We start from the raw sequence: 144,179 nt of genomic DNA on the forward strand, positions 1-144,179 counted from the left end.
CAGTCTTCACCCAAGTAGAAATAGACGCTATGAGCCAGCTGGGAGCCCGACAAACATCAGAAGGCGAGTGGAAGACCCCCGACGGACGGCAAGTACTGAATAAGGAAGTAACTCGTCATATACTGCAACAACTACACCAACAAAGCCATTGGGGAATGCAAGCTATGTGCGACACTATCCTAAGGGACTATGTTTGTAAAGGGATATTCACACTAGCTCAACAGGAGGTGTGGGGCTGTTACACCTGCCAAAAGGTAAACAAGAAAATGATGCGTGCCACCCATAAGGGGGGACAAACACTAGCCGTCCGACCGTTCCATCGGATCCAAATAGACTTTACGGAACTACCACAAGTTCAGAGATGGAAGTACCTGTTAGTAATTGTGGATCACTTCACTCGGTGGGTGGAAGCATTCCCAACCACTAAAGCGGACGCCCCTACAGTGGCACGGATCCTATTAGAAAATATAGTCCCGAGATATGGAATAATGGGGTCTATTGATTCAGATAGGGGAACACACTTTGCCTCAAAAACACACCAGCTAATCTGTGACGCCTTAGGAATCCAGTGGAAGCTGCACACCCCCTGGCATCCTCAGAGCTCAGGAAGAGTTGAGAGGATGAACAGTACTTTGAAGACGCAATTGACAAAACCAATGATGGAAACCAAGCTACCCTGGACCAAGTGTCTACCCCTGGCCCTACTAAGAATCCGCACGGCTTCTCGAAAAGATATAGGAGTATCCCCTTATGAAATGTTGTTTGGCCTTCCATATTGGAATAAGGTGGAGGGCTATCCTTCCCTGCAAGGGGGAGATGTCTTTGTAAGGGACTATTTACAGGCACTGTCTCGTTCTTTTTGCAGAATTGCGCAGGAAGGGGTTACTCGCACAAACCCCACCTCTGGACTTCGCACTCCACCGAACTCAGCCCGGTGACTGGGTCCTGATTAAGACTTGGAAGCCAGAGAAGTTACAGCCGCAGTGGGAAGGCCCATTCCAGGTGCTACTGACCAGAGACATAAAACACTCCTCAAACTTTAACCCTTTCATTCCTGGAATCATTCTCGTGAACCTCCTCTGGACCCTCTCCAATGCCAGCACATCTTTTAGATAAGAGGCTTAAAACTGTTCACAATATGCCATGTGGTCTGACCAATACTTTATAAAGCCTCAGCATTACATCCTTGCTCATATATTCTGGTCATCTAGAAATGAATGCTAACATGGCATTTAACTTCCTTACCACTGACTCAACTGCAAGTTAACCTTTAGGAAATTCTGCATAAGGACTCCCAAGTCCCTTTGTACCTCTGACTTTTAAAATTTCCTCCCCGTTCAGAAAATAGTCTACACCTTTATTCCTTTTACCGAATGCATGTATTACACTGTATTCCGTCTGTCACTTCTTTGCCCATTCTGCCAATCAGTCCAAATTCTTCTGCAGCCTCCCTGCTTCCTCAACACTACCTGTCCCTTCACGTATCTTCATATCATTTGTAATTTTGGCCACACAGCCTTCAATTCCACCATCCGAATTGTTTACATATAACATGAAAAGAAGTGATCCCAACACCGACCCCTATGGAACACCACTAATCACAGGCAGGCAACCAGAATCGCCGCTTTATTCCCACTCTTTGCCTCCTGCCAGCCAGCCAATCTTCTATCCATGCTAGTATCTTTCCTGTAATACCATGGGCTCTTAGCTTGTTACAAAGCCTCAAGGGTGGCACCTTATTAAAGGCCTTCTGATATTCAAGTACACAACATCCACTGACACCATGCTGACCTTGGCCTGTTTGGGCCTCCAAGTAACCCGAAACCTCAAACTTAGTATTAGACTCCAACACCTTCCCAATCACTGAAGTCAGGCTAACTGGTAACATTTTCTTTCTTCTGCCTCCCTCCCTCCCTTCTTAAAGAGTGGAGTGACACTGGTAATTTTGCTGTCCTCCCAACTCATTCCAGAATCTAATGATTATTGAAAGGTCATTACTAATAATATCCCCACAATTTTTTTCAGCCACCTCTTTCAGAACTCTGGGGTGTAGGCCATCTGTCCAGATGACTTATCTAATTCAGACAATTCAGCCTCCCAAGCACCTTCTCCTTAGTAATAGCAACTACATTCTGCCCCGACACTCAGATTTCTGACATAATGCTACTGTCTTCCTCAGTGAAGACTGATGCAAAATACTGATTCAGTTCATCCACCATTTCTTTATCCCACATTATCCAATCTTGTCCCTCTTACTCTTTATATATCTGAAAAAGCTTTTGGTATCCTCTTTTATATTATTAGCTAGCTTATCTTCATATTTCACATTTTCTCTCCTAATAGTATTTTTAGTTGCCTTCTGCTGTTCCCAATCCTCTAACTTCACACTTTTTTTGCTGTATATCCACCCTCCCTTTAGCTTTTATGCTGTTTTTGACTTCCCTTGTCAGCCACAGTTCCCTCCTACTCCCTTTAGAATATGTCTTCATCTTTGGGATGTATCTATCTTATGCCTTCTGAACTGCCCCCAGAAGCACCAGCTTTTGCTGTTCTGCTGTCATCCCTGCTAGTGTCCCCTTCCAATCAATTTTGGCCAGCTCCTCTCTCATGTCCCTGTAATTCCCTTTACTCCGCTGTAATATGGATACAACTGACTTTATCTTCTCTCTCTCTCAAACTACAGGGTGAACTCTATCATATTATGATCACTGTCTCTGAAGGGTTTCTTTATCTGAAGCTCCCTTATCACAACACCTAATCCAGAATTAACTTCCCCTAGTGGTCTGAACTGCAAGCTCTCTAAAAAGTCACCTCGTGGGCATTCTACAATTCCCTCTCTTGGGATCCCGCACCAGCCTGATTTTCAATCTATCTGCATATTGAAATCCCCCATGACTATTGTAACATTGCCCTTGTTACGTGCCTTTTCTACTTCCCTTTGAAATTTATATCCCACATTCTGGGTACAGTTCGGGAGCCTGTATGTAACTCCTATCATCAATCAATGTCCTTTTACCCTTGCAGTTTTTAATTGTACTCTCGACTCAGAGATGACCACAACATCATACCTGCCAGTCTCTAACTATGCTGCAAGATCCTCTTCCTTATTCTGTAAGCTACATCCCCTGAACAATTGATATTCCTTTCCCTATCACTCTGCCTGACTCGACCCTTTCCTGCTGAAGTGGATGTGTTTAAATCCCCAGGGCCTGATGTGGCATTCCCCCGGACCCCGTGGGAGGCTACTGCAGAAAATGCAGGGCCCCTAACAGAGATATTTGCAGGTGCCAGAAGTTTGGAGGGTAGCTAACGTTGTTCTGTTGATTAAGAATAAGCTGGGTCATTATAGGCTGGTGAGCTGGACATCAGTAGTTATTGGAAGGTATTGAAAGGGACTGGATATGTAAATACAGGGAAAGGTTGAGTAGCTTAGGATTTTTCTGCTTAAAGTGCAGAAGAATGAGAGGAGATTTGAAGGAGGTATACGAAATAGCCAGGGGCACAGACGGGGTAAACCTCTTTTCCACTGAGGTTGTGAGAGACTGGTACAAGAGGTCATGGTGAAAGCTGAAATGTTTAAGGGGAACAAGAGGAGGATCTTCTTCACTCAAAGAATAGTGAGAGTGTGAATGAGCTGCCAGTGGAAGTGGTGGGTGCAGGATTGATTCGACATTTAAGAGAAATTTGAAAAGGTACATGAATGGGAGGGGTACAGGACCATGAGATTAGGCAGATTAATAGTTCACCACAGACTAGTGAGCTGCAGGAGGTGTAGTGGTTGAAAACTCCAAAGAGAAGACAATGTCTCTAATCCAGGCACCAATCTGGTATATCTCCTCTGTATCCTCTTAAAACTTTCACATTCTTCCTATGATGAGGCCAGCAGCACAGAACACAATACTCCACAGCTGCAGTATTACCTCACAACCCTTGAACTCAGACCCTGACTATGATGTCTCATTACTGCTTATGGGTTTTTCCCACGTCTGTTTCTCAGGAAGGGGTCTATATTTCATTCCTTTCTCACTGATTATTGAAGCAATTTAAAATTGTTGGCAGGTAACGTTACAGTTGTCAGGTCACACTTGGAGTAACCACACTATAGGAAGTACATGATACCATTAGAAAGAGTGCAGAAGAGATTCACCAGGATGTTGCCTAGTTATAGCTAGTCAGGCAGTTATAGCTAGTTATAGCTAGCAGGTCAGGCAGCATCTCTGGAAATGAATAAACAATTGACGTTTTAGGCCGAGACCCTTCATTGAGACTCGAAGGGAGAGGAAACCACAATAAGAAGGTTGGGGGAGGATAGGCGGGTGGGGGAGGGGTATGAAGTGAGAAGCAGGGAGGTGATAAGTGGACAAGGTGAAAGGCTAGAGAAGAAGGGATCTTATACAAGGTGGAGTGGATCAAGGGAGACAGTGAGGAGTTGGGGCACCTGGGGAGGTGATAGGCTGGTGAGGAGCAAAGGCAAGAGGGCAGAGTAGGGAAATGAAGAAGTGGGATGGGGGAAGGGAAAAATTACCAGAAGTTGGAGAAATCAATATTTATGTCATCAAGGTTGATGTTGCAAAGAGAGGTTATTCTTTCTGAGTTATTCTCAGGGCAGCGCAAGAGGTTCAGATGTGGTTAACAAAATTAAGGGCCCGAAATAAGAATAGATTTTCCCTGCCGGATAAAGAGGAATGAAACTAGAGAGCATCAGGTTTAAGGTGAGAATATACAGGTAGGAAATCAGAGCAGGAGTTGGCCCATCGAATCTGCTCCACCATTCAATAACGTGGCTGATCTCAAAGCTGAAGTAAACATTATCAAAGTGCACATAAATCACCATATGCAACCCTTTTCTTGTGGGCATTCACAGTAAGTACAAAGAAACAAAATAATAACAACAATAATAATAAATAAGCAATAAATATCAAGGTCATGAGATGAGACCCTAAGACACAGGAGCAGAATTAGTCCATTCAGCCCATCGAGTCTTCTCTGCCATTCCATCATGGCTGATCCCAGATCCCACTCAGTTCCATACACCTGCCTTCTCGCCATACCCTTTGATGCCCTGAACGATCACAAAATGATCAACTTCTGCTTTAAATATACCCACGGATTTGCCCTCCACTCCACAGACTCACTACTCTATGGCTAAAAAAATTCTTCCTTATCTCTGTTCTAAAGAGTTGCTCCTCAATTTTGAGGCTATACCCTCTAGTTCTAAATATCCCACCACAGGAAACATCCTCTCCACATCCAGCCTATCTAGTCCTTTTAATATTCAGTAGCTTTCAATGAAATCCCCACACATTCCTCTAAATTCCAGTGAGTGCAGGTCCAAAGCTGCCAAAAGCTCCTATATGTTAACCCCTTCATTCCCGGAATCATCCTTGTAAATCTCCTCTGGACTCTCTCCAATGACAACACATCCTTTCTGAGATATGAGGCCCAAAACCATTGACAATACTCCAAGTGCGCCTGACTGTTGTCTTATAAAGGCTCAGCATTATCTCCCTGCTTTTAAATTCAATTCCCTCTGAAATAATGCCAATATTACATTTACCTTCTTTACCACAGACACAACATGTAAATTAACCTCCTGGGAGTCCTGCACGAGGATTCCAAAGTCCCTTTGCACCTCTGATGTTTGAAGCCTCTCTCCATTTAGATAATAGTGGACTATTGTTCCTTTAATGCATTATCATCCATTTCCCAACACTGGATTCCATCTGCCACTTTCTTGCCCATTCTTCCAATTTGTCTAAGTCCTGCTGCAATCACGTTGCTTCCTCAGCACTACCTACCCTTCCACCTATCTTTGTATCATCCACAAACTTTGCCACAAAGCCATTAATTCCATTATCTAAATCATTGACAAACAATGTGAAAAGTAGTGGTCCCAATACTGATCCTTGAGGATCACCACTAGTCACCGGCAGCCAACCAGAAAAGGCCCTTTTTATTCCCACTCACTACCTCCTGCCTGTCAGCCATTCCTCTAACCATGCCAGTATCTTTTCTGTAATGCCATAGGATTTTATCTTGTTAAGCAGCCTCATGTGTGGCATCTTATCAAATGCCTTCTGGAAATCCAATAAATGACATCCACTGTCTCTCCTTTGTTCACCCTGCTTGTTACTTCCTCGAAGAACTCTAACAGATTCGTCAGGCAAGTTTTTCCTTTACAGAAACCATGCTGACTTTGACTTATTTTATCATCAGTCTCCAAGTACCCCGAAACCCTATCCTTAATAATAGACTCCAACACTTTCCCAACCACTGAGGCTCGGCTAACTGATCTATAATTTCCTTCTTTTGCCTTCCTCACTTCTTAAAGATTAGAGTGACATTTTCAATCTTCCAGTCCTCCAGGACCATGCCAGAATCAAGTGATTCTTCAAAGGTCATGACCAATGTATCCATTATCTCTTCAGCAACCTCTCTCAGGTTTCTGGGATGTAGTCCATCTGGTCCAGGTGACTTATCAACCTTAAGACCATTGAGTTTGCCCAGCACTTTTTCCTTTGTAATAGCAATGGCACTCACTCCTGCTCCCTGATATTCACGGACTTCTGGCACTCTGCTAGTGCAGACAGTTCATCTGCCAAAAAAGTTCATCTGCCTTTTCGTTGTCCACTATTACTACCTCACCAGCATCATTTTCCAGTGGTCCAATATCAACTTGCACCTCCCTTCTACTCTTTATATAACTGAAAACAAGTCTTTTGGTATTCTGCTTTATATTATTGGCTACTTTGCCCTTGTATTTCATCTTTTCCTTTCTTATAGGCTTTTTAGATGCCTTTTGTTGAATTTTAAAAGCTTCCCAGTCATCTAATTTCCCACTCACTTTTTCTACCTTATATGCTCTTTCCTTGGCTTTTATGCAGCCTTTGACTTCCTTTGTCAGCCGTGATTGCCTACCCCTGCTAACTGAGAACTTTTTCTTCTGTGGGATATATCTATCCTGCACCTTGTGAATCATTCCCAGAAACACCAGCCATTTCTGCTCTGCTGTTATCCCCACCAGTATCCTTCTCCAATCCACCCAGGCAAGCTCCTCTCTAATTCCTCTGGAATTCCCGTTATTCCATTGTGATACTGATACATGTGACTTAAGCTTCTCCCTCTCAAAATGAAGAGTTCTCGAAAGTGATTCCATAGTTTGTGGGGACAGTTCAGAATTGGGGAAGTGAAATTATCCTTTCTGGTTCAGGAGTCTGATGGTTGAGGGGTAATAACTGTTCCTGAACCTGGTGGTGTGAGTCCTGAGGCTCCTGTACCTCCTTCCTGAAGTGAACTGTGAGAAGAGAGCATGGCCTGGGTTGTGGGGGTCCTTGAAGATGGATGCTGCTTTCCTGCAACAGGTGCTCAGTGGTGGGGAGGGCTCTTCATTTTGTGGGCATTTTTGTTGAAGGCCATTAATGTTTCCATTCTGGGCTGTGTTGCAACCAATCAAAAAACTACCTCAGCATGTAATTCCCTCTTTTTTATTGCACTACTTATTTAATTTTTAAAAATATATACTTAATGTAATTTATAGCTTTTATTATTATGTATTGTAATGTAATGTACTGCTGCCACAAAACCACAAAATTCATAACATATGCCAGTTTTAAACCTGGTTCTGATATTCAACCTGATTCTGAATCTAATATTAAACCTGATTCTGATATCAAACCCAATTCTGATTCTGATATTAAACCTTATTCTGATTCTGATATTAAACCTGATTCCGATTCTGATATTAAACCTTATTCTGATTCTGATATTAAAACTGATTCTGATTCTGACACTCAACCTGATTCTGATTCTGATATTCAACCTGATTCTGATTCTGATGTTCAACCTGATTCTGATTAAACCTGATTCTGATATCAAACCTGATACAGATTTTTTTATTCATTTACCATATAACCATAACCATATAACAATCACAGCACGGAAACAGGCCGTCTCGGCCCTTCTAGTCCGTGCCAAACTCTTAATCTCACCTAGTCCCACCTACCCGCACTCAGCCCATAACCCTCCACTCCTTTCCTGTCCATATACCTATCCAATTTTACCTTAAATGACACAACTGAACTGGCCTCTGCTACTTCTACAGGAAGCTCATTCCACACAGTTATCACTTTCTGAGTAAAGAAATACCCCCTTGTTTTTCCCTTAAACTTTTGCCCCCTAACTCTCAAATCATGTCCTCTCGTTTGAATCTCTCCTACTCTCAATGGAAACAGCCTATTCACGTCAACTCTATCTATCCCTCTCAAAATTTTAAATACCTCGATCAAATCCCCCCTCAACCTTCTACACTCCAATGAATAGAGACCTAACTTGTTCAACCTTTCTCTGTAACTTAAGTGCTGAAACCCAGGTAACATCCTAGTAAATTGTCTCTGCACTCTCTCTAATTTATTGATATCTTTCCTATAATTCGGTGACCAGAACTGTACACAATATTCCAAATTTGGCCTTACCAATGCCTTGTACAATTTTAACATTACATCCCAACTTCTGTACTCAGTGCTCTGATTTATAAAGGCCAGCATTCCAAAAGCCATCATCACTACCCTATCCACATGAGACTCCACCTTCAGGGAACTATGCACTGTTATTCCTAGATCTCTCTGTTCCACTGTATTCCTCAATGCTCTACCATTTACCCTGTGTGTCCTATTTGGATTATTCCTGCCAAAATGTAGAACCTCACACTTCTCAGCATTAAACTCCATCTGCCAACGTTCAGCCCATTCTTCTAACCGGCATAAATCTCCCTGCAAGCTTTGAAAACCCACCTCATTATCCACAACACCTCCTACCTTAGTATCATCGGCATACTTACTAATCCAATTTACCACCCCATCATCCAGATCATTTATGTATATTACAAACAACATTGGGCCCAAAACAGATCCCTGAGGCATCCCGCTAGTCACCGGCCTCCATCCCGATAAACAATTATCCACCACTACTCTCTGGCATCTCCCATCTAACCACTGTTGAATCCATTTTATTACTCCAGCATTTACGGGATGTGGGTGTTGCCAACTTAGCCAGCGTTTATCATTGTCCTTGGGAAGTTGGTGGTGAGCTTCCTTCTTGAACAGCTGCAGTCCCTGAGGTAATGTTAGGGATTTTAGGGATGTTAGGGAGGGAAATTCATGATTTTGATCCAGCGACAATGAAGGAATAGGGAAATGTTTCCAAGTCAGGATGAGTGACTTGGAGGGGTCTTTCCAAGTGGTGGTGTTCTCGTCCTAGATGGTAGTGGTGGTGGGTCTGGAAGGTGCTACCTTAGGAACTTTGGTGTATTCTTGCAGTGCATTTTGTAGATAGTGCACACTGCTGCAACTGTTCGTCAATGGTGGAAGGATTGGATGCTTGTGGAAGGGGTACCAATCAAGTGGGCTGCCTTGTACTGGATGGTGTCAAGCTTCTTGAGTGATGGAGCTGCACTCATCCAGGCAAGTGGCAAGTATTCCATTACACTCCTGACCTGAGTCTTGTTGATGGTGGACAGGCTTTTGGACTCAGGAGGTGAGTTACACACCACAGGATTCCTAACCTTTGACCTGCTCTGTTAGCTATGGTGTCTGTATGGCTAGACCAGTTCAGTTTCCACTCAGTGGTAGCCCTCAGGATATTGATAGCAGGGGCTTCAGTGATGGTGATACCACTGAATGTCAAGGGATGATAGTTAGAGTTTCTCTTGTTGGAGATGGTCACTGCCTGGCACTTGCATGACTCGAATGTTACTTGCCACTTGTCAGCCCGAGTCTGGATATTGTCCAGGTCCTGCTGCATTTGGTTATGAACTGCTTCACCATCTGAGGAGTTACGAATGGTGCAGAACATCATGCAGTCACCTGCGGATATCCCCACTTCTGACCTTATGATGGAAGGAAGGTCATTGATGAAGCAGCTGGAGATGGTTAGTCCTAGGACACTTCCCTGAGGATCTCCTGTAGTGATGTCCTGAGGATGAGATGATTGACCTCCAGCCATCACAACCATCTTCCTTTGTGTCAGGTAAGATTCCAACCAACTGAGGGTTCCCCCTAAACCCCATTGATTCCATTTTAGCTAGGGCACCTTGATGACATACGTGGACAAATGCTGCCTTGACGTTGAGGGCTATTAGTCTCACCTGACCTTTGGTATTTAGTTCTTTGGTCCACGTTTGACTCTGCTATTAAACATGGTTCTCATTTTGATATTCAACTTGATTCTGATTCTGATGTTAAACCTGATTCAGATTCAGATATTCAACCTGATTCTGATTCTGGTGTTAAACCCGATTCTGATTCTGATATTCAACGTGATTCAGATTCTGATATTCAACCTGATTCAGATTCTGATGTTAAATCTGATTCTGATTCTGGTGTTAAACCTGATTCAGATTCAGATATTCAACCTGATTCTGATTCTGGTGTTAAACCCGATTCTGATTCTGATATTCAACGTGATTCAGATTCTGATATTCAACCTGATTCAGATTCTGATGTTAAATCTGATTCTGATTCTGGTGTTAAACTCAATTCTGATTCTGATATTAAATCTGATTCTGATATTAAACCCGATTCTAATTCTGATATTAAACTTGATTCTGATTCTGAGAAGGTCCAGAGAAGGTTCAAGTGAACAATCCCAGGAATGAGGAGCATTTGATGACTGTGCTTGTCCTTGTTGGAGTTTAGAATGATGAGGGTGGATCTTGTTCAAATCTATTGAATATTGAAAGGCCGAGATAGAGTGGATGTGGAAAGGATGTTGCCTGTAGTAGGTGAGTGTAGGACCAGAGGGCACAGCCTCAGAATAGAGTGATGTCCACTTAGAACAGGGATGAGGAAACTTTTCTCTCCCATAGGGAATTTATTGCCATAGACAGTTGCGCTGGCCAATTCACTGGCAGTTGATAGGTTCTTCATTAATAAGGGTATCATAGGTAATGGGAAGAGGCAGGAGAATGGAGTTGAGAGGGATAATAAATCAGCCATGATGAAATGGCAGAGCAGCATCGATGGGCTGAATAGGCTCCTATGCCTATGTCTCATGGACTCCCAAGTCCCTTTGTACCACTGATTTCTGAATTTTCTCCCCATTTAGAAAATAATCTATGCCTCTGTTCCTTCTACTGAAGTGCATGACCATACACTTCCTGTCTTCCCGACACTGTCTTGCATCTGCCGTTTCTTTGCCCATTCTCCCAATCTAAGTCCTTCTGCAGACTCCCTGCTTCCTCAACACTGCCTGCCCCTCCACCTTTCTTCATTTTGTCAACAAACTCGGCCACAAAGCCATCAATTTTTCATCTAAATCATCAACATACAATGTGACAAGAAGTGGCTCCAACACCGACCCCTGTGGCACACCACCAGTCACCGGCAGCCAACCTAAAAGCCATGCCAGTACCTTTCCTATAATACCATGAGCTCTTATCTTGTTAAGTAGCCTCGTGTGTGGCACTTGTCAGAGGCTTCCTGGAAATCCGAGTACACAACATCTACTGACTCTCCTTTATCTATCTTGCCTGCTATTTCCTCAAAGAATTCCAACAAATTTGTCAGGCAAGATTTCCCCTGATGGAAACCATGCTCACTTTGGCATGTGTATTCAAGTGCCCTGAAACCTTGTCTTTAATCATAGACCCCCACATGAAATCAGGCTAACTGGCCTAAAATTTCCTTTCTTCTGCCTCCCCCCTTCTTAAAGATTGGAGTGACATTTACAATTTTCCACTTATCCAGACCCATTCCAGAATCTCGTCATACTTGGAAAATCATTACTAATGCTTCCATCAATCAGCTCTTTTGGAACTCTGGGGTGTAGGCCATCTGTCCAGATGACTTATCTAATTCAGACAATCCAGACTCCCAAGCACTTTCTCCTTGGTAATAGCAACTACATTCACTTCTGCCCTATGACATACCCAGGTTTCTGACATACCACTAGTGTCTTCCACAATGAAGACTGATGCAAAATACTTATTCAGTTCATCCACCACTTCCTTGTCCGTCATTACAGCTTCTTCAGTGTCATTTTCCAGTGGTCTGATATCTACTCTCATCTCTTTTACTCATTATCTGAAAAAAATTCTCTTGTATATTATTCCTAGCTTACTTTCATATTTCATCTTTTCTCTCTTTATGGCTTTTTAGTTGCCCTCTGTAGGTTTTCAAAAGCTTCCCCATCCGGTACCCTCCTTTAGTACAGTCTTTGAGTTCCCTTGTGGGTCAAGGTTGTCCCATTTTCCTTTTAGAATACTTCTTCATCTTTGGGATGTATCGATCCTGTACCTTCCAAATTGCCCCCAGAAACTCCAATTATTGCTGTTCTGCTGTCATTCCTGATAGTGTCCCCTAGTGATCAACATTGGCCAGCTCCCCTCTCATGTCTCTGTATTTCCCATAACTCTGCAATACTGAGACATCCGATTTTATCTTCTCCCTCTCAAACTGCAAGGAGAATTACATCATATTGTGGCGAACCATTTCCTGGCACATCCGAACCGGCTCACAATTAGATAGCCTACGGGGGTTTGCGAGCACAGAGCTTTGGAGCCTCTGCGCCACGGGGGGCAGGTTGAGGGAGGCTTAAAAGTGAGGCTGAGGATTTCGAATAAAGTTTTTCCTTCGACTGCAGTTACCGACTCCGTGTCGTAATTTTAGCGCTGCGTGTAGCACACCGCTACAATTGGTGACCCCGACGGTCCAAACGATTTTTGGACCAGAAATGACCGACGCCGCCTCTGTTCATGCGGTTTCGTTGAAACTGCCGGGTTTCTGGACACAGCGACCGAACCTATGGTTCCAGCAAGCCGAAGCCCAATTCCACGTTCGCCGGATCACCTCAGAAGACACCCGCTACTACTACGTGGTGAGCTCCCTCGACCAGGACACAGCGGCCCAGGTCGCGGAGTCCGTACAGTCGCCCCCGGCAGACGGCAAGTACATGGAATTCAAAGCCCTGCTCCTCAGGACTTTCGGACTCTCACGGCGCGAGCGGGCTGCCCGTTTACTGCACCTGGATGGCTTGGGAGACAGACCACCATCGGCTTTAATGAATGAGATGTTGTCTCTGGCCGACGGACACACACCCTGCCTCATGTTTGAGCAGGCATTCCTGGAGCAGCTGCCTGAGGACATACGCCTGCTGCTGTCCGACGCGGATTTCAGTGACCCCCGGAAGGTGGCAGCCCGGGCGGACTTGCTGTGGAACGCCAAAAAGGTGAGCGGGGCGTCCATCGCACAGATCACCCGGCCAGGTTCCCGGCAGCAAACCAGTCCAGGCCCGGCCGCAGAGCCCGCCAACCCCCGGCCCAATGAACACTGGTGCTTCTACCACCAGCGGTGGGGCGCAGAAGCCCGCCGTTGTCGCCCGCCCTGCAAGTTCCCGGGAAACGCCAGGGCCAGCCGCTGCTGATGGCTACGGCGGCTGACCATCGGGATAGCCTCCTGTATGTGTGGGATAGAAGGTCGGGACGCCGCTTTTTGGACGGCACTGGGGCTGAGATCAGCGTTTTACCTCCGACGAATTACGACACCCGCAGCAGGGCACCGGGTCCCCCCCTGAGGGCCGTGAATGGCAGCACAGTAAGGACCTATGGCACCCGTCAGGTGCAGCTACAGTTCGGCTCTTGCCAGTTCACGTGGGACTTCACACTGGCCGCCGTAGCCCAACCGCTTCTGGGTGCGGATTTTTTGCGAGCTCACAGCCTACTGGTCGACCTGCCCAGGAAGAGACTGGTCCACGCCGAGACCTTTCAGACGTTCTCTCTGGGTGCAGCCCAGTTGCCAGTCCCTCACCTCGGCTCCATCACGCTGTCCGACAACGACTTCACCAGGGTCCTGGCGGATTTCCCTTCGGTTCTGGCACCGCAGTTCAAGGCAGACATGCCCAGGCACGGCGTACAGCACCACATCCCGACCCAGGGACCACCCGTCCACGCCCACGCTCGGCGGCTTCCCCCGGACAAGCTCCGACTGGCGAAGGATTAGTTCAACAGGATGGAGGAATTGGGGATCATACGGCGGTCCGACAGCCCATGGGCCTCCCCCTTGCACATGGTGCCCAAAGCAACAGGGGGCTGGAGACCATGCGGTGACTACCGCAGGCTGAACGAGGCTACCACACCGGACCGCTACCCTGTGCCGCACATTCAGGACTTTGCAGCAAACCTGCACGGCGCACGGATCTTCTCCAAGGTAGACCTCGTCCGAGGATACCATCAAATCCCGATGCATCCTGACGACGTCCCCAAAACGGCTCTCATCACCCCGTTTGGCCTTTTCGAGTTCCTCCGCATGCCGTTCGGCCTGAAGAACGCCGCACAGACGTTCCAGCGGTTAATGGACGCGGTGGGACGGGACCTGGACTTCGCGTTCATCTATTTGGATGACATCCTCATAGCCAGCAGCAGTCGTCAGGTGCATCTGTCCCACCTCCGTCAACTCTGCGCCTGACTGAGTGAGTACGGTCTTACAATCAACCCCGCCAAATGCCAGTTCGGACTCGATACCATTGATTTCCTGGGCCACAGGATTACTAAAGACGGGGCAACCCCTCTGCCCGCTAAGGTTAATGCGGTCCGCCACTTCCCCCGACCCACCACGATCAGAGGCCTTCAGGAATTCGTAGGTATGGTCAATTTCTACCGCCGCTTCCTCCCTTCAGCTGCCCGGATCATGCGCCCCCTGTTCGCCCTGATGTCGGGTAAGGGCAAGGACATTACCTGGGACGAGGAGTCCGCCGCCGCTTTCGTTCAAACGAAGGAAGCTTTGGCGAAAGCCGCAATGCTAGTACATCCCAGAATGGACGCCCCTACCGCCCTCACAGTGAACGCATCTAACACGGCAGTCGGTGGGGTGCTGGAGCAACTCATCGCAGGTCGCTGGCAATCCCTGGCGTTTTTCAGCAAACACCTGCGGCCACCCGAGCTCAAGTACAGTGCTTTCGACCGGGAACTGTTGGCGCTCTACCTGGCAATCCGGCATTTCAGGTACTTCCTAGAAGGTCGGCCCTTCACCGCGTTCTCGGACCACAAACCGCTTACCTTTACGTTTACGAAAGCGTCCGACCCCTGGTCGTCCCGCCAGCAACGCCACCTGTCCTACATCTCTGAATACACGACGTATGTCCGGCACGTCTCGGGTAAGGACAATGTCGTGGCGGATGCGCTCTCTCGCCCGACCGTTCATGCCCTTTCCCAAGGGGTAGACTTTGAGGCACTGGCAGAGGCGCAGCAGGCGGATGAGGAGATTCCGAGTTACAGAACCGCAGTCTCCGGTTTGCAGCTCCAGGACCTCCCCGTGGGCCCGGGTGAGAGGACCCTACTCTGTGACGTCGCCACCGGCCAGTCCCGTCCCGTCGTCCCGACAGCCTGGCGGCGCCGTGTTTTCGACTCCATTCATAACTTGGCGCATCCCTCCATCCGGACAACTGTCCGGATGGTTTCCAGCAGGTTCGTTTGGCACGGACTCCGCAAACAGGTCAGTGACTGGGCCAGAACGTGCACGCACTGCCAGACGGCCAAGGTGCAGCGGCACACCAAAGCCCCACCGCAGCAGTTCCATCCCGCCCACCGGCGTTTCGACCACACTCATGTGGATATCGTGGGCCCCCTGCCAGTGTCGCGCGGAGCGCGGCACCTCTTGACTATCGTGGACCGGTTCACAAGATGGCCAGAGGCGGTCCCGCTCACCGACATCACCTCCGAATCTTGCGCCCGAGCCCTGATCGCCACCTGGATATCTCGCTTTGGTGTACCAGCCCACATTACCTCCGACAGAGGCGCCCAGTTCACCTCCAGCCTGTGGTCAGCTATGGCCAGCCTTTTGGGGACTCAGCTGCACCACACAACTGCCTACCACCCACAGTCGAACGGGCTAGTGGAGCGTTTCCACCGTCACCTGAAGTCGGCCCTCATGGCCCGCCTGCGAGGAGCCAACTGGGCGGACGAGCTTCCCTGGGTCCTACTCGGCATCCGCACAGCGCCCAAGGACGACCTGCACGCCTCGTCGGCCGAGTTGGTATACGGCGTGCCCCTGGTCGTCCCCGGGGAGTCCCTACCAGCCCCACGGGGGCAAGAGGAAGATCCCGCAGCAGTCCTGGGCAGACTACGCGAGAAGCTCGGTAACCTGGCCCCCATACCCACTTCACAGCACGGGCGGCACCCGACCTGCGTACCCAAAGACCTGCAGAACTGTAAGTTTGTGTTTGTACGAAGGGGCGGGCATCAGCCACCGCTGCAGCGGCCATACGAGGGGCCGTTTATGGTGCTCCGGAACAACGGGTCCACGTTCGTGCTGGACGTTGGGGGGAAGGAGGAGGTTTTCACGGTGGACCGCCTCAAACCGGCCCATGTGGACCTGGCGCAACTGGCCAAGTTTCCAGCACCTCGGCACAGAGGCCGACCTCCCAAGCAGGTTCTGGCCCAGACTGTGGACATTGGGGGGTGTATCGCCGGTTCTGGGGGGGGGGGGTTATGTGGCGACCCATTTCCTGGCACATCCGAACCGGCGCCTCTGCGCCACGGGGGGCAGGTTGAGGGAGGCTTAAAAGTGAGGCTGAGGATTTCGAATAAAGTTTTTCCTTCGACTGCGGTTACCGACTCCGTGTCGTAATTTTAGCGCTGCGTGTAGCACACCGCTACAATATTATAATTACTTGCTCCTAAGGTTTCCTTTACCTAATGAAATCCAGGCCATTACACAACACCCAATCTGGAATTGCCTTTCCCCTGGTGGGCTCAACCATGAGCTGCTCTAAAAAATCATCTTGTAGGCAGTCTACAAATTCCCTCCCTTGGGATCCAGCATCAATGGGATTTTCCCAGTTTGCACGTATATTGAAATCCCACCAGTGTCCTGGATGACACAGCAAATCTCAAACCCCAGTGAAGTACAGCCACTGATTTTTCCCCAAACCGCATTAATGTATTTGGCCCAGGAAAGGTCCTCTGGGAGCAAGGTTGGATCACTCTGGGCGCTGAGCTGGTTTGAAGAGCTTGAGGACAGGTGAGAGAATCTGGGTTTGGAGTGAGTGACTGGTCAGTGTAGTCTAGGCCTGGTACCTGGGTACAATTTAAACACCGTCCCAGATCTGAAGCAAAAGCCACTTCCTATTTCTCTGCAATGTCCACTCCTCTCTCCAGGGCACAGAGCTTTTTGCTGTTCCATCATTGGGTCAGTTTAAACACCAGTCCAGACAGACTGAAAAGACAGAGTATCGCTCAGGACAAGAGTCGATTTCACCTGTTCTCCACGATGGTTATCTTCATGGCACCCAAGCTGTGAAGTCTGCCCCGGCTGCTGTGCTCTGGGCCCGCTAATACGACAAACTAACAAATGAGGCTTTGGGCCTACTCTGAGCCGTTCCAGCATTAAGATCTAAGAACTCAGTTTTCGTTCGAAATGGGCCAATTGCTTCAATTGTTAACATGATTTTTTTTTCCTTTCTGATCTTTTATTTTTATTTTTATTCTTATTTTTCTTTAATTAGGTTCTTTCAGGTTTTTTAATTTGCAGCTACCTGTGAGCGAATAAATCACAAGGTTGTATAATTTATACACTCTTTGATAATAAATGTATTTGAATCTTGAAATGTTTATCTTTGAATGGCACCTGAGGTGATAGTCAGCAAGGAGGAGAGGTCACCACTGATCTGCACTGACTGATCTCCGGATGAGTAAGTCCAGGACCCAGGGCAGAAGGACGAATCTGTTGAACAGCAAGCTGTAATTGGTTCATGTTCTATCCAACAGCCTCTTAAACACCTCTGCTATCAGCACAGGTATCCACCACTGTGTGTAAAAAAAAAAGACGCGTCCATCACATCCCCTTTCAACCTACACCCTCCTCTTAAACACTCCTTTGTTGTATTAGCTATTCCAACCCCGGGGAAAAGGTACCATCTGGCTACTCTAGGTGTTTGCTATAATCTTATAAACCTCAGTCAGATCTCCCGTCAGCCTCTGCTGAACCTTTTGTCCAGCCTCCTTGCAGCATGAATTCTGTAAGGCCTGAATATAATTCTGATCCGAGACTGTAAGGGGTCTACATTCTCTTTATCTCTGACTTGTAGACAATAGACAATAAGTGCAGAAGTAGACCATTCGGCCCTTCGAGCTTGCACCGCCATTTTGAGATCATGGCTGATCATTTACTATCAATACCCGGTTCCTGCCTTGTCCCCATATCACATGATTCCCCTATCCATAAGATACCTATCTAGCTCCTTCTTAAAAGCATCCAGAGAATTGGCCTCCACTGCCTTCTGAGGCAGTGCATTCCAGACCCCCACAACTCTCTGAGAGAAGAAGTTTTTCCTTAACTCTGTCCTAAATGACCTACCCCTTATTCTCAAACCATGCCCTCTGGTACTGGACTCTCCCAGCATCTGGAACATATTTCCTGCCTCTATCTTGTATAATAACCTTAATAATCTTATATGCTTTCAATCAGATCCTCTCTCAATCTCCTTAATTCCAGCGTGTACAAGCCCAGTCTCTCTAACCTCTCTGCGTAAGACAGTCCTGACATCCCAGGAATTAACCTTGTGAATCTACGCTGCACTTCCTCTACAGCCAGGATGTCCTTCCTTAACCCTGGAGACCAAAATTGTACACAATACTCCAGGTGTGGTCTCACCAGGACTCTGTAAAATTGCAGGAGTATTTCCTTGCTCTTGTACTCAATTCCCTTTGTAATAAAGGCCAATATTCCATTAGCTTTATTCACTTGTTCATTCACCTTCAGTGACTGATGAACAAGGACTCCGAGATCTCTTTGTATTTCTCCCTTACCTAACTCTGCACCGTTCAGATAATAATCTGCCTTCCTGTCCTTACTCCCAAAGTGGATAACCTCACACTTATTCACATTAAACGTCATCTGCCAAGTATCTGCCCACTCACCCAGCCTATCCAAGTCACCCTGAATTCTCCTAACATCCTCATCACATGTCACACTACCACCCAGCTTAGTATCATCAGCCAATTTGCTGATGTTATTCTCAATGCCTTCATCTAAATCGTAAACAGCTGTGGTCCCAATACTGAGCCCTGTAGCACCTCACTAGTCACCACCTGCTATTCCGAGAAACACCCATTCACTGCTACCCTTTGCTTTCTATCTGCCAACCAGTTTTCTATCCATGTCAATGTCTTCCCCCCAATGCCACGAGCTTTGATTATACCCACCAATCTCCTATCAAATGGGACCTTATCAAATGCCTTCTGAAAATTGAGGTACACTACATCCACTGGATCTCCCCCATCTAACTTCCTGGTTACATCCTCCAAAAACTCCAACAGATTAGTCAAGAATGATTTACCATTGGTAAATCCATGCTGGCTCGGCCCAATCCGATCACTGCTATCTAGATATGCCACTATTTCATCTTTAATAATGGACTCTAGCATCTTCCCCACCACCAATGTCAGGCTGACAGGTTGATATTTCTCTGTTTTCTCCCTCCCTCCTTTCTTAAAAAGTGGGATAACATTAGCCATTCTCCAATCCTTAGGAACTGATCCTGAATCTAAGGAATATTGGAAAATGATTACCAATGCATCTGCAATTTCCAGGGCCACCTCCTTTAGTACCCTAGGATGCAGACCATCTGGACCTGGGGATTTGTCAGCCTTCAGTCCCATCAGTCTAGTCATCACCGTTTCCCTCCTAATGTCAATCTGTTTCATTTCCTCTGTTACCCTATGTCCTTGGCCCATCCATACATCTGGGAGATTGCTTGTGTCTTCCTCAGTGAAGACAGGTCTAAAGTACTTATTAAATTCTTCTACCATTTCTCTGTTTCCCATAACAATTTCACCCAATTCATTCTTCAAGGGCCCAACATTGTTCCTAACTATCTTCTTTCTCTTCACATACCTAAAAAAGCTTTTGCTATCCTCCTTTATATTCCTGGCTAGCTTGCATTCGTACCTCATTTTCTCTCCCCATATTGCCTTTTTAGTTAAGTTCTGTTGTTCCTTAAAAACTTCCCAATCATCTGTCCTCCCACTTACCTTAGCTCTGTCATACTTCCTTTTTTTTAAATGATAACTGTGTGACTTACTGTGGAAACAATTTATATTTGCTGAGCAGTTGGAAATATTTACCTAGGGCACCTTGGCTAGCATGGCACTGTCAAAGCTCAGTGTTTCGGTCTTTTGTATATTATTGCTAGCTTACCCTCATATTTCATATTTTCTCTCTTTATGGCTTTTTAGTTGCCTTCTGTGGGTTTTCAAAAGCTTTCCCATCTGCTACCCTCCCAAAAATTTTTGCTCTATTGTATGCCTTACCTCTTTTGCTTTAGTACCGTCTTTGACTTCCCTTGTCAATCAAGGTTGTCCCATCTTCCTTTCAGAATACTTCTTCATCTTTGGGATGTATCTATCCTGTGCCTTCCAAATTGTTCAATTCTGGTGCCAAGGAGCTTGTACCGTGACCCCGCGATTCCTCCGGGTGCTCTGGTTTCCTCCCACAGTCCAAAGATGTGCCGGTTAGTAGGTTAATTGGTCATTGTAAATTGCCCTGTGATTAGATGTGGGCTGCTTTGTAAGTACGTAAAACCAAACTGAGTCGTGTTAAGTTGAAGAGTGCTGTTTAATCAAAGGCTGAATTACAAGCTATGCTTTCCGTGTGGATTCTATTCATTTGACGTATAGTGAGTATCCATTTATATTCCATATATTGAGCAAGTTGCTGTCACAATGATACTGAGATGCTGCTGGTTGAGAAGAGTCCAACATTCTTTAAATTATCCAATTCCATGCCTCATATTAGGCACTTGACAAAATACCCCATGCAAGACTTATTGAGAAAGTAAGGATGCATGGGATCCAAAGGGACATTGCTTTGTGGATCCATAGGACACTCAAGGCTGCTACGCAGGTTGACTCTGTGGTTAAGAAAGCATACGGTGCATTGGCCTTCATCAGTCATGGGATTGAGTTTAGGAGCTGAGAGGTAATGTTGCAACTATATAGGACCCTGGTCAGACCCTAATTGGAGTACTGTGCTCAGTTCTGGTTGCCTCACTACAGGAAGGATGTGGAAGCCATAGAAAGGGTGCAGAGAAGATTTACAAGGATGTTGCTTGGATTGGGGAGCATGACTTATAAGAATAGTTTAAGTGAACTCGGCCTTTTTCTCCTTGGAGTGATGGAGGATGAAAGGTGACCTGATAGGGGTGTACAAGATAATGAGAGGCATTGATCATATGGATAGTCAGAGGCTTTTTCCCAGGGCTGACACAGTTTTAAGGTGCTTGGAAGTAGGTACAGAGGTGATGTCAGGGGTAAGTTTTTTACTCAGAGAGTGGTGAATGTGTGGAATGGGTTGCTGGCGACAATGGGGGAGGTGGATACGATAGGGTCTTTTAAGAGACTCCTGTAAGAGGTTAGTACAGACATTACATGGTCCCTAGCAGAGAGCATAGCTCACCGGAGAGGGGTGGGCTGCATCCATTGGGTCTCTGAATCTGTGGCTCAGGAGGGAAGTGGGGAGAAGAGGACTGCAGTAGTGACAGGGCATTCCATAGTCAGTGGAGTAGGCAGGAGATTCTGTGGATGTGATACAGACACCCGAATGGTTTGTTGTCTCCCAGGTGCCAGGGTCAGAGACGTCTCAGATTGGGTCCACAGGAGAGCAGCCAGAAGTCTCTGTACATATTGGTACCAATGATGTAGGTAGGAAAAGGTTGAGGCTTGAAGAGAGAATTTAGGGATTTAGGCAGAAAGCTGAAAAGCAGGACCTCCAGGTTTCCCGTCCCATGTGCCAGGGAGAGTAAGAGTAGGATGATTTAGCAGCTGAATGTGTGGCTGAAGATTTGGTGGAGATGGGCAGGGGTTCAGATTTCTGTATCAATGGGATCTCTTCTGGGCAAGGGATGGGTTACACCTGGCAAGGGTGGTAGAGGCATATATATTTGTGACATTTAACAGACTCTCAGATAGGCACATAGATGAAAAGGAATGGAGAATACGTGAGAGGGAAGGAGGGGGGAATAGATGGATCCCTTTAAAAAGTTATAAAGTTGGCACAACTTTGTGGCTGAAGGCCCTGTTCTGTTCTGTGTTGTGTGAATATTGAACATCACAGCCCAGTGCAGACTCTTGCACCAATCTACTAACCTACTCCAAGATCCATTTTGCTATCACCCAAGTACTTATTGAAGAGTCTCTCAAATGTTTCTAATGTATACCCTTGCCCCCCCCCACCACCTTCAGCAGCACATTCCATACACCCACCATTCCTCTTCCTCTGGCTCTCCCCCTATACTGTCCTCCAATCACCTGCAAATTATGCCTCTTGTATGAGCCATTGCTGCCCTCACTCTGCACTCCATCAGGACACCTCTCATTCTCCTTCAGTGCTCAGTGTAAAGCTCTAGCCCACTCAGCCTTTCCTCGGAAGACATCCTTGTGAATCTCCTCTGCACCCTCTCTAAAGCCTCCACATGCTTCCTGTAATGAGGCAACCATCACTGAACACAATTCTCATGTAGTCTAACCAGAGTCTTAGAGAGCTACAACATTACCTTGTGGCTCTCAAACTCGATACCCCAACTAATGAAGGCCAACATATCATATATCCACCCTGTCAACTTGTACGGCAACTTTGAGGGGTGTATGGACATTGCTCCCAAGATCCCTCTGATCCTCCGCACTGCTACGAATCTTGCCATTAACCTGTACTCTGCCTTCAAGTACCACCTTCCAAAGTGAATCACTTCACACTTTTCCAATTGAAATCCATCTTCATTTCTCAGACCAGATCTGCATCCTGTCAATATCCGGTTGTAACCTTCACAACCATCCACAACTCCACCAGCCTTCCACACTGTCCACAACTCCACCAACCTTCGTGTCATCTGCAAACTTACTAACCCACCTTCCGCTTCCTCATCCAAGTCATTTATAAAATCACAAGAACAGGCCTCCGCACAACACCACTGGTCACCTACCTAACTCCAGGCAGAATAGGTTGCACCAACAGCCACCCTCAGCCTTCAAAGTGTACTGCTAACATTTTAACATGCACACCTGGGCCTGTCAGTAGTTGGGGAGACACTGGTTAATATCTCATATGTTTAGCTGATTTAAGCTGCTGAGCCACATTTAAAAGATTAAGACATTAAGGCCAAGGGCAAACAATGAACCAGTGGTCACTCACTACTCTGTGAGGCTTTACTCACTTCAGAGGCTCTGTGGCTCTGGCCTGCAGCTTTTGGGCTGCTGAACAGACCCTGAGTCTCTGGCCTGCAGCTTTTGGGCTCCTGAACAGGCCCCACGGCTCTGGCCTGCAGCTTTCGGGCTCCTGAACAAGCCCCGTGGCTCTGGCCTGCAGCTTTCGGGCTGCTGAACAGGCCCAGTGTCTCTGGCCTGCAGCTTTCGGGCTGCTGAACAGGCCCAGTGTCTCTGGCCTGCAGCTTTCGGGCTGCTGAACAGGCCCAGTGTCTCTGGCCTGCAGCTTTCGGGCTGCTGAACAGGCCCAGTGTCTCTGGCCTGCAGCTTTTGGGCTGCTGAACAAGCCCCGTGGCTCTGGCCTGCAGCTTTCGGGCTCCTGAACAGGCCCCGAGTCTCTGGCCTGCAGCTTTCGGGCTGCTGAACAGGCCCAGTGTCTCTGGCCTGCAGCTTTTGGGCTGCTGAACAAGCCCCGTGGCTCTGGCCTGCAGCTTTCGGGCTCCTGAACAGGCCCCGAGTCTCTGGCCTGCAGCTTTCGGGCTGCTGAACAGGCCCAGTGTCTCTGGCCTGCAGCTTGGGCTCCTGAATAGGTGCCTTGGCTCTAGCCTACAGGCATTGCGACTCTGCCATTCATGATCTGTATGCTATTTGTTTAATTTTGTGTGATTTGTACCTTTTCTCCTACATTGGATGTTTGTCTGTTTTGGTTTTGCAGTGTTTCGACCTGGATTTTATTATGTTTAGTTGTTTTGTGAGCATCTGGCTGAAGAGGAATCTGGAAGTTGCTAATGCTTTATATACTTTGATTATAAATGTACCTTGAAGTTTGAGATGTCAACTGGTATTGACCAGTCTGTGCTCTCCCCATGAACCAAAGCAGTGACTACTTCCCATGCTCCCCACCAAAGCTGACAGAGGGTGACAATGAAGCCTATCAATACCCGTCAGCCATTCAGCCCATTACTGCTACCACATGGGAACAGCAGGATGTGACAGCTCCCACCCAGAGGAGGCTGCCTGCCCAAACCGTGCATCTTCCATGGGAGACAGACAGACAGAGATCCAGCAGTCAACAAAAAGAGTTTATTTCCAAGGGTGGGGGGAGGCTGCAGAAAGGAGTTTGCTGTCACTGTGCAGAATTCTGGAGCTTGAGGAACCATCTGGGGGAGTAGATGGTCTACCTGAGAGGGTCAGGAAGGAGGGAGCTCAGGAGAAGGTTACAGAAACAGAGGGGTGATAGGGAAAGGGGAAAGGAGAGGCAGCAGGGGGAATGGATACCAAAACTTGCTTGCTGTTCTCTGAGGGCAGGGGAGGGGTGCCGTCAGTAGTATGTCTCACGTTCCACCCAGCCTGGAAGAGAGGTTTTGGGGCAGAGGGTGGAGAGAGAAAGAAAATCAGTTGAAAAAATTCACACCTCGGTGACAATACTGAATACGATGTGACAGAACCCTACACCTAATGTGACCTGGCACAGTGCGATCCCACCCTGCACCTAATGTGACCTGACACAGTGCGATCCCACCCTACACCTAATGTGACCTGGCACAGTGCGATCCCACCCTACACCTAATGTGACCTGACACAGTGCGATCCCACCCTACACCTAATCTAGATAGCAGTGATGGGATTGGGCCAAGTCAGCATGGATTTACCAAGGGCAAAACATGCTTGACTAATCTATTGGAGTTTTTCGAGGATGTAACCAGGAAGTTAGACAAGGGAGATCCAGTGGATGCAGTGTACCTTGATTTTCAGAAGGCAGTTGATAAGATCCCCCATAGGAGATTGGTGGGTAAAATCAGAGCTCATGGCATTGGGGGGAAGATATTGACATGGAAAGAAAACTGGTTGGCAGATAGAAAGCAAAGAGTAACGGTGAATGGTTGTTTCTCGGAATGGCAGGTGGTGACTAGTGGGGTGCCACAGGGCTCGGTATTGGGACCACAGCTGTTTACGATTTACATCAACGATTTAGATGAAGGCATTGAGAATAACATCAGCAAGTTTGCTGATGATACTAAACTGGGTGGCAGTGTGACATGTGATGAGGATGTTAAGAGAATTCAGGGTGACTTGGATAGGCTGGGTGAGTGGGCAGATACTTGGCAGATGACGTTTAATGTGAATAAGTGTGAGGTTATCCACTTTGGGAGAAAGAACAGGAAGGCAGATTATTATCTGAACGGTGTAGAGTTCGGTAATGGAGTAATACAAAGAGATCTAGAAGTCCTTGTTCATCAGCCACTGAAGGTGAATGAGCAAGTGCAGCAGGCAGTGAAGAAGGCTAATGGAATGTTGGCCTTTATTACAAAGGGAATTGAGTATAAGAGCAAGGAAATCCTTTTGCATTTGTACAGAGCCCTGGTGAGACCACACCTGGAGTATTGTGTACAGTTTTGGTCTCCAGGGTTAAGGAAGGACATCCTGGCTGTAGAGGAAGTGCAGCATAGATTCACAAGGTTAATTCCTGGGATCTCTGGATTGTCTTATGCAGAGAGGTTAGAGAGACTGGGCTTGTACATGCTGGAATTAAGGAGATTGAGAGGGGATCTGATTGAAAGCATATAAGATTATTAAGGGATTGGACAAGATAGAGGCAAAAAATATGTTCCAGATGCTGGGAGATTCCTGTACCAGAGCACATGGTTTGTGAATAAGGGGTAGGTCATTTAGGACAGAGTTAAGGAAAAACTTCTTCTCCCAGAGAGTTGTGGGGGTCTGGAATACACTGCCTCGGAAGGTAGTGGAGGCTAATTCTCTGGATGCTTTCAAGAAGGAGCTGGATAGGTATCTTATGGATAGGGGAATCAAGGGATATGGGGACAAGGCAGAAACCGGGTATTGATAGTAGATGATCAGCCATGATATCAGAATGGTGGTGCAGGCTCGAAGGGCCGAATGGTCTATTTCTGCACCTATTGTCTATTATCTAATGCGAAGCGACAGACACTGTGTCAGACACCCTCCACCAGGCCATGCTCTCAGCACAGACAGCCGCACCCCACACCCACCCCAACACCCATTCTCCCCCCATCACGGGAGCAGTTTTCCTGAGAAGACTGAGGTCTTTTAACATCTGCTGGATGATGCTGAGGATGTTCTACAAGTCTGTGGTGGCCAGAGCTATCATGTTTGCTGTTGTGTGCTGGGGCAGCAGGCTGAAGGTAGCAGACACCAACAGAATCAACAAACTCATTTGTAAGGACAGTGATGTTGTGGGGTGGAACTGGACTCTCTGATGGTGGTGTCTGAAAAGAAGATGCTGTCCAAGTTGCATGCCATCTTGGACAACAACTCCCATCCACTCCATAATGTACTGGTTAGGAACAGGAATACATTCAGCCAGAGACTCATTCCACCGAGATGTAACACTGAGTGTCATAGGAAGTCATTCCTGCCTGTGGCCATCAAACTTTACAACTCCTCCCTAGGAGTGTCAGACACCCTGAGCCAATAGGCTGGCCCTGGACTTATTTTTCCACTTGGCATGATTAACTTATTATTATTTAATTATTTATGGTTTTATATTGCTATATTTCTACACTATTCTTGGTTGGTGTGGCTGTAACGCAACCCAATTTCCCTCGGGATCAATAAAGTATGTCTGTCTGTCCGTCAGTCGCAAATCATTCTGGAAGGAGTGACTCACCGCCAGGGTGTCGGCGCAGAATAAACTTCCGCACTTCGTCGTAGATGAAGATGAGGAGGCTGTAGGGAAAGGCACAGAACCACCATGGCAGCCTATTGAGGGGGTGGGAGGGAGAGGGTGGACAGAGGGACAGGAAGGGGGAGGGAAGGGGAGAAAGAAGGAGGGGAAGAGAGAGAGAGAGAGAGATCGGAGAGGAGGCAGAGGGTGGAGAGAGGAGGGTGAGGGCGATGGTGAGGGTGAGGGCAGGGGTGGGGGAATCAGAAAAATAAATTTCAAGGTGACAATCTCAGAGGATTTATCTTGGCCCCAACACACGCTGGTGGCTCTACTTTACTGGAGGAGATTTGATATGTCACCAAGACTCCAGCAAACATCTCCAAACATTACTGGTGGCATCACCATGTGATTTGGACACAATAGGAAGAGGCTTCAGAGGGTTGTAGACTTAGCCAGCTCTATCACGAGACAAACCCCTCCACCATCAAGGACATAAGAGTAGAATTAGGCCATTCAGCCCATTGAGTCTGCTCAGCCTTTCCAACATGGCTGTTTTATTATCCCTCTCAACCCCATTCCCCTGCCTTCTCCCCATAATTTCAACACACTGACTAATCAAGAACCTATGAATCTCTGCTTTAAATATATCCAATGTCTTGGCCTTCACAATAATCTGTGACAATCAATTCCACAGATGCACCGCCCTCTGATGAACGAGCTTCCTCCTCATCTCTGTTCTAAATGGATGTTCCTTTATTCTGAGGCTGTGCTGTCCCACTATAGGAAACACCCTCTCCACATCTACTCTTTCTAAGGCTTTTAGTACCTGGTAGGTTTCAATGAGATCCCCCTCATTCTAAACTCCAGTAAGTACAGGCCCAGAGCCATCAAACACTCCTCATAAGTTAACCCTTTCATTTCCATTCCAATCATTCCCCATCTCTGTATAACAACCCCCACCCAGTCCCTGACACCCCTCCTGATGTTATCCTTCTGGTAATCTCTGTCCCAACAAAGCCAGTCACATTTGTCCTCTAAACCTTTCCTGTCCATGTTCCCATCCCAGTATCCTTTCAATGTTATCACTTCTATCTCTGTCATGTCTTGCAATGCCCTACGCTGTCCTGAATCTGTCACTCCACTCTCTAGCTTTGTAGAACACACAACACTCCAGGCCCCTCAACTAACCATTTAACCTATCTATCCTGTGCCTTGTGAACTATTCACAGAAACTTCAGCCATCCCTGCTCTGCCATCATCCCCACTGTATCCTCCTCCAATCCACCTGGGCAAGCTCCTCTCTCATGCCTCTGTGATCCCTGTAATTCCATTGCGATACTGATACATGTGACTTATGCTTCTTCTCAATTTGCAGTATGAATTCAGTCATATTATGATCACTGCCTCCTACATCCAGCTCCCTCATAAGATCTGGGTTATTACACAACACACATTCTAGGATAGGCTTTCCCCAAATAGGCTCAAGCACAAGCTGCTCTAAAAATCCATTTCATAAGAATTCAACAAACTCCCTCTCTTGCAATCCAATTTTCCTGATTTTCTCAATCCCTTTGCATATTGAAGTCCCCCATTACAATCGTGTTATTGCCCTTATTACATGTCTGTTCCAGCTCCCTTTGTATTCTCAACCCCACATCTTGGCTATTATTTGGAGGCCTATATCCGATTCCCATAATGTTTCTTTTTACCCTTGCAGTTTCTAACTCCACCCACAAAGCTTCATCATTCTCTGACCTTATGTCACCTCTTTCTAAAGATGTAATTCCATCTCTTACGAACAGAGCCACACCACCACCTATGGTTTCCTGCCTGTCCTTTCAATACAAAGTATATCCTTTGGCATTAAGCTCCCAAATATGGCCTTCTTTTAGCCATAATTCAGTAGCTCTTACATTCCCCCCCACGTTTCCGCTCTGGGAAAAAGTCTCTGGCTATCTAAACTCCTTTGTAGACCCTTCCAACATCCCTGAACCCCATCCAATTCTGATGGCCCCACCAGCTCCTGCACCCGTCTCTATCTCTGTAACCCATAAGGTACAGGAGCAGATTTAGGCCATTTGGCCCATCGAGTCTGCTTTGCCATTTAATAATGCCTGAAATGATCCTTTTGTCTATCTCCTCCTCAACCCCAGTTCCTGGTCTTCTCCCCGTAACCTTTGAAGACATGCCCCGTAACCGTTTACACCTATCAAACTCTGCCTTAAGTACACCTGACCTGGCCTCCACAGTTGCATGCAGCAACAAATTCCACAAATTCACCAAACTTCTGGCTAAAGACTCTCCCTCCATGGGAAACGTCCTTTCCACATCTACTCTGACTCGGCCTTTCAACATTCGAGAGGTTTCAATGAGATCTCTCCTCATCCTTCTGAACTCCAGCAAGTACAGACCCAGAGCCATCAAACATCCCTCATGTGATAACCTTTTCATTCCCGGAATCATTCTTGTGAACCTCCTCTGAACCCTCTCCAATCCCAGCACATCTTTTTTTCTAAGATGAGGTGGCCAAGACTGTTCACAATACTCAAGGTGAGGCCTCACCAGTGCCTTATAAAGCCTCAGCATCACATCCTTGCTGTTGTATTCTAGACCTCTTGAAATGAATGCTAACGTTGCATTTACCTCCCTCAGCACCGACTCAACCTGCAAGTTAACATTTACCGTGTTCTGCACAAGGACTCCCAAGTCCCTCTGCATCTCAGATTCCTGGATATTCCCCCCCATTTAGAAAACAGTCCACACATTTATTTCTGCTGACAAAGTGCATAACCGTGCATTTTCCAACTCCCCCCACCTCTTCTGACCCTGTGTCCTCTCGCCTCCCTGCACCACCCTCCCACGTGGAACTGGAAAGGTTGCTTACTTCAGAGGGTACATGCGGAGGGCGACATCCATTCCTGGGCAGTAGGAGAGGAAAGCAGCCAGCGCCGTCTCCTCGAAGAGGCCAAAGATCAGGATCTTGTTCCTGAACAGGAGTAGGGTAGGGTGACCGTGAGACATGGAGAAAATACAACCTGTCTTTTCCTTCTCCTAACCACTCCCTCGCCCTCATGCTCTCTCCATCCTCCTCAGCCTTGATCCCCTCCCCCTTCCTTCCCCTGACACTCTTCCTCCCTCCCCTGGCCCTCCTTCTCTCTGCTTCCCATTCATGCTCTGCCCCCAACACGGTAATGTAGGGATTAGCCTAACACTGGTACCCCGGTTCAGTTCCTGCTGCTGTCAGTAAGGAGTTTGTACATTCTCTCCATGACTGCGTGGGTTTCATCTGGGTGCTCCGGTTTCCCCTCACAGTCTGAGTAAATTGTGGGTGTGTTATGTTGGTGCTGGAAGCGTGGCGACAGTTCCAGGCTGCCGCCAACACATCCTTGGACTGTTGGTTATTGACGCAAAACGATGGATTTCACTGAATTTACTTATTTGTAGATATACACAAACAGGCCTTTCTGCCACCCTGAGCCACACCGCCCAGCAAAACAACTATTGAACCCAACCCTAATCACAGGACCATTTACAATTAAACTACCAAACAGGAGGGGACGGGGCCCCCAGAGAGGATGGTGCACCTGGAGGGGACAGTGGAGCCCGGAGAAAACCCACATGCATATGGGAAGGAGCATAAAAACTATGTTACAGAGAATACTGGAATTGAACTCTAAACTCCAACACTCCAAGCTGTAACAACATCACGCCAACCTCTACACTACCATCACGCTAACCCTTACACTATCATCACACCCACCCCTACACTACCATCACGCTAACCCTTACACTACCATCACGCCCATCCCTACACTACCATCATGCTAACCCTTACACTATCATCACACCCACCCCTACACTACCATCACGCTAACCCTTACACTACCATCACGCCCATCCCTACACTACCATCATGCTAACCCTTACACTATCATCACCCCAACCCCTACACTACCATCACGCTAACCCTTACACTACCATCACGCCCATCCCTACACTACCATCATGCTAACCCTTACACTATCATCACGCCAACCCCTACACTACCATCACGCTAACCCTTACACTACCATCACACCCTATGAACATTTCAATATACACAGGTAATCAAGGTAATCATCACCCTTAATGTTATCTCTGAGTCCATTCTGCTCCTGTCACCCGGAGTGTCACTCCCTCGTACCCACACCTACCCACACTGCTACTCAGAGGCTCCATCCCTCATACCCACACCTACCCACACAGCTACTCGGAGAGTCCATCCCTCGTACCCACACCTACCCACACTGCCACTCAGAGGGTCTCACCCTCAGACCCGCACCTGCCCAGCTGCCACTCACTTCATGCCCTGTTGGAAGATGGAGTTCCTTCGTGTTTTGCAAATGAGCAGATCAGCCCACTGCACCACCACGATGCTGGCAAAGAACGCTGTGTGGCAGGTGAACTCCACGATCTTACGCTGCTCATACGTCTGCGGAGGAAATGGGGATCAACGCTGAGATGCGTCTATGGTGCAATGGGTCCCATGGTCGTGGCCTCGCTCCCTCCTTCCCTCCCTCCCTCCTTCCCTTGCCCCTCCATGCCAAGGGAAGTCTCACCCACTCCTGCCCATAACTATCCTCCAGGTCATTGCGGGTCCGGTCGTCCCAGTCGAGTCGCAGATTGAGTAGGCGCGAAGGCAAGAAGCCGTTCTCAGCCAGGATCACAAAGTAGGTGAAGAAACCGCCTAGTGCCTGGATCATCCCTGTTGGGAAAGAGCGGGGAGAGAAGGAGAGCGAGAGAGAGGGAGAGAGAGAGAGAGATATGATTTCTAGTTGTAATTTATAGAAATTTTTTTCACATATTTCACTATGTTGCTGCTGATTTCACACTGGATGTCAGTGATAATAAACCCGACTCTGATTTGATTTAGAGATACAGCCAGGAGACCGAGGTGGAGTTAAGATGGCGCTAAATGGCAACTCCTTTGCTTGCATCTTTGGAAACAGTTCTATTTCCAAGTTTAATGTTTATTTTTCCCTCTCAGGGTTCTTTTGAAGACCCTGACCTGACGTTACACGCTGACTAGGATTCTTTGTGGAAATGGGACCCGTTCTCGGGGTTCCACGACTGACTGCTATTCGACATGCCAAGGGTTTGGCCTGAGAATCTCAATGGTGTTCAGAAGCCTAAGATCTCGGGACTCTGGAGACGGGTGCATTGAGGGTCAGTGTCATGGATGGAGACTCTGGAGACTCAGCGAGGCCAGAAAATCTTCTGCTGTGGGCCCGAAGACCCACAGCAGAAGGTCTTTGTGATCTTCAGACACAGAGCTCGGAAAAAGCGACGAAACAGACTTTTAAGATTTTAAACCAGTATGACGTTGTTGTGTCTCCCGTCACTGTGAAAATGGGGGACACCCCCCTCTCCGTTACCAGGGAGAGAGAATCTGTGGGTTGTCAAATTCCGATGAAATGCTAAGTTTATGGGGTAATTTTGGCCACTTAGCACAGGCTTGGGCTCGGTGATGGTACCGATGCGCGTTTATTTTTGCTCGTGGAGGAGGGGGGAGTTGTGGGGGGGGACTTTGGGGTTCTCATGTTTAACTGTCATTCATTCTTTGGGGCAGTTCTCTGTTTTCGTGGATGTTTTGTGAAGAAAAAGCATTTCAGGATGAATATTGTATACATTTCTCTGACATTTGGACCTTTGGAAAGGCTTTCCCGGCTCAGTGAGCTGCAGAGCCCCACAACCCACCGACCAATCACAGAACATCTTAAAATGAGCAATTAACCAAGGAACTGGTACATCTTTGAGTTGTGGGAGGAAAGCGGAACACCTGGAAGAAGTCTATCTGCACACTGGGAGAACGTACAAACTTAAAGGGGAAGCCGGAATTTAAGTCTGAACTCTGATGCCCCGAGCTGTAATGGAGTGGTGTTAATAATAATTGGCACGGTGGTGTCCCAACCTATATAAATTTTATGTAGTGCTGATGAGAAACAACAAAAAACACCGTATGTCAGTGATATTAACCCTGATTCTGATTCAGCATCTTCTAAATCAGCCTTTACACTGAGCACTTCTCCCTTGGCATCTCCAACACACTCACCGATCTGCCTGTACACCATCTATTTACACTGAACACCCCGCCCCTCGGCTCTCTCCAACACTCCGATCTGCCCGTACGCCATCTATTTACACTGAACACCCCGCCCCTCGGCTCTCTCCTACACTCACCGATCTGCCCGTACGCCATCTATTTACACTGAACACCCCGCCCCTCAGCTCTCTCCTACACTCACCAATCTGCCCGTACGCCATCTATTTACACTGAACACCCCGCCCCTCGGCTCTCTCCAACACACTCACCGATCTGCCCGTACGCCATCTATTTACACTGAACACCCCGCCCCTCAGCTCTCTCCTACACTCACCAATCTGCCCGTACGCCATCTATTTACACTGAACACCCCGCCCCTCGGCACTCTCCTACACTCACCGATCTGCCCGTACGCCATCTATTTACACTTAACACCCCGCCCCTCGGCTCTCTCCTACACTCACCGATCTGCCCGTACACCATCTATTTACACTTAACACCCCGCCCCTCGGCTCTCTCCTACACTCACCGATCTGCCCGTACACCATCTATTTACACTGAACACCCCGCCCCTCGGCTCTCTCCTACACTCACCGATCTGCCCGTACGCCATCTATTTACACTTAACACCCCGCCCCTCGGCTCTCTCCTACACTCACCGATCTGCCCGTACACCATCTATTTACACTGAACACCCCGCCCCTCGGCTCTCTCCTACACTCACCGATCTGCCCGTACACCATCTATTTACACTGAACACCCCGCCCCTCGGCTCTCTCCTACACTCACCGATCTGCCCATACGCCATCTATTTACACTGAACACCCCGCCCCTCGGCTCTCTCCTACACTCACCAATCTGCCCGTACGCCATCTATTTACACTGAACACCCCGCCCCTCGGCTCTCTCCTACACTCACCAATCTGCCCGTACGCCATCTATTTACACTGAACACCCCGCCCCTCGGCACTCTCCTACACTCACCGATCTGCCCGTACACCATCTATTTACACTGAACACCCCGCCCCTCGGCTCTCTCCTACACTCACCGATCTGCCCATACGCCATCTATTTACACTGAACACCCCGCCCCTCGGCTCTCTCCTACACTCACCGATCTGCCCGTACACCATCTATTTACACTGAACACCCCGCCCCTCGGCTCTCTCCTACACTCACCGATCTGCCCGTACGCCATCTATTTACACTGAACACCCCGCCCCTCGGCTCTCTCCTACACTCACCGATCTGCCCGTACGCCATCTATTTACACTTAACACCCCGCCCCTCGGCTCTCTCCTACACTCACCGATCTGCCCGTACGCCATCTATTTACACTGAACACCCCGCCCCTCGGCTCTCTCCTACACTCACCAATCTGCCCGTACGCCATCTATTTACACTGAACACCCCGCCCCTCGGCTCTCTCCTACACTCACCGATCTGCCCGTACGCCATGCTGATCAGTTTTTCGTTGACCAACTTGTCGGTTTTCGGGTTTCGGGGTTGCCTCTTCATGATATCGCTCTCTGCTGCCTCATAGGCCAGTGAGATTGCAGGGACCTGTGGAAAGGACAACGGCTTTCAGTAACGGTCCACCTCACAGTAAACGACTCCGTAATCCTGAAAACCAGCTCTCTAATCCCATTTTGTTCCTCTTGCCAGACCCATCTATGTCACCGTCCTCCTCCTCATCCTCCCCACCTCCTCTAGTCCTGTCACAGTTTCCCCATTCCCACCAACCACAAGACATACCATAGAAGGAAATTAGGCCAGTCGGTCCATCCAGTCTGCTCTGCCATTCCATCATGGCTGATTTTTTTTATCCCTCTCAACTCCATTCTCCTGCCTTCTCTCCATAAACTTTGGCGCAATGACCAATTAAGAAACTATCAATTTCCACTTCAAATAAACTCAATGTCTTTGTTCTGACAGCTGCCTGTGGCAATGAATTCCACAGATTCACCACCCTCTGGCTAAAAAATTCCTCCTCAGCTCCGTTCTAAATGAATGTCCATGTTTTCTGAGGCTGTGTTTTCTGATCCTAGACTCCCCCACTATAGGAATCATCCTCTCCACGTCCACTCTATCTGTGCCCTCTGGTCTAGACTCCCCCACTATAGGAATCATCCTCTCCACGTCCACTCTATCTGTGCCCTCTGATCCTAGACTCCCCCACTGTAGGAAACATCCTCTTCACATCCACTCTATCTGTGTCCTCTGATCCTAGACTCCCCCACTATAGGAAACATCCTCTCCACATCCACTCTATCTGTGCCCTCTGGTCCTAGACTCCCCCACTATAGGAAACATCCTCTCCACATCCACTCTATCCGTGCCCTCTGATCCTAGACTCCCCCACTATAAGAAACATCCTCTCCACATCCACTCTATCTGTGCCCTCTGATCCTAGACTCCCCCACTGTAGGAAACATCCTCTTCACATCCACTCTATCTGTGTCCTCTGATCCTAGACTCCCCCACTATAGGAATCATCCTCTCCACGTCCACTCTATCTGTGCCCTCTGATCCTAGACTCCCCCACTGTAGGAAACATCCTCTTCACATCCACTCTATCTGTGCCCTCTGGTCCTAGATTCCCCCACTATAGGAAACATCCTCTCCACATCCACTCTATCCGTGCCCTCTGATCCTAGACTCCCCCACTATAAGAAACATCCTCTCCACATCCACTCTATCTGTGCCCTCTGATCCTAGACTCCCCCACTATAGGAAACATCCTCACCACATCCACTCTATCTTGGAGCAGATCACACCTCCACCATCCCCTCCCTTCAGCCCCCATTTAGCAGTTCTCTTTTATCCCACTATCCCTTGCCATCTCTCTTTGTGCCCTGATTGCCCACACTCTCCAGGCTCAGCCCTCACCATGTCAGTCCCCAGGTCGATGCAGAGGATGGTTACGGTGCCAAGGGGTAGGGGAATGTTGGCCACGATGAACAGCAGGAAGGGGGTGATCTCAGGGATGTTGCTGGTCAGGGTGTATGCAATAGACTTCTTCAAGTTGTCGAAGATGAGCCGGCCTGTGGGGTGGGAATGAGAGGGTGAAGGGTCCTGTCTGCAAACTCTCTCACACACACACTACTCCAGTCCCTCCTCTACTCCCCCAGCCACTACCTTCCCCTTCCTCCCTGTTCCTTACCCACCTCCCACCCCCTTCCCTCTTCCTCCCACCCATGTTTCTCCACTCTCCCTCCCACCTTCCTCTCTCCATCCCCTCTCCCTCTCATTACTCTCAGACCCTCATTCATTCTTTCTACACTCCCCCCTCATTCCCTCCTCTCCACAACTTTCTCCCCATTCCCCTCTTCCCCTCCTACTCCTCCCTCAGCACCTGCTCCTCATCTCCTCCCCTACTCTCCCACACCTCACCTCCCCTTCCCCCTCTCCTCAGCCCAACTCACACAGCCCTCCCTCCTCACCCCTTACCTCTTCCTCATTTACCGCATCCCTTCACAACCCTTTTCCTCCCCTCCTCTTCCCCACAGAGCCCACCACCCACCTCTCACATGCCCCCCCACACCTCTGCTCCCTCCTCACCCTCTTCCACGCCTGTGACAATGGAGGCGAAGTTGTCGTCCAACAGGATCATGTCAGCCGCCTGCTTGGAGACATCTGAGCCCGAGATCCCCATAGCAACACCGATGTCAGCCTTCTTCAGGGCAGGTGAGTCATTGACACCGTCGCCGGTCACCGCCACAATGGCTCCCTGTGGTGGATGGGTGGCACGTAACTAGCATCAGCAGAGAAAGGACCCCTCCCATCACGGGGTCAGGGCAGGAGCTCAGGGATGCTGACTTAATTCTTAGATTAGACTGATTAATTGATATATTCTTCATAGTTTAACAATTTAATTATTAGCTTGTATTTTACATAATTACATAATTTTACATAAATACAGAATTTACATACTACCAAGTATGTTTTGTAGTGGTCACAGCGTTCAATGCAGCCCCATGTGGTTATATTGGTATAAATCAAAGTATTGAGTATAAGAGTTGGAATGTTATGGTGAGGTTGTATAAGGCATTGGTGAGGCTGAATTTGGAGTATTGTGTGCAGTTTTGGTCACCCAGTTACAGGAAGGATATTAATAAGGTTGAAAGAGTGCAGAGAAGGTTTACAAGGATGTTGCCGGGACTTGAGAAACTGAGTTATAGAGAAAGGTTGAATAGGTTAGGACTTTATTCCCTGGAGTGTAGAAGAGTGAGGGGAGACTTGATAGAGATATAAAAAATTATAATGGGTATAGATAGAGTGAATGCAAGCAGGCTTTTTCCACTGAGGTTAGGGGAGAAAAAAAACAGAGGACATGGGTTAAGGGTGAAGGGGGAAAAGTTTAAAGGGAACATTAGGGGGAACAGAGAGTGGTGGGAGTGTGGAATGAGCTGCCAGATGAAATGGTAAGAAAAACTTGGACAGGTATATGGATGAGAGGTGTATGGAGGGATATGGTCCAGGTGCAGGTTAGTGGGACTAGGCAGAAAACTGGTTCAGCACAGTCAAGAAGATTTCTGTGCTGTAATATTCTATGTTCTATGTTCTAACTCTGTAAAGTTCCAGAAGCTTCTCAGTACTGCATTAATTGAATCAGGGCTTTCTCATTGCTTAACTGTTTACTACAAATGTAAATTTAGTTTCCGGTGTCTTTTAAAAATAGGTGACAAGGCAGCACCATCTTAATCTTAGTCTTTTAGTAACTTAGTCTCTTTGTCTTTAAGCCTTCTGCTATGAGCTTCTGTTCCTGTTCAACACACACAGGAACTCAGCAGGCCAGGCAGCATCTATGGGAAAAAAGTGCAGTAACATTTCGGGCCAAAACCCTTCGGCAGGACTGAAGAAAAACAAAGTTGGGGAGTAGATTTAAAAGGTGAGGGATGGGAGAGAGAACCACCAGGTAATAGGTGAAACCTGGAGGGGAGGGATGAAATAAAGAGCTGGGAAGTTGATTGACGAAAGAGACAGAAGACCATGGAAGAAAGAAAAGGGGGGAGGAGCACCAGAGGGAGGTGATGAGGCAGGCAAGGAGATCAGTTCAGAGAGGGAAAAGGGAATGGGAAATGGTGAATGTGGGGGGAAGCGGCATTATTGGAAGTTTGAGGAATCATTGAGGAATTGAGAGAAGGGGATGGTGTTTTTACAAGTAACAGGGTGGGGCTCTTTTCCTAGGTGCTGCTTGATCTGCTGAGTTCCACCAGCATCGTGCTCATGATTTCCGGTGTCAGCAGAACCTTGTCTTGATCAGTTATAATAATTCTAATTTCTCCCCACACTTTCACCAGCTCACACTGCCTCTTCCATGCTGAGCCAGTAAACCAGGTTCGATCCCAACCTCTGCTCCTGCCTGTGTGGAAGATGTATGTTTGCCCTGTGATGGTGTGCGTCTTGACTCACAGACCACAGAATTGTAAGTTGTGGGTGTATTGCCTAGTGTATTTCACTAATGACTGTGCACGGTGTCCCTGGTGTGGTCTGACCCAGGGATATGAAGACAGAACTGTACACGGTGCTCCCAGTGTGGTCTGACCCAGGGGTACGGAGACTGGAACTGTGCACGATTCTGCCAGTGTGGGTCTGACCCAGGGATATGGAGACAGAACCGTGCACGGTGCCCCCGGTGTGGTCTGACCCAGGGACATGGAGACTGGAACTGTACACAGTGCTCCCAGTGGGTCTAACCCAGGAATACGGTGACAGAACTGTGCACGGTGCCCCCGGTGTGGTCTGACCCAGGGACATGGAGACTGGAACTGTACACAGTGCTCCCAGTGGGTCTAACCCAGGAATACGGTGACAGAACTGTGCATGGAGCATAATTAGGCCATCCAGCCCATCAAGTCTGCTCTGCCATTCCATCATGGCTGATCCCAGATCCCACTCAACCCCATAGATCTGCCCTTTCACCATATCCTTTCATGCCCTGACGATCAGGAAACTATCAACTTCCACCTTAAATATTCCCACGGACGTGGCCTCTACCACAGTCTGAGGCAGAGCATTCCATAGATTCACTGATGTCTGGCTAAAAAACATTCCTCCTTACCTCTGTTCTAAAAGCTTGTTCCCCCCCCCCCCCCCCAAATCTGAGGCTGTGCCCTCTGGTTCTGGATATCTCCACCACTGGAGACATCCTCTCCTCATCCACCCTATCTAGTCCTTTCAACATTTGGTAGGTTTCAATGAGATCCCCACGCATTCTTCTAAATTCCAGTGAGTACAGGCCCAAAGCTGCCAAACGCTCCTCATATGTTAACCCCTTCATTCCTGGAATCATCCTTGTATGGAGAGTGGAACTGAGGGATGGGGTATAAAGCTGAGGGAGGGTGTCTGAGAGTGGCCCACCTGCCTCTGGCAGCCCTCCACGATGATGAGCTTCTGTTGTGGTGATGTGCGGGCGAAGACGATCTCAGTGTGGTTGGCCAGGATCTGGTCTAGCTGCTCTTCTTCCATCTCCTTGAGGTCAGAGCCATGGATCACACAGGCCTTGGCATCTCTGTGCAGAGAGGAAGAGCAGTGAACACTCCTCGAACTGCAGCCAACGGCAACTCTGTTACCCCCCCCCCCACCCCAACCACGCTGCAGGGTGCCTCGCCAACCCATGCCCGGGGAGTGTATAGAGGGCACTATATGGAACATTGAGCAGCTCGGCCCTTCGGCCCATTACTCACTGCTCATTACTCATTACTCACTGCAGAGGGCAGCACGGTGGCAGAACTGTCAGCACCGGTGATCATGATGGCGGTTCGGTCCCTGCTACTATCTGTCAGGAGTTTGTACGTTCTCCTTTGTTACCACCTGGCTTCGTCCGGGTGCTGCCGTTCCCCCATGCAGGCCAGAGCGAGGGAGTGTGGGCACGTTTGCATGCTGACATCATGATGAAGGCCAGGCTAACCTGGAACTCTGAGAACTATTGAGGCTCTTTTAAAGAAGAGCTACCAGGGAACATTGTAGTTTTTGGTTTATTCTGTTCCAGTTGTTAGTTCCATAGATTGAATGTGTATGCCTGTAAAGACTGAATCTCAGGGTTGGATATGGTGACATATATGTACGTTGGTAATAAGGGCCCTTTCAATTTTGAACACTGATACCGACACAGGAAGCGTGGTGAGACTAGTGAGCATCGTCGGGCTGTTAATGTACATTCCACTGAATTTTTATGTTTCAAAGTACCTGTGACAAATAAAGCTAACCTTTACAAAAATCAAATGAATCCCATCTGTCTGCACAAGATCTCAAATTGTCCATTCCCTGGCTGCGCGTGCGTGTGTGTGTGTGTGTGCCTAGTTGCATCTTACACTCTGCTGTCGTAACTGCTTCCACCTCTTGCCCTGCCTGTGTGCTCAGGTACCGGCTGCCCTTAATGTAAAATAACATAATAAATCTCATGCATCTCAGGCCCATGCCCTCCAGTTTAATTTCCGCCCTGACGACAAATGAAAGAGCAGTACCGCACAGAAGGAGACCCTTCAGCCCATCTAGTCCATGCTGAATTGTCAACATGCACCCTGACCACAGCCCTCCATACCGTCCCATTGGAGGGAGTTTCACTCTGTGTCTGACCCTGGGAGTGTATGATGGGACAGTGTAGAGGGAGTTTCACTCTGACTAACTGCTGAGAGTGTGTGATGGAACAGTGTAGAAGGAGTTTCACTCTGCGTCTGACCCTTTTTTGTTTAAATACAAAATCCTTTATTACAAATATCGGTGCTGTACAATATATACAAAACAGTGACTAACACAATTACTTCACTACAAATAGACAATAGACATTACACCAGAATGTTGCCATCTCTATCAACAATGGCATTTACACCCCACGGAGCCCAATGGTCTCAGAACTCCTCTAAGGCCACTGTGGACTGCGCATGTTCATTTTCAATATTTACCCGGGCACGAACATACCCCCTAAACATTGCCAGGCAGTCTGCCCAGGGAGATCCTCCACCACCTGTTTCCAAGACCCTCGAATTGTGGATTTTGCCAGCCCCAGGAGCAAGTTTACAAGGACATTCTCATCCCTCCATTCTCCCCTCCTTACTGGATGACCATATATAAATAGGGTGGGGCTAAAATGCAGCCAGAAGGTGAGAAGCAACCCATGTAAATACGCAAAAAGGGGCTGCAGCCTCACACACTCCATGTACATGTGGTACACGGTCTCCTTCAGCCCGCAGAAGTGACATGCGGGTGGGAGATCCATGTACAAACTGAAGAACTTATTGCAGGGCACCGCTCTATGCAGTACCCTCCAGCTGAGATCCCCCAGGTGCATGGGAAGAACCCCCTCGTAAAGAGACTTCCAGTGGAGACCCTCCTCACCTCCGGGTGGAAAGACCGATCGCCATGGCATGTTGGGACAGTGGACAAGGGCAAGGAAGTGGAGGGTGTGGAACAGCAAGCCCAAAAGAATACCTTCTTGCATCCCTGAATGGGACTGTGGGTATCGATGAGAGATGGCTCAAGTTGTGTGGACATGGCTCCCGGAGAAGACTGCGGGGCCTGGGCCCAACAAGCAGCTCAGCCTGAGTCAGTCCACACACCTGAGCCGCACCGACATCCACTGAGGTCGGGCAAGGGTCGGCCAGGACCCTGCCTTCCACCAGAGAAGGGGATTCCCGGCCTGAGGCAACCATGTTCCAGACTCGCAATAGGTCCTGATAGAAGCCGGGCAGACTCCGCAAAGCAGCACAGCTGACGCCTGCCGGTGGTAGCCACATGCCCCCTCCAGAGGAAAAAAGTCACCAACACCTGCCACTTGGGAGGGTGCTCGGCGTACAGGAATCTCTGCAGAGTCCTGAGGCGGAGAGCCGCCAGCTGCGTTCGGACGCACACCAGCGACTGTCCGCCCTCTCCCACTGGGAGACTCAAGACCGCTGCAGAGACCCAGTGTTTCCTGTTGCCCCAGAAGAAGTCCACTAACTTCCTCTGCATTCTTGCAACAAACGGGGCAGGAGGGACCAAGGTGACCATCCGATACCACAACATGGCCACCAGCTGGTTTATGACCACCACCCTGCCTCGATAGGAAAGCACCCTGAGAAGGCCTGACCAGCGCCCCAGCCGGGCCAAGACTTTCGTCTCCAGGTCCTGCCAGTTCGCCAGCCAGGTCTCCCCAGAAGGACTCGGGTAGACTCCCAGATAGAAGAGGCGCCTAGTGCTCCACTCAAAAGCTCTCATCTCCTCCAGCAGTGAGTCCACCTGCCACTGACCCACTAAGAGTCCGGAACATTTCGCCCAGTTGATCCTAGCGGAGGATGCCGCCGAGAAAACTTCTTGGCACTCGCGCATCTTCCGCAGGTCATTGGGATCTGTCATCATGAGGAGTACATCATCGGCGTAGGCCGAGGGGATGACCTCCATGTCCGGTTCATGCAGAACCAGACCTGTCAGCCTTCGCCGAAGGCGGCTCAGGAATGGCTCGACACAGATCACGTACAATTGACCGGACATGGGGCACCCCTGATGTACTCCTCTCCTGAAGGGGATGGGCGCTGCCAGTGATCCGTTGATCTTAACAAGGCAGTCTGCAGCAGAGTATAGGAGCCGAACTCAGGCCACAAAGTGTGGTCCGAGCCCAAAGGCCTGCAGAGTGCCCACCAGGAAACTGTGGTCTACCCGGTCAAACGCCTTCTCCTGGTCAAGAGAAAGAAATGCTGCCCGGGACCCAGTCTCCTGCTGCAGGTGGATCAGGTCCCGTACTAGGTGGACATTGTCCTGGATCGAGCGGCCCAGGACCGTGTAAGATTGGTCAGGATGAATCACCTGTCTCAGTACTGAACCAAGATGGTTGGTCATTGCCCGGGCGAAGATCTTGTAGTCCACGCACAAGAGGGAGACCGAGCGCCATTTCTTTAGCAGGAGGAGGTCTCCCTTCCTGGGCAGTAGGACCACAACAGTGCTATGAGAGGAGGCTCTCCCCTAGAACAAGGCAGTAATCAACCCCCAGGACATCCCAAAAAGCCTGATAAAACTCCACACTCAGACCATCTAAGCCAGGGGACTTACCCCTCCTGAGTTGCCGAAGGGCAGTAGATAGCTCCTCCCGAGTCAGGGAAGCATCCAGACTCACTGCGTCTTCTGGACTGACCTTTGGCAAATCTTCCCAGACCTCACTGCAGGCCCCGCATTTGATGGATCTGGTGAGAATAAGGGCCGATAGAAAGTGCGGACTTCTTTGATAATTTCGTCAGGGTCCGTGTTGGAGGAGCCATCAGCAGCCAGTAGCTCCACCACCTGCTTTTGAACTCCCAGCCACTTCTCCAATGAGTAGAAGGGTGAGCCCCGGACCAAATCTTGCAGCATTTGGATCCGCGACCTCACATATGCACCTCGGGACTGCTGAAGCTGCAGATTCCCTAGTGCGTCCTTCTTCTCCTGGTATTCCTGCCACAGTTGTTGGTCTCCAACGGCTGGACCAAGAAGGTCAAGCAACGCTCTCTCAAGCCACTCAATCTCAGAGCCCCGCCTCTTTGTTGACCCCCTAGTGTACTCCTGACATAAAAACCGGATGTGGGCTTTGCCCACATCCCACCACAGCCATAGGGAGCAGAACCCAGAATGCTTGGAACGAATCCGGGAATCGGCTGTCCTCCAGCAGCCGGTTGTTAAAGTGCCAATACCCAGACCCCACCCGAGGGTGCAGAGGAGTATATTCCATCCACACAAGGTGATGATCCGAGCATGATTCCGGCCGCATGGAGGACGCCGACACGCGGGAGACATAAGCCCGAGAGATATACAGGCGGTCTATCCGAGAACCCCGCCTCTAGATCTTCTGGAAAAGGCGCTAGATTCCGCCAGCTGTCCACCAAGTCAAAGGAGCCAACTAGCTCCTTTAACTTTTTTGCCGCTGCTGGGTCGCGTTGGAGGCCCGAGCGGTCCTCCACCTCGAGGGTACAGTTGAAGTCTCCCCTGAGGATGACACAGTCCCCGGGATCGATGGAACTCAGCAAGGTGGACAGCTGACAGAATAGGCGCGCCTGCATCACCCCGCGCCTCGGAGCATACACGTTGATAAAATGCAGCGGTACTCCATCCAGGCGCACAGCCAGGTGGAGCAGACAGCCGGGCACAACATCTTGGACTTCTACGATTTCTGGCCGAAAGGTTGGGGCCAACAGGATCGCCACCCCACTAGAGTTGGAGCTAAGGTGACTCATGTAGACCCCGCCCTGCCACTCCAGGAGCCTAGCGGACTCGTCCCCCGGGGTGGTATGGGTTTCCTGCAGGAAACTCACCACATATCTCCCATCCCTGAGGACTGAGAGATTGTTATATCTGTGGAGAGAGTCCCTGCATTTACATTGAGTCTAGCTATGGTAAGCTTCATGTCGGGAGAACACTAGGCCTCAGCACCAGTACCCTTCCCACTGAGAGCGGTGACGCTCTCAGCTGCACTATCCCGAAGAAAACCAAGAATATTCTTTGCTTTCCGGGCCCGACTGCTACCATCGCTACCCTGTGACCCACCATCTCCCGAAGGAGCGAGGCTGCTTTCCACCCTGATGTCCCTCACCAGGTTATCCAGGAAGGATTTCAGCTGCCGCCTGTCATTCCTCGACATAGCATTCCTCTTCCCCTTCCCCTTCCGTCCGAGGATGACTCGCAGGGACTTCACCAGCCTCGGCATGTTAGGCCAGCGAAGCGAGGCTAGTTTAGGCTGATGCTTTGCACCTACAGAGGAGTGAATAAACTCTCTGATCTCCTCCACAGGTATCAATGGGGACTTCTCTGGAGGGGTGAGGATGTCCATTGTCTCGCTATCAATAGAATCTCCCTCCAACCCCTCACTGCAGACAGATCCCCCATCTTCCTCCTCATGTATTGTATAAGGTGGCTGCCCTTGTAACCCACACTGCACAACGGGTATCTCCCTCATATCTTCCCCCTCCAGCATCACATCAGTCTTATCCACAGTTACGACGATGGGGGGAAAATCCCCAGGGACCCCCTGCAGGCCATTAGTTGATGGGGTCAGCATGCAGGTTATATCACCCTCCCCAGGAGACAGGTATGAAGGGGACCCCAGCAGCTCTGGTCCAAGGGATTCACTGGCAGCCTGATGCTGACAGTGAGAGAGCTTGGTCTCCTCTCCGCTCATACTGTTTAATACACTTGCCTCCAGGGAGGCACTTACTGCTAAGTCCTGGGTGGAGGGCTCCGGGTCTGTTTTAGTTGTGCAAGCAGGCCTAGCACTAGCTTCCTGCACAACCACACCACCTACCACAGGACTGGTAGCTACATCTGGGGATTCAGGGTTAGACACACCTTCCACCCGGATTCCCACCCTTTCTGGGACTCTCCCACATCTACATTCCCTGCCCTCCTGGGGGAACATTCTCTTCTCTACTTCAAGCTGGAGGAGCACACAGGTGCTGGATTCACAATGGAGTGTTACTCCCCACTTCCATCACCCCGTCCAACTGTGCACTTCCCCGAGCCTCCCGCTCCACTTCAGGGCAAATGGGCATGAGCTCTGCGGTCTCGGGGGCCGACTTCTTCATGTGTTTGGATTTCTTCCTCGCTTTCCTTCCCCGCACAGACTCCACCCCGTCCCTCGCCTGAACCTCCCTGCACGTAGCCTTAGGATCACCCGCCTGAACCACAGGGGTAGGAGCAGAGACTGGAACAGACGTAGGAATAAGGACAGGGGTAGAGACAGGGTCAGGGGCAGGAGCAGGGGCCGGCACAGGTGTAGGAGCAGGAATGTGATCAGGGACAGAGGTAGCTGGGGTACTAGTTCCCGAAGTGGACTCCCTGGGTTTTCAGGTGCTAGGGCAGTCCCTCCGAAAGTGCCCACCTCTCCGCATGCATGGCACTATGGGCGCTCAGAGCTCCAATACACCTGATAATCTACCCCCCTGTGCCGGACAGTAAACCGGCCCTCAACTTCGTCCTCCCTTTCCAGCTGCATGAATACCTGTCGCCGGAAAGAGATTACGGTATGGAGTCTCCTGAATTTGTGCCTGATGGCAGTTATTTCTGACCTTACTTGCCCCAAGCATGCTAGTGTGGGAAGCAGGTCCTCATTGGGGATGAAAGGCTTTACGTGACCAAGGACAATGCGTTGTGTGGGAGCTGTCACTAGCTCCATCTGTAAAAAGACGTTTTCCACCGTGATCCCCCTACTGAGGGCCCGATGCATCGACTCATCATTCCTCAGATAAAACACTGCCTTCCTGAACTCTTTCTCAGTGGCCAAAACACCATCTCTCCACAACAAGTCCTCCATAGCCTCCGCGCACTTTTCCAGGGTAGTTCCAGGACGCAAAATACATTGCACCCCGCGTTCCACTTTCACTGACCGAAACAGGGCGTTGTCCGAGGCTGGAGAGGCAGTCGCCTTTGCATAACTCCCCGAAGGCCTGCGACTCCCTGTAGACCAGTCCAGCATGTTGCTTCAATGTCCCAATCGAGAACTAGATGGTAGTGCTGTTTATAAAGTCCTGGAGCTAGTTGAATAACTGGCCAGTAAAGTTTGTACTCGACAGAACCTTGCTGGCTCAATGCCAGAAATTCCAACGCCAGGAAAGGCTCCGTTAATCCTGCAGAACTTCCAGGCCATGAGAGGTTGAGACGTCTCAAACGATGCTTCGGCTCTGTTATGAATGCACCACAGCTCTGAGGGGCCGAAGGGGTGGGGGAGCCCCCTCCTTTGTGAGAATCGCAAGAGCATTATTGGGTTGCCTCAGAGGACCCAGGAAATGACAGAGACCTGGCCATTGTCTCCTGGAGACAACGTTTGTGGATTGGGGACTATGCTACGTGCAAGCCCTCGGGCAAAGTGGGCTGGTTGAGAGAGGGATTGCATCATCCCAACCTGATTGACATCTGAGACCCCGTGAGGAAGTATAAAAGAGGGTCTGGGGGAACAACCCCCTTGAGACGCACCAGAAGAAACGCTAGCGATCCCGCAATAGCGGGAAGCCTTTTGAAGGAAGCCACGTGCGTTCGGTTCCCTTGCCTGGGGTTGGTGGCTGGTACCAAGGAAAACGACTTGGAACTAACAACGGGGAACCAACTCCCCCGACGCAACAGATTGGCCGCATAAAAGTCCCGAGCAAGTTTAAAACCGTCTCTTAAACCCAAAATGCTGCAGCTTGAAAGGACAGTGACTTTTATCTTTCCATCGGACAATACAATATCCCCTAGACAAACGATAGAGCTATTGCTTAATTGATGATTATTATTCTACCTGCGTTTTTAGATTGAGTATTGATGATGTATTTTATCTGAATGTCTGTATTAATCTTATTTTTGTGCCCCTTCACAAATAAAGACTTTTAAAAATAGTACCATCAGACTTCAACGGACCTCTCTATCTTTGCTGGTAAGTGATCCAGTTACAGGATTTCGTAACAGTTGGGGTTCTCGTCTCAGGATTTGACACCAAATTGGGGAGCCAGTGAATCGGGCTTGAAAGTCCAAACTTGGATCTGGTATGCGGGTAGCCAGACGGGAAACCAGCAAAGATGGACGTGGATGAATTTATAGAAAACCCGACTCTGCGGGCGCTAGAGGCGGCCACCAAATCAGACTTGATAAATTTGGCGAAGGGGTTAAACCTTGTAGAGGTGCGTTCATCCATGAAAAACCGGGAGGTGTGAAGGGCCATAACCCAGTATTACATTGGGAAGAGTGTGTTTACAGATGAGGTTTTGGAAAATATCCCTGAAGAGGCACCCGTTAGTGGGACTGCTCAGTTAGAGTTGGAGAAATTAAAGTTAGAACATGCAATTAAGTTAAAGCAGCTAGAGGCAGCCAAGAGAGGGAAAGGGCCGAGAGAGAGCGGGAGAGGGAAAGGGCCGAGAGAGAGCGGGAGAGGGAAAGGGCCGAGAGAGAGCGGGAGAGGGAAAGGGCCGAGAGAGAGCGGGAGAGGGAAAGGGCCGAGAGAGAGCGGGAGAGGGAAAGGGCCGAGAGAGAGCGGGAGAGGGAAAGGGCCGAGAGAGAGCGGGAGAGGGAAAGGGCCGAGAGAGAGCGGGAGAGGGAAAGGGCCGAGAGAGAGCGGGAGAGGGAAAGGGCCGAGAGAGAGCGGGAGAGGGAAAGGGCCGAGAGAGAGCGGGAGAGGGAAAGGGCCGAGAGAGAGCGGGAGAGGGAAAGGGCCGAGAGAGAGCGGGAGAGGGAAAGGGCCGAGAGAGAGAGAGAAGAGCATGAAATGAGGTTAAAACAGCTGGAGGCAGAGGAAAAAGAGAAACAGAAGAAAAATGACTTGGAGATGGAGAAGTTACGGCAGGAGCTCCGAGCTCCGGGGTCAGACCGAGAGGAGCGGTTCAAAGTTAGTCGAGAGTTGAGGCTAGAACCTCCGTTCGAGGAGATGGATGTGGATAGTTATTTCTTGCTTTTTGAAAAGGTGGCCGTGAATCAGAAGTGGCCCAGAGGTCAGTAGGTGGCGCTGTTACAAAGTGTGTTAAAGGGGAAGGCACAGTGGGCATATACGGCGTTGGCCATGGAGGAGGGAGAGGTGGAGAGTTATGACAAAGTAAAGGCAGACATTCTCCGGGGTTACGAGCTCGTACCTGAAGCCTATAGACAAAAGTTCAGGAATTTATGGAAAGAGTGGAATCAGACGTATACCGAGTTTCCCCATGAGAAGGGTGTGCTTTTGGACCGGTGGTGCACCGCAGAGAGAGTGGGAGAAGATTATGGGCGTCTCAGGGAGTTAATTCTGATTGAGGAATTTAAAGGTTGTGTTTCGGAGGATATCCGGACGTATCTGAATGAGAAGCCGGATAAGTCCATCTCCGAATTTGCTAGGTTCGCTGATGAATATGTCCTAACCCACAAGGCAAAGTTTTCCTCGAATAAAAGTACCCAGAGAGACCGTGGGAACGATTGAGAAAGTCTGCCGGCTGAGGCAGAGGTCCCGCCGGGAGCTAGTGGTAAGGTCGAGGGGGAAAGGCCAGACGGCCAGAGATTTCAGGGCTTGACCTGTTTTAATTGTGGGAAGAGCGGCATGTTGCATCTCGGTGCTTTGCTCCGAGGAGGGAGACGGGAAAAAGGAAAGCAGCAGTCCCTCTCTGATGTGCCATGGTAATCAGTAGATCGACAAGAGAGTCCCGGGTAGACAGCGTACGAGAAGGGTTGGAGACTTGTCTGTCACACGGAACCGTGTCTGTGAGAGATGGAGACCCACCAATTCCCGTACGGATCTGGAGAGACACGGGGGCTGAGCTGTCGTTGATCAGCAGTAAGGTACTAGAGTTTGGTCGAAAGACGAGAATGGTAGCTGTAAAGGGAATAAGTAAAAGGATAGAAATGGTGGCTTTACATGAGGTCATTATGGATTGTGAGCTGGTGTCTGGACCCGTTGAAACAGGGGTGCGATCAGAATTCCCAAGAACTGACGCGGACGTCCTTCTCGGTAACGATTTAGCAGGTGGTAAGGTTTGGGCAGCCATGATGCCGACCCGCCGACCGGCGAGTGCGGTGGCCCCGCCCCTAGAGTCCCAGATCTATCCCGCATGCGCGGTCACTCGCAGCCTGCCGAGAGAGGCAGCTGAGAACGAGAGCAGTTTAAATCTGGCCAGTTTCGATTTGGCCGAGACGTTTCTACCGACCCTGTACCATGAGTGTTTAGAGGGTGGTAAAACGAAGAGTAGTAAAGTGAAAGAGGGGAAGGGAGCAGAGGTAGATCTGCCTTTAGTGAGAAGAAAGGTTCTAGAGGCAGAAAATAAAGATGAGGAACCGATAGAGTGGTTAAGAGGTCCAGGGTTGGACCTGGATGATCTGACTGGGTTGGCAGGACTGTTTGAGGAAGTTGAAACTTCTAAAGGTGTTCCCGATAATGAAATGAGGGCAGCCCTAGATGAAAAGGGTGCCCTTACCTCGAAGAAGTCTGCTGGGTTGGCAGATGAGGTTGTTTCAGCCCGCGGGGTTGAGTTTACTCCGGAAGGGAGTTGCCCAGAGAGTACCTGGGAGAAACGGGGGAAATTAGAATTTGAAAAGGGTATGGGTATTGAAAGCCTGGAAGAGGCCAATGTCCCGTTTGAGTGTGTCCAAGATGGGGATGCATGTGGTACTGAACCTAGTAACGGAGCTCAGAAGAAGTATGAGGTATTTGATTCAGTGGCCGCCCTTGTGGGTCAGATAGACTTGGTTCAGTGGGAAAAGGGTTAACCTTGGTAACCGTGGGAAGTGTGAGTTCCCAGGTGTTTGTGCTCGAAGGTGTGTTCAAAGTTAATGCAGAATTTAAGAATGGGGAGATGAGAATTATTATTGAAGGAAACGGAAAGTCTGTAGTTCCCAAGTCGAATGAAGAAATTTTAAACCTGGCAGATCGCTTATAGAGTAAGCCGGGAGATAGTGGGGCCCCCCACTCTATTGTTATGCCAGGATGGGGTGTGAAGAGGCCGAATTCAAAATGCTACTTGAACGAAGAGTTCGAATTAAAAACCAATAGCATGAAGGGTCCTGACGAGAGGGCTAGCCACCTGTGTAAATTTAAAGAATTGGGTGGAAATGGTCTAAGTTTGGGACACGGTGTTGATAAAATAACCCCTATGAAAAAGGCGGGCGGGAGTTTACCTCGCCAGATTACTCAAGTTCCCCACGTGGGAACTCACTGGAAAAGAGGCAACGGTTAATGGGGATGCCATTTTAAATAGCAAAGCAGGTTGTACGGGATTTCACCAAAGCCTGTAAATGACAAAGACAACCCCCCTGGAAGCCTGCCTGTTAAGGGAAAACGACCAAAACGATTAGTATTCGCATAAACTTTTGTAGATGCACATAAGCTAAGATCACAACTCCTTAGTTTTGTTGCAAAAAAAAGGTGGTTATTAAGTTGAAGTCTGATGCTACAAGACTTTAGTAAGGTACAAGATGTTAAAATATTAAAGGAAATGCCACTGTAATCATTAACCGTTTGGACGCTGAATTGAATGTATCACTGTAGAAAAAAAACTTTTGTTTTGTGTTAGATTCTAAAACCCTTTAAGACTCTGTACTACTTCGTTTCACCACTGGTGAAAACGCTTTGAAGAAAGGGGGTGTTATGAATGCACCACAGCTCTGAGGGGCCGAAGGGGTGGGGGAGCCCCCTCCTTTGTGAGAATCGCAAGAGCATTATTGGGTTGCCTCAGAGGACCCAGGAAATGACAGAGACCTGGCCATTGTCTCCTGGAGACAACGTTTGTGGATTGGGGACTATGCTACGTGCAAGCCCTCGGGCAAAGTGGGCTGGTTGAGAGAGGGATTGCATCATCCCAACCTGATTGACATCTGAGACCCCGTGAGGAAGTATAAAAGAGGGTCTGGGGGAACAACCCCTTTGAGACGCACCAGAAGAAACGCTAGCGATCCCGCAATAGCGGGAAGCCTTTTGAAGGAAGCCACGTGTGTTCGGTTCCCTTGCCTGGGGGCTGGTGGCTGGTACCACAGAAAACGACTTGGAACTAACAACGGGGAACCAACTCCCCCGACGCAACAGATTGGCCGCATAAAAGTCCCGGGCAAGTTTAAAACCGTCTCTCTTAAACCCAAAAAGCTGCAGCTTGAAAGGACAGTGACTTTTATCTTTCCATCGGACAATACAATATCCCCTAGACAAACGATAGAGCTATTGCTTAATTGATGATTATTATTATACCCGCGTTTTTAGATTTAGTATTGACGACGTATTTTATCTGAATGTCAGTATTAATCTTATTTTTGTGCCCCTTCACAAATAAAGACTTTTAAAAATAGTACCATCAGACTTCAACGGACCTCTCTATCTTTGCTGGTAAGTGACCCAGTTATGGTATTTCGTAACAGCTCCTACACTGAATGTGAGTCACAACGATAGAGATGGAAGGAGGTTTTCCCGATGTCAGTGGGGGAACAACAGCGTTTGTCTCCGGTTTTTGGAGTGGCTTCCTGGTGAGTTGCCAGCGGCCACAGCGGGGTGCTATGCTGTTCACAGCTGTCAACGAGCCCCATCCAAACTGGCAGAAAAAACTCCAAACGAAGCTTCCACATTAAACCACTTAGATGTCCAAGAGACGTTTCAAACCATCTCCAAGTAACTCATGACCTTAATACAACAGTTTTCCCTAGATTTCTCCCAGCGCATTCAGAACAGCTCCACTCTGCCTCTGACCCTGGGAGTGTGTGATGGGATAGTGTAGAGGGAGTTTCACTCTGACTAACTGCTAGGAATGTGTGATGGGAGATGTTCTGTGCCTTACCTTGGGTTAACCTGACTAATTGGGATGTTCAGTCTCTGAGCTATGTCTTCCATCGTCTCATTCCCCTCGGAAATGATCCCAACGCCCTTGGCAATAGCCTTGGCAGTGATGGGGTGATCCCCCGTGACCATGATCACCTGTGGAGAGAGGCAGGCAGATGGTGGGTTGGAAGTATTTCCCAGGGCACAGGGGAGGGTACAGCGGGTGTTCTGGGGTCTCACCTTGATCCCAGCGCTCCTGCACTTGCCCACGGCATCAGGGACCGCGGCTCGAGGAGGGTCAATCATCGACATGAGGCCCACAAAGCACAGAGTTTGCGTCGGAAAATTCATCTCATCTGCGTCAAAGGGAAAGCCAATGGGGAACTGTTCGTGGGAGAGGCTGAGGTGACAGAAGCCTTGAGGGAGGGAGAAGCACAGGTAAATCACTGGAGGAATGCTGCAGATCAGCTAGCATCTATGGAGGGGAATAAATAGTCAAAGTTTTGGGGCGAGACCCCTCTCCAGGACTGGAAAAAGCCAATATCAGAATGTGGGGGAGGGGAAGGAGGAAGTGTTAGAATTGGGTGGAGGGGTGTGTGAGTGTGGATCGAGTAGGAAGCAGGGAGGGGATAGGTGGGAAAACTGAAGGTCTGAAGAAGAGGGAATCTGATAGGAGAGGAGACAGACCATGGGAAAAGGAAGGAGGAGGGGCACCAGTGGGAGATGATGATGGGCAGGTGAGGAGAAGAAAAGACATGAGGGGGGGAGCCAGAACAGGGAATGGAAGAAGAGAGAAGAGGGGGAGTTGAATGGGGGGGGGGGATAAGGAGGGTGCAGGTCAAGGAAGAGAGCAGGAGAGTATGCGGGCCAGATTCCCCAACAGAAGCAAGCACAGTAAGATCCCAGGTAATCCAATGTACCTCCACTGAGACAACAGTCTTCACCCTCCCCTCCCCCACATACACAATGCACAGGAAGATCCCAGGGATCCCTTTGCTAATGGGTACAACAAGATTCCAAACCGTATCACTCCCCCCACCCACTTTCACAGCAACAACCCAGTTACTTTCCCTAGTCCACCCTTGACATGCAGTAGAAGATCCCAGTGCATCTTCCCTCCTCTGCCCTCATCCCTCATCTCCCTCCTGACAGTCAGCCTGATCACACACCCACAGGCAAAACAGGGGCAGTCCAGTGGAAGGCGGTACTCACCCAAGACGCGCTCCCCGAGACCCCCCAGCTCAAGGTAGGCATTCTGGAAGGCTTCACGCATCTCCTGGTCCAGGGGAGCCTCCTGGCCATGCATCAGGATGGTGGAGCAGCGGTCAAGGATCCGTTCTGGGGCTCCCTTCATCACCAGCAGGTGATGGGGCTCAGCCGAGCCCTCGCCGGCTTCCATCTTGTGGATGGAGAGCTGAAGAGTGGGAGGGGTGGGGGGAAGGAGGGATGAGGAGGAAGGTAAGGATGGTAGTGACAGTCTCACAACAACCCCCTCCCAATCTTCCCCCACCCGACGGTCAGCTCAATTCCCCTGCGCCCACCCATGTTGAATGGGTTAATGGCTGAGGAGCATTTGATGGCTCTGGGCCTGAGCTTGCTGGAGTTTGGAAGAAATAGGGGAAATCTCATTGAAAAATATCAACTATTGAAAGGCTGAGACAGAGTGGATGTGGAGAGGATGTTTCCTATAGTGGGGGAGTCTAGGATCAGAGGACACAGATAGAGTGGACATGGAGAAGATGTTTCCTATAGTGGGGAGTCTAGGACCCCAAAGGGCACAATCTCAGACTGGAGGGACATCCATTTAGAACAGAAATGAGAAGGAATTTCTTTAGTCAGAGGATAGTGATCTACAAAATTCATTCAATTACAGTTGTGGAGGCCAAGTCATTGGATACATTTAAAGCAGAGGTTGATTGATTATTGATTAGAGGGTGGGAGAAGTTAAGAGATTGGGGTTGAGAAGGATGGTAAATCAGCCATGATGGAATGGTGGGGCAGATTCGATAGGATGAGTAGCCTAATGCTGCTCTGTGTCTTATGGTCACTCTGTCCCCTGCCCAACTGCCCACTCTACTCCTCCATCCTCCACCACACTCCCCTCACCCCATGTTGAGCCAAGGTCCTGGCTCTCCCTGCGGAAGGGGAGCAGGCTCCTACCTGGTACTTGTTGGTGGAGTTGAAGGGGATCTCGGTCACCTTCGGGCTTCGCTCACGCATCTCCCGCACGGAGCCGCAGGAGAGCTCAATGCATTTCAGCAGTGCTGACTCCGATGCATCCCCGGCTGTCTCACGCTGCAGGGAAGAGGGGCAATAGGTGGTTACAGCCCTGTGGAGCCTTTCCTCCATTGCATCCACTGTAATGATTATCTTTACCAGAATCAGGGTTAACAACACTAGCTACGTTGTCATATTTGTAGTTGTATGACAGAGGGAATGGGGGGAGAGAGAGAGAGGGAGGGGGAGAGAGAGGGGGGAAGGAGAGGGGGGGAGAGTGGAGGGGAAAAGAGAATGGGAGAGGGGGGAGAAGGGGAGAGGGAGGGAGGGGGAAGGGGAGGAGGAAAGGGGTGAGAGAAGGGGGGGTAGAGAAGGGGAAGGGGAGAGAAAATGGTGAAAAGGGAGAGGGGAGGGGGAGAGAGGGGAAGGGAAGGGGAAATAGGGAGAGAAGGGGGAAAGAAGGGGGAAACTGGGGGAGAAGAGGGGGTGGGTCTGGAATGGGGGAGGTGAGAAGGATGTGGGAGTGATGTGAGAGGTAGGTTTGGGTGGGAGGAAGGTAGAGAAAGAGATGTTGAGGGGCGGTGGTGGATCTGACCGAGAGTAACACACCTTGGAAATGGACAGGTGCTCCTGGCTGGGTTTGAAGACAGCACGGTTACAGAGAGCCGCGATGCGAGAGAGTGCACCCCACGTGGGTGAAGTCTTATCAAAGGCCGAACCTGGGGTGTCAATGACAGGAAGGTCACAGATGCAACTCTACCACATAGCTGCACAGGGAGATCCCATCAAATGCCAGCAGCTTGGGCGTCAACATTGTTAAAACTTAGATATAATACAATTTGTCCAAACCCTCCCTCGAACCCATCCTTCCCCCGATCCCCATCCTCCCCCAATCCCCGTCCTTCCCCATCTCCCTAAATCCTCCCTGTCCCTCTAAACCTCTCTGCATCCCTGTAAAGCCCTTCCCCCTCACCAAAAACCTTTCCCATCTGTCTAAACTCCTCCCTGTCTATCTAAACCCCTCTCCATTCCTTTAACTGCCACCCCACCCCACAAAAAACACCCATCACACTAAAACTACTCCCCATCCTTCTGAACCCCTCCTCATCACATACACCTCTCCCCAACCCTTCAATCCTCCCAGACATTCTCTCTCTCTGTAACTCTCCCCTTTCCCTCAACACTCTCCCCAGCCCAGACTCCCTCCATCTCCCTGTTTCTCTCTCCAATCTGGACACCCTCACTCTCACTGTAACTATCTCCATTCCAGACTCCCACACTCTCCCTGCACCCTCGCTCCCCCTGTGACTTTCCCCAGTCTGGACACCCTCACTCTCCCTCTCAACTACTCCATACGAGGACAGGAGGCAGTGCTCTCTGCGAGGTCTCTCAGGCAGAGACGCGTCTAACGGCTGTACCGCTCTGATCCTCTGTTGTGTCCGCCTCGTGTATTTGATTGTCAAACCACATATGCGCGACTGTCATGCGGTTCTGTGTAAGTGTCCCCGTCTTGTCTGAGCAGATGGTCGAGGTGGACCCCAGGGTCTCGACCGCTTCTAGGTTCTTCACCAGGCAGTTCTTGCGAGCCATTCTCTTGGCCGTGAGGGTCAGGCAGACCTAGGCAGAGTGAGGAGTGTGAGTGGGGTGCGGGCAGAGGATGGATGGAGCCAGGTGGGGGAGAGGGGGAAGTTGGGGTAGGGCACAGCAGGGGGAGGGAGGGGGAAGATGGGCTGGGAAGGAAGGATGGAGGGAAAGGGAGTGGAGAAATGGGGTTAGGAGGGAGGGGTGGGAAGATGGGTACAGAATGTGCCTAGAGAGAAGAGGAAATGGAGGCAGACACAAAGAAAGGAAAGAAAAGTAGGGAAAGAATCAGAACAAAGGATTGGGAGGGAAATGTGGGGAGATGGGGGGCATGGGGGAGAGTGAGAGAGGGATGGCACGTACAACAGCTCAGTGAGCCCCATTAACTTCCATCCCTTCAGCGCCCCAGAAATGACCATCTCCTGCCCTCCTGTCCAACACCCCTGACTTTGACCACACTGAGCCCTGAGCCCTGAATCCAGCTTACAGTGACGGTGGCCAGCAGTCCCTCAGGAACATTGGCCACGATGATCCCGATGAGGAAGATGACAGCCTCCAGCCAGGTGTAGCCCAGGATGAGGGAGAGCACGAAGAAGGTGACACCCAGGAAGACAGCCACGCCTGTGATGATGTGGATGAAGTGCTCAATCTCCATGGAGATGGGAGTCTGACCCACCTCCAACCCCGAGGCCAACGAGGCAATGCGGCCCATAACAGTCCGGTCTCCCGTGAAGATCACCACTCCCCGGGCTGTTCCTGCACATGCCAGAGGTCCCAGGTCAAAGAACATCAGAGAGTCAACAAAGCATACTCCACCAACACAAAGAGCTTGGATTAGACACAGAGTAAACCTCCCTCTACACTGTCCCATCACACACTCCCAGGGTCAGACACAGAGTGAACCTCCCTCTACACTGTCCCATCACACACTCCCAGGGTCAGACACAGAGTGAAACTCCCTCTCCACTGTCCCATCACACACTCCCAGGGTCAGACACAGAGTGAAACTCCCTCTACACTGTCCCATCACACACTCCCAGGGTCAGACACAGAGTGAAACTCCCTCTACACTGTCCCATCACACACTCCCGGGGTCGGACACAGAGTGAAACTCCCTCTACACTGTCCCATCACACATTCCCAGGGTCAGACACAGAGTGAAACTCCCTCTACACTGTCCCATCACACACTCCCAGGGTCGGACACAGAGTGAAACTCCCTCTACACTGTCCCATCACACACTCCCAGGGTCAGACACAGAGTGAAACTCCCTCTACACTGTCCCATCACACACTCCCAGGGTCAGACACAGAGTGAAACTCCCTCTACACTGTCCCATCACACACTCCCAGGGTCAGACACAGAGTGAAACTCCCTCTACACTGTCCCATCACACACTCCCAGGGTCAGACACAGAGTGAAACTCCCTCTACACTGTCCCAACACACACCCAGGGACAGACACAGAGTGAAACTCCCTCTACACTGTCCCATCACACACTCCCGGGGTCGGACACAGAGTGAAACTCCCTCTACACTGTCCCATCACACATTCCCAGGGTCAGACACAGAGTGAAACTCCCTCTACACTGTCCCATCACACACTCCCAGGGTCAGACACAGAGTGAAACTCCGTCTACACTGTCCCATCACACACTCCCAGGATCAGAGACAGAGTGAAACTCCCTCTACACTGTCCCACCACACAATCCCGGCGTCGGACACAGAGTGAAACTCCCACTACTCTGTCCCATCACACACTCCCAGGGTCAGACACAGAGTGAAACTCCCTCTACACTGTCCCACCACACACTCCCGGGGAAGGGTTGCAATGGACAGTGGTTTCTTCTGCCCTTGCAAACTGCTTGGCAATGGTGCAAGGGTATATCCATGCCCTGGGAACTGTGGAAAAGGTACACATGGTCTCTCTGGGTTCTATAACAGTGTTACAGGCACCACTTGGTCCTGAATCCTTGACTGGGATGGGAACATTTTATTTTAGTTTATGTTACTGTGTTAGTCCGTATGATTGTTGTGGTACTACAGAAGGTGATTTGTAATAAACATGCACACAATGGGCATTTTATTGAGTGCCTTCTGTATCTAATGAAGTGGCCACTGAGTGTATGTTTCTGATCTTCTGCTGCTGTAACCTGTCCACTTCAAGGTTCAACATGTTGTGTGTTCAGAGATGTTTGAGTTACAGTCACCTTCCTGTCAGCTTGGACCAGTCTGGCCATTCTCCTCTGACATCTCTCTTTAACGAGGTGTTTTTGCCCACAGAATTACTGGTGGATGTTGTCCCTTTTGTTTTCCATGCCATTTCCTGTAAACTTTACAGACTGCTGTTGTGAAAATCCCAGCAGATTTCAGTTTCTGAGGTTCTCAAACCACCTCACCTGACACCAATAATCATTCTGAGGTTAAGCTCACTCAGATCGCATTTCTTCCCTATTCAGGTGTTCTGGTCTGAATGACAACTAAACTATTTGACCATGTTTTCATGCTGTCAAATGATTGGCTGATTAGATATTTGCATTACAGGTGCACCGAATAAAGTGGCCACTGAGTGTATTTCTGTGAAAAAAGGAAAGGGTTACAAATCAGACACTGAATTACCTTCCACACAGTTGGTACTGAAGAAGGCAATATTCCTGGTCTCGAGTGGATTGTCATTGGTAAACTCTGGGGATCGGGTCTGAGGTTCAGACTCTCCTGTAAGTGACGAGTTATCAACCTACCAAAGTGGAAGAGAGAAATGCATCAGTATTGGCAGTGTCCATATTATCAGTGATGGAACTTTTCCCGAGAGGGTGTCATTCATCTCAGGACACAGGTTCCTGTGACTGCAAAAAAAGCAGGAGGAACATAATATGGCAGGTCAGAGGTCCTCCACAGTAGAATAAGGATTAAATGGCAAGATAATGGGAAAAGATGAAATCGGACACAGAGTGAAACTCCCTCTACGCTATCCCATCACACACTCCCAGGGTCAGACACAGAGTGAAACTCCCTCTACACCATCCCATCACACACACTCAGGGTCAGACACAGTGAAACTCCCTCTACACTGTCCCATCACACACTCCCAGCATCTCCTCTATCTGGGAGTCTACCTGAGCCCTACTGCAGAGACCTGGCTGGTGAACTGGCAGCACATGGAGATGAAAGTTGTGGCCCAGCTGGGGCGCTGGTCAGGCCTTCTAAGGGTGCTTTCCTATCGAGGCAGGGTGGTGGTCATAAACCAGCTGGTAGCCTCCATGCTGTGGTACTGGATGGTTACCTTGGCCCCTCCTGCCCCCTTTGTCATGAGAATGCAGGGGAAGTTAATGGACTTCTTCTGGGGCAACAGGAAACACTGGGTCTCTGCAGTGGTCTTGAGTCTCCCAGTGGGAGATAGCGGACAGTTGCTGTTGTGTGTACGTACGCAACTGGTGGCTCTCCGCCTCAGAACTCTGAAGATTCTTGTATGCCGAGCACCCTCCCGGGTGGCAGGTGATGTCAACATTCTTCCTCTGGAGGGGCTGCTGTCTTCACGAAGATATGTGGCTACCACCGGCATCAGCCATGCTGCTTTGCAGAGTCTGCCCGGCTTCTATCAGGACCTACTGAGAGTTTGGAGCATGGTTGCCTCAGGCTGGGAATCCCCCCCTCTGGCAGAGGGCAGAGTCCTGGCCGACCCTTGCTCTACCTCAACGGATGTCGGTGCGGCTGAGGTGTGTGGAACAACTCAGGCTGAGCTGCTTGTTGAGCCCAGGCCCCGCGACCTTATCTGAGAGCCAAGTCCACACAACTTGAGCTGTCTCTCCTCGACACCCACAGTCCCATTCAGGGATGCAAGTAGGAGGTACCTCTATCGGCTGCTGCTCCACACCCTCCACTTCCTTGCCCTTGTCCACCGTCCCGACACGCCATGGCGGTCGGTCTTTCCACCTGGAGGTGAGGGAGGCTCCCAAAGTAAGTCCCTTTATGAGGGAGTTCTTCCCATGCACCGGGGGATCTGGGGTGGGGGCTGCTGCATACAGCGGTGCCTTGTAATAAATTCTTCAGTTTGTACATGGATCTCCCACCCGCATGTCACTTTTGCGGGCTGGAGGAGACCATGTACCAGATGTACGTGGAGTGTGTGAGGCTGCGGCCCCTTTTTGTATATTTGCGTGGGTTGCTTCTCACCTTCTGCTTGCATTTTAGCCCCACCCTATTTGTATATGGTCATCCAGTAAGGAGAGGGGCATGGACGGATGAGGATGTCCTTGTCAACTTGCTCCTGGGGCTGGCGAAAACAGCCATCCAAGGGTCTTGGAAATGGGTGGCAGGAGGATCTGCTCGAGCAGCCTGTCTGGCAATGTTTAGGGGATATGTTCATGCCCAGGTAAATATTGAGAAGGAACACAGGCGACCTTAGAGACGTTGAACTCCGTGGGGGGTTAGTGCCATCATTGAGAAGAATGGAAACATTATAGTTTAATGTTGTTTGTCTAGTAGTTGTGGTGTTATTGTGTTATTCACTGGTATAAATTTTAGCAATGAATTTGTAATAAAGAGACTTTACAAAAAAAAGGTCAGACAGAGAGTGAAACTCCCTCTACACCGTCCCATCACACACTCCCAGGAAGTTTTGAAAGGCAATTGGCTGGAGGCGAATATACCGCTGAAACAAATGATTAAGACGGCAATTTGCAGCACCTACTGAACCTATGAACCAGCGCATTCTGAGAATATGGGGGACAGTGGAGCAGCTGGAGGAAACCCAGAGGGTTCTGTTGGATGGGTTTACATGCACAGAGTGTCCTTTGGTGAGGGTTAATATTTACACAAAGACACGGTGAAGGGGTTGGGTTTGCTCAACATTTGGAGGCTTTAGCCAACATTGCTTAATATTTATTAGAGTGATGGAGTTATAGATCACTGCAGCACAGAAATTGGACCTACAGCCTACCTAGTCCCTCCTAATTTACTATTTTGCCTAGTCACATCTGAAATATAGCCTCGTTGTACTCCTCCCCTCCAAGTCCTTATAGCACTGCATAGCCCTCCAATCCATGTCCATAATCAAACGTACCCTTCAATCCATGTTCTTATCTAAAGCTCTCTTAGAAAACACAGTCAGACCTGCATCCACCACTTCTGCAGGCAGTTTGTTCCACACTTGCACCACCCTTGAAGTGAAGGAGGTTCTCCTGAAATTCCCCTTAAGCATTTCAATTAATTTATGACCTCTATTACCTTCTGCATGTGTTTCTCTGGCACTCTGTCTGTATCTTTCTCTCTCTCACTCTCACTGCCTCTGTTCTTCATTTCCTGTCTTTGCCCTGCCCCCTGAAACCCCAACCCACTGATCCCCGCCCCTGCCCCTGACTCACTGCCCTCTGACCTCCTGCCCCCTGCCCCTCACCTTGCAGCCATGCGAGGAGATGATGCGGAGATCAGCCGGAATTCGGTCACCCCCTTTCACCTCCACCAGGTCACCGGTTACCACGTCCTCTGCATTGATTTGCACCTTCTCACCTTCTCGGATAACCAGGGCTTGCTATGGAGAGAACATGGGGTTGAGGAACAGGGGAGAGTGGAGAGAAGGAGAAGGAAGGAACAATGGTGGGTGCCGGGGCAGGTGGGGGTGTTGTTGAGGGGAATGTGTGAATTATCTTGTGTCTCCTCCCTGCGAATCTCTCCCATCCTGCTGTTTGCCAACACGAACCTTCACCAGCCCTCTTCTCCACCTGGGCATCCTGATGCAGGGCTTTGACCCAAAACGTATACAATCCATTTTCATCCATTGACGCTGCTCAACCTCCTGAGTTCCTCTGGCTATTTGTTTGTGCACCCTACCTGACAACCTGTGACCCCAAACTCACCCTGTCAATCAATGACCCTAACTCACCCTAACAGTCAATCTGTGACCCCGAACTCACCCTGACTGACAACCTGTGACCCTGAACACTCCCTGTCAATCGGTGACCCCTAACTCACCCTAGCAGTCAATCTGTGACCCTGAACTCACCCTGACTGTCAATCTGTGACCCCGAACCCACCTATACTGGCACCTCTCACAATCCCCTCCCCTCTCCCAAAAGCTCGTCTCCACCTGCCCATTGTACAAGACCCATACTTGCCTCACCTAGAAACTACACCTCCAAAAGCCACGTCCTCACACAATCCTCTCACAAGCCACCCATCTCCCAGAACACCCCCACCCTTCTCTCAGAACCCTCCCACACAACTCCCAGAAACCTCCACCCTGTCTCCCAGAACCCCATAACTCTTTTCTCAGAAACCCCACCCATCTGTCAAAAATCTCCATCCATCTCCCTGTACCCCCAACTCTTCTCTCCGAAACCTCACTCATCTCCCAGAACACCCCTCCCACCCACCTCCCAGAAACCCCCCACCCTTCTCTCAGAAACCCATAACCCTTTTCTCAGAATCCCCCACCCATCTCTCAGAAACTCCCACCCTTTCTCTCAAAAACCCCCACCCATCCCCCATAAACCCACCTGGGGCACCATGCTTTTGAAGGAGTCCATGATTCGAGAACTCTTGGCCTCCTGGTAGTAGGAGAAACAGCCAGTGATCATCACCACGGCCGCCAGCACGATGCCCAGGTACAGCTGTGGGCAGAACAAGTCAGAGGGTACCATCACTGGGGGGGATGAGAAGGCAAGGGTCCTGGCAGGGGCCTCAGTACTCCAGTGAGAGGCTGAATATACAGGGATAGGAATGCTCAGCTCCTCTCTAAACACTTCAGCACTCCTCTCTCCCCCTGCACACCACGCGGTAGATCTGAAGAGATGAAAACAACTGTGGGAGTGGGGCAAATGTAAGCTGCTATACAGGGTGCAGTAATGAGGTTGTGTGAGGAGAGACTGTCAAGGAAGGCCTCAGGACACAACTTCAGAGGTCAAGGATTGGGATGGGGAGTCAGGTTAATGATTGGGTATTAGGCCAGGGTCAGAGATCAGGAATAGGGATTGGGTATTAGGTCAGGGATTGGGATGGGGTGGGTTAATGACTGGGTATTAGGCCAGGGTCAGAGATCAGGGATTGGGATTGGGTATTAGGTCAGGGATTGGGTATTAGGTCAGGGATTGGGATGGGGTGGGTTAATGACTGGGTATTAGGCCAGGGTCAGAGATCAGGGATTGGGATTGGGTATTAGGTCAGGGATTGGGTATTAGGTCAGGGATTGGGATGGGGTGGGTTAATGACTGGGTATTAGGCCAGGGTCAGAGATCAGGGATTGAGATGGAGAGTTGGGTTAATGATTGGGTATTAGGCCAGGGTCAGAGATCAGGAATTGGGACAGGGGAGTCAAGTTAATGATTGGGTATTAGGCCAGGGTTAGAGTAGAGGGATTGGAAATGTTTCAGGGACTGGGACTAGGTGCTGGGTGAGGGTTAGAGGAAAGAGGTTTGGGTTGGGAATGTGAGGTGGTTCAAAGTCAGGGATTGAGTGTTGGGTCAGAGGAGAGGGGTAAGGGAAAAGGGAGGGATCAAGGGTTGAGGTTTGTGTTTGTGATGAGGTCATATTAGATTCAGGGATCTGGACTGGAGGATTGGGTTGGTGTGAGTATTGAAGCTGGAGTCAGAGGGTGGGTGTTGGGTGAGGGTTTGGGAGCAGTGGGGAGGATACTTACGTTGTCATTGGATGGTTCATCCTCCATGGCGGCCTGGATGCTGTAGGCCAGGAAGCAGAGCACAGCCCCGATCCAGAGGAGGATGGAGAACCCTCCAAACAGCTGGCGGCAGAACTTCACCCACTCCGGTGTGGTGGGGGGTGGGGTTAGGGCATTGGGGCCCTCCAGAGCCAGGATCTCAGCTGCTCGTGCATTGGTCAGGCCCTGGGTGGGGGGAAGGCAAGGCAGTAAATGCATATGAGAATTAGAGAGAGGGAGAAAAGGAGAGAGCAAGAGAGAGTCAGATGGAGAGACAGGGTGGGCAAAGGAGAGGAAGATAGAGAGAGAAGGGAAGATGGGAGAGGTGCGAATCGGAATGAATGTAGAGGGAGGGAGATGGGGTGAGGGACGCGAGTGTGACAGGAAGGTGGATAAAGGGAGAAGGGAAATGGAGAGAAGGTGTAGTGAGAGACAGGAGAGGGAGGCAGAGTGAGGAAGGGAGGGAAAGGTGGAGAGGAAGTGAAAAGTGGGGTAAGCAAATGAAAGTGTGCGAGGAGAGGGAACAGATGGGGAGGAAGAGGGAGGATACAGAGAATAATGTAAAAATGGATGATTCGTAATCACCTCACCCAGCATTCACTCCCTTTCCCCCTTTCACCCAATCACCCCACCTCATCCTGTCCTTCTCCTGTATCCCAGTTTCTGGCCAAAAGGGGACTTTCCCTGAGCTATATGACTGCCCCAGGCAGACAGGCCTGGAGCTGCTATCCAGAGAGACTGGAGCCCAGGGGGCTGGAGGGGTGGGTGGGGGGAAGTGTGCGAGGGGGGCGCGAGAGAGGACTGCGCAGGGAATGGAAGGTTGTCTGGGAGAGTGAGTGGACATGTGGGAGAGGCAAGGGGATAAAGGGGAGACCTATTCCATAATCAATGTAACCCCTCCCTCCTGCAGACTGGCTCTTAGGTCTCCATTTTTCTTTCATCCATGTGCCTATTGAAGAGTCTCTTAAATGCCCCTGATGTCCCTGCTGTGAACAGTGAATTCTGGACACTCACCACTCCTTGTGTAAAATGGTACTGGCTGTCCATTCTATCTATGCCTCTAATCATTGTGCACATCTCGATCAAGTCACTTCTCAACCTCGTTTGCTCCAAAGAGAAAAGACAGCTCGCTCAACCTTTCCTCATGAGCCATGATCTTGAATCTAGGCAGTACCCTGGTAAACCTGCTCTGGCAGAGATTGATAGATTCTTGATTGGGAAAAGGAGGAAGAATCGACTATGATTCGAAGGGCTGAAGAGCCTAACCCTGCTCTCAGTGGCCATTTTATTAGGTACACCAGCTCTTTAATGCAAATATCTAGTCAATCATATGACAGCAACTTAATGCTTAAAAGTATGCAAATATGTTTAAGAGTTTCATTTGCTGTTCAGACCAAATATCAGAATGGGAAAAAAATGTGATCCAGGTGACAGTGGTCCTGAAACAATTGTTGATACAGGCAGGGTGGTTGAGTATCAAAGAAACTTCTGATCTCCTGAGATTTTTAAGCACAACAGTCTCCAGAGTTTACAGAATAATAGCATGAACAAAAAATCCAGGAAGTGAAAATGCCTCATTAATAAGAGAGATTAGAGGAGAATGGCCAGACTGGTTCAGACTGACAGGAACTCAGATAACCACACATTACAATGGTGGTACAGAAGAGCATCTCTGAACACACAGCACGTTGAATAATAAAATGGATGTGCCACAGCAGCAGCAGACCATGAACATATACTTGATGGCCACTTCATAAGGTACAGAGATGGCAGCGGAGTATATCTTATACGAGGAAGCATAGACTTAGGCAGAGTGGGGAAGAGTCAGTCAGACAAAGGATGGCACAGAGGTCAGGAGGAGGACAGAGTGTCAGGAGCACTTACCCTGGTCAGATCCGTTCCGTACTTACGGCTCAGCTCGTCCAGGGTCAGCCTATGATCCTCCTGTGGGGCAAAGGTCAAAGGTTGGAAGGATATTTCCAAATTTTGGAATGAGAGTATCCAAAATGAGGCAGTTAAGTGGGGGTGGGAGGAAGAATATTCTGCCCTTCGAGTCTATCACAACATTGACCCATGGTGCAAGCTGTACAGGAAGAAGAATTTTACCTTGAATCTGGTAGGAAGAGGCTGTTTATAGAAACAGAAAACCTACAGCACAATACAGGCCCTTCAGCCCACAAAGTTGTGCTGAACATGTCCCTGCCTTAGAAATTACTAGGCTTACCCACAGCCCTCTATTTTACTAAGCTCCATGCACCATTTTAAAACCCTCTTAAAAGACAACCGTTGCTGGCAGCCCATTCCACTCACTCACAACTCGCTGAGTAAAAAAAAAAACTTACCCCTAACATCTCCTCTGTACCTATTCCCCAGCACTTTAAACCTGTGTCCTCTTGTGGCAACCATTTCAGCCCTGGGAAAAAGCCTCTGACAACCCACACAATCAATGTCTCTCATCATTTTGTACACCTCTATCAGGTCGCCTCCCATCCTCTGTTGCTCCAAGGAGAAAAGGTTGAGTTCACTCAACCTATTCTCATAAGGCATGCTCCCCAATCCAGGCAACATCCTTGTAAATCTCCTCTGCACCCTTTCTATGGCTTCCATATCCTTCCTGTAGTGAGGTGACCAGAACTGACCAAGTGGGGTCTGACCAGGGTCCTATATAGCTGCAACATTACGTCTTGGTTCCTAAATTCAATTCCATGATTGGTGAAGGCCAATACACTGTACACATTCTTAAACACAGAGTCAACCTGTGCAGCTGCTTTGAGCGTCCTTTGGACTCGGATCCCAAGATCCCTCTGATCCTCCACACTGTCAAGAGTCTTACCATTAATACTATATTCTGCCATCATATTTGACCTACCAAAATGAATCACCTCACTGTTGACTGGGTTGAACTACATCTGCCACTTCTCAGCCCAGTTTTGCATCCTATCAATGTCCCGCTGTAAAATTTGACAGCCCTCCACACAATCCACAACACCTCCAACCTCTGTGTCATCAGCAAACTTACTAACCCATCCCTCCACTTCCTCATCCAGGTCATTTATGAAAATCGCAAAGAGTAAGGGTCCTAGAACAGATCCCTGAGGCACTCCACTGGTGACCAACCTCCATGCAGAATATGACCAGTCTACAACCACTCTTTGCCTTCTGTGGGCAAGCCAGTTCTGGATCCACAAAGCAATGTCCCCTTGGATCCCATGCCTCCTTACTTTCTCAATAAACCTTGCATGGGGTAGCTTATCAAATGCCTTGCTGAAATCCATGTACACTACATCTACTGCTCTTCCTTTATCAATGTGTTTAGTCATATCCTCAAAAAATTCAATCAGGTTCGTAAGGCACGACCTGCCCTTTACAAAGCCATGCTGACTACTCCTAATCATATTATACCTCTCCAAATGTTCATAAATCCTGCCTCTCAGGATCTTCTCCATCAACTTACCAACCACTAAGGTAAGACTCTGTGGTCTATAATTTCCTGGGCTATTTCTACTCCCTTTTTTGAAGAAGCAGACAACATCTGCAACTCTCCAATCCTCTGGAACCTTTCCTGTCTCCATTGATGTTGCAAAGATCATTGCCAGAGGCTCAGCAATCTCCTGCCTTGCCTCCCACAGTAGTCTGGGGGTACATTTCGTCTGGTCCCGGCGACTTATCCAACTTGATGCTTTCCAAAAGCTCCAGCACATCCTCTTTCTTAATATCTACATGCTCAAGCTTTTCATTCTGCTGCAAGTCATCACTACAATCACTAAGATCCTTTTCCATAGTGAATACTGAAGTAAAGTATTCATTAAGTACCTCTTCTATTTTCTCTGATTCCATACACAGTTACCCACTGTCATACTTGATAGGTCCTATTCTTTCATGTCTTGTCCTCTTGCTCTTCACATACTTGTAGAATGCCTTGGGACTTTCCTTAATTCTGCCCGCCAAGGCCTTCTCATGGCCCCTTCTGGCTCTCCTAATTTCCTTCTTAAGCTCCTTCCTGTTAGCCTTATAATCTTCCAGATCTCTACCTTGCTCTCTAAACCTTTTGTAAGCTTTTCTTTTCTTCTTGACTAGATTTATTACAGCCTTTGTACACCACAGTTCCTGTATCCTACCTTTCCCTGTCTCCTTGGAACATAACTATACAGAGCTCTGTACAAATATCCCCTGAATATCTGCCACATTTCCTCCGTACTTTTCCCTGAGAACATCAGTTTCCAACTTAAGCCTCCAATTTTCTGTCTGATAGCCTCATTAATCCCCCTACTCCAATTAAATGCTTTTCGAACTTACCTGTTCCGATCTCTCTCCAATGCTATTGTAAAGGAGATAGAATTATGATCACTATCTCCAAAATGCTCTCCCACTGAGAGATCTGACACCTGACCAGGTTAATTTCCCAATACCAAATTAAGTACAGCCTCTCCTCTTGTCGGTTTATCTACATACTATGTCAAGGAACCTTTCTGAACACACCTAACAAACTCCACCCCATCTAAACCATAAGCCTGTTACAAAGGAACCAAGATGCCTTTCCCCAACCCAAACACACACTGTAGGATCTTGAACACATGAATTCATTGGCATTTTCTACTCCAAAGACATGGACACACTCAAAGAAATTAGATGTCCATTAGCATGCATTGAAATCACTCAGCAGCACTACCACCTGGAGTGTGTGACCTGTTGACATAGGAAATCCTCATTGTTGCCCTATTGACAGAGGAAATCCCTATTGTTTCCCTGTTGACATAGGAAATCCCCATTGTTACCCTGTTGACATAGGAAATCCCCGTGTTGCCCTGTTGACATAGGAAATCCCCGTGTTGCCCTGTTGACATAGGAAATCCCAATTGTTGACCTGTTGACATAGGAAATCCCAATTGTTATCCTGTTGACATAGGAAATCCCCATGTTGCCCTGTTGACATAGGAAATCCCAATTGTTATCCTGTTGACATAGGAAATCCCTATGTTGCCCTGTTGACATAGGAAATCCCAATTGTTGACCTGTTGACATAGGAAATCCCAATTGTTGACCTGTTGACATAGGAAATCCCCATTGTTACCCTGTTGACATAGGAAATCCCAATTGTTGCCCTGTTGACATAGGAAATCCCCGTGTTGCCCTGTTGACATAGGAAATCCCAATTGTTGACCTGTTGACATAGGAAATCCCAATTGTTATCCTGTTGACATAGGAAATCCCCATGTTGCCCTGTTGACATAGGAAATCCCAATTGTTATCCTGTTGACATAGGAAATCCCTATGTTGCCCTGTTGACATAGGAAATCCCAATTGTTGACCTGTTGACATAGGAAATCCCAATTGTTGACCTGTTGACATAGGAAATCCCAATTGTTGCCCTGTTGACATAGGAAATCCCAATTGTTGCCCTGTTGACAGAGGAAATCCCCATGTTACCCTGTTGACATAGAAAAACCCAATTGTTGCACTGTTGACATAGGGAATTTCCATGATGCCCTGTTGACATAGGAAATCCCAATTGTTGACCTGTTGACATAGGAAATCCCAATTGTTGCCCTGTTGACATAGGAAATCCCAATTGTTGCCCTGTTGACATAGGAAATCCCAATTGTTGCCCTGTTGACATAGGGAAGCGCCATGTTGCCCTGTTGACATAGGAAATCTCCATGTTGCCCTGTTGATATAGGAAGTCCTAATTGTTGCCCTGTTGACATAGGGAAGCGCCATGTTGCCCTGTTGGCACAGGGAAGTGCCATGTTGCCCTGTTGGCACAGGGAAGTGCCATGTTGCCCTGTTGGCACAGGGAAGTGCCATGTTGCCCTGTTGGCACAGGGAAGTGCCATGTTGCCCTGTTGGCATAGGAAATCCCAATCATTGCCCTGTTGACATAGGAAATCCCCATCGTTGACCCGTTGACATAGGAAATCCCAATTGTTGACCTGATGACAGAGGAAATCCCCATCGTTGCCCTGTTGACATAAGAAATATCCATGTTGACCTGTTGACATGGGAATTCCCCATGTTACTCTGTTGACCTAGAAAACCCCATTGTTGCCTTGGGATGTTCGTAACAGGAATTCGACCACAGGTGTCATGTCTCAGTCTAAATCCAAAACTTTGTGGGGGCGGGGTGGAATGGCAGGATATTTGGAAGAGTTCGAGGGTTTGAGGAAAGGAGAAAGATGAAGTCACTCACCATAGAGACTTCCTTTTTAAGCTCATCCATGTCCTTCTTGGCTTTTTTCTTCTTTGGACTGTCTGAGGAGTCCGTGCTGGTGTATTCCCGTCCATCCTGAGGAGAAGGCAGTTGGGGTAATAAGTGCCGCCTCAAGATAATCACGTCAGTCAGCGCTCCAACCCTGAACCCACCTCCATGCACTAAGTAGTCTTCGGCAGCAATCAGTGCCACAGTCCGGGGCGGGGGTGGGGGGGGGGGTGGGTAGCCACGGGGGAGGGGGCAACACTGCTCATCCTTCAACAGGGATCACAGTGCTTTTGAACTTAGTCACCATGGCATTGCTGGTTGTGGGATCTTTCCGTGCTAAGGATGGGCATGAGTTCCTGGTTCACAACAAGGGGCATACATCAGCCAACCTGAGGTGCTGCCTTGTGTTGTACAAAATCCTTCATGTCTCCTTCTCCCACCACCATTGCCCGATGTTGGGTATAGCAGGAGGGACAATAGTGGACAGACCAAGTCGAATAATTCTTTGTTCTGAATTAACATGCATGAGACAGGCACCTGTAGGGAGTGACTTGTCAAGAAACTGCAGCATAAATCATTTGAATGCAGTTCCCATGTGAGACCCGGTGCTGTGTACTAGCGTTTCTCTTTGCGTTTGTAGGCAGTGGAAGACAAGAAGGGGTAGGGAGTCGAATGGCCGAAAGCGAGGATGAGAGAGTGGGGAGTGTGACGGAAGGAGGGAAGAGGGAGCGGGGTTCTGGGAGAAGAGGCTGAAGTGAGCAGGACGGGAAGCAGAGTTGGGAGGAGGAGGGGAGACTGCCGGCAGCGAGTGGGGGTGGGGGGGTGGTAAAGGGAGGTCACAGCTGCTCCTGTCCGTCGGAAAGTTAAACCCAGCTGTGGGAAGTTCTGGAGCGGGTCCCAGCGGCCCTGCCCTACCCTGTTCCGCGTCAGCCTTGTTTAACTCTTAAACAGTAGGACGGTTGAATGCCGTTGAATCATCAAACAAACCTTGTTGACAGCCGGGCACCCAAACTGTCCCCAAAAAGCAGGTGAGGAGGCAGCTGCGGGGTGGGGCACACAAGCGACAGGAGCCCGGCGTTTGGGATGTAAATTCCTTCCCGAAATGGCAATGTGTTTATCCCTGGGATAGAGCGCAGTGAGTGATGGCTTAACGAACGCTTCCCCCCCCCCCCCCCCAGTTCTCAGCAAAGGTAAAATGCCCAAACTCTAAACTCACTAATTCTGCACAAATCCCATTTGGCCCTCGATCCCCCCCGCCCCCCAAGCTTGCTCAGGGAAAGCTCGGCCCGCACTTGAGGATTAGCTCCGGTCTGTGTGAGCTACTGTCTGAAATCGCCGGGCGATTGCTACCTATTCCTGCATTTTCACTGAAAAGCTCGCTTACTGGGAGTCGCAGATCTAGACCATAACATCAAAAGACATTGGAGCAGAATTAGGCCGTTCGGCCCATCGAACCTACTCCGCCATTCTATCATGGCGATTTATTGTCAGTCGCAACGTCATTCCCCTACCTTCTCCCTGTAACCTTTGACGTCCCGACTAATTAAGAACATGTCAAACCCCCGTTAAGTATATCCAATGACATGGCCTTCACAACCGTCCGAGGCACTGAATTCCACAGATTCATCAGCCTCAAAGTTCCCTCTAATTTTATTTTACAACTGCGCGGACCAGCCATTGTTCTGAGCAGGAATTTTGCGCGGCACTTTAAATTTTCTTTCGTAGTATGTATATCATGAATATTTAGAGCGAATAACTGCACGGCAACAAAGACTATGTGCACTTGAGCATTTTAGTTCCTGCGCGGCCGCGTACCCGCGCAGCTTCCAGGGAACAGTTCCTCTCGCTAAAGAAATTCCTCCTCATCTCTGCTCTAAAGTGAACTTAGCCTAGAAGTAGCACTCCCTACCCAGAGTGCGCACATACTGTATTCTTCCTTTCTCATTCTCCCTCTTTATACTCGCTCCCTCTTCACTGTCGCTCCATGTCGCACTCTTCTCCTCTCGCTCCTTTTGCTCCCTTCGCCCCATCTATCTTTACCCCCCATACACACACCACTACCTCTCTATTCTCTCCCTCATCTCCTCCAATTGCCTTCCCTATCTGTTTATTTCCATCGTTGAAAGACATAAATAGCAGAGAGAAGGATAGAAATAGAGACAGACGGGGGCGGGTGAAGGGGCAAGGGGAGTGGGGAGTCGAAATGTCGACTGCTGGATACCCCTTCTCTTATTGTGTCGCCGTCACTGGAGTCGTCAGCGAAGGGTTTCTCGCCATGTCTCCCCCTTCTCTCAGCGGCTCCACAGCCACCCCCAGCGATGTCAAACTCCAGAAACTTTCTGAACGCAGGATCAGATCTCATGTAGTCGCATGCTCCGGATTTGAGACGTTCACCCACCCAAAGTTGGGTGTCATGCACCTCCCACCTCCACCGCCATCCCCGCACCCCTCGCCGAAAAAACTCACCCCCTTCGCCATTGTGTCCCGATTCGAAGCGGTGGCGGTGTGTGTGGCGATGACCTGGGGAATGTCAAAGTGTGCTGAATCGGACCTCTCTGTCTCTGTCTCTGTCTCTGTCTCTGTCTCTGTCTCTGTCTCTGTCTCTGTCTCTGTCTCTGTCAGACTACAGCCCCCTCCGTATACACTGCACTCCCTCTCGCTCCTCTCCGTTCATTTAAGGGAACGGGTTTCCTCGGCCTGGCCAATCAGAGAGTACCCACCTCTATGAGCGGGGCGGATACACTTAGCCAGTCAGAGAGTCAGGAATCCTACCGCCCGTCCTCACTGGGAGGAGCCAGGGGTGGTGTGTGTGTGTGTGTGTGTGTGTGTGTGTGTGTGTGTGTGTGTGTGTGTGTGTGTGTGTGTGTGTGTGTGTGTGTGTGTGTGTGTGTGTGTGTGTGTGTGTGTGTGTGTGTGTGTGTGTGTGTGTGTGTGTGTGCACGCGCTCCATACTTCTGCCTCTTTACTCCCTCAGTCCCTTCTCTGTCTCTCGCTCTCCTTTATCTCTTTATCCTGTCTGTCCCTTTCTCTGTCACACTCCTGCTGCCTGCCTCCATCTTGTTCATTTCCCCTATCTCTTGATCACTCTTTCTTGGTGTCTCTTTTTATCTGACTGTCTCCATTTCTCCTTTAGTCAATCCATCTTTGACATGTTCCATCTCTCTCTCCCCTTCCCCCCTCTCTTCCCTTTCTCTCTCTCTTTCTGTCTCTCTCTCCCCTCTCTCTATCTTCCCCTTTGTCTTTCACAACATTTCTAATTCATAAACCCTAGACACAGGAGCAGAATTAGGCCATTCAGCCCATTGTTTGCTCCACCATTTCATCATGGCTGATTTACTTTCCGTCTCAAACCCCATTCTCCCGCCTTCTCCCCATAACCTTTGATGCCCTGACTAATCAAGAACCTATCTGCTTTAAATACACCCAATATCTTGGCCTGCACAGCTGTCTGTAGCAATAAATTCCACAAATTCATGACCTTCTGGCTAAAGGAATTCTTCCTCATCTCTGTTCTAAGTTGATATCTCTCTGTTCTGAGGCTGTGCCTTCTGGTCTTAGACTCCTCCACTATAGGAAACATCCTCTCCACATCCACTCTCTCTGTGTCCTCTGATCCTAGACTCCCCCACTATAGGAAACATCCTCTCCACATGCACTATATCTAGGCTTTTCAATATTCGACAGAGATCCCCCCCCATTCTTCTAAACTCCAGTGAGTACAGAGCCAGAGGCATCAAACACTCCTCACATGTTAATGCTTTCATTCTTGTCAATCTTCTCCAGATGCTCTCCAAATCAAATTCAAGTTTCATTTTTCAGGGGATGTTATTTCTGTTTCTGGATGATGAAATCCTGCCCTGCCAGTCTGGAGAGCAATTAGTTATAACATTCCTAGTTTTCTTCGTTAGTGATCCTCCTTCCAGTGTATAGAGAGGGATAGGGAGTCAGAGAGAGGGAGTGAGAGTGGAGAGAAAAGAGTTGAAGTTCAGGTTTATTGTCATTCAACCATTTACATGTGTACTGCTAAACTAAACATACCTCAAGGTGCACAAGGCAGGACCTATAACTCATACCCACAATGTATAAAGTAATATTTAAGTAAATAAGTCACCTGGACCAGATGGTGTACACCCAGAGTTCTGAAACAGGAGATCATGCCAGCATTAGTAATCTTTCAAGAATCACCAGATTTTGGAATGGTTCCAGAAGAATGTCACTCCACTCTTCAAGAAGGGAGAGAGGCAGAAGAAAAGAACTATAGGCCAGTTAGACTGACCTCAGTGGTTGGAAGGACTGTGGAGTTGATTATTAAGGATGAAGTTACAGGGTACTTGGAGGCATAAGGCCGTAGTCAGCATAGTTTCCTCAGGGGAAAATCATGCCTGACAATCTGCTGGAATTCTTTGAAGAAATAGCAAGCAGGATAGACAAAGGAGAATAAGCTGATTTTGTGTACTTGGATTTTCAGAAGACCTTTGACAAGGTGCCATCATGAGGCTGTGCAACAAAGTACGAGCTGATGGTATTACAGGAAAGATTCTAGCATGGTAAAAGCAATGGCTGATTGGCAGGAGGCAAAGAGTGGGAATAAAGGGGACCTTTTCTGCTTTGTTGCCAGTGGTTAGTGGTGTCCATAGGGGTTGGTGTTGGGACCAATTCTTTTTACGTTATATGTCAATGCTTTAGATGATGGAATTGATGGCTTTCTTGTAAAGTTTGCAGATGATATGAAGATAGGTGGATAGGCAGGTAGTTTTGAGGAAGTAGAGAGGCTACAGAAGGACTTGGACAGATTAGGAGAATGGGCAAAGAAATGGCAGGTGGAATGCAGTGTTGGGAAATATATGGTCATGCACTTTGGTAGAAAAAATGCGAGGATTGACTATTTTCTAAATGGAGAGAAAATACAGAGTACTGAGGTGCAAAGGGACCTCGGAGACGTTGCGCACAATTCTCTAATGGTTAATTTGCAGGTTGAGTCTACGGTAAGGAAGGCAAATGTAATGTTAGCATTCATTTCAAGAAGACTAGAATACAAAAGCAAGGATGTGATGTTGAAACTTTCTAAAGCAATGTTGAGGCCTCACTTGGAGTACTGTGAGCAGTTTTGGACCCCATATCTTAGAAAGGATGAGCTGAAACCGGAGAGGGTTCAAAGGAGGTTCATGAAAATGATTCCAGGATTGAATGGCTTGTCATATGAAGAGCATTTGATGACTCTGGGCCTGTATTCATGAGAATTCAGAAGAATGAGGGGTGACCTATTGAAACCTTTGATAATGTAGATGTGGAGAGGATGTTTCCTATGATGAGAGAGTGTAAAACCAGGACACACCCTGAGAACAGAGGGGTGCCCTCTTAGAACAAAGATGTTGAGGAATTTCTTTGGCCAGAGAGTGGTGAATCTGTGGAATTCTTTGCTACAGGCAGCTGTGGAGGCCAAGTCTTTATCTATCTCTAAGGTAGAGGTTGATAGATTCTTGATTAGTCAGGGTATGAAAGGATACAGGGAAAAGGGAAGAGACTGGGATTGAGAGGAAAATTGGATTAGCCATGATGAGATGGCAGAGCAGACTCGATGGGCCAAATGGCCTAATTCTGTTCCTATATCTTATGGTCTTATAGCTACAAATCCATTAACAAATAATTAACAAAATGGGGAAAGGAAGGAGAGGGAGGCAGAGATGTGGGGCAGAGACAACAGAGATTAGAGTGGGAAAGAGGAGGAAGAAAATCAGTGAAAGAAGAGAGGAAAGGAGAGTAGGAGGAGTGAGGGAGAAGGAGTTGGGCAGTGTGTGAGAAACAGAGATATAGGCACGGTGAAAAAAAATCACTGGAGAGAAGATTATTGCAAATGTTTCAGGGAGACAGAGATAAGGAGAGCAAATATTTGTTAAAATTTTGAATCCAATGGACTGCGTGTGGACCTTGCCCTTGTGTGACACAACCTCTCTTCCTCATCCTGGGCAGAATTATAAATGTGTCCCTAATCTGAAGAGGATGATGACATCCTCAAAAGTGGAAAAGTTAGAGGAAAATTTTATAGTATTTTGCTGTTCCTAATTTTCTCACTCACTCTCTTTCTCCCTCTCCTGTTTTCTCTCTCCCCTCTCTTGCTCTCTCTCTCACTGACTTGCAAATAATGCTCCTGTAGTATCCTTTTACTCCATTTCCTTCTTCTCTCTCCTTCTCTCTTTGTCTCTTTCTCTGAAGCTATTTCTTTCATTCCATCTCTCTCTCTGCCCAGCCCTTTGTCTCCTTATCCCTGTCCTGCATTGCTCCCTCTTCTGCTCTTTGAATCTTTCTTTCTCTTTTCTCCAACTCTCTCTGTTGTCTCCCTTTTCTGCTACTTGTCCCTTCCCTTCTCACACCATTTTGCTAATCTGATGCCTCTCTTTCATTTACTCTCCATGCTCCCTTTCTGCTCTCTCAGTCTCTTTCTCTGCATCCTCCTACATTTTATCACTCCGTCACTTCTCCCAATCTCCACACACATCTTCATTCCTTGCACTTCCTCCCTCTCTTCCATTTCCCTATTCCTTCTCTCTGCACCTTCACCCCCCCATCCCACTCACTTCCACATCTCCCACTCCCCTTTTCCCAATCACACTCTCTCTGCCCCCTTTTACCTCCCCACTCTTTACACAAACTTCTCCCACTCTTCACTCCTGTTCCTCTCCTTTCCTCTCCTCCCACTCTCTCACTCACATAATTTCTCTTTCTTCCTTTCTTTCTTTTTCTTTCTTACCCTCTCTCCCTGTTCCCTCTTCCACTCTCTCTCTCCCTTCACATTCTGTACTCTTGCTTTCTCTTCCTCCACCCCCTGCATACCCCTTCTACCAGCCCCATCTCCACACCTACTGCCCCCTCTCTCTCTTCACAATTGCAAGGTTTATTTTTCCGACTCTGGAGGAACAGTTGGACGTGATGTGGGGAGCTCTGAAAGGACTCCTTCATTCTTGAGTGTGTGAACAACAGGCTTAAGAGAGTTCACACAAGCACAAGTAACTGGCAGAGAGCCCAGAAACAGGATGGGTTTCAGAGGACATTTGAAGGTCACTGAAGAAAAGAGGAAGGAAAACCTAGAGAGGGGGGAGAGAGAAAGAAAGAGAGAGAGAGAGAGAAGCAGACAGGCAGAGAGAGAAAGAGACAGAAAAAGAGAGAGAGAGAGAGAGAGAGAGAGACAGACAGACAGACAGTCAGACGCCAGTTAGTACAGATAACCTGCCGACAGAGAGGGACTGAGAGACTCCAGTCAGTGTACAGATATCCCCCTGAGAGAGAGGGACTGAGAGACAGGACTGGTGAAAAACAGCTGTGGAGTAGATTTTAAAGGTTAGGGAGGGAAGAGATAAACAGCAGGTGATAGGTGAATTCTGGAGGGGAAGTATGAAGTAAAGAGCTGGGAGGTTGATTGATGAAAGAGACAGAAGGCCATAGAAGAAAGAAAACGTGGGGAAGGAGCACTAGAGGGAGGTGATGGGCTGGCAAGGAGATAGGGTGAGAGAGGGAAAAGTGGATGGGAAATGATGAAGAAGAGGGCGGTGGGTGGGAGCATTAGCAGAAGATTGAGAAATCGGAGTCCGTGGCATCAGGTTCAAGGCTACACAAACGGAATATAAAATGTTATTCCTCCAACCTCAGTGTGGCCTCATCATGACATGGTACATAGTGTCAAACAGCTGTCATACATATAGTCATGCACAGTGCACATTACATACAGTCAGACACAGCACGTAAGTCACACACAGCACACTGTATATACTGTCACACAGAACACAGTGTACATACATTCAGACACAGCACACTGTACATACAGTCACACAAACCACACTGCACATACAGTCACACAAAACACAGTGTACATACATTCACACAGCACCGTGTACATACAGTCACACACAGCACATACCATCAAACAGCCATTATGCATATTGTCCCACACAGTGCACAGTACATAAAGTCACACACAGCACACTGTACATACTGTCATATAGAGCACCTACAGTCACACAACAGACTCCACATTTAGTCACACAAAATGCCATGTACATACTGTCACCTACAGCCCACTGTACATACAGTCACACACAGCACATACAGTCAAACATAGCACATCATACATACAGTCTCACACAGCACACAGTACATTCAGTCAGACACAGCACATAAGTCACACACAACGTACTGTACAATCACCCACAGCACACTGCGCATGCAGTCACACACCACACACTGAACATGCAGTCACATACCGTACATACACTCACACACAGCACAGTGTGCATACAGTCAGAGACAGCACACTGCACATAAATCATAGAGAACAGATGCATTCAGACAGAGCACACATCTCACTCTACATACAGTCACAACAGACTGCACATATAGTCACATCCACTACATTCTTAATACAGTCATACTGTACATACAGTCACACAGAGCACACTGCATGTAAGTCATACTGTACATACAGTACACTGTAAATACAGTCATACCCTACAGAGTGATACACTGCACACTGCATATACAGATACTGCACATATAATCATACACTGCTCACTGTACATACAGTTTCAATCCAGCACATACAGTCACAAAATGAAAGTTAGCACAACTCCTGTTATGACATTGCCTGAAGTCTGACAGGTTGACAAAGTGTGAGGTGCTTGTTTCTCTAAGACAGTACAATGTTATTAGGGACCATTATAATAAAATAAGTGATATTATGAATGTGTGAAACAGCCACAGTAATAGGTGATAAGTGACTAGTGCAGTGCGAGGGTATGAATGTGTGTTGGGGAGTCGAAGGGGTGGGGCAGATAGGGTATACATGTGAGCTGGGTGACAGCAGGGTGCTGGGCCCCTCTCTTTTTCCAAAACCCAAGAAATCTGTACCTCATCACCCTCACCCCAGTCCTCTCTCATCACCATGTCCATCTCCCAGTGCTGACATTATCTCTTCTTCATTCACGCTCTCCCTCACTGATGCCCCACCTCTTCCCTTCCAACATCTCTGCCAGTTCATAGCAATACAGCTTAGAAACGGCTCCTTCAGCCACCCCCCCCCATTCAATGCTGACTCACATTTACTAGTGCTTTGTTCGCCGTACTGAGATGAGTACACTCAGTTGGTGCCAGATGGGGTAGTTTGAGTATCTCAGAAACTGCTCATCTCCTGGAATTTTCATTCACTACGGTCTCTAGTGTGTACAGAGAATGGTGTGAAAGAACAGAAAATAAAATCCAGTGAGTAGCAGTTCTGTGAGTGAAAACACCTCATTGAAGAGGAGAACGGCCAGACTGGTTCAAGCTGACAGGAAGATTACAGTAACTCAAATAACCACACATTACAACAATGCAGAAGAGCATCTTTGAATGCACAACACATTGAGCCTTGAAGTTTACAACAGCAGAAGACCATAAACATACAGAAATATACACAGTAGCCACATTATTAAGTACCTGCTATACCTAATGAAGTGGCCATTGAGTGTATTTAACTGTACTTTCCATCTCTACAACCTGCTGCTTCAAGACAATGTATTTTATGTTATCGGACAATGAACCTGCTACTGAATCCTATCCTGTCTGTTCCACATTCCAAAAGCACCCCTCTAAATCTCTTGCCCTAAAATTATGCCCTTTAGTTCCTGCATCCTCCTCTATTTCAGGGCATATAGCCCAAGCAGATCTCTTCTCTCCTCATTACTAAGACATTCATCCTAGACAACACCGTGGTCAATATCCTCAGCACCTCTGCAGTGACCCTAGACAACGCCTGGTCAATGTCAATGTTTAATAAAGATCTACCATAACATCCCTGCTCTTAAACTGTGTAGTGAACCTAATTCACGCCTTTATATTGAATAGCTTAGATTACTCCAATGCAGTTTTTACTGGCCTTCAAAGCAATCTAGTGACCAACTCATTCGGCACGCCATTGCTGGACTTTTAACTAAAACCAGGATGAGGGAGCATATTGCTTCCATCTTGACTACTCAGCATTGGCTTCCTGTTAATTTAGAATTGATTTTACAGTTCCCTTACTTGTTTGTAAAGTTCTTAATGGTCTGGGACCCAAGTACATCGCAGAAACACTTTTGTTTGATAATCCTGTTCAAGCTCTTACAGCTCCTTCTGCCAGTCTCTTAAATTTCAACAACCTCCCTGAAAAGATAATTGACAGGTCAGCTTTATTGAACTATGCTCCTAAACTGTGGAATTCAATATCTAAAGCCGTAAGAGATGAAGACTCAGTTGACACTTTTAAGCATCAGCTTAAAACCTGTTTATTTAACTTTGTTTTTAGCTATCACCTTTTAGTCTTTTATTTTCATGTTTGCATCTTATCCCATTGTAAAGCACCTTGATCTACATCGTCTGGATGAAAAGTGCTCGATAAATAAGTAATTATTATTATTATTTATGACATCCCATGTCCTGATTAATGAAGACAAGCATTTCATATGCCTTCCTCACTTGGAGGCCAAGTCTCTGGATGCATTCAAGAGAGAGTTAGATAGAGCTCTTATAGATAGCGGGGTCAAGGGATATGGGGAGAGGGCAGGAATGGGGTACTGATTGTGTATGATCAACCATGATCACAGTGAATGGTGGTGCTGGCTAGAAGGGCCGAATGGCCTACTCCTGCACCTACTGTCTATTGTCTGTTGTCTATTGTGCTGCCACCTTCAAGGATCCCTGGGCTTACACAGTGAGATCCTGCTGTTTTCCATGTAAGACATAGGAACAGAATTAGGCCATTTGGCCCATCTAGCCTGCTTCCATTATGGCTGAATTATTACCTTTCTCAACCCCTTTCTCCTTCCTTCTCCCCAAAACCTTTGATGACCTTAGTAATGAAGAATCTACCAACTGCTGCTTTAAATATACCCAATGATGGCCTCCACAACAATCCGTGGCAAAGTATTATACAGGTTCAGTGCCTCTGGCTCAAGAAATTTCTCCTCATCTCGGTCCTATAGTAAACATCCTCTCCACATCCACTCTATCTGTGTCCTCTGATCCTAGACTCCTCCACTATAGGAAACATTCTTTCCACATCCACTCTATCTGTGCCCTCTGGTCCTAGACTCACCCACAATGGGAATTATCCTCTCCACATCCACTCTATCTGTGGTCCTCGACTGCCCCATTACAGGAAACATCCTCTCCACATCCACTCTATCTGTGTCCTCTGGTCCGAGACTGCCCCACTATAGGAAACATCCTCTCCATATCCAGTCCATCTAGGCCTTTCAATATTTAGTGTTTCAATGTGATCCGCCTTCATTCTTCCAAACTGCAGAAAGTCCAGACCCAGAGCCATGAAATGCTCTTTATACATTAACCCCTTCATTCCCAGGATCTTTCTCGTGAACCTCCTCTGGACAATCTCCAGTGCCAGCATGTTGTTTCTTAGAAAAGGAGGCCAAAACTGCTCACAATACCCCATGTGCATTCTGACAAATGCTTTATAAAACCTCAGTATTACGCCCATGCTTTTATATTCTAGTGCTCCATTGAATGAGTGCTAACATTGCATTTGTCAAAAAGTGCAACTCCTCAGCATTATCAGGAATAAAACCCATCCGCCATTGCTCTACCGACCTCAACAACAGGATATGGTAAGATATAATTTTTATGTTTTTATTTACAGATCCAGTGTGGAGCAGGCCTTTTGACCCTTGGTGACACACTGCCCAGCAACTCCCAACAATCCTGATTTAACCCTAACCTATTTGCAAAAACCAATGAACCTGTTTGGTGCGTCTTTGGACTGTGGTAGGAAACGGGAGTACCTGGAGAAAACCCATGCAATCCACAGGAAGGACACCAGGACTGAATTCTCAGCTCTGATGCCCCAAGCTGTAATACATCCTGTTAATAACTAATTGTTTATGTTATTGCATAAAAGTATCCTCCTCATCATCAATCTGCTACCCGATTTTTTTGTATCATCTCTGAATTTGCTAAATATGCCTCCTACAACCATTTTGAATGTAGATCAGTACAGCACAGACCTTGTGGACTGTAGTGTTGGGCCAACCAATATAAACCTACTCATAATTGTAATCATAATCAGATTCAGATTCAGTTTTATATCTCATGTGTACATTGAAGCATACAGTGAAATGCATTTCACTTCTCCCTCCTACACAGCCCGCAATCCTCTGATTTTCTGATGTCTAGGAATCTGTCTAAGAGGTTTCCAAATGTCCCTTTTGTATCAGCCTCTACCACCAAGCCAGAGAGTACATTCCAGACAGCCACCACTCTCTGACATCTCCCTGGAAATTTCCTCCACTCACCTTAAACGGATACCCTCAAGTATTGGCCATTGCTGCCTTAGGGGAAAAGTAGTTGCTGGCTATCCACACAATCTACGCCTTTCATAAACTTATACTTCTCTATCACATCACTTCTTATTCTCCCTCACTCTAAAGAGAAAAACCCTATCTCACTCAGACTTTCCTCAGGAGACATGTTCACTAATCCAGGTAGCATCCTTGTCAATCTCCTCACCTTCTCTGAAGCTTGCCCATCCATCTGCTAACAAGGCAACCAGAACTGCACACAACACTCCAAGTGAGCCCTGATGAAGGGTCTCCGCCTGAAATGCTGCCTGATCTGTCAAATTCCTCCAGCATTTTGTGTGTGATGCTCTGGATTTCCAGCATCTGTAGAACCTCTTGTGTTAAGTGTTGTCTAACAAGAGTTTTATACAGCTGAAACATTTCCTAGTGGCTCCTGAGTTGAAAGCCCTGACTAATGATGGCCAAGATTCCATACACCTTCTTAATCACCCTATCAATGTGTGGAAACTTTAAGAGATCTATGGATGTACAGATCCCTCTGTTCTTCCACACTGCTAGGATTCCTAATACTAACCCTGTACACTGTCTTCAAATTCCACCTTCCAAACTGAACCAGTTTACACATTTGCAGATTGAACTCCATTTTGTCATTTCTCCACCCAACTCTGCACCTTATCAATATCCCATTGTACATAACTTATGGCAATGTTCTACACTATCCAACCTTCATATCATCTGCAGATTTACTAATACACCCCTCCACTTACTCATCAAAGTTGCTTACAAAAGTCACAAATAGCAGGGGTCACAGAACAGCACTGGAACTTTGCGGAGCACCACTGGTCACTGCCCTCCACAGTACATTCCAAATACTGGATAAGTTGCTGGGACCGGATGAGATGTACCCCAGGCTACTGTGGGAGGTGAGGGAGGAGATTGCTGAGCCTCTGGCGATGATCTTTGCATCATCAATGAGGACAGGAGAGATTCCAGAGCATTGGAGGGTTGCAGATGTTGTTCCTTTATTCAAGAAAGGGAGCAGGGAGAGCCCAGGAAATTATAGACCAGTGAGTCTTACCTTAGTGGTTGGTAAGTTGATGGAGAAGATCCTGGAGACAGGATTTATGAACATTTGGAGAGGTATAATATGATTAGGAATAGTCAGCATGGCTTTGTCAAGGGCAGGTCATGCCTTACGAGCCTGATTGAAATTTTTGAGGATATGACTACACACATTGATGAAGGAAGAACAGTAGATGTAGTGTATATGGATTTCAGCAAGGCATTTGATAAGATACCCCATGTAAGGCTTATTGAGAAAGTAAGGAGGCATGGGATCTATGGGAGATTTACAAGGATGTTGCCTGGATTGGGGAGTATGCCTTATGAGAATAAGTTGAGTGAACTCGGCCTTTTCTCCTTGGAGTGACAAAGGATGAGAGGTGACTTGATAGAGGTGTACAAGATGATGAGAGGCATTGATCAGTCAGAGGCTTTTTCCCAGGGCTGAAAGGGTTGCCACATGAGGTCACAGGTTTAAGGTGCTGGGGAGTAGGTACAGAGGAGATGTCAGGGGTAAGGTTTTTACTCAGAGAGTGGTGAGTGCGTGGAATGGGCTGCCAGCAACGGTGGTGGAGGCGGATGTGATAGGGTCTTTTAAGAGACTTTTGGATATGTACATGGAGCTTACAAAAATAGAGGCCTATGGGTAAGCCGAGTAATTTCTAAGTTAGGGACATGTTCAGCAAAACTTTGAGGACTGAAGGGCCTGTATTGTGCTGTAGGTTTTCTATGTTTCTATGTTTACTACCACCCTCTGCCTCCTGTGGGCAAGCCATTTCAAAGTTCCAGTAAATTTATTATCAAATACACATATGGCATCATTTACAACCCTGAGATTCATTTCCTTGCTGCGAGGTAGGTAAATTCAAGAAGCACGATAGAATCAATAAAAGACCGCATACAAAAGGATGGGCAAAGAACCAGTGTGGAAAAGACAACAAACTGTACAATAAAATAGAAAAATAAAAAATAATAATACATTAGCAATAAATATTGAAAACATGAGATGCAGAGTCCTTGAAAGTGAGTCCATAGGTTGTAGGAGCAGTTCAGTGAAGGGGACAAGTGAAGTTTAGTGAAGTTATCCCTTGTGGTTCAAGAGCCTACCAGGCTGCCTTTTTTTCATAGATTCCATGCCACTTGACTTTCTGAATGAGTGTACAATGGGGAATCTTATCAAATGCTTTTCTAAAATCCATGGACACTACATCCTCTGCTCTTTCTTCATCAATATGTTTTCTCCTCGAAGAATTCAATCATGTTTGTTGGGTAAGACCTATCCCATACAAAGAGCATTGACTATTTCTAATCAGACTATACCGTGCATTTGAGTTAATTGGGCTATTGGTTAATCAGGGCATCAATTTATTTGGGATAACACTTAAAGAACAAAAATGAATCAATAAAATTGCAGGGATTCCTTTTGTTTATATGGGACACTATTCCACTCAACTGGGACAGGAGATTGTTGCCAAACAGCTTCTAATTAATGTCAGTCACGTGCACATGCTTCGAGTGAATAGTTTTAAATAATGTCAATTGCAAGTGTTTGTGTTCAAAAAGCAGTGATTTTTGTCATTGATAGTTGGCAAGAAATAAGCAGTACGATAATTCCAAAATGTTTCACTCACTGTGGTTTCAAACATTTAGGCTTGAAGATGCCAGAAATGTCTGGAAGTGAAAATGAAACAATTCAAAGTTTAAAGTTCTAATTAAGATTTATTATCAGGGTACATACATGCCATCACATACAACAATGAGATTCTTTTTCTGTGGGCATACTTAGCATCTCAATTGAGGAGTAACTGTAAGCTGTCAACGTCAGGAACTGTAAACTGTAAACAAACAGTGCAAATACAGATAGTAAATAAATAGCAATAAATAGCAAACATGAAATAACAAGATAAAAGAGTCCTTAAATGAGTCTAGTTACCCCCTTTTGTTCAAGAGCCTGATAGTTAAGGGATAGTAACTGTTCTTGAACCTAGTTGTGCAAGTTTTGAGGCTCCTGTATCTTCTACCTGATGGCAGCAACAAGAAAAGAGCATGGCCTGGGTGATGAGGATCTTTGATGATGGATGCTGCCTTTTGTAGAAGTTTCCACTCAAAGGTATTGGTGTTTCCATACCAGGCTGTGATGCAGCCAGTCAGCACACTTTCCACCACACATCTATAAAAGTTTGACAAGGATTTTGATGACATATTGAATCTTCACAGACTCCTGAGGAAGTAGAGGTTTTGTCATGCTTTCTTTGCAATTATATTTATATAATGGTCCAAGGCAGGTCCTCAGAGCTACTGACGCCCAGGAATTTAAAGTTACTGACTTTCACCCCCTGTGAGCCTCTGATGAGTACTGGCTCATGGACCTCTTGTTTGCCTCTCCTGAAGTCTACAATCAGTTACTTGGAACAAGTTAGGAACTATGAAGAATTTGAAGGTACTGGCAATCATCTTAAATATTACAATGAAAATGCAGATTTAGAGGAAGCAATTGTTGATAGCATTGTATGAAGGCAGTCTGTTATCAGCTGTCAGTGTCTATATGCTGATTTTGTTTCTTTGTGTACACTGGCTGAATTTTCCCCCGTCAATAGCTATTAGGTACTAATATACAGTTTTATAGTACTCTGATATTATTAGTAGTTATTTAATTTGTTCTGTATTTCATTTAATCACATAATTTGTTACTCAGTTTGTCTTTTTTATACTTTTTATCTATTTCCATGAAATGTTAGTTAATTGGGCCAAAATATAGTGGTACTGATGTGTCCCAACTAACCAAAGTCCACTGTATTCCCAGTTTATGCTCTCCCATTCCTTCCCAATTGCATCATAATTTTTCCTCACCCAGTTAAATACTTCCCCATGCAACCTGCTCATTTCCTATGCTAAAGGTAATTTTGGATCTAGTTTGCAAGCTTGTCCTGGATTCCATGGGCTCTAAACTTTTGGATCAGTTTCCTGCATGGGACCTTGACAGTTCAACACTAAAGACCATGCACATTGAGTCAGCCACACTGCCCTCATCAGTACATCTTGTTCAAAATCTTTAATTAAATTGATAATACGGGTCCTTTTTCTGACAAAGCTATGCGGATTATTCATGATCACCAAAGATGTATGCAACTTTCTACATTTGTACCATGGGGATAATTTTAACTGTTGCATCACTGACTGGTGTGGAGAAGCCACTGAACAGGATCGGACAGAGCTGCAGACGGTTGCAAACTCAGCCAGCTCCATCATGAACACTGGCCTCCCAGGACATCTTCGAAAGGCGATACTTCGAAAAGGCCCATGATTAAGGACCCCCACCAGGACATGCCCTCTTCTCATTACTACCAACAATGAGGTGCAGCATGACGAGGCACACTCAATTTTTCAGGAACAGATCCTTCCTCTCCATCATCAGATTTTTTAAATGGACAATGAACCCATGTACACTACCCCAAAATCTCTTCTGCTTTCTATGTGCACTACTGATTTAATTATTAAAAACATATTTCTTATTGTAACTTTTTAACAATGTTTTGCTATGCCTTGGTACTGTAAAACAACAATTTCATGACATATTTCAGTATTAAACCTGATTCTGTTTCTACTCGGATTAATCTCTGACTTTTCTAACTGTAGATAAATCCTGTTCTTTGGGTTTTTCCCAAAATTCCCCCCACGGATGTTGAACAGGCTGTCTTATAAGTACCTTGTTTATCCCTGCTGCTTTCTCTGGGTAAAATCCACAGTTATCTGATACCTCACCTTTAGCCAGCAAAGTTTTATAAACCTGTTGATGCCCCAGCAATGACTAACACCACTACCCCCCCGTATCTCCCATGGCAACATGGGATGAATTTCATCAGGCTCTTGGGATTTCTCCATCTTTAAGCCTGCTCAGAAATTCAATACCTCCTTCTATTGAAGGCTAAGAATGCTCTGAAGTTTCACCTTCCCCTCCTAAATCTCCAGCTACAATGTGCTTCTCCTTAGGGAATACAGATGAGGAGTGATAATATTAATAGTAATACAGACAAGTGTGAGGTATTGCACTTTGGAAGGAAAAATCAAGGTGGAACATACAAGGTAAATTGTAGGGCACTGAGGAGTGCAGTAGAACAGAGGGATCTGGGAATACAGATACAAAATTCCCTAAAAGTGGCATCACAGGAAGATAGGGTAGTAAAGAGAGCTTTTGCTACATTAGCCTTTATAAATCAAAGTATTGAGTATAAGAGTTGGAATGTTATGGTGAGGTTGTATAAGGCATTGGTGAGGCCGAATTTGGAGTATTGTGTGCAGTTTTGGTCACTGAATTACAGGAAGGATATTAATAAGGTTGAAAGAGTGCAGAGAAGGTTGACAAAGATGTTGCCAGGACTTGAGAAAATGAGTTACAGAGAAAGGTTGAATAGGTTAGTACTTTATTTCTTGGAGCGTAGAAGAATGAGGGGAGATTTGATAGAGGTATATAAAATTATGATGGGTATAGATAGAGTGAATGCAAGCAGGCTTTTTCCACTGAGGTTAGGGGAGAAAAAACTTAGAGGACATGGGCTAAGGGTGAAGAGGAAAAAGTTTAAAAGGAGCATTGGGGGGGCTTCTTCACACAGAGTGGTGGGAGTGTGGAATGAGCTGCCAGATGAAGTGGTAAATGTGGATTCACTTTTAACATTTAAGAAAATCTTGGACAGGTGTATGGAGGGATATGGTCCAGGTGCAGGTCAGTGGGACTAGGCAGAAAAATGGTTCGGCACAGCCAAGAAGGGCCAAAAGGCCTGTTTCTGTGCTGTAATGTTCTATGGTTCTACAGAGGAGTATTCATTTAAGACCTCAGTCACATACCGTGGCTCTACATTGATTGTCACATTGCTCACTATTGGCCCTGCGCTTGCCCAGTTACCATCCATATGACAAACATACTACACCAGAAAATCCACGTAACTTTTGGCAATCTCCAATCCAGAGTCTGGAGAGGCTGCTGCGTATTAATATCGCGCTACCGTCTAGCGCGTTCCCTGGAAAGGAGCTCCAAAGCCACTAAACAAAAACAAGACCAAAAACTAAAGCTACAAGACCTGCACAAAACCACATATTTATAACATATAGTTACAACAGAGCAAACAATAGCATAATTGATAAAAAAACGGACTATGGGCACAGTAAAAAATAGTCCAAGATGTTAAAGGACTGTAATGTTAAAATGTTACAGATAAAGTAAAACTGTTTTCGAAATGAATCAAAATTAAAGATAAAATAATGTTTTTTTCACGTTGGTTCAGAATTGACTGGGTATCTCCAGCACGCATGCGTAGAAGGTGAAGGCTCTGCGGAGCAGCGCGATGGTAGATCCGCCCCTTTAACTCAGCACTTCCGGTGTTGCCAGAGACTTCCGGTTCTGGCGGAGCCCGGTGGCGGGGTAACGTCTGTTGGGGAGGACAGGATGGGGGGGTGGTTGGCCAGCACCTCCGCTCTTAAAGGCACCAATCCCACCGCCCAATATTGTGTGCCGACAAAGATAAAGCATATGTTGTAGTTATTTTTTAACATTTGCTGTTTCAAGTGGAGGAAGGAGGACTCGAACCCTCGGGACCAAAGGCCAGACCCAGGCCCTGGGCTGGCCATGAAGATTGGCGGAGTGAAGGAAGAGGACGAGGAGGAAGATGGAGGAGGAGGTGAGGGAGCGCGGGTTCTGCAGGTTGTCGGGTGGAAACTAGCAGAAGGGGAGCAGTAGGGCTCCCTCTTTACTCCCTCTCTCACAGCGTGACGTCCCTCCTCAAACCCTGGTGGTGTGTGCACCCCTCCTTACTGCCCCACTCTGTAGGCCGGTGCTCCCCTCTTGCCACCACCCGTGTAGCACGTTGCTCCCACCACTCCTGTGACGCGGGGGTTAAGAAGACTTAGGGAATGTTGCATTTATTAGTCGAGACATTTAGTTCAAAAGTCAGGAGGTTTTGTTGCAGCTTTTGTTTAGGCCACATTTGTGGTACTGCACACATTTCTGGTCACCCACTAAGAGGAATGTTTAGACTTTGGAGAGGCTACAGAAGAGGTTTACCAGGATGCTACCCTGTTTAGAGGGCATGTGCTGTCGTAAGAGGCTGGTCAAACTTGGTTTGTTTTCTCTGGAGCAGGGAGGCTGAGGTAGAAGTTTATAGATTAGGAGAGACATAGATAGAGTCTCTCATACAACATTTCCCGTCATAGGAATGTCTAATACCAGAGGGCACGCATTGAAGGTGAAAGGGGGTCGCTTCAAATGGGATGTGAAGGTTAAGTTTCTTACTCAGAGAGTCATGGATGTCTGGAAGGTGTTGCCTGGTGGTAGGGGCAAATACATTAGAGGCTTTTAAAAGACATTTGGATAGGCATGTGAATGTGAGGAAGCTGGAGGGATATGGACATTGTGTAGGTAGGACGGATTATTGTTTGGGTTGTTTTAACTTTTTAGCACAATATCATGGGTCGAAAGACCTGTTCCCATACTGTGCTGTTCAAAAGGGGTTGCCTCAAGAAGGCAGCATCCATCATCCAGGGCATGCCCTCTTCTCATTTTCTACCATCAGGGAGGAGGTACAGGAACCTGAAGGCACACACTCAATGAGTCAGGAACAACTTCTTCCTCTCTGCTATCTGATTTCTGAATGGACATTGAACATGACTTCAATATTTCCCCTCTTCTTGCTCTATTGCATTCATACTATACTTTTTGGCCTTTATTACTATGTGTTACAATGTACTGCTGCTGCAAAACAACAAATTTCATGACAAGCCTGTGATATTAAACCTGATTCTGTCCTTTTTTTTTCTCTGATGTGCAGATCCACCAATCGTTTTGCAGGTCAGGCGTTAAATCTTTCCTTTTCCTGCTTTAATTTTGGCTTCGCTTTCACATTGCGTTCCTTTTTCTCCAACCTCTTTATCCAACAAGGTTTTCCTTCAGATTCCTTGTGTATCCCTTCCCGTGCACTGTGACTGGTCTCGCATTTAGCCAGCATTTTCACCTGCTTTTCAGGCCAATATCAGGAGCCTTTTCAGGTTCAATATCAGGAGTTCATGCCTGTGTCCCAAGATCACTTGTTCTATCTGATTCTTCCATAATCACAAGCAGATGTATGACATTTTTTGCAATACCTTAAAAAAATACAAATTTCAAAAAGAATTATATACAGTAGATTCCAATTAATCAGGACACATTGGGACAACATGTTTTGTCTGAACTAATCACTAGTGTAATTAGTTTCATGGAAGTAGTTAGAAATGTATAATAAGCCAAACCACCACTCAACTGAATAATAAGTTGTGTATTTAGATGAAATGCAGAAAAAAATAGAACACTATCAGTACAATGACAGTATTATAAAACTGTGTTAGTTCTGAATGGCTGGTGATGCAGGAATTCACCAAGTGCGCTGCCGTGTTCATTTCATTGACTGTAAATGAAACAAAATTGGTGTAGACACTGTGTGCAGAAAATGGGCTGCCTTCATACAATCTTTTAAATGATTGCATCCTCCAAATCTTCATTTTCAGTGGAACATTCAAAACGATTCTTCGTAGAGCCTAACTTGTTGAAGTAGTGAAATAGTTTCATTTTCAGTCCTGGGTGTCTCTGGCAGCTGCAAGCCTGCATGCTTGAAATCACACTGAGCAAAACAGTTGTGAATTGTCTTACTGCTGATTGAACAGAAACAATTGATGCTGTTTAAAATCTGTTCACTCTAAGCATGGTGTAGGATCTAATGGTCACACAAGTGCACACAACTAACGCTAGTTGGAAGCTGTTTGGCAACAGTTTCCCCTAACAATTAAGCAGCATTTTCTCTCATAAACGAAGGGAATCCTGCCAGTTCTCTCACTGTTTTTGTTTAACAGTTGTCCCAAATAAACAGCTGCCCCGGTTAATCAATGGCCAAATTAACTGGAATTCAGTGCTTATTTAAAACTGCCAAAAAAAGGTGAGGTATTGTTCATGGGTTCATTGTCCATTCAGGAGTTTGATGGTGGAGGGGAAGAAGCTGTTCCTAAAATGTGTGTCTAAAGGCTCCTGTAACAAGTAAACTACTAAATCGTATGTCTTTGGAGTGTGGGAAGAAACAGGAGCCAACTTTCTATCACTGTTTCTGGGTATTTGGATGCACATGATAAAATAGGCTGAAGTCAGCATGGTTTCCTTAAGGGGCAATTTTGCCTGACAAATCTGCTCTAATTTTTTGGGGAAATAATGCGCAGGTAGACATAGGAGGGTTAAGAGAATGTTGTTTACTTGGATTTTCAGAAAGCCTTTGACAGGATGCCACATACGAGGCTGTTAAACAAGATGAGAGCCCATGGTATTACAGGGATGATGGTTAATATCTAGGAGTCTCTTAGAAGACCCTATTATATCTGCTTCCACCACCAACATATGAGGCTGACTGGCAGGAGGCAAAGAGCAGAAAGAAACGGGGCCTTTCCTGGTTAGCTGCCCATGACCAGTGGTGTTCTGCAGGGTCAGTGTTGGGTCCACTTCATTCATGTTATATGTCAGTGGTTTAGACCTCCGGGTTGCGGACCGATACCGGGCTGCGAAGCATGCAGTGGTGTGGTGCACCCCCAGCACGTCTTTAAGAAAAAAGCCAAAATAAACAAGCTAATTAATTAGGTGCTACTGCTGCACCCCTGCAAGCTCCACGGCCCGTTGTCGGTCCGCAGCCCGGAGGTTGAGGACCACTGGTTTGGATGATGAAATTGATGGCTTTGCAGATGATACAAAGAATGGAGGGTGTTGATAGGATAGCGGCAGATAGCAATGATAAAGCAGGGAGTCTGCAGAGGACTTGGAAATATTAGGAAAATGGGCAATGAAGTTGCAGATGGAGTATAGCGCAGGGAAGTGCATGTTCACTTTGGTAGAAAATTCAGAAATCAGAGGCTCAAAGAGTCCACTATAGGGTTTCCTAACGGTTAGCTTGCAGGTTGTGTTGTTTGTAAGGAAGGTAAATGCAATGTTAGCATTTGAGAGCACCAGAATACCAGCAAGGATGGAATGTTGTATCTTTATAAGGCATTGATCAAATTTAGAATATTGTAAAAAGTTTTGGGCCCCATATCTAAGAAAGTTTGTGCTGGCATTAGGATCACCAGAATGGTTCCAGAAATGAAAGGGTGAATGCTTTGGTAGTGTGGAGGATCAGTGAGAGCTAGGGGTCGGTGCTGATAGGACACTCAAAGCTGCTACACAGGTTGACAGTTTTGTTAAGAAGGCAAATGGTGTGTTAGCATTCATTCATCAACGGTGGGATTGAGTTCAAGAGCCAGGAGGTAATGTTACTGCTATATAAGACCTTAGTTAGACCTTACTTGGAAGACTCTGTTCTTTTCTAGTTACCTCACTACAGGAAGGATGTGGATACTATAGAGAGGTTGCAGAGGAGATTTACAACGATGTTGTCTGCATTGGGGAGCATGCCTTATGAGAATAGGTAGAGTGAACTCGGCCTTTTCTCTTGGAGAGACGGAGGGTGAGAGGTGACCTGATAGAGGTTTATAAGATGAGAGGCATTGATCGTGTGGATAGTCAGATGCTTTTTCTCAGGGTTGAAATGGCTAACATGAGGGGGCACAGTTTTACGGTGAGTACATGGGGGATGCCAGGGGTAAGTGCTGGGTGTGTGGAATGCACTGCCGGCGATGGTGGAGGAAGCAGATACAATAGGAGACTTCTATTCTAAGAGACTCCTGGATAGGTACAGGAAGCTTAGAAAAATAGAGGGCTATGCGGTAGGGTAATTCTAGATAGTTTCTAGAATAGGTTACATCGTTGGCACAATATCGTGGGCCGATAGGACTGTAATGTGCTATAGATTTCTATGTTTCTTTTTTTTTGAAGTGTGTTTGATGGCTGTGGGCCTGTACTCGTTGGAGTTTGGAAGAATGAGGGGAGATGTCATTGAAACCTGTCGAATATTGAAAGGGCTGGATAGAGTAGATGTGGACAAGATGTTTCCTATATGTGTGAGTCCAGCACTAGAGGGTACAGCCTCAGAATAGAATGATGCCCCTTAGAAAAGAGATGAGGATGAATTTCTTCAGCCAGAAGGTGGTGAATCTATGGAATTCATTGCTACTGTCAACAGTGGAGGCCAAGTCACTGGGTATATTTAAAGTGGAGGTTTGAAGTTTCTTGATTAGTCAGGGCGTCAAAGTTTACAGGGAGATGACAAGAGAATGGGGTTGAGAGGCAATATGAATCAGCCATGATTGAATGGCAAAGAGATTCAATGGGCCAAATGGCACAATTGTGCTCCTGTGCTCATGCAAGCAGATGAGACTAGCTTGGTCAGACATCTTGTCTGTCATGGACCAATTGGACCAAGGAGTATTCCATTTATTTTCTGTTTATATTCTATTTATTTTCTGAGCCTTTGCTCAAACTTGTGTTGCTCTCTGTCCTGCTTTGCCATCTGGGTTTTTGATGGCTGGCTCTGTAGTTCCACTTTAATTCCAGCTGATGTCCCAACTTCACAAGCTAACAGTGTCTCTGTTCTGTATGGCAGGTCTTGTGAACATCTGCTCGTGTGCGAGTGAGAGACAGAGCACATGTGTGTGAGAAAGAGGGGATCCCTGCAAGAGTGTGGTACGTGTTAGTGTGTGCCTTAGAGCGATGGAGAGTGTGAGAGGTGTGTGTGTGTGAAAGACGTTTTTGTATACGTATTTTAGGTCTATTTCTCAGGTTGCCTACTTTAAGCTTGTATTAATGACCCAGTTCCTCTGTCCAGCTGCTTGTCCTGGTTTTATGTCTCAGGCCTATCTCCCAGCTTTGGCCTAATGCTGATGACCGCTATGCTTTACAACCCTACTTTCTGCAGGTGTGACCTACCCGGACTGGGCCTATAAACCTGACTCCAGCCCTGGGAGCCGGCAGGTCCAGCTCTGGCACTTCATCCTGGACCTCCTGCGGAGGGAGGAATTCCGTGAGGTGATTGCCTGGCAGGGCGATTTTGGAGAGTTTGTCATCAAGGACCCCGATGAGGTGGCTCGCCTGTGGGGAGCGAGGAAGTGCAAGCCCCAGATGAACTATGATAAACTCAGCAGGGCCCTCAGGTAAGGCACGGTGAAACTCCCTTCACCTCCATCCCATCAAAGTGAATCGACCCGCATCCCCCACCTTCCCCGCTCCATTTGGGACCCATCCGAGCGACGCTCCCCTCACACTGAGCTGTCACACAACGCCAAGACAGGATTATGCATCCTCTGAACCCTTGCTCACTCCCTTTTTCCCACCCCTCTCTCTGTGTTCAGTGCCATTCCTCCTTTCTCCCCACCCTGTCTGTTTTGTGCCATTCCCCTCTCCCCACCCCTCTGTTCTGTGCCATTCCCCCTCTTCCCACCCCCCTCTCTGTTCTGTGCCATTCCCACCTCTCCCCACCCCTCTCTCTGTTCTGTGCCATTCCCTCATTCCCCACACCTCTCTCTCTCTCTTCTGTGCCATGCTCCCCTCTCCCCACCCCTCTCTCTGTGTCTTTCTCCTTGCTCACTCCCTGTATGCCCTCTCTCCAGGTATTACTACAGCAAGCGGATCCTCAACAAGACCAAGGGCAAGAGGTTTACCTACAAATTCAACTTGAGCACTCTGGTGATGGTCAGCCAGACCCTCGCAGGCCTACGAGATGGCGGTGAGTCCTGGAAAAGCAGCTGAAATCTAGTTTCGTGCTTTGGGTTCAGGTTTCTGGCGAAACAGATACCCTAGTGGAATGGAAGTTGGGCTGATGGTTTGTGGGGAAGCAGATGCCCTAGTGGAATGGAAGTTGGGCTGATGGTTTGCGGGGAGTCATGATTCTGTGTAACTCAGTGTGTCTGAGTCCGCCGTAAGCAACTTTGTACGTTCCTTCCGATATGTGTCTGGATTTCCTCTGGTTGCTCCAGTTTCCTCCAACAGTCCAAAGGCAGAGCCATTAGTAGGTTAATTGGCCGTTGTAAATTGTCCTGTGATTAGGTGGGTTGCTGGACAGTGCAGGGTTGTTGGGCCAGAATGGCCTTTTCCACACTGTTTCTAATAAATAAATAAGTGTGTGGAGGATGAAGGGGGAGGTGTGAGAGGAGGCAGGAAAGCGGGAATGTGGGTTGGAGGAGGAAAGAGGTGGGAGGTATGGGTGGGGGAAGTGGGCAAAGGCAATGGGGTGCGGAGGGGTTGACAAGAGTGGAAGATTTGGGACAGGGTTACCAGGAATGGAGCAAGGGTGGGAGGAGTGTGCTGAACGAGGGATAGAGGAGAGTCATGAAGATGGTGGTAGAGAGGGAGGGGTACAAGAAGTGAATGAACAGATGTAGAATGGTACTGAGGTTAGAGGGAGGGGTGGGGAGGAAGTAGGGAAGGTGCCAAGGGGGTGAGAGGGAGCTGTGTGGAAGTGAGAGAAGGAGGGTGGAGGTGTACTGAGATTGAAGGGGACGTGGTGGAGGGAGGGGTGGAGTTGAGAGTGGAAGGGGATGAGGGAGGGAGATGAGGTCTGGAGAGGGGAGGGGTGGAGTTGAGTGGATGTAGATGGAGGAAGGGTTTTGAGAGGGGAGGGATGGAGAGTGGAAGGGAGTGAAGGAGGGAGCTGTGTGGAGAAGAGAAGCTGCTGTGGTGGGAGGGAGGGTGGTAGGGATTGTGTGCATTGTGGGATCTCATCTGTTTGTGGGTTCTGGGTGCTCTGTAGTTGTGCAGACCAGACGGTGAGTTTCTAATATCTCCTTTGTCTTTTCCTCCTCCATAGGTGTGATCATGCCTCGCAGTGCCCCCCCCATCCCGTCAGCCTACCCTTTGCACCGAGCCCTTGTACCCCTGTCTGCGGGGGCTTCACAAGTGACCCGCGGTTCGGTGTCCGATGGCAGTGCAGGGACACCCGAAGAGCTGGCAGGGACAGCCACCACCTATCCCTTCATGTCTCCACTGCTGTGCCCGGAGTCTGCCAGCCCCTTCTCTCCGCTCCCTCGTCACCCACGGCAGGGGCCCATCTCGCCCCCGGCGGCAGCCCATCACTTCACCTTCAGCCCCGAGGAGACCTTCCTCTACCTCCGGGGTGGCCTCCAGGTTCTACCCACCTTTCAGCCCGGCCTTTGCCGTCTGCCTGGCTCGCCGGGGCCCGTCCCTGCGAGGCCCACCCCGGCAGAAGGGCCAGAGGCTGGATTCCAGCTCCAGCCTCCACCGCCAGGCCGCAGGGCCCCAGGGCTGGAGCAGCCAGTGGGCCTGGCGCCTGCTGTGGGCCAGCTCCCAAGTGAGCGGCCCAGGAAGCGGTGCTCCCCCTTGCCCTCACCCTGCATGCCACCTAAGCTGCGCTTCAAGAAGCAGCGGGCGGAGGAAACAAGTCCAGTTGACTCCCCTCACCCTGGCCACTGGGCTCCCCTTCATGACTGATGGTGATGAGAGGTGAACTGGGAGCGAGAGTCTGGCCCTGTGACTGACCTTGAGAGATCGGGAGCGGAGCTACAGATCGAGTACTTTGGCCTTGCCACCACATGTCACGAGTCCTTTCCTCCGCTGCTCATGATCTGTCAACCCTGTCTCCCGTTAAATCCCCAATCCCACACCTCCCCACCAAGTCACAAGGTCAGGTACCTGGGGTCTGTGTTAAAGTTCCTGTGAGCATTGCCTGTGGTGTCTGGCTTAGAAAGCTGCAGAGTTCCTGTGAATATTCTGTGCGTCCTGCTCTTTGACACCCCCTCCCCACCCCCACCCCCCCCAAGCGAGGACCTTTGATAATTCTGTTCCCTCCTGATGGGGTGCAGGCTGCCTGGTGTTTGTCTGGTGGTGAGAGGTTTAGTTTCTGAATTATAAATACCATTTTGTGCCTGCCAGCTTATTTCTGAATTTGAAATGTAATTTTATGAAAAACAATATCCCTGGAATGTGCTCCTTGTATATATTTTTTGTAGAGATTTATTGTTCAAACTAATAAGACATTAAACTAGATTTTAGCTAAACTTTGCTTGTGTATCTGTCTAATTTAATTTTTATACCTTTCAAAGTGCAGAACCGGACACTTTTCCTGCTGACCATCAGACTTATCCTGACTCTGCGCACCACTAATTCTTTAAAGTTCAAAGCAAGTAAAGTATATAAAGTTTTTTATGAAGGTATATACATACCACCACATGCAACCCATGTTTTCTTGTGGGCTTTCACAGTAAATACAAGAAACACAATAGAATCAATGACAGAACACACAACATTCTATCTCCTTTGGAGATTGGAGATTTGGCATTGGAGAGAGATAGGAACAGACAAGTTAGAAAAGCGTTTGATTAGAGTAAGGGGAATTATGAGGCTATCGGGTTGGAAATTGGAAGCTTAAATTGGAAACATATTCTCAGGGAAAAATACAGAAGAAATGTGGCAAATGTTCAGGGGGTATTTGTGTTGAGTTCTGCATAGGTACGTTCCAGTGAGACAGGGACAGGGGAGTTATGGTAGGGTACCGGAACTGTGGTGTAGAAAGGCTTTTGTAGATCTAGTCAGGATCAAGGAAAACCCCAAAGCATTCTACAAGTATGTGAAGAGCAAGAGGATAAGACGGGAAAGAATATCAAGTCTGACAGTGGGGAAGTGTGTATGGAACCGGTGGAAACAGCAGAGGTACTTAATGAATACTTTGCTTCAGTATTCACTATGGAAAAGGATTTTGGTGATTGCAGTGATGACTTGCAGCAAACTGAAACACTTGAGCATGTAGATATTAAGAAAGAGGATGTACTGGAGCCTCTGGCGATGAGGTTCCGGAGGATTGGAGGGTTGCGGATGTTGTTCCTTTATTCAAGAAAGGGAGTAGGGATAGCCCAGGAAATTATAGACCAGTGAGTCTTACCTCTGGTTGGTAAGTTGATGGAGAAGATCCTGAGAGGTAGGATTTATGAATGTTTGGAGAGGTATAATAGGATTAGGAATAGTCAGCATAGCTTTGTAAAGGGCAGGTCGTTCCTTACGAGCCTGATTGAATTTTTTGAGGATGTGACTAAACACATTGAATAAGGTAGTGCAGTAGATGTAGTGTATATGGATTTCAGCAAGGCATTTGATAAGCTACCCCATGCAAGGTTTATTGAGAAAGTAAGGAGGCATGGGAACCAAGGGGACATTGCTTTGTGGATCCAGAACTGGCTTGCCCACAGAAGGCAAAGAGTGGTTGTAGATGGGTCATATTCTGCATGGAGGTTGGTCACCAGTGGTGTGCCTCAGAGATGTGTTCTGGGACCCTTACTCTTTGTGATTTTTATAAATGACCTGGATGAGGAATTGGAGGGATGGTTTAGTAAGTTTGCTGATGACACAAAGGTTGGAGGTGTTGTGGATTGTGTGGAGGGCTGTCAGATTTTACAGCGGGACATTGATAGGATGCAAAACTGGGCTGAGAAGTGGCAGATGTAGTTCAGCTTAGTTAAGTGTGAAGTGTTTCATTTTGTTTGGTCAAATATGATGGCAGAATATAGTATTAATGGTAGACTCTTGGCAGTGTGAAGGACCAGAGGGATCTTGAGGTCCGAGTCCAAAGGACGCTCAAAGCAGCTGCACAGGTTGACTCTGTGGTTAAGGTGGCCTTCACCAATCATGGAATTGAATTTAGGAGCCGAGAGGTAATGTTGCAGCTATATAGGACCCTGGTCAGACCCCACTTGGAGTACTGTGCTCAGTTCTGGTTGCCTCACTACAGGAAGGATGTGGAAGCCATAGAAAGGGTGCAGAGGAGATTTACAAGGATGTTGCCTGGATTGGGGAGCATGCCTTGTGAGAATAGACAATAGGTGCAGAAGTAGACCATTCGGCCCCTCGAGTCTGCACCACCATTCTGAGATCATGGCTGATCATTCACTATCAATACCCAGTCCCTGCCTTGTCCCCATATCCCTTGATTCCCCTATCCATCAGATATCTATCTAGCTCCTTCTTGAAAGCATCCAGAGAATTGGTCTCCATCGTCTTCCGAGGCAGTGCATTCCACACCTCCACAACTCTCTGGGAGAAGAAGCTCTTCCTCAACTCTGTTTTAAATAACTGACCTCTTATTCTCAATCCATGCCCTCTGGTACTGGACTCTCCCAACATCTGGAACATATTTCCTGCCTCAATCCTATCAAATCCTTTAATTATCTTAAATGTTTCAATCAGATCCCCTCTCAATCTCCTCAATTCCAGCGTGTACAAGCCCAATCTCTCTGCGTAAGACAGCCCTGCCATCCCAGGAATCAACCTAGTGAATTTAGGTTGAGTGAACTCGACCTTTTCTCCTTGGAGCGACAGAGGATGAGAGGTGACCTGATAGAGGTGTATAAGACGATGAGAGGCATTGATTGTGTGGGTAGTCAGAGGCTTTTTCCCAGGGCTGAAATGGTTGCCACAAGAGGACACAGGTTTAAGGTGCTGGGGAGTAGGTACAGAGGAGATATCAGGGGTTAAATTTTTTACTCAGTGGTGAGTGTGTGGAATGGGCTGCCGGCAATGGTGGTGGAGGCAGAAATGAGAGGGTCTTTTAAGAGACTTTTGGCTATGTACATGGAGCTTAGAAAAATAGAGGGCTATGTGTGTGTCTAGTAATTTCTAAAGTTGGGACATTTTCAGCACAACTTTGTGGGCCGAAGGGCCTGTATTGTGCTGTAGGTTTTTTTCTGTTTCTAACATGACAGACAACCTGACTGGATCGACTAGGTTTGTACTCACTGGAACTTAGAAGATTGAGGGGGGATCTTATTGAAACGTATAAAATTCTAAAGGGATTGGACAGGCTAGATGCAGGAAGATTGTTTCTGATGTAGGGGAAGTCCAGAACGAGTGGTCACAGTTTAAGGATAAAGGGGAAGCCTTTTAGGACCGAGGTGAGGAAAAACTTCTTCACACAGAGTGGTGAATCTGTGGAATTCTCTGCCACAGGAAACAGTTGAGGCTGGTTCATTGGCTATATTTAAGAGGAAGTTAGATATGGCCCTTGTGGCTAAAGGGATCAGGGGGTATGGAGAGAAGGCAGGTACAGGGTTCTGAGTTGGATGATCAGCCATGATCATTCTGAATGGCGGTGCAGGCTCAAGGACCGAATGGCCTACTCCTGCACCTATTTTCTATGTTTCTATTCCAGAGACTGTCTGATTGAGCTATGCAGACTAATACTACTGCCATAGTTTGGCCCGAGGTCCTGCAGGAGCTTTGGAGGCGACGCCGAGGCTGCAGGTCCGGAGCGAAAGTGAAGGCTAGGAGGAGGAAATCCTTGCAATCATCATGGGAAATGTGAGGTCCTTGTGAAATAAGATGGTCAGGCTTGGCACACTGATTCAGACCCAGAAGGAATACCAGGAGTGCAGTGTTTTGTGTATAACTGAGACCTGGCTGCACACGCATTTCCCGGACCATAGTGCTACCATTACCCAGCGTCAAGACTGTCTGAGCAGATGGAGACCTGAATTATTATTCTGTACTTTATTAAGTCTTCACACTGCTACGTGTATTTTTAAATGTTGCTGTAATGAAAAGATTTCCCACTCAGGATCAATAAAGTATTTATTATTATTATTATGTTTCCTATGAAGGAGGTTTCTAAAACTAGAAGGAACAGCCTCAAAATTGAGGGGCAACAATACGGAACAGAGGTAAGGAGGTAATTTTTGGCCAGAGAGTAGTGAATCTGTTGAATGCACTGTCACAAACTGTGGTTTGCAAGTCTATGTGTATACTGAAGGCGGAAGTTGATCGTCTACTGATTGGTCAGGGCATCAAAAGATATTGTGAGATGGCAGATGTATGAGGTTGAGTGGGATCTGGGATCACACATGATGGAATGGCAGAGCAGACTTGATGGGCTGAATGGCCTAATTCTGCTCCTATGTCTTATGGCCACCAACCTCTTAGTTCTCTCCCTACATCACGTTTCTACCTCCTACTCAAGAAACACAACCTTGCCTCTCCAGGGAGACCCATTGTTTCTGCTTCTTCCTTCCCCACCAAACTTATATCTGCATACCTCGACTCAGTCTTAACCTCCCCTTCCGGTTCAGTCCCTTCCTATCTACATCGCAAGCTCTTGATCTTTTCACTGATTTCAGGTTCACTGGCTCCAATCACCTTATTTTCATGAAGGACATTCAGTGTCTATACATCTCCATCCCCCTTCAGGAAGGCTTCAAAGGCTCAACCAGCTCCCCTCCACCACTACTCTCCTCTATCTGGTGGAGAGTGTCTTCACTCTCAATTATTTTGCCCTTTGACTCCTCCCTCTTCAAACCAAAGGGGTAGCCATGGCACCCGCATGGGCCCCAGCTCTCCCTGCCTGTTGGTCGGCTACATGGAATAGTCTGTGTTCCACATTGGCACTCACTCCCCAACTTTTCCTGTGCTCAATGATGACCGCATTGGTGCTGCTTCCTGCACCCATGCAAAATTCGTTAATTTCATCAACTTTGCCTCCAGCTTCCACACTGCCCTGAAATATACCTGGTCCATTTCCGACCTCCCTTCCTTTTCTCAATCTCACTGTCTTTATCTCTGGAGACAGTCTTCTACTGATTTTTTAATATATATATATATATAGTGATTCTCCACAGCTACCTGGACTTTACTTCTTTCCACCCTGTTACTTGTGAAAATGCCATCCTCTTCTCTCAATTCCTCTGTCTCTGCTGCATCTGCTCTCAGGATGAGGCTTTTCATTCCATAATGAAGGAGCTGTCCACTTCCCTCAAAAGAAAGGGGCTTCCCTTCCTCCACCATCAACTCTGCCCTCAACCGCATCATTTACATTTTGGGCATGCCTCCTGCCACCCTACCAAGGATAGGGTTTCTCTTGTTCTCACCTATTACTCCACCATACTCCAAGTCCAGTACATAATTTTCCATAACTTCCACTACCTCCTACAGGATCCTATCACCAAGTACATCTTTCCCTGCCTCCCACTTCCTGCTTTCTGCAAGGATTGCACCCTACGTGACTCCCTTGTCCATTCCCCCCTCCCCACTGATCTTTCTCTTGGCGCTTATCCTTGCAAGTGGAACAAGTGCTTCACCTGCCCTTACACCTCCTCCGTCACTAGTATTCAGAGCCCCAAACAGTCCTTCCAGGTGAGGCGACACTTCATTTGTGAGTCTTTTGAGATCACCTGCTTTATCCAGTGCTCCTGGTGTGGCCTCCTGTGTGTTGATGAGACACTATGTAGATTGGGAGACCATTTCACCTTGTGTTGCTTCCTCTCCTCCCCCACCACCTTACTCTGACTTCTCAACTTTTGTCTCCAGTCCTGATGAAGGGTTTCGGCCCAAAACGCCGACTGTTTACTCTTTTCCATAGATGCTGCCTGACCTGCTGAGTTCCCCCAGCATTTTGTGTGTGTTGCTTGGATTTCCAGCATCTGCAGATTTTCTCTTGTTTGCCCAAGTTCCTGAGTTGTCCTGGTCCACCTTGTTCTTCCACTGAGAAAGCACAAGAGGGCAGCACCGAGCAAACAGATTAGTCAGGGCATCAAAAGTTCTGGGAAGAAGGCAGGAGAATGTGGTTGAGATGGAATGGTGGTGCAGACTTGATGGGCCAAATGTCCCTACGTCTTATGGTCTTCTGGGTGGCTGAGGGATCCCTAAAGATCAGATGGAATCGGAATCAGAAACAGGTTTATTATCACCGGCGTGTGTTGTGAAATTCGTTAACTTAGCTCAATGCAATACATAATATAGTAGATAAAAGGAAAAAAAATAAGCAAGTCAGTTACAGAATATGCATATTGAATAAATTAAAAATTGTGCAAAACAAATAATATATATTAACAAAGTGAGGTAGTGCTCATGGGTTCAATGTCTATTTAGGAATCGAATGGCAGAGGGGAAGGAGCTGTTCCTGAATTGCTGAGTGTGTGCCTTCAGGCTTCTGTACATCCTACCTGATGGTAACAGTGAGAAAAGGGCATGCCTTAATAATGGATGCTGCCTTTCTGAGACACCGCTCTGAAGATGTCCTGGGTACTTTGTAGGCTAGTACTCAAGATGGAAGCAACTAAATTTATGATCCTCTGCAGCTTCCTGTGCAATGCGCTCCCCCATTCCAGACAGTAATGCAGCCTGTCAAAATGCTCTCCATGCTACATCTGTTGAAGTTTTTGAGTGTTTTTGTTGACATACCAAATCTCTTCTAACTCCTAATGAAGTATAGTCGCTCTCTTGCCTTGATGGGACGAGGTTAGGTCCTCAGACACCCAGGAACTTGAAACTGCTCACTCTCTCCACCTCTGATCCCTCTACGAGGACTGGTATACGTTCCTTTGTCTTAGCCTTCCTGAAATTCACAATCAGCTCTTTTGTCTTACTGACATTGAGTGCAAAGTTGTTGCTGTGATACCACACCACTAGTTGGTATATCTTGCTCCTGTATACCCTCTCATCTCCATCTGAGATTCTACCAACGATGGTTGTATTATCAGCAAATTTATAGATGGTATTTGAGCTATGCCTGGCTACACAGTCATGGGTATAGAGAGAGTGGGCTAAACACCCTTGAGGTGTGCCAGTGTTTGTCAGCAAGGAGGAGATATTATCACCAATCTGCACATATTGTGGTCTTCCAGTTAGGAAGTCGAGGATCCAATTGCAGAGGGAGGTACAGAAGCTCAGGTTCTTAATCAGAATTGTGGGAATGATGGTGTTAAATGCTGAGCTATAGTCAATGAACAGCATCCTGATGTAGGTGTCTGTATTGTCCAGGTGGTCTAAGGCCGTGTGGAGAGCCAATGAGATTACAACTGCCATTGACCTATTGTGGTGATAGGCAAATTGCAATGGGTCCAGGTCCTTGCTGAGGCAGGAGTTCAGTCTTGTCATAACCTCTCAAAGCATTTCATCATTGTCGATGTGAGTGCTTCCGGGCGATATTCATCAAGGCAGCTCACATTATTCTCCTTGGGCACAAGTGGGAACTTATGCCGTAGCAGTGAGAGGTTGAGAATGTCCAACCAACTGGCACAAGTTTTCAGAGCCTTACCAGGTACTCCGTAGGGGCCTTCTGCCCTGTGAGGGTTCACCCTCTTTAAAGACAGTGTAACATCAGCCTCTGAGATGGAAATCACCGGGTGCAGCAGGGATCTTCACGGCTGCAGTTATATTTCCCCTTTCAAAGCATGCATAGTTGAGTTCATCCGATAGTGAAGCATTGCTGCCATTCATACTATTGGGTTTCGCTTTGTAGGAAGTAATGTTTTGCAAACCTAGAGATGTCATACATCAGATGTCATCTCCAACCTCGTTCGAAATTGTCTCTTCACCTTTGAAATAGCTGGTTTTCTGGTATAGAACTGGGTCACCAAACTTAAATGCCACAGATCTAGCCTTCAGCCACCGATGTACCTCCTGGTCCATCCACAGCTTTTGGTTTGGGAATGTACACTAAGTTTTTGTAGGCACACACTCATCCAAACAGGTTTTAATGAAGTTGGTAACAACTGCAGCATATTCACGATGATGAATTTCTGAATACAGTCCAGTTCACCGATTCAAAGCAGTCCTGTAGGCGCTCCTGTGCTTCCCTGGTCCAAACCTTGGTCCTCACTACTGGTGTTGCAGTCTTCAGTCTCTGCCTATACTCAGGGAGTAGAAGTATAGCCAGGTGATCAGACTTCCCAAAGTGAGGCGGGGGGGGGGGGCGTGTGGAATAGCATGGTAGGCATTTTTGATGATGGTGGTGTAACAATGGTCCAGTGTGTTGTTTCCTCTGGCCTCGGAAGCAGGTTGTGATGGATGTGAGAGATTCCTCCCAGATGGAGTGTGTATGAGTCCTCTCAGTTCAGGTCTTTTAAAAACTGAAAGTTCCTGCCCCACAAGCTACAGTTGTCAAGGTCTGGTATTTTATCTTCACTAATGCAATCTGATCCTATTAACTACAGCTCAATCCATTTACCTTGTGGATAAGATAAAGGATTCTCACAGAGTGCTGTTTGCAACACTCTCCACAGTCAATAATCTCTCACCCAGAGGAAAAGTTGGCACTGGACTTTTCTGTGTGCTCTAAGGAAGGATTAACGACCCCCCTGCATCTCTCGCTTTCTCTCTCTCTTTGCACTCTCCCCTCTTCCTTCCTCTCTCTCCCCTCTCTCTGTTCTACATTCTCTCAATTTCTTTCTCACTCTTTCCCCTTCTATTCCTCCCTCCCTTTCACTCTCCTTCCTTCTCTTTTCGTCCCCATCCATTTCTCACCCTTCACTTTCTCCCTCTTTCTCTGATGACTCGAAGATGAGAAAGTCCAGCACTGAGAGTCCAACAAGGAAGAGGAATTAAAGGACTTCATTCCCACTGTCGAGAACAGAACATTAGATCCAAACTTTCGACAAGAGAACATTAAATTGACACGATGGACAGCAGAACATCACGTTGACACTATTAATACCCGAACATTACATTCCCATAGTTGACAGCAGGACAATACATGCCTAGAGTAGAAATCAGATCATTACATTTTCACAGCCGACAGGAGAACATTACATTCCCACAATCGACAGCAGAACATTACATGGCAACGAAGAATAGCAGAACATTACTTCCGCACAATCGACAGCAGAACATTACATTGCCACGATGGACAGCAGAACATTACTTTGACGCAGTTGACAGCAGAACAGTACATTGCCATCGTCGACAGCAAAACATTACCTTCCCACAGTCGACAGCAGAACATTACATTGCAACGATGGAGAGCAGAACATTACATTCCCACATTCGACAGCAGAACATTACATTGCAACGAAGGATAGCAGAACATTACTTCCGCACAGTCGACAGCAGAACATTAGATTCCCACAATCGACAGCAGAACATTACATTCCCGCAAAGGACAGCAGAACATTACATTGCCACGATGGACAGCAGAAAATTACATTATAGCAATGGGCAGCAGAACATTACATTCCCACAGTCAACAGCAGATCATTACATTGCGACGATGGACAGGTGAACATTACCTTCCCACAGTCAACAGCAGAAGTTTTCATTGCCACGATGGACAACAGAACATGACATTGCCACAATGGACAGCAGAACATTACATTCCCACAATCGACAGCAGAGCATTACATTCCCACAGTCGAAAGCAGAACACTACATTGCCTCGATGGAAAGCAGAAAATTACATTCCCACGGATGACAGCAGAAGATTACATGCCCACTGTAGAAAGCAGAACATTACATTGCCACAGCAGGAAGCAGAGCATTACATTGCCACGATGGATAGCAGAGCATTACATTGCAGCGATGGAGTGCATAACATTACATTCCCACTGTCGAGAACAGAACATTAGATCCCAACTTTCGACAGGAGAACATTAAATTGACACGATGGACAGCATTGACACGATTAATAGCCGATCATTACATTCCCATAGTTGACAGCAGAACATTACAGGCCCACAGTAGAAAGCAGAACATTACATTTCCACAGCCGACAGCAGAACATTACATTGCCACAGCAGGAAGCAGAACATTACATTCCCACAGTCGACAGCAGAAAATTACTTTGCAACGACGGATAGCAGAACATTACTTCCCCACAGACGACAGCAGAACATTAGATTCCCAGAGTCGACAGCAGAGCATTACATTCCCAGAGTTGACAGCAGATTATTACAGGCCCACAGTAGAAAGTAGAACAGTACATTGCCACCGTAGGAAGCAGAACATTACATTGTCACGATGGATAGCAGAACATTACATTGCAGCGATGGAGTGCATAACATTACATTCCCACAATCGACAGCAGAACATTAGATTCCCAGACTCGACAGCAGAACATTACATTGCCACGAAGGAAAGCAGAAAATTACATCCCCACAGTTGACAGCAGACCATTACATGCCCACAGTAGAAAGCAGAACGTTACATTTCCAAAACCGACAGCAGAACATTACATTCCCACAGTTAACAGCAGAACATTATATGCCCACAGTAGAAAGCAGAACATTACATTGCCACAGTAGGAAGCAGAATATTCCATTGCTATGATGGATAGCAGAGCATTACATTGCAACGATGGATGGCATAACGTTACATTACAACAGTCAACAGCAGAAATTTACATTCCCACAGTGGACAATAGAACATTACATTGCCACGATGGACAGAAGAACAATACATTCCCACAGCTGACAGCAGAACAGTACATTGCCATCGTCGACAGCAGAACATTACTTTGCCACAGTCGAGAGCAAAACATTACCTTCCCACAGTCGACAGCAGAACATTACATTGCCACGATGGACAGCAGAACATTACATTGCCACAGACGGCAGCAGAACATTACATTCCCGCAAAGGACAGCAGAACATTACATTGCCACGATGGACAGCAGAAAATTACATTATAGCAATGGGCAGCAGAACATTTACATTCCCACAGTCAACAGCAGATCATTACATTGCGACGATGGACAGGTGAACATTACCTTCCCACAGTCAACAGCAGAATGTTTCATTGCCACGATGGATAACAGAACATGACATTGCCACAATGGACAGCAGAACATTACATTCCCACAATCGACAGCAGAGCATTACATTCCCACAATCGACAGCAGAGCATTACATTCCCACAGTCGAAAGCAGAACACTACATTCCCACGGATGACAGCAGAAGATTACATGCCCACTGTAGAAAGCAGAACATTACATTGCCACAGCAGGAAGCAGAGCATTACATTGCCACGATGGATAGCAGAGCATTACATTGCAGCGATGGAGTGCATAACATTACATTCCCACTGTCGAGAACAGAACATTAGATCCCAACTTTCGACAGGAGAACATGAAATTGACACGATGGACAGCATTGACACGATTAATAGCCGATCATTACATTCTCATAGTTGACAGCAGAACATTACAGGCCCACAGTAGAAAGCAGAACACTACATTTCCACAGCCGACAGCAGAACATTACATTGCCACAGCAGGAAGCAGAACATTACATTCCCACAGTCGACAGCAGAACATTGCATTGCCACGATGGATCGCAGAGCATTACATTGCCACGATGGAAAGCAGAAAATTACATCCCCACAGTTGACAGCAAACCATTACATGCCCACAGTAGAAAGCAGAACGTTACATTTCCAAAACCGACAGCAGAACATTACATTCCCACAATCGACAGCAGAACATTACATTCCCACATTTAACAGCAGAACATTATATGCCCACAGTAGAATGCAGAACATTACATTGCCACAGTAGGAAGCAGAATATTCCATTGCTATGATGGATAGCAGAGCATTACATTGCAACGATGGATGGCATAACATTACATTACCACAGTCAACAGCAGAAATTTACATTCCCACAGTGGCCAATAGAACATTACATTGCCACGGTGGACAGAAGAACAATACATTCCCACAGCTGACAGCAGAACATTACTTTGCCACAGTCGAAAGCAGAATATTACATTGCCGTCGTCGACATTAGATTATTACATTGCCACAGTCGGCAGCAGAACATTATATTCCCGCAAAGGACAGCAGAACATTACATTTCCACAGTCAACAGCAGTACATTACATTGCAACGATGGAGAGCAGAACATTGCTTTCCCACATTCGACAGCAGAATATTACATTGCAACGATGGAGAGCAGAACATTACATTCCCACACTCGACAGCAGAACATTACATTCCCACAGTCGAAAGCAGAACACTACATTGCCTCGATGGAAAGCAGAAAATTACATTCCCACGGATGACAGCAGAAGATTACATGCCCACTGTAGAAAGCAGAACATTACATTGCAACGACGGATCGCAGAACATTACTTCCCCACAGTCGACAGCAGAACATTACATTCCCACAATCGACAGCAGAGCATTACATTCCCACAGTCGAAAGCAGAACATTACATTGCCACGATGAAAAGCAGAAAATTACATTCCCAGAGATGACAGCAGAAGATTACCTGCCCACTTTAGAAAGCAGAACATTACATTGCCACATTCGACAGCAGAACATTACATTGCAACGACGGATCGCAGAACATTACTTCCCCACAGTCGACAGCAGAACATTACATTCCCACAATCGACAGCAGGGCATTACATTCCCACAGTCGGAAGCAGAATACTACATTGCCACGATGAAAAGCAGAAAATTACATTCCCAGAGATGACAGCAGACGATTACCTGCCCACTTTAGAAAGCAGAACATTACATTGCCACATTCGACAGCAGAACATTACATTGCAACGACGGATCGCAGAACATTACTTCCCCACAGTCGACAGCAGAACATTACATTCCCACAATCGACAGCAGAACATTACATTGCCACATTCGACAGAAGAACATTACATTGCCACGATGGATAGCAGAACATGACATTACAGCGATGGGGTGCATAACATTACATTCCCACTGTCAGGAACAGAACATTAGATTCCAACTGTCGACAGCAGAACATTAAATTAACACGATGGACAGCAGAACATCACGTTGACACGATTACTAGGCGATCATTACATTCCCATAGTTGACAGCAGAACATTACAGGCCCACAGTAGAAAGCAGAACATTACATTCCCACAGTCGACAGTAGAACATTGCATTGCCACGATGGATCGCAGAACATTAGATTGCCACGATGGACAGGTGAACATTACATTCCCACAGTCAACAGCATAACATTAGATTCTCAGAGTGGATAATAGAACATTACGTTGACACTACTAATACCCGAACATTACATTCCCATAGTTGATAGCAGAACATTACATGCCCACAGTAGTAAGCAGAGCATTACATTTCCAAAACAGACAGCAGAATATTACATTCCCACAATCGACAGCAGAACATTACATTCCCACAGTTAACAGCAGAACATTATATGCCCACAGTAGAGAGCAGAGCATTACATTGCAACGATGGAGAGCAGAACATTACATTCCCATATTCGACAGCAGAACATTACATTGCAACGACGTATAGCAGACCATAACTTCCCCACAGCCGACAGCAGAACATTACTTTCCCACAGTCGACAGCAGAGCATTACATTCCCACAGTCGAAAGCAGACCACTACATTGCCATGCTGAAAAGCAGAAAATTACATTCCCACAGATGACAGCAGAAGATGACAGTAGAAAGCAGAACAGTACATTGCCACAGTAGGAAGCAGAATATTACATTGCTACGATGGATAGCAGAGCATTACATTGCAACGATGGACAGCATAACTTTACATTCCCACATTCGACAGCAGGATATTACATTGCCACGATGGATAACAGAACATGACATTGCCACGATGGACAACAGAACATTACACTACCACAGTCAACAGCAGTACATTACATTGCAACGATGGAGAGCAGAGCATTACATTCCCTCATTCGACAGCAGAACATTACATTGCAACGACGGACAGCAGAACATGACATTCCCACAGTCAACAGCAGAACATTACATTCCCCCAATCGACAGCAGAGCATTACATTGCCAAGATGGACAGGTGAACATTACATTCCCACAGTCAACAGCAGAACATTAGATTCCCACAGTGAACAGCAGAAGATTGCATTGCCATGATGGAGAACAGAACATTACATTGCCACGATGGACAGCAGAACATTACATTCCCACAGTCGACAGCAGGACATTACATTGTCACGATGGATAGCAGAACATTACATTCCCAATATCAAGAATAGAACATTAGATTCCAACTGTCGAACGCAGAACATTAAATTGCCACGATGGACAGCAGAACATCACGTTGACAGGATTAATAGCCGATCATTCCATTCACATAGTTGACATCGGAACATTACAGGCCCACAGTAGAAAGCAGAACATTACACTTCCAAAGCCGACAGCAGAACATTACATTCCCACAGCAGGAAGCAGAACATTACATTCCCACAGTCGACAGCAGAGCATTACATTCCCACAGTCGAAAGCAGAGCATTACATTCCCACAGTCGAAAGCAGAACACTACATTGCCACGATGAAAAGCAGAACATTGTATTCATACAGATGACAGCAGAAGATTACCTCCCTACAGTAGAAAGCGGAACATTACATTGCCACGGAAGAAAGCAGAACATTACATTGCCATGTTGGATAGCAGCGCATTACTTTGCAACGATGGATAACAGAACATTACGTTGCCATAGTCGGTAGCACAACATTTCATTCCCGCAAAGGACAGCAGAACATTCCATTCCCACAGTCAACAGCAGATCATTATATTGCCAAGGTGGACAGGTGAACATTACATTCCCACAGTCAACAGCAGAACAATACATTCCCAAAGTGAACAATAGAACATTACGTTGACACTATTAATACCCGAACATTACATTCCCATAATTGATAGCAGAACATTACATGGCCACAGTAGAAAGCAGAACAATGCATTTCCGAAACCGACAACAGAACATTACATTCCCACAGTCAACAGCAGAACATTACATTCCCAAAGTGGATAATAGAACATTACGTTGACACTATTAATACCCGAACGTTACATTCCCATAGTTGATAGCAGAACATTACATGGCCACAGTAGAAAGCAGAACAATGCATTTCCGAAACCGACAACAGAACATTCCATTCCCACAGTCAACAGCAGATCATTATATTGCCAAGATGGACAGGTGAACATTACATTCCCACAGTCAACAGCAGAACATTACATTCCCAAAGTGGACAATAGAACATTACGTTGACACTATTAATACCCGAACGTTACATTCCCATAGTTGATAGCAGAACATTACATGCCCACAGTAGAAAGCAGAACAATACATTTCCGAAACCGACAACAGAACATTACATTCCCACAATCGACAGCAGAATATTACATTCCTACAGTTAACAGCAGAATATTATATGCCCTCAGTAGAAAGCAGAACATGACATTGCCACATTAGGAAGCAGAATATTACATTGCTATGATGGATAGCAGAGCATTACATTGCAACGATGGGCAGCATATCATTACATTCCCACAATCGACAGCAGAACATTAGATTCACAGACTCGACAGCAGAACATAACATTGCCACGATGGAAAGCAGAAAATTACATCCCCACAGTTGACAGCAGAACATTAGATAATCACAGTAGAAAGCAGAACATTACATTGCCACAGTAGGAAGCAGAACATTACAGTCCCATATTCGACAGCAGAACATTACATTGCAACGACGGATAGCAGAACATTATTTCCCCACAGCCGACAGCAGAACATCACATATCCAGAATCGACAGCAGATCATTACATTCCCACAGTCGAAAGCAGAACACTACATTGCCACGATGAAAAGCAGAAAATTACATTCCCACAGATGACAGCAGAAGATTACATGCCCACTGTAGAAAGCAGAACATTATATTGCCACAGTAGGAAGCAGAACATTACATTGCCATGTTGGATAGCAGCGGTTTACATATCCACAGTCAACTGCAGATCATTACATTGCCAAGATGGACAGGTGAACATTACATTCCCACTGTCAAGAACAGAACATTAGATTCCAACTGTCGACAGCAGAACATTAAATTGACACGATGGACAGCAGAACATCAAGTTGACACGATTAATAGCCAATCATTACATTCCCATAGTTGACAGCAGAACATTACAGGCCCACAGTAGAAAGCAGAACATTACATTCCCACAGTCGACAGCAGAACATTGCATTGCCACGATGGATCGCAGAACATTAGATTGCCACGATGGAGTGCATAACATTACATTCCCACAGTCGACAGCAGAAAATTACATTGCAACGACGGATAGCAGAACATTACTTGCCCACAGTCGACAAAAGAATATTACATTGCCACGATGGATAACAGAACATGACATTGCCACGATGGACAGAAGAACAATACATTCCCATAGTTGACAGCAGAACATAACTTTGCCGCAGTAGACAGCAGAACATTACAATCCCACAATCGACAGCAGAGCATTACATTCCCACAGTCGGCAGCAGAACATTATTTTCCCGCAAAGGACAGCAGAACATTACATTTCCACAGTCAACAGCATTACATTACATTGCAACGATTTTAGAGCATATCTTTACATTTCCTCATTCGACAGCAGAACATTCCGTTGCAACGACGGATAGCAGAACATGACATTCCCACAGTCAACTGCAGAACATTACATCCCACAGTCGAATGCAGAACACTACATTGCCACGATAAAAAGCAGAACATTACATTCCTACAGATGACAGCAGAAGATTACCTACCCACTGTAGAAAGCAGAACATTACATTGCCACTCTAGAAAGCAGAACATTACATTGCCACAGTAGAAAGCAGAACATTACATTACCATGTTGGATTGCAGCGCATTACTTTGCAACGATGGATAACAGAACATTACGTTGCCACAGTCGGTAGCACAACATTCCATCCCCACAGTCAACAGCAGATCATTACATTGCCAAGATGGACAGGTGAAGATTACATTCCCACAGTCGACAGCAGAACATTACATTGTCACGATGGATAGCAGAACATGACATTGCAGCGATGGAGTGCATAACATTACATTCCCAATGTCAGGAACAGAACGTTAGATTCCATCTGTCGACAGGAGAACATTAAATTGACACGATGGACAGCAGAATTCACGTTGACACGATTAATAGCCGATCATTCCATTCACATAGTTGACAGCGGAACATTACAGGCCCACAGTAGAAAGCAGAACATTACATTTCCAAAGCCGACAGCAGAACATTACATTCCCTCAGCAGGAAGCAGAACATTACATTCCCACAGTTGACAGCAGAACATTGCATTGCCACGATGGATCGCAGAACATTAGATTGCCACGATGGAGTGCATAACATTACATTCCCACAATCGGCAGCAGAACATTACATTCCCAGAGTCGATAGCAGACCATTATATTACCACAGTTGACAGCAAAACATTACACGCCCACAGTAGAAAGCAGAACATTGCATTGCCACTGTAGGAAGCAGAACATTACATTGCCATGATGGATAGCAGAGCATTACATTGCAACGATGGAAAGCATATCATTACATTCCCACAATCGACAGCAGAACATTAGACTCCCATACTCGACAGCAGAACATTACATTGCCACGATGGAAAGCAGAAAATTACATCCCCACAGTTGACAGCAGAACATTACATTGCCACAATGGAAAGCAGAAAATTACATCCGAACAGTTGACAGCAGAACATTACATAATCACAGTAGAAAGCAGAACATTACATTGCCACAGTAGGAAGCAGAACATTACATTGCCATGTTGGATAGCAGCGGATTACATATCCACAGTCAACTGCAGATCATTACATTGCCACGATGGGCAGGTGAACATTACATTCCCACAGTCAACAGCATAACATTAGATTCCCACAGTGGACAGCAGAAGACTGCATTGGCAGGATGGATAACAGAACATTACATTGCCGCAATGGATGCAGAACATTACATTCCCACAGTCAAAAGCAGAACATTACATTCCGAAAGTGGATAATAGAACATTAGGTTGACACTATTAATACCCGAACATTACATTCCCATAGTTGATAGCAGAACATTACATGCCCACAGTAGAAAGCAGAACAATATATTTCCAAAACCGACAGCAGAACATTACATTCCCACAATCGACAACAGGACATTACATTCCCACAGTTAACAGCAGAAGATTATGTGCCCACAGTTGAAAGCAGAACATTACATTGCCACAGTAGGAAACAGAATATTACATTGCTATGATGGATAGCAGAGCATTACATTGCAACGATGGACAGCATAACATTACATTCCCACAGTCGACAGCATAACATTACACTGCAACGACGGATCGCAGAACATTACTTCCCCACAGTCGACAGCAGAACATTAGATTCCCACAATCGACAACAGAACATTACATTCCCAGAGTCGACAGCACAACATTACATAGCCACGATGGAAAGCAGAAAATTACATTCCCACAGTTGAACGCCGAACATTACATGCCCACAGCAGAAAGCAGAACATTACATTGCCACAGTCGACAGCAGAACATTACGTTCCCACAATCGAAAGCAGAAGATTAAATTCCAACAGTCGACAGCAGAACATTACATTGTCACGATGGACAGCATAACATTACATTCCCCCAGTCGACAGCAGAACTTTACATTCCCACAGTGGACAATAGAACATTACATTGCCACGACGGACAGAAGAACAATACATTCCCACATTTGACAGCAGAACATTACTTTGCCACAGTCGACAGCAGAATATTACATTGCCGTCGTCGACAGTAGATTATTACATTGCCACAGTCGGCAGCAGAACATTATATTCCCGCAAAGGACAGCAGTACATTACATTCCCATAGCTGATAGCAGAACATTACATGCCCAAAGTAGAAAGCAGAACAATACATTTCCAAAACCGACAGCAGAACATTACATTCCCACAAACGACAGCAGAACATTACATTCCCACAGTTAACAGCAGAATATTATATGCCCACTATAGAAAGCAGAACATTACATTGCCACATTAGGAAGCAGAATATTATATTGCTATGATGGATAGCAGAGCATTACATTGCAACGATGGGCAGCATAACATTACATTCCCACAGTCGACAGCAGAACTTTACATTCCCATAGTTGATAGCAGAACATTACATGCCCAAAGTAGAAAGCAGAACAATACATTTCCAAAACCGACAGCAGAACATTACATTCCCACAAACGACAGCAGAACATTACATTCCCACAGTTAACAGCAGAATATTATATGCCCACTATAGAAAGCAGAACATTACATTGCCACATTAGGAAGCAGAATATTATATTGCTATGATGGATAGCAGAGCATTACATTGCAACGATGGGCAGCATAACATTACATTCCCACAGTCGACAGCAGAACTTTACATTCCCACAGTGGACAATAGAACATTACATTGCCACGATGGACTAAAGAACAATACATTCCCACAGTTGACAGCAGAACGTTACTTTGCCACAGTGGACAGCAGAATATTACATTGCCGTCGTCGACAGTAGATTATTACGTTGCCACAGTCGACAGCAGAACATTACATTGCCTCAGTCGACAGCAGATCATTACATTGCCAGGATGGACAGCTGAACATTGCATTCCCACAGTCAACAGCAGAGAATTACATTGCCATATTCCAAAGCATAACATTACATTGCCGAGGTCGACAGCAGAAAATTACATTGCCTCGACGGAAAGCGGAAAATTACATCCCCATAATTGACAGCAGAAAATTACATGCCCACAGTAGAGAGCAGAACATTACATTGCCATGATAGATAACAGAGCGTTACGTTGCCACAGTCGGCAGCAGAATATTACATCCCCAGAGTCAACAGCAGATCATTACATTGCCACGATGGACAGGTGAACATTACATTCCCACAGTCAACAGCAGAACATTACATTCCCACAGTGGACTTTAGAACACTACGTTGACACTATTAATACCCGAACATTACATTGCCATAGTTGACCGCAGAACATTACATGCCCAGAGTAGAAAGCAGAATAATAAATTTCCACATTCGGCAGCAGAACATTACTTTGCCATTGTCGACAGCAGATCATTACATTGACAAAGTCGGCAGCAGAACATTACTTTCCCGCAAAGGACAGCAGAACAGTAGATTGCCACGATGGACAGCAGAAAATTACATTGCAGCAGTGGACATCAGAACATTGTATTGCCACAGTCAGCAGCAGATCATTGCATTGCGACGATGGACAGCTGAACATTACATTCCCACAGTCGACAGCGTAACATTACATTGCCGCAGTCCACAGCAAAACATTACATTCCCAGAGTTGACAACAGAACATTACATGCGTAGAGTGGAAAGAAGAACATTAGATTTCCACAGCTGACAGGATAACATTACATTCCCACAGTAGGAAACAGCACATTATATTCCCCCAGTCGACAGCAGAACATTACATTGCCACGATGGATAGCAGAACATGACATTGCACCGATGGACAGCATAAAATTACATTCCCACTGTCGACAACAGAACATTAGATTCCAACTGTCGACAGCAGAACATTAAGTTGTCACGATGGACAGCAGAACATCACGTTGACACGATTAATAGCCGAACATTACATTCCCATAGTTGAAAGCAGAACATTACACGCCCACAGTAGAAAGCAGAACATTACATTCCCACAGTCGACAGCAGAACATTACATTGCCATGATGGATCGCAGAACATTACATTGCCACGATTGACAGCATAACATTACATTCCCTCAGTCGACAGAATAACATTACATTGCAATGACGGATAGCAGAACATTACTTCCCCACTGTCGACAGCAGAACATTAGATTCCCACAATCGACAGCAGAACATTACATTCCCAGAGTCGACGGCACAACATTACATTGCCACGATGGAAAGCAGAAAATTACATTCCCACAGTTGACCGCAGAATATTACATGCCCACAGTAGAAAGCAGAACATTACATTGCCACAGTCGACAGCAGAACATTACGTTCCCACAATCGAAAGCAGAAGATTAAATTCCAACAGCTGACAGCAGAACATTACATGCCCACAGTAGAAAGCAGAACATTACATTCCCACAGTCAACAGCAGATCATTACATTGTCACGACGGACAGCAGAAAATTACATTCCCACAGTGAACAGCAGAACATTACATTCCCACTATCGACAGCAGAACATTACATTGCCTCAGTCGACAGCAGAATAATAAATTTCCACATTCGACAGCAGAACATTACATTGCCATCATGGACAGCAGAACATTACATTCCCGCAAAGGTCAGCAGGACATTACATTGCCACGATGGACAGCAGAACATTACATTACAGCAATCGACAGCAGAAAATTACATTCCAAAAGTCAACAGCAGATCATTACATTACCAGGATGGACAGCTGAACATTGCATTCCCACAGTCAACAGCAGAGAATTACATTGCCATATTCCAAAGCATAACATTATATTGCAAAAGTCGACAGCAGAACATTAGATTGCCGAGGTCGACAGCAGAACATTACATTCCCACAGTTGACAGCAAAACATTACATTGCCATCGTTGACAGCAGAACATTACTTTGCCACGATGGATAGCAGAGCATTACATTGCCACGTTGGACAGCAGAACATCACGTTGACACGATTAATCGCCGATCATTACATTCCCATAGTTGACAGCAGAACATTACAGGCGTACAGTAGAAAGCAGAATATTACGTGTCCACAGTCGACAGCAGAACATTACATTGCCATCATGGACAGCAGAACATTACTTTGCCTCAGTGGACAGCAGAACAATACATTCCCGCAAAGGACAGGAGGACATTACATTGCCACGATGGACAGCAGAAAATTACATAACCACTGTCGAGAACAGAACATTAAAATCCAACTGTCGACAGCAGAACATTAAATTGACACGATGGACAGCAGAACATCACGTTGACACGATTAATAGCAGATCGTTACATTCCCATAGTTGACAGCAGAACATTACAGGCTCACAGTAGAAAGTAGAACATTACATTTTCACAGCCGACATCAGCACATTACATTCCCACAGCAGGAAGCAGAACATTACATTCCCACAGTCGACAGCAGAACATTACATTGCCACGATGGATTGCAGAACATTATATTGCCACGATGGAGTGCATAACATTACATTCCCACAATTGACAGCAGAACATTACATTGCAACGACGGATAGCAGAACATTACTTCCCCACAGTCGACAGCAGAATATTAGATTGCCACGATGGACAGCAGAAAATTACATTACAGCAGTGGACATCAGAACATTACATTCCCACAGTCAATTGCAGAAGATTGCATTGCCACGATGGATAACAGAACATTACTTTGCCACGATGGACAGCATAGCATTACATTGCCGCAGTCGACAGCCGAACATTACATTCCCACATTTGACAGCAGAACATTACATGCCTAGAGTATGTAACACTTACCCAAAAGGCTGGTATATGTCTCGGGGAAACGGAGTTCCAGCAACTCACCAACCCACCTCCCGTACACGCAGGTGCTGTGAGAATCGAGTTTATGCCTCGCGCCCGCCAACAGTATCAAACCCACAACAAATACCGTTATGAAATACACTTTAAAGAGTTTACCAAAATTAAGAGTATTAGGCAATACAATATATATAAGGAAAAAAACAAAAGTCGCCAAATTACCTAAGTTCAGTCTGTTTAGTGCACTCGTTGGAGCTCAATCAACGAACCAATCGACCCATCCGACCGCCACGCCGTCGCACCTGGGACCACCCCGGCGGTCTTACGAGCAGTCCAGTACACGTCCACCCTCCTCGACGTCCTCCTCCCGACTCCCCTCACACCGAAAACCCGCGAAAACCCCTCCCCCAAGTTCCCAGCATCACAAGACACAATAACATTTCCCATTGATTAACAAATGAATACAATTACCATATCAGCCATTCTAAAGCGAAACAACGGCGAAAGAAACACTTATCCGACAAAGAAGCATTCCTACTTGTAACAAACCAAAGAAGCCATTTTGAGTAACATACACAGGACATTGCACATTCTCTTCCCACCAACAAATGTCATGCCCTCATGGCATTACTAGAGTTCCCCAAAGCTTCTTGCAACACACAAAACCCAACCCAGGTGCAGAAAGCAGTGACATAACTACCCAGAGCAGTAGAAATCACATTCGGTTCTCCCGGTACCACATATGTCAACCGCTCCGGGGGGCGCCTAATCCTCTGAGATCTCCAGACTCCTTCTGCCCCACTGGGCTCCCTCGTCACCTGCGAACCCCCTGTCTCGGACACCCCATGTCTACCTGACAGACCCGCACCCCCTTCCTCACAGGGGTCCTCCCTCACCTGAGATCTCTCCGGCTCACGCTCGGGTTCCACCCTCTCTCCCACCAATGTTGGCTGCCTCTCCATCTGACCCTCAAGACCTTCCCTCCTCTCACCCAACTCAGTATGGGAAGGGCCAGGAGCCTCCTCTCCTGGTACTGGAGCACCAGCGAATGGGAACAGGGCCCACTCATCTGAGTCGTCCTCTTCTGAATCAGTAGCCATTCCCGGGTGAGAGACCCGTCCCCGCTCTTCAGCAGCGGCCTCTTCCCTCGCTCCGCGCCCTCGCAGAGTCCTTGTACTGGGCGTAACCTCCCACTCGGGCTCCTTATCCACCTGCACCACCTGACCCAGTCCAGCAGGTGATTCCGATGGAGTACCTTGATAGGCCCTTTCCCGTCCTTAGGTTTCACCCGGTAAACTGGCAGGTTCGGCATCTGGCTCTCTATTGCATAGGGACTGGCCGCCCATCAATCTGCCAACTTGTGCTTACCAGGGAGTCCCAAATTCCGTAAAAGGACCCGGTCGCCCGGCAATAATTGGACAAACTTCACCTTTCGATCATACCGCATCTTATTCCTCTGATTTTGTTTGGTAGCCGCCGCCTCGGCCAACTCGTACGCCCGCTGTAACTCCCTCTTCATGTCGGACACATACTTTAGATGGGACTTCCCGGGTAATTCACCCACTCCACCCCCAAAACATGTCAATGGGCAACCTCGCTTCCCGCCCGAACATCAGATAATAGGGCGAATACCCTGTAGCATCATTGCGAGTACAACTGTAACAGTGAACCAATTGTTCAATATAACGACTCCACCTGCTTTTCTGCCCCATCTCCAGCGTCCCGAGCATATCCAACAGGGTTCTGTTGAACCTTTCTGGCTGAGGATCTTCCCGTGGGTGATAAGGGGTAGTCCTGGATTTCTCAACCCCAAGCATAGTCAGTAATTTATGGATAAAGCGGCTCTCAAAGTCCCGCCCCTGATCGCTATGGATTCGCCTGGGAAGGCCGTAATGCACAAAATACTTCTCCCATCACACCTTCGCAACTGTCGTCGCCTTCTGATCCTTGGTGGGAAATGCCTGAGCATAGCGAGTGTAATGATCGGTGATGACTAAGACATTCGCGGTATTGTTGGTGTCAGGCTCAATCGACAGGAAATCCATACATACCAGGTCCAGAGGTCCCGCACTCTGCAAGTGCGATAGTGGAGCCGCTGGGTCTTCCTCCGGGTGCAACGACTGCATCCCCTACAGTATTCTTCGACTTCCCCCCTCATCCGGGGCCAGTAGAACCGGTCTTTGAGTAATCCATATGTCTTTTCCACCCCCAAATGTCCAGAATCATCATGTAAGGTCTGGAGTACAGCCTGGCGATACTCCTCCGGCAGGACCAGTTGCCAACGGCGAGGTTGGTCTGGAGGCGTCGTTACCCGGTACAAGATTTGGTTCTTTAACTTCAACCGAGACCACTCCTTCAACAACAGAGGCACACATGGGTGTTTCGCCTTCTCAGCCAACGCCCCATCCCCCTTCTCGACCGCTCTCTCCACTGTGCCAATGCCCGGGTCATTTTGCTGAGCAGTTGCCACTTCCCCCGGACTCAGTTCCGGCAACTGTTCAGTCCACAGTGCGGTCAGGTCACAGTAAGCTAGGGGTATGGCGTCGTCAAAAACCCCCAAATGGTCCACGGCTCGTTCCAGCCTCCCTCTTCCTTCGGCCTTCACGGTGATAGCAAACTGACACATCGCCTTCACTCCAGGGGCAGGGACACTCTCCCACTCCTCGTCCCTCTCCTGTTCCCCCGGCTCCCAACGAGACAAAGCATCCGCATCGACATTCTTGCTTCCGGGGCGGTACCTCAGGCTGAAATCATATACGACAAGGCCGCCAGCCATCGATGTCCTGTGGCATCCAGCTTCGCCGAAGTCAAAATATAAGTGAGAGGATTGTTATCCGTTCTCACCTCAACCTTTGCTCCGTACAGGTAATCGCCCAACTTGTCCACCACCGCCCACTTCAGCGCCAGGAACTCCAATTTGTGAGTGGGATAGTTTCTCTCCGATGGCGACAAGCTTCGGCTGACAAAGGCTACCGGTCTCAATGCTTTGCCATGCTCCTGGTACAGAACAGCCCCGAGACCCTCTCGGCTGGCATCCGTGTGCAGCACATATGGCTTCTGGGGATCGGCAAAAGCCAACACCGGGGCCTGGGTCAGTGCCCTTTTCAAAGATCGGAATGCCTCTTCACATTGATCATCCCATCTCGAACCAAAAGGTTCCGCCGGGTTCCAGTATCCTCCAGCGTCCTGCCTCTGGTCCCCCGTCCTCTTCTTTCCCACCGGGGGATAACAGCTGAGTCAACGGATGACACACTTTGGCGTATCCTTTCACAAATCGGCGGTAATATCCACAGAACCCCAAAAATGAGCGCAGAGCGCCCACTTTCTGGGGTCTCGGCCAGGTGGTCACGGCCTCTATCTTGGTTGGATCAGTAGCCACTCCCTCCCGCGAAATGATATGACCAATGTAGCTAACCGACGACTTGCAGAACTGGCATTTGTCCAGGAAAAGCTTCAACTCTTCTTCATTAAGCCGGCCCAACACCTTCAACAGCCTCTCCTCATGTTCCTCCAAAGTCGATCCAAACACTATCAAATCGTCCAGGTACACCAGCACCTCTAACAGATTCATATCCCCCACAGTTCTGTCCATGAGCCTCTGGAAGGTGGCTGGGGTTCCCGATATGCCTTGGGGCATTCGTTCGAACTGAAAGAACCCCAGCGGGCAGATAAAAGTGGTCTTCTCTTTATCGGCCGCATTCATCTGGATCTGGTAATACCCACTTCTTAAATCCAGCACACTGAACCACTTCGCACCGCTCAGGCAGGCCAACGCATCCTCGACTCTTTGGACAATATATTGATCAGGGACAGTTCGCCGATTCAACGTCCTGTAGTCAACACACATGTGCACTCGCCCATTCTTCTTCCGTGCCACCACTGTTGGGGACGCATAAGGACTTCGGGACTCAGCTATGATTCCGGCCTCCTTCAACTTGCACAAGTGCTGTCGCACGTCCTCAACATCTTCCGGAGCCAGCCGCCGGGATCTCTCTCGGAACGGGGAGTACTCCGTCACCCGGATGGTGTGGCGAGTGCTTTTGGAGCAGCCAACATCAAACTCGCCCCGAGAAAAAACAGCTTCCATCTTCAGCATCTACTCCACCAGCCGGTGTTTCCACTGCGGCGACACAGGAGAATCCCCGAAGTTAAAGACTTCAGCGGTCAGCTCCCTTCGATGCTCCGATCCCTCCCCGTTAGGGGTCCTCACTGGTGCGCTAGACATTTCAGTCACCGGGAACAGATGTGCCAGCGGCATTCCCCTTTTAAAGGTGATTTCTCTTGCCGTGATGTTCCTGACACTGCTATACGCCTCTCATGTACCACCCCTGGTCTCTGCACTTCGGGCCTCACCAGCGCCCCCGCCAGAAATCGTGTCTCCCCTTCAAGATCGTCTGGTGCGTCTATTAACAGGGCTTCTCCTGTCGGCACTCCTGGGAATCTGGGGGTCCCCATCACTAGTGCTACCTCCCCTGGTCGGATCACCTTGGGCCTCGCCTGCGTACACCACACCTAGTTTACACTCCGGGTCCAGCCCTTGGGGATCAACCCCTTCTTCGAAAACTGCTCGAAACACTGGATGCACCGAGAGGGTCTCCAGAAAGTCTTCCCCCCCTTTCTCCTTACAAGCTCCCAGGAGCCGTCGCACAACGGGGGTTTGTCCCCACCAGGAGGGCAGCACCACTGGTTTCCACCGGGTCAGGACACACCAACACCAACGTCTCAATAGCTTCGGACACTCCCACATCGCCCTCCGAGAACTCCAATCTCACCGATAGGTACCCATCGTACGGGTAATCACCCTCGCTCACACCCCAAATCTACAGGGCGTCAAATGGGGTTACGGGCAAATGCTTTAGATATTGATTGTAGAAAGACCGGTACAATAAGGTCACCTGCAATCTCGTATCAAGAACGGCTTTTGCGTAAACTCCCTCTATCCGTAGACCCACACTGGCACGGGGTCCTACCACTCAACCCGGAATAGAGGCGTGGGCACCCGGTGGTCCCCTGGCTGATCTCTGGGAACGTGTTCCTCCAGAGGCTCCAGTCCGTTCCCTCACTGAGCCTCTCCTAAGTTTCCCTACACCTCTCCCTTTTTAGTCGTAGGGGGGCTTGTTCTCCGCGGGACTCCTTGTCTCTCACAATCCCACCTAAAGTGTCCCTCCTCTCCACAGCTATAGCACACGCTCGGCCGCCCACAGTCCCGCCTGAAATGCCCCTCTTTTCTACAGTTAAAGCACACGCTGCCTGCCGCCCCTCCTCTCCCAGGACGGCTCCCGCTCCCAATCCACTGCATTGATCGTCCCTGAGATTGGGTACCTCCCCTGTCCCTCCCCTCCAGAGGTGGTTCCCTACTCCTCGGGGGGTTGTCATTCCTCCACCCAGCCACCACTTCCTGTATCGCTGAGGATCGCTCCCGTAGGCCCGCGCCCCTTTTCCGCCCCAACGCTCTCTCGTCCTTTCGCACCTCACTAATCAGTTGCCCGAACTATGGAGGGGGACCTTTCCTATAAGCCTGCCGGGTAGTCCACGCCACAATGTCCTCCTCCAGAAAGCCACTGAATATCTGACTCATCCTCACGCTAGCCACGTCAGTCGCTTTCACTACCCCCCGGCGCCGCACCCCCGAGAGCATCCCCTCCATCCTAAATATGTACTCGGAGAGCTTTTCCCCTCTCCATTGTTCCAGGCGTTGGAACTCTGCTAAAAGTCCCCTGACAACCCAAACGCTCCCTCCAAGACTTCTATATATTCCTCCACTGAGGCCCCATGCTTCTCAGCTTTCAACTCCCGGACGGTTTTGGCTGCTAAACCCCTCAAACTTCCCACCAATCGCTGCCTCTTCTCCTCCGAGCCTGGCCACTCCTCTAGAATCAAAGACGTATGCTCGATCCAGGTCTCATAGTTCAGCTCCCCGTCCGGAATAGGCTTGGCTCCGGAAAACACCCCCAGCTTCAGTCGTGGCCTCTCGATCACTCCCACCAGGGAGTTCAGTGCGGCTGCCAGCTCCGAGGCTTCCACCCGACCTGGGGAGCGGGGCTTAGTCACTAGTGCCAGGCACCTCTCTGGGGTCCACCTCTAGCTCCTCCTCCGATGTCTCCTCAGCCTCATCCTTGGAGAAGGAGTGGAGCCCCCACAGCCCCTCCTCCCCCGGGACACTGACCGTCGCCGGCAGTACCACCGTCCTGACTTCAGCACTCGTACGAACCAACACCCAGCTAGACTCTACCTCTTTACCACCGTCTAGCTACCAATTCTACCTGCCCAATACCCTTCACCGAACTTTAAGTCTCGCACTATCGCGTCTCCCGAAACTCTAAAATCCACTCCGTTCACTACGCATGCGTACTGCACCGGCACACCTTCAAATATCTCTGTCCATTCCTCTCTGCTGCCTGCGCGATTCCACAGCCCCTGACAACCCAATCAGGGACGAGCACCCCACAAATGTAACACTTACCCAAAAGGCTGGTATATGTCTAGGGGAAACGGAGTTCCAGCAACTCACCAACCCACCTCCCGTTCGCGCAGGTGCTGTGAGAATCGAGTTTATGCCTCGCGCCCGCCAACAGTATCACAACAAATACCGTTATGAAATACACTTTAAAGAATTTACTAAAATTAAAAGAGTATTAGGCAATACAATATATATACATGTATATTTAAGGAAAAAACAAAAGGCGCCAGCTTATCAAAGTTCAGTCTGTTTAGTGCAATCGTTGGAGCTCAATCAACGAACCAATCGACCCATCCGACCGCCACGCCGTCGCACCTGGGACCACCCCGGTGGTCTTACGAGCAGTCCAGCACACGTCCACCCTCCTCGGCGTCCTCCTCCCGACTCCCCTCACACCAAAGACCCGCGAAAACCCCTCCCCCAAGTTCCCAGCATCACAAGACACAATAACATTCCCAATTGAATAACAAATGAATATAATTACCATATCAGCCATTCTAAAGCGAAACAACGGCGAAAGAAACACTTACCCGACAAAGAAGCATTCCTACTTGTAACAAACCAAAGAAGCGATTTTGAGTAACATACAGAGGACATTGTACAAGTAGAAAGCAGAACATTATATTTCCACAGTCGACAGCAGAAAATTACATTGCCACGATGGGTAGCAAAACATGACATTGCACCGATGGACAGAATAACATTACATTCCTACTGTCGACAACAGAACATTAGATTCCAACTGTCGACCGCAGAACATTAAATTGCCACAATGGACAGCAGAACATCACGTTGACACGATTAATAGCCGATCATTACATTCCCTTAGTTGACAGCAGAACATTACAGGCCCACAGTAGAAAGTAGAGCATTACATTTCCACAGCCGACAGCAGAACATTATATTCCCACAGCAGGACGCAGAACATTACATTCCCACAGTCGACAGCAGAACATTGCAATGCCACGACGGTTAGCAGAACATGACATTGCACCGATGTACAGCATAACATTACATTCCCACTGTAGAGAACAGAACATCAGATTCCAAATGTGTACAGCAGAACATTAAATTGACACGATGGATAGCGAAACATCACGTTGACACGATTAATAGCCGATCATTACATTCCCATAGTTGACAGCAGAACATTACAGGCTCACAGTAGAAATCAGAACATTACATTGCCACAGTAGGAAGCAGAACATTACATTGCCATGATGGATAGCAGAGTATTACTTTGCAACGATGGATAACAGAACATTACGTTGCCACAGTAGACAAGCAGAAGATTACATTGAAACGTTAGATAACAGAACATTACGTGGCCACCGTCGGCAGCAGAACATTACATGCCCGCAAAGGACGGCAGAACATTACATCCCCACAGTCAACAGCAGATCATTACATTGCCACGATGAACAGCAGAACATCACGTTGACACGATTAATAGCCGATCATTACATTCCCTTAGTTGACAACAGAACATTACAGGCCCACAGTAGAAAGCAGAACAGTACATTTCCACAGCAAGAAGCAGAAAATTACACTCCCACAGTCGACAGCAGAACATTACTCTGCCACGGTGGTTAGCAGAACATAACATTGCACCGACGGACAGCATAACATTACATTCCCACTGTCGACAACGGAACACTAGATTCCAACTGTCGACAGCAGAACATTATATTGCCACGATGGACAGCAGAATATCACGTTGACACGATTAATAGCCGATCATTACATTACATTAGTTGACAACAGAACATTACAGGCCCACAGTAGAAAGCAGAATATTACATTTCCTCAGCAGACAGTAGAACATTACATTCCCACAGCAGGAAGCAGAACATTACATTCCCACAGTCGACAGCAGTACATTACATTGCCACGATGGTTAGCAGAACATGACATTGCACCGATGAACAGTATAACATTCCATTCCCACTGTCGACAACAGGACATTAGATTCCAACTGTCGACAACAGAACATCACGTGGACACGATTAATAGCCGGTCATTACATTCCCATAGTTGACAGCAGAACATTACAGGCTCACAGTAAGAAGCAGAACATTACATTGCCATGATGGACAGCAGAGCATTACTTTGCAACGATGGATAACAGAACATTACGTTGCCACAGTAGACAAGCAGAACATTACATTGCCATGATGGATAGCAGGGCATTTCTTTGCAACGATGGATAACAGAACAATACGTTTCCACAGTAGACAAGCAGAACATTACATTGCCACGATCGATAACAGAACATTACGTTGACACAGTCGGAAGCAGAACATTACAGCCCCGCAAAGGACAGCAGAACATTACATCCCCACGGTCAACAGCAGATCATTACATTGCCACGATGGACAGGTGAACATTACATTCCCACCGTTGACAGCAGATCATTACATGCCTTGAGTAAAGAGCAGAACATTACATTCCCACAGTAGGAAGCAGCACCTTCCATTCCCACAGTCGATCGCAGAACATTACATTGTCACGATGGATAACAGAACATTACATTGCCACGATGGATAGCAGAACGTGACATTGCACCGATGGACAGCATAAAATTGCATTGCCACTGTCGACAATAGAACATTACATTCTAACTGTCGACAGCAGAACATTAAATTGCCACAATGGGCCGCAGAACATCACGTTCACACGATTCATAGCCGATCATTACATTCCTTTAGTTGACAGCAGAATATTACAGGCTAACAGTAGAAAGCAGAACATTACATTGCCACAGTAGGAAGCAGAACATTACGTTGCCATGATGGATAGCAGAGCATTACTTTGCAGCGATGGATAGCAGAACATTACTTTGCCACAGTAGGCAAGCAGAAGATTACATTTAAACGTTAGATAAGAGAACATTACGTTGCCACAGTCGGCAGCAGAACATTACATGCCCGCAAAGGACGGCAAAACATTACACCCCCACAGTCAACAGTAGATCATTACATGGCCACGATGGTCAGGCGAACATTACATTCCCACAGTAAACAACAGAACATTGGATTCCCACAGTGGACAGCAGAAGATTACGTGGCCACTATTAATACTCGAACATTACATTCTCATAGTTGACAGCAGAACATTACATGCCCAAAGTAGAAAGCAGAACATTGCATTTCCAGAACCGACAACAGAACATTACATTGCCATAGTCTACAGCCGAATAATAAATTCCCACATTCGACAGCAGAACATTACATTCCCGCAGTCAACAGCGGAAGATTGCATTGCCACGATGGATATCAGAACATTACATTGACACGATGGACAGCAGAGCATTAGATTGCCACAGTCGATAGCATAACATTACATTGCCGCAGACGCAGCAAAACATTACATTCCCACAGTTGACAGCAGAACATTATATTACCACAGTAGGAAGCAAACATTACATTCCCACAGTCGACAGCAGAACATTACATTCCCACGATGGGTAGCAGAACATGGCATTGCACCGATGGACAGCAGAACATCACGTTGACACGATTAATAGCCGATCATTACATTCCCTTAGTTGACAACAGAACATTACAGGACCACAGTAGAAAGCAGAACTTTACATTTCCACAGCCGACAGCAGAACATTACATTCCCACAGCAGGAAGCAGAACATTACATTCCCACAGTCGACAGCGGAACATTAAATTGACACGATGGACAGCAGAACATCGCGTTGACACGATTAATAGCCTATCATTACTTTCCCATAGTTGACAGCAGATTATTACAGGCTCACAGTAGAAAGCAGAACATTACATTGCCACAGTAGGAAGCAGAACATTACGTTGCCATGATGGATAGCAGAGCATTACTTTGCAACGATGGATAACAGAACATTACTTTGCCACATTAGACAAGTAGAAGATTACATTGAAACGTTAGATAACAGAACATTACGTTGCCACAGTCGGCAGCAGAACATTACACGCCCGCAAAGGACGGCAGTACATTACATCCCCATGTCAACAGCAGATCATTACATTTCCACGATTGACAGGCGAACATTAGATTCCCACAGTCAACAGCAGAACATTAGATTCCCACAGTCAACAGCAGAACATTAGATTCCCACAGTCAACAGCAGAACATTAGATTCCCACAGTCAACAGCAGAACATTAGATTCCCACAGTGGACAGCAGAAGATTGCATTGCCACGATGGATAACAGAACATTACATTGCCTCAGTCGACAGCAGAATAATAAATTTCCACATTCGACAGCAGAACATTACATTGCCATCATAGACGGCCGAAGAATACATTCCCAGAATCGACAGCAGAACATTAGATTCCCAGAGTCGACAGCAGAACATTACATTGCCACGATGGACAACAGAAAATTACATTACAGCAGTCAACTGCAGAAGATTGCACTGCCACGATGGACAGCCGAGCATTACATTGCCGCAGTTGACAGCAGAACATTACATTCCCACAGTTGACAGCAGAACATTACATGCCTAGAGTAGAAAGCAGAACATTATATTTCCACAGCCGACAGTAGAACATTACATGCCCACAGTAGAACGCAGAACATTACATTGCCACTGTAGGAAGCAGAACATTACATTCCCGCAATGGACAGCATAACATTATATTGCCGCAGTCGACTGCAGAACCTTACATTCCCACAGTTGACAGCAGAATATTACATGCCCAGAGTAGAAAGCAGAACAATACATTTCCACAGCCGACAGGAGAACATTGCATTATCATTGTAGGAAGCAGCAAATTATATTCCCATAGTCGAAAGCAAAAATTACGTTGCCACGATGGATAGCAGAACAATACAATGCCAGGATGGATAGCAGAAGATGACATTGCACCGATGGACAGCATAACATTACATTCCCACAGTCGACAGCAGAACACTACACTGCCACGATGGAAAGTAGAAAATTACATTCCCACAGTAGAAAGCAGAACATGACATTGCCACAGTAGGATGCAGAACATTACATTGTCATGATGGATAGTAGAGCATTAATTTGCAACGATGGACAGCATAACATTACATTCCCACCGTCGACAGCAGAAGACTACATTGCCACGATGGAGAGGAGAACATTACATTCCCACATTCGACTGTAGAACAATACATTGCAACGACCGATAGCAGAACATTACATTGCAGCGATGAACAGCTGAACATTATATTACAGAAATGGACAGCAGAACATCACTGTCCCACAGTCAACATCAGATCATTACATTGCCACGATGGACAGCTGAACATTACATTCCCACAGTCGACAGCAGAAGATGGCATTGCCACGATGAACATCAGAACATAGCATTCCCACAGTTGACAGCAGAACATTACGTTGCCACGATGGATAACAGAACTTTACGTTCCCAAAATCGACAGCAGAACATTACATTGCCACGATGGAAAGCAGAAATTTACATTCCCACAGTTGACAGCAGGACTTTACATTCCCACAGGAGGAAGCAGAACATTACATTGTCATGATGGATGGCAGAGCATTATATTGCAAAGATGGACAGGATAACATTACTTTCCCACAATAGACAGCAGAGCACTACATTGCCACGATGGAGAACAGAACATTACATTCCCACATTCGATAGCTGAACATTACATTGCAACGACCGATAGCAGAACATTACCTCCCCACTGTCGACAGCAGAACATTACATTCCCGCAGTCGACAGCAGAACATTACATTGTCACGATGGATAGCAGAACATTCGAGTCTCACAGAGGAAAGCAGAAGATTACATTCCCACAGTCAAGAGCAGATGAATACGTTGTCACGACGGACAGCAGAACATTACATTCCCGCAAAGGACAGCATGCATTACATTCCCACAGTCGACAGCAGAACACTACATTGCCACGATGGCGAGCAGAACATTACAGTCCCACATTCGACAGCAGAACATTACATTCCCACAGTTAACAGCAGATCATTACATTGCGACGATGGACAGTAGAACAATAAATTCCCATAGTCTACAGCAGAACATTACATTTACATCTTCGACTGCAGGACTTTACATTGCTACAGTCGGCAGCAGAACATTACATTCCCACAGTCGACAGCATAAGTTTGCATTGCCACGATTGATAACAGAACATTACATTGCCACGATGAACAGCAGAACATAGCATTCTCACAGTCGACAGCAGAACATTACATTGCACCGATGGACAGCAAAAAATTACATTCCCACTGTTGACAACAGAACATTAGATTCCAACTGTCGACAGCAGATAATCAAATTGCCACGATGGACAGCAGAACATCACGTTGACACGATTAATAGCCGATCATTACATTCCCTTAGTTGACAGCAGAACATTACAGGCCCACAGTAGAAAGCAGAACATTACGTTTCCACTGCCGACAGCAGAGCATTACATTCCCACAGGAGGAAGGAGAACATTACATTCCCACAGTCGACAGCAGAACATTACATTGCCACGATGGATCGCAGAACATTACATTGCCACGATGGACAGCATAACATTACATTCCCACAGTCGACAGCATAATATTAGATTCCCACAATCGACTGCAGATCATTACATTCCCAGAGTCGACAGCAGAACATTACATTGCCACAATCGAAAGCAGAAGATTAAATTCCAACAGTCGACAGCAGAACATTATATTGCAACAATCGATAGCAGAACATTACATTGCCGTGATAGACGGCCGAAGAATACATTCCCAGAATCGACAGCTGAACATTACATTACCACGATGGAAAGCAGTAAATTACATCCCCACAGTTGACAGCAGAACATTACATGCCCACAGTAGAAAGCAGAACATTACATTGCCACCGTAGGAAGCAGAACATTACATTGCCATGATGGACAGCAGAACATTATGTTGACACGATTAATAGCCGAACATTACAAAGCCACGAAGGAGAGCAGAACAATACTTTCCCACATTCGACAGACAGAATATTACAATGCAACAACGGATAGCAGGACATTACTTCCCCACTGTCGACAGCAGAAAGTCACATTGCCACGATGGAAAGCAGAACATTACATTTCCGCAATGGACAGCATAGCATTAGATTGCCACAGTTGACAGCATAACATTACATTGCCGCAGTCGACTGTAGAACATTAAATTCCCACAGTTGACAGCAGAACATTACATGCCCAGAGTAGAAAGCAGAACATTACATTTCCACAGCCGACAGGAGAACATTGCATTATCACTGTAGGAAGCAGCACGTTACATTCCCATAGTCGAAAGCAGAAAATTACGTTGCCACTCTAATCACTCTAATCCTGCACACCGCCAACAGTTTTACCATTAATGCTATATTCTGCCATCATATTTGTCCTAATGAACCACCTCACACTTCCCTGATACTTCTCAGCCCAGTTTTGCATCCTATCAATGTCCCACTGTAACCTCTGACAGCCCTCCACATTATCCACAACACCTCCAACCTTTGTGTCATCAGCAAATTTACTAACCCATCCCTCCATTTCCGCATCCAGATTATTTAGTAAAATCATGAGGAGTAGGGGTCCCAGAACAGATCCTGACACACACCACACGTCACTGGCCTCCATGCAGTGGTGACAGATGCAAAGTATCCATTAAGTTCATCTAGTATATCTTTGTCCTCTATTACTACCTCACCAGCATCATTTTTCAGTGGGGCAATATCAACTCTCACATTCCTTTTATTCTTTTTATAACTGAAAAAATGTTTGGTATCCTGCTTTATACTATTGGCTAGTTGGCCCTCACATTTCATCTTTTCTCTTCTTATTTAGTTGCCTTTTGTTGGATTTTAAAAGATTCCCAATCATCCAACTTCCCACTCACTTTTACAACCTTATATGCCCTTTCCTTGGCTTTTACGCACTCCTTAACTTCCCTTGTCAGCCACAGTTGTCTACCGCTGGCATTTGAGAACTTCTTCTTCTGTGGGACATATCTAACCTGTGCCTTGCGAAATATTCCCAGGAACCTTCCCCATCTCTGCTCTGCTATCTTCCCTGCCAGTATCCTCCTCCTATCCACGTGGACAAGCTCCTCTCTCAAGCCCTTTATCTATTGTGATACTGATATATGTGAGTTATACTTTTCCCTCTCAATTTGCAGTCTGAATTCAATCATATTATGATCACTGTTTCTTAAGGGTTCCTTTACATTGAGCTTTCTAATAAGATCTGGATTATTACACAGCACCCAATCTAAGATATCCTTTCCCTGAATAGGATCAAGCTCAAGCTGCTCTAAAAAAGAGCATCCCGTAGGCATTCAACAAAATTCCTCCCTTGGGATCCGACACCAATTTGAATTTCCCAATCCCCTTGCATATTTAAGTCCCTATTAGTATTGTGTCATTACCCTTGTTAAGTGCCTTTTCCAGCTCCCTTTTCAATCTCAGCCACACTCCTTAGCTACTATTTGGAGACCTATATATGATAGCCATCATGTTTTTTTTTTAATCCTTGCAGTTTCTCAACTCAACCACAAAGATTCATCAGTTTCTGACCCCATGTCACCTCTTTCTAAAGATGTAATTCCATCTCTTACCATCAGAGCCCGACCACCACCTATGCCTTTCTGCCTGTCCTTTTGATATAAAGTAAATGCTTAGATGATAAACTCCCAACTATGGCCTTCCTTCAGCCACAACTCAGTGATGCCCACAACCTCATACTGAGCTATCTGTAATTCCGCCACGAGTTCGTCCACCTTATTCCAAATGTTACGTGCATTTAAATACAGCACCTTCGTTCCTGCATTCTTGACCCTTCTGAACTTTGCCTCTTTTTACAATTTAACTCTTTGCTTTGTCTATATCTGTACCCAATCATTGGCTTGTCCTTCCTTGCATTCTTGTTATCTCCATCATCTACCTGTAAACCTGTTGATTCATCCTCAGCTCATTCATACTGGTTCCCATTCCCTGCCATATTAGTTTAAACTGCTCCCAACAGCTTTAGCAAACCTGCCGCAAGGATATTGCTCCCCTTTGGATTTAAGTTCCACCTGTCACAGAAGAAGTCCCAATTATCCAGAAATCTGAATCCTTGTCCCCTGCTCCAATTATTTGGCTAAGCATGTATCTGGCACCTCATTCTATTCCAATCCTCACTGTCACGTGGTACAGGCAGCAATCCCGAGCTAGGAAGAAAGCTGAAAAGCGAGACATCCTGTGGCATGCAACAGTGAAGGTCAGAATAGGGTGATTTGGCAGATAAATGCATGGCTGAGGAAATGGTGCAGGGCAGGTTTTCAGATTTCTGGATCATTGGGATCTCTTTTGAGGAAGGTATGACATTTACGAAAGTGTCGGGTTACACCTAAACCCGAGGAGGACCAATATCCACGGAGGCAGGTTTGCTAGAACTGTTGGGTTTCAAATAATTTTGCAGGGGTTGCAAAAATGAGTGAGATCTGAGGGATAGGCAATTGGTACAGAATTAAATGCATTGTGTAGTGAAACGGCGAGGAAGGACAAGCAGGTGACAGGGCAAATTTGCCGTCAATGGGACGAGTTGCAGTATAACAGGGACAAAATGGAAAAGAGTGATGAATATGGAACTGAAGGTGTTATATTTGAATGCGCACAGTACATGGAAAAAGGTAGATGATCTTGCAGCACAGTTAGAGATTGGCAGGTTGGCATCACCGAGTCGTGGCTGAAAGAAGATTATCTTTAGGAGATTAACATCCATGAGTGTTTTGGTATCGAAAGAACATGCAGGTAGGTAGATGGGATGGTGTGGCTCTCTTGGTCAAAAAATGAAATCAAATCCTTAGAAAGAGGCGTCATCGGATCAGAAGATGTAGAACCGCTGTAGGTAGAGTTAAGAAATGGCAAGTGTCAAAAACCCTGATGGGAGTTATGTACAGGCCTTTGAACAATATCCAGGATGTGGACCACAAGTTACAATGGGAGATAGAATTGCAAGTTAAAGGGCATTGCTACAACAGTGATGGGCTCAGGCTTTCAATATTCCGGGAAAAAGAAGACAAATGGATCAGGTTGATCAGATGGCAGAGGAGCCTCAATAGGTTGAATGGTCTCACTTCTCAATGTCTTGTTGCCTTATGGAATGTCGAGGGAGTTCTACGCTGAACAGATGGAGAAGAATGTCTGGGAGCTGTGGGAGAAGATTTGATTGTTTTGTATAGTTCGTCATGGGGAGAGTGTCTGGGAGTTGTGGCAGAGCATTCGGTTATTTTGGAGAGTCTGTGATTGGGACTGTGGGAGGAGATTCATTTCTTTGGGACAGTCTGTCATAGGCAGTGTGTCTGTGGGCTGGAGAAGGAGATTCAATGGGTGCCTGGGCCGAGTCTGTGATAGAGGTGTGACTGTGGGCTGGGAGGAGATTCAGTAGGTATTGTGGGGAGAAGTCTGTGTGTTGGAACGTGGCCAAGTATTTAAGGCTTTAGGCTGCCGATCTGGTCGTTAGCTCGAGCCTCAGCCGAGGCAGTTCTTGAGCAAGGCACTTAACCACACACTGCTCCTGCACGTTTATAGCCCAGTGGCGGTAGTTGGTGCAGTATGGACAAGACAAGACAAGACAAGACGAGAGTGTCTGTGAGCTTTTGGAGGAGATTAATTTCTTTGGGATAGACTGTGATAAGAAGAGTGTCTGTGGGCTGTGAAGGGAGATTCATTGGTAAGGGAAGTTATGTGATGGTGGACTGTGTGTCGACTGCGAGAGGAAATTGAAAGTGTCGGGAAAAGTCTGTCATGGGGCGAGTACGCATTCATTTTGGCTCGAGTAGCCGAGATGGTTGTAATGTCCTGTGTTAACTCCTGAACCGACATTTCTTTCTGTTCCCCCGCTTCTGCTATTTAGTAAAAGTGCCCGTTTCTTTAACCGATTTGCAGAAGTCCAGCCAGCGTAACGCGCCTTTCCCGTTCCTGGAATTTGGGACGGGTCCTAGGGATGATCCCTGGTGAGGTTTAATCCACGGGGTGGGGGGGGGGGAGATGCGAGGGCTCACGCGAAGAGGAAAACTGGAGAAAGAATCCCAGAGGAGTGAATCTAAAAGGATAGCGGGGCGGATATTTGAGGGGAAGGTGTTGATGGTGACGGTAATGTTCTCCCAACAGCGAAGGCTTCAGGGATTTAATGTTCTGAGCAGAAGGTTTGCGTGAGGGGAAGGTGTGGGCAGAGAGCAGCAGTGGTTGGCAGATCACTTCTCAATCGGGAAGAGATTCAGTCAGAGGGAAGGGTTTAGAGATGAGCTTGATAGGGTGGTTAAGATGTCGCATGGCATGCTTGCTCCTATTAATCGAAGCTTGAACTGAAAAGTCAGGAAGTTATGTTGCAGCTTTATGAAACTCAAGTGAGGTCGCATCTCGTGTATTGCGTACAGTTATGATCTCCCCATTATAGGAAGGATGTCGAGGCTTTGAAGCGGGTACAGAAGTTTACCACCGAGTCTGCTCTACCATTCAGTCACGGCTGATCCTTTTTTTCCCCTTCTCAACCCCAGATCCCAGCCTTCTCCCCGTAACCTTTGATGCCATGTCCAATCAAGAACCTATTAATCTCTGCCGTAAGTACTTCCAACGAACTAGCCTCCACAGCTATAAAGTGTGGAGCTATAAAGCTATAAACTAGCCTCCATAGCAACAAATTCCACAAATTCACCACCCTTTGGCTAAATAAATTTCTCCGCATTTCTGTTTTAAATGGATGCCCCTCTATACTGAGTCTGTATCCTCTTGTCCTAGGCTCTCCCACCATGGAAAACATCATTTTCACATCTACTCTGCCGAGGCCTTTCAAAATTCGAAAGGTTTCATTGAGATCCCCCACATCCTAAATTTCAGCGAGTACAGACCCAGAGCCATCAAGCATTCCTCATGTGATAACCCTTTCATTCCCGGAATCATCCTTGGGAACATCCTCTCGATCCTCTCCAATGCCAGCGCATCTTTTCTAAGATGAGGGGCCCAAAACTGTTCACAATGCTTAAAGTGAGGCCTCACCAGTCCCTTATAAAGTCTCAGCATCACATCCTTGCTCTTGTATTCTAGACCTCTTGAAATGAATGCAAACAATGCAGTTGTCTCCTTCACCACTGGCTTAACCTGCAAGTTAACATTTAGGTGTTATGTACAAGGACCCTCAAGGCCCTTTGCATCTCAAATTTTTGGATTTTTTCCAGTTAGAAAATAAACACATTTATTTCAACCGAAGTGCATGACCATGCATTTTCCAACATTGTATTTAATTTGCCAATTTCTTGTCTATTCTCCTAATCTAAGTCCTTCTGCAACCTACCTGTTCCCTCAATACTACCTGCCCCTCCACCAATCTTCATATCATCTGCAAACTTGGCAACAAAGCCTTCTATTCCATCATCTAAATCATTGATATACAGCATACAAAGAAGTGACCCCAATACCGACACCTGCAGAATCCCATTAGCCACTGGCAGGCAATCAGAAAAGATCCTGTTATCCCCACTCGCTGCCTTCTTCCAATCAGTCGATGCTCTAACCATGTTAGTAACTTTCCTGTAATACCATGGCTCTTAACTTGGTAAGCAGCCTCATGTGTGGATGTTACCAGGATGTAACCTACAATTGAGGGTATGTGCTTTAACGAGAGTTTGGGTGGTTTTCTTTGGTGCGGCGGAGGCAGAGGGGAGATCTGATAGAGGGTTATGTGAGGGATCGATAGAGTAGGCAGACAATATATTTCCAGGGTTAAATGTCTAATACTAGATGGCATGCATTTAAGGTGAGAGGGGGTAAGTTCAAAGAAGAATTAAGGGGTATCTTTTTTACACAGAATGGTGGGTTCCTGAAATGTGTTACCTGGGGGTAGTGGACAGGATGAAACATTAGAGGCGTTTAGATAAACATATGAATGTGCGGAAAATGGAAGGATATGGATTTCGTGTAGGCAGAAGCGATCAGTTTAGTTAGCGATGTGATTACTAATTTAATTGGTTCTGCACAGCATTATAGGCGAAGGGCCCGTTCCTGTTGTAATGTTCTCTGATCTATATTATACTTCCTTCTACCTTCTCCTTCCGCCAGATTCCAACTCACTGCCAGACAGTTCGTCACCTCAGCTCAACCAAGGTGCCAGGAAGAAACATCGTCAAGCATTAGCTCCCGATTCCTGGGTCTCGCATCACTCTCTCCGCGCTCTCTGACCACCGGAACCTGCTTTTTTCTTCACGGTGGAAGGCTGTTTCCCGCTGCACTGCTACCCCAATAGGTGTGGAAGGCACCGGACCTGTAGAGTGTCGCTGTTGCTCCATGCCTGTTATGGCGTGGCCATATCCTTCCTCTGGCGAGCTTGCTCCTCTCCAAGGTTTTCCTTCATACATGTCACAGGCACTCATCCCAAACTCCATACTCGCCCTGCCCTCTCTGGTCTGGTGACCAAGGAGGTTAGAAAAGGTCAAGGTACGATCCCCGGAAAGCCATCTCATGTACAAAGTGGGAATTCTAGACTAAACGTGAATCGACGAAGGATACTCGGCAGTTGAGTTAGGGCTTGAATACTATCACCTCTTAAAGTTATATTAGGGCATTGGCGACTGCTGGGCTTCACTTCCAGATGAGCTCAATGTCCTCAATGCTTACTTTGATCGTCCAAACATGGAGCAAACATCATGAACTGCCACAGCTCCCGATGGTCCTATGATCTCAGTTTCTGAAGCCGGAGTGTGGGCAGCCTTTAGGAGGAAGTACCCATGAAAGTCATCCAGACCAGATGGAGTACCTGGCCAAACACTGAAGTCCTGTTCTGATCAACTGGCTGGAGATCTCAGTGAACAGTGAAGAAGAACGTGGTAACCTGCCTTAATGACTATCGTCCAGTAGCACTTACATCCACAGTGCCGAAGTACTGTGAGAGTTGGTGATGACACATATCAATACCTGCCTGAGAAGTGACTTGGATCTCCTCCAATTTGTCTACCGGAGCAACAGGTCCACAGCAGATGCCACCTCATTGGCTCTTCTCTCAATCCTGGAAAATCTGGATTACAAAGATACTCTTTATCGACTACATCTCACCCTGCGATACCATAATCCCCTCAAAACTAATCAATAAGCGTCAAGACCTTGGTCTCAATACCCCTTTGTGCAACTGGATCCTTGATTTCCTTGGACCACAGTCAGTTCGAATTGGCAACATTTCAACCATCAGCACAGGTGCACCACAATGCTATGTGCTTAGCCCCTGCTCTACTCGCTGTACACCTATAACTGCGCGGCTAAGCACAACTCCAATGCTATATTCAAGTTTGCCGACGACACCACTGTCCTAGATCGAATCAAAGGTGGCGATGAATCACCTTATAAGAGCGAGGTTGAAAATCTGTCTGTGTGGTGCCACAACAACAACCGCTTACTCAATACCAGCAAGATCAGGGAGCTGGAGATCAGAAGCTCACAAACCAGTCCTCATCGGGGGACCAGAGAATAAAGTCTTTCCCACCACTGAGCACATCTAAATGAAACGTTGAGTGATGGGCGTCCAGGAAGAAGTTACAGGAGCCTGAAGACTCACACCACCAATTTCAGGAAAAGTTACTATTCCTCAACTACCAGGCTGCTGACCAAAATTGGTAACTTCATTCAGTTTCTCTTGCCCCATCATTGAAATGTTCCAACAACCCGTGGACTCGTTTTTCAAGAATACTTCGTATTTCTCAATACTTATTGCGTATTTATTTATTCTTTCTTTTTGCATTTGCATAATTTGTTGTGTTTTGCACACTGAACGCCCAGGTTGGTGCGGTCTTTCATTGATTCTGTTATGGTTATTATTCTATGGATTTATTGAGAAAGTCTTTTGAACTTTGAATTTTTAAATCAGTGAAGGCACAACAGAAAGGAGCGTGAGATAAAATCTGTTTACAGTACTGATGTATGCGGGCACCAGAAATGGTAAGATATGCTTATGGTGATGTGTTTGTTGCGAAGCGGCAGGAGCTGAATTGCAATTTGATACACAAGCTTATTCAGGTTAAGGAGAACTTCGGCTTTCAGGAGTTCCGCGGTGGCAGGGTCAGAAAATACTTCAGAATAGTTGGTCAGTGGCTTGTGTGCAATACAGAGTGAATACCGGTGACAGTGACAATAATTTAACATGTTCCCTGGTAGATTCGGCGCTCTTACTGCCGCGGCCCGGCTTTGATTCCCGGTCAGCGAACAGTGGGACAAATGATCGTTAAGACTCACTGCCTGCTCGATTAACCTGACATCTAACGATCACCGACTCCTGCCGGCAGAGACAACACGGAATCGTTCACTGATATAGCAAACTCCCGAGCAGGAATGTGCTTTCTCGAGCTGTCGTATACCTGCCTAAACATTTATATTCTACAATGCGTGCCTTCCATAAAACGCAATCCAAGAACTTACAGGATTTTAGTTTCTTCATTGTCGCTGGGTCAGGACTCTTGATCTCCCTATTCAACGATACTCTGGTAACACCTCCTCTATTACAGTCACCGCTGCTCCTGGAGATGATCCCTCAACTTCACTTGGAACCGTTGCCCTCATTCCATGGCAAACATGTTATAAAAGTGCGGATAATTTGCTCCAGCTTTTAATTCAGTATTACAGCTCGGGCCGTAGGAGTTGGGAGTGCAGTTCTGGTGTCATCGGTTTAAATGAAGTTTGCATGTTCTTCCCGGTTGTGCGCCTGTTTCCCCCTCACAATCCAAAGATTATAGATGATCACGTTATAGATTATCACGTGATTAGGATGCTGAGGGGCCGGGGTGGGGAGGGTGCACTGTACTTTAAAATAAATAAATACATACCTGTATTAAATAATAATGTATTAAAATTATAAGAATCAGGGAAATTGTGCATCATAAGCCAATCACCGTGGCACATGTAACAGACAAGATGATGGAATGCTTCATTCACGATGTGTTAATGAGGTACTTAAATAATCAGGATATGATTAAGCAGGGAAAATCAAAGGATTAGGTAGAGATGAAATATTCTATGACTAGGAAAATAGTGTTTGACAAAGCAAAGGTTTTTGTGAAAGTGAGGAAGCATAGATGGTAGATAAGCGGAGGTGATTTAATAATCAAGATTTTCATAAGACATTTGATAATGTGTTAGGCAAGATTTGCTCCTTAAAGGTTCATAAGATTTGGGCAATACATTAAAATGGATGGCAACTATGATGAAGGAGGAAAAACAAAGAGTAGGACTAAATTAAGATTTTAAAAATTCTTTCAATGATTGTACTGTTCGTCTACCCATCAAGTTGGGAGGAGTTTTGCACCTTTTCTTTGGGCATATCTAATGGGAATCACAGTAGATCTGTTAGCAGATGTGTTGTGTTGTGAGGTGGGCAGCTCATGATTGGAAGCTGGAGTGCAGATTCCGACTCATAAGCTTGCCAGCCAATGGACTTTGGAATTCAATGGGTTAATGCAAACCTCCACAGCTTTTTAACCTCGGCTATGTGAAATCAATGGGGTAAATCAGCGGCTAGGGAAAAATGTCAATGCCGAGGTTTTATTTATCCTGTTAGTTTAAATGACTAGAATATAATGCTGAGGCTTTATATGGCATTGTCCAGACTGCACTTGAATACTGTGAGCAGTTGTGGGCCCTTTATCTAAGAAAAGGTATGCTGGCATTGGAGAGTGTCTAGAGGAGGTCCACGAGAATGATTCCAGGAATGAACGGGTTAACATATGAAGAGCGTTTGACAACTCGCTGGAGATTGGGGGCGGGTAGAGTATCAGAATAGCATTGAAACTTATCGAATATAGAGAGTGACGCCTGGATGGAGTGGATGTGAAGCATACATGTCCAATAGTGGGCGAGTCTAGGAACAAAGGGCACAGCCTCAGAATAGAGTGGTGTCGGTTTATTATTTGTTATAGAGATGCAGCGCCGAATTGACCCTTCAGGCCCTACCAGCAATCCCCAATGTGACCCTAGCCTGTTCGTGGGACAGTTTGCAGTGACCAATTTGCCTGTCAACCGGTTGGTCTTTGGACGGTGGGAGGAAACAAGAGCACCCGGAGGAGACGCACGTGGTCACGGGGAGAATGTACAGACCCTTTACAGACAGTGGCGGGAACAAAATGAGGAAATATCTCTCTGGCTAGAGGGTGGTGAATCTGTAGGATTCATTGCCACAGATGGCTGTGCAGACCAAGTCATTGGGTGTATTTAAAGCGGAGGTTGATATTTTCTTGGTTAATAAGGATGTCCAAGCTTATGGGGAGAAGGCAGGATAAAACGGGGTTAAGAAAGATAATAAGCCGCGGTGGAATGGCGAAGCAGACTCGATGGGCCGTATGGCCTAATTCTGCTCCCGTGTCTTCTGGTCCAACTTCTTGTTCCGACATCGAGATGCCAGTGCGAGACGGGTGATCCCGGTTTGCTATGCAGGCTGCTTCCGATTGGTGAGACGACATCTTGTCGAACAGAGCTTTGGCACGATATTTAAAGCCATCTGCAGAGTATCACTTCAAAATGTGCCGGAATATCCAATGAATCATTACAGACCACAGAGTAATATGCTCAGTGTCCCTAATGACCAGCGCTATTTTGCCTGGACAAATGCAGAGCTGCTGCTTTGGCCTTTTTTGGCTGTTTGCTGTTCTTCTTTTAAAATGCGTTCGTGAGATTACGGTGGGATGTTCAAGGTCATCTATTGTTACATTTTAGCTGGGGTTATACAGTTACTCGCTTGAGTGTTTGTGGGTCACCCTAACTGTATCCGGGGTGTGTGATGGTCATCTCCCTCGCCTATGTGTGAGTGAATGGGTTTTGTTTCTGGGTCATAGCGCCCGGTCTGTTTTTTTTTAGTGTTTGTCTCAGTAAATACGGTTGTTGCGTTAAACGAGCCGCCTCGTCCGTCGTCTTGGACCGAATGCTTGCCACAATATATTTTGGCATCACTGGCGCCCGCTATATTTTCGAGTTTGTGATATCGTCACAACACAACTGCAGAAAGCCAAAATGCCCCTAGACAAATGGACATGGAACTCGTTCGTATCTCAATCTGCAAAAGGTCAGATGTCCCTTTAAAAAAGGGCCAAAGCAGCCTCTTTGCATTTGTCCAATCAAAAGAGGGAATCTGCCTGTTTCTACATCTGCTCAATATCGTTGGTAGATATTACCCTGCAATGTTAATGCCCTTTGTTCCTTCACGACTCTCACACGCTGTGTAATTCTGTCTAACGCCGACACATGGCTTCCCACTACCAATTTAAAAAGTATTTGCACTTCAATATGTTCAGTAACTTCTCTTTTGCTAACAAGGTTCTTCGCACAATAACCTTGATTAATTCGTTGCCTTCTCCCTGCTCCTTGTTATGAAACCCTGAGGAGCTCACAACGTTTATTAAATTTTCATTCACAAGGTGCCCCTAGTTAGCCTACAAACCCTCAGAGGATATGACACAACCATTAGAAGCGGCAAAGGGGCGCTCATGCATGAATTTTTGCCAGATTTCTACGGGTAAACGCGATCAAATGCAAAATTCACTCCACTCTTTAACGAGGGAGGAAGGCAAAAGAAAGGAAATTATTGTCCAGTTAACCTAATCTCTGTTTGGGAAAGTGTTGGAGCTTATTATTAAGGAT

The 144,179-nt window shown here is 47.2% G+C and overlaps 2 protein-coding genes across 4 annotated transcripts; one reads left to right on the forward strand and one right to left on the reverse strand.

The window, feature by feature from the left end:
• Nucleotides 1-24,246: 24,246 nt before the first annotated feature.
• On the reverse strand, nucleotides 24,247-72,358 carry LOC132395799 (sodium/potassium-transporting ATPase subunit alpha-2). Of its 3 annotated transcripts, XM_059972853.1 has the most exons (23): nucleotides 72,192-72,357; nucleotides 69,717-69,812; nucleotides 65,414-65,473; nucleotides 63,512-63,715; nucleotides 62,373-62,486; nucleotides 61,274-61,408; nucleotides 58,498-58,615; nucleotides 56,367-56,635; nucleotides 55,717-55,915; nucleotides 54,908-55,017; nucleotides 54,242-54,376; nucleotides 53,294-53,495; nucleotides 52,322-52,497; nucleotides 52,101-52,237; nucleotides 39,277-39,427; nucleotides 36,475-36,643; nucleotides 35,803-35,957; nucleotides 34,353-34,476; nucleotides 31,430-31,575; nucleotides 31,172-31,302; nucleotides 29,716-29,817; nucleotides 26,835-26,926; nucleotides 24,247-24,535 (listed from the first exon to the last, which is right to left on the reverse strand). In XM_059972853.1, the coding sequence occupies exons 1-23, from the start codon at nucleotides 72,201-72,203 to the stop codon at nucleotides 24,507-24,509; spliced, it is 3,066 nt and encodes a 1,021-aa protein (XP_059828836.1). In that variant the 5' UTR covers nucleotides 72,204-72,357; the 3' UTR covers nucleotides 24,247-24,506. The 3 variants fall into 3 exon arrangements, with proteins under 3 accessions (XP_059828836.1, XP_059828837.1, XP_059828838.1); XM_059972854.1 differs by lacking the exon at nucleotides 31,172-31,302 and having other exon boundaries at nucleotides 72,192-72,358; XM_059972855.1 differs by lacking the exons at nucleotides 34,353-34,476; nucleotides 35,803-35,957; nucleotides 36,475-36,643; ... (13 more) ...; nucleotides 69,717-69,812; nucleotides 72,192-72,357 and adding an exon at nucleotides 33,051-33,079.
• A 16,118-nt stretch (nucleotides 72,359-88,476) lies between these two features.
• LOC132395801 (ETS translocation variant 3-like) lies at nucleotides 88,477-97,048 on the forward strand. The gene is made up of 4 exons (XM_059972856.1): nucleotides 88,477-88,779; nucleotides 93,955-94,189; nucleotides 94,646-94,761; nucleotides 95,842-97,048. Exons 1-4 carry the CDS (start codon nucleotides 88,728-88,730, stop codon nucleotides 96,480-96,482), a joined length of 1,044 nt encoding a protein of 347 aa, XP_059828839.1. The 5' UTR covers nucleotides 88,477-88,727; the 3' UTR covers nucleotides 96,483-97,048.
• The last annotated feature ends 47,131 nt before the right edge of the window (nucleotides 97,049-144,179 follow it).

The sequence above is a fragment of the Hypanus sabinus genome, chromosome 6, assembly GCF_030144855.1.
Source record: "Hypanus sabinus isolate sHypSab1 chromosome 6, sHypSab1.hap1, whole genome shotgun sequence".
Lineage (NCBI taxonomy): Eukaryota > Metazoa > Chordata > Chondrichthyes > Myliobatiformes > Dasyatidae > Hypanus > Hypanus sabinus.

Excerpts from the sequence above, each read along its gene's own strand:
- LOC132395799 (XM_059972853.1), bottom strand. Across the intron at positions 65,474-69,716 it reads TTAAAAAGGAAGTCTCTATG|GAGGATCATAGGCTGACCCT; the intron begins GTGAGTGACTTC and ends TTTGCCCCACAG. Across the intron at positions 56,636-58,497 it reads CAGTACCAACTGTGTGGAAG|GAACAGCCCGGGGAGTGGTG; the intron begins GTAATTCAGTGT and ends TGGCATGTGCAG.
- LOC132395801 (XM_059972856.1), top strand. The coding sequence starts at position 88,728 with ATGAAGATTGGCGGAGTGAAGGAAGAGGACGAGGAGGAAGATGGAGGA. Across the intron at positions 88,780-93,954 it reads GGAGGAAGATGGAGGAGGAG|GTGTGACCTACCCGGACTGG; the intron begins GTGAGGGAGCGC and ends TACTTTCTGCAG. Across the intron at positions 94,190-94,645 it reads AAACTCAGCAGGGCCCTCAG|GTATTACTACAGCAAGCGGA; the intron begins GTAAGGCACGGT and ends CCCTCTCTCCAG.